The sequence below is a fragment of the Pelodiscus sinensis genome, chromosome 2, assembly GCF_049634645.1.
Source record: "Pelodiscus sinensis isolate JC-2024 chromosome 2, ASM4963464v1, whole genome shotgun sequence".
NCBI classification, from domain to species: domain Eukaryota; kingdom Metazoa; phylum Chordata; order Testudines; family Trionychidae; genus Pelodiscus; species Pelodiscus sinensis.
This window is the reverse complement of record NC_134712.1, coordinates 254,484,218-254,606,113: the sequence shown is the minus strand read 5'-3', so window position 1 is coordinate 254,606,113 and position 121,896 is coordinate 254,484,218. Positions and strand designations below refer to the sequence as shown.

Below are 121,896 nucleotides of genomic sequence, written 5' to 3'. Positions count from 1 at the left end.
CGGAGTCTGGATGGGAGTTGGGGTGCAGGAGCGGAGTGGGGGTAGGAGGACTGGATGGGAGGTGGGGTGCGGGAGCAGAGTGGGGTGTGGTGTCTGGGTAGGAGGAAAGGTTCAGGAGTGGAGTGGGGGTAGGAGGACTGGATGGGAGGTGGGGTACAGGAGCGGAGTGTGGGTGTGGGGTCTGGGCAGGAAGGCAGCCACAAGACTGGAGCACCAACTCCCCAATGTTGGGGGTGAAGCCCCACCCCTCAGGGGCCAGATCCAGGCAAGCTGGGGGCCGGATCCAGCCCCCGGCCCACAGGTTCCCCAGCCCTGCATGACAGGCTGTCACAAGCAAACAGCTGCTACTGTGTGGCCTGGGACTGATTTCCAGCTGGAGACAATAGCCCTGGAGAGAAGAAAAGAAACCCACCTGCCCCTGCACTGCAGCTGTCTCCGCAAGCTCAGCTCTTTTAATTTATGGCAGCCGCATTGCGATACATGTGGGGACAGGCGTAGGCTGTAAAAAATAGTCACAGCGTCAGATGAGCCAAGGAACCTGCTCATCACCAAAGGGGGAGAGAGAGGGAGAGCAATGGAAGAGAAGAGAGGAGTAGACTAGCACAGAGTCAGAAAGTCATCCCCACTCCCCCGTAGTCAGTTGGGTGAAGCTAATTTTATCAATTCTCTTCCCCCCCCCCCCCCCACTGTCATTAAAGTTCAACATTTTGATGAAAATCCTCAGCCCCATTTTCAAACTGGAAAACTGTGACCAATGAGATTAATAACATCTCCCTAGAGCAATATTTGAGAAGGTTTCCCGTGGACACAGAGCAACAGAAAGTCACTTATATCTTCCGGTATAGTTATCCACTATGCACATCTGTTCGGGTCAGCTGATGGTTGCTGGCAGGTCTATAAGGCCTGGTCTACACTAGGACCTTTGTCCAAAATAACCCCCCAAGGTTGAATCTGTAGGTGATGCGTCCACACTACCAAACCTGTTGTTCCAGAATAAGGGGCCATGGAATTCGAACTTTGTTCTCCTGCTTTTCATGAGGAATAATGCTGATTCCGAACTTGTAAATCCAAAATAATGTTCGTGTGGATGCTCCGGTGCTGCTATTTCGAACTAATTTCGATGCTTCCCCGTCATGAGAATACGGAATTTTGAATTTGTGAAATTGGGTGTCCAGAATTCACACTTAGTAAATTCTAGATAAACTCCTAGGCTACGTCTACACTGGCCCCTTTTCCGGAAGGGGCATGTTAATTTCAGAGATCGTAATAGGGAAATCCGCGGGGGATTTAAATATCCCCCGCGGCATTTAAATAAAAATGTCCGCCGCTTTTTTCCGGCTTTTAGAAAAGCCGGAAAAGAGCGTCTACACTGGCCCCGATCCTCCGGAAAAAGCGTCCTTTTCCGGAGGATCTTATTCCTACTTTGAAGGGCGCTTTTTCCAGAGGATCGGGGCCAGTGTAGATGCTCTTTTCCGGCTTTTCTAAAAGCCGGAAAAAAGCGGCGGACATTTTTATTTAAATGCCACGGGGGATATTTAAATATCCCCCGCGGATTTCCCTATTACGATCTCTGAAATTAACATGCCCCTTCCGGAAAAGGGGCCAATGTAGACGAGCCCCTAGTGTGGACATGGCCTCACAGAATTGTTGTGTGCTGCCCCAAAGTGTTGCAAATAATAAAGTGATTAAAATCTCCTTCTTGTTCTATTTGCCTTAATCCCATCTATACAGGGTTAGTTCTTAGACTGGAATGGGTAAGAAGGATTCTATCTTGGAGCAAATCCCAAGAAACTCTTCAGCTAATCAGTTCTTTTTGTATGCCCCCCGTCCATCTAGTTTTGGGTTTTCCAGCCCTTCTCTTACCCTCCACTTCTATATTTAACATAAAGTAACTACAAATTTAAAACATCTATATATTTAGATATTGAGATTTAAAAATTGCACATATATGGAAGCAGGCTTTTCCGCACTACTAACTGGACAGAGCTGGAAAAAGGAAGGGGTGACCAATCTGTTCAAATTTCCCCTACTTTTTTCCAAAACTTAACAAGTTTAAAAACGGAAAAATTTCAGTTTCTGAACTTCAAAATTCCCGACAATGACAAGATGTTCAACCGCTGTACAATTGTTCCAAAAAGAAAGCAATGGTGACAATTTAATAGAAAGGTTAGCGATTTTTGTTTTAATTTTCAAAATTTGAAATGTTATTGAAAATACAAAATATGTGGCCATTTCAGCATCTAGAGCTTGTGTAGCTATTGTTTAAGGTTTTTCCTCTCCATTCAATGATTGACTTGGCATCTGCTGGCGTAGGAATTGAAGGAACGTGAAAACACATCTGATTCTTCATGCAAGTAAGCCAAAAAAACCCCTTTGCTCTTCTTCTCCAGGAAATATGCTGAACGTGACAATTGTCTTAATTCTTAAAAAGGACACTCCTACAGTAGCCTTCTGTGATGTACATGTCATTTAGATCTGATAAAAATGTTTCCACCAGATGTAGTTTTTGATGAAAAATTGAGATTTTGACACATGAAATTGCCACAAAGAATGTCCGCTCTCCACAGAAAATATTTTTGTTTGTGGTCAAAAACATGCCTGAAAACTGAAACAAAATTGCCTAAAACCCAAAATATTTGAATTCAAGTGTTCCACTGTGGCACTAACTGTAGGTTAGTTTCCTTATCCCTTCATTTTTATATGGGCTGCCATCCCTCTCCCAGGAATTCCCATGATGCACTTTTCTCACCTCACTGTGAGGGAAGACTGGTGCAACGTGGGAGGTGTAGTCCAATGAGGGAGATGAACTGATGGAGGAAAATGGGAGCACAAGGCACTTGGACTACAACTCCCATGAGGCAACACGGCAGCATTTCCGAATTGGAATATTCTAGCGTGGCCCTGAAATATTTCGCCCTTTGATATTTTTGTATGACAAGTGACATTTATCTCCGGAAAAAGCCCATTTTCCGATGAGCTCTGTTGACTGAGGTGATTGTCCCAGGCCAACACTTAGGCGGAACGTCTCATAACATTAAAAAAACCAAGCGCATTTCAGATGCTCCACAGCAGCCCTCGCGTGGAGCAAACGATTCTCGGGGGACGTTGGCAACAGCTTCCTGGCGCAGGAAAGCTGCCACCTGCACTTGTCGTGTGAGCCTGACTGAACACAGAAAACCGTGTTTTTCTGCCCCTGAAAGACTATTAAGATGAGGCAAAATTGTCACTAATGCCGACAGCACCTGCCACGGCCTGGGATGCCAATGGGACAGCAGCGGTGTGGCCTCTAGCGATCAGAGCCTTGAAGGATTTCAGCAACCTCCCCAGATGGGGATAACGCTCCAAAGGGCGCATGGGCGGGCATGGGCGGTCATTGCATCGAGGAAAACTGGGGATCCCTTCCACCTCCTCCCTCCTTCTGCTTAAGCATCCATCTCCACCCACTGTGACCAAGGGGGGGTACCTTCATGCTTACCACGCTGCCTGTCCACCGCTCTGTCTCTGCTACTTAGATGGCCTCCATCATCCACTCTAGTCTCTGCCCTTCCTCCTGCAGCAGAGGAAGTTCCCTGATGACACAAAAACCTACCCGTAAAGGTGTTGGATACACCCATAGGTAAGTCCCCCCGGGCCCATACAGATCGACAACACTGGCCTCTGGCCTGTGTCAACCGAGAGGCTGTTCGTGGGTGCACATCTCTCTCACAGCTCTCTCTAGCCCATGGGTTCCCAAATTGGGTTGTGTGCCCCCCTGGGGGGTGTGACGAAATTCCGTGGGGGGAGGCACGAGGCAACCCAGCCCCTCCCCCCCAAGGTTTGCAGCCCCGGTCAGTTCCTTTTTTTTTTTTTTGCTCAACAAGTTTTGCTGCTATTTGGGGGGAGGGGGAGCGTGAAGGTTTCTTAACAATCAAAAAGGGGGGCGTGATGCCGAAAAGTTTGGGAAACACTGCTCTAGCCCCTTTTGTGTCAGCCCTGTAAGGGAGCCCCATGAGTAGGGACCTCTCTGGAGGGTAGCACTAAGGAGTTTGTACAAGTTTGTACAGGCACAGGAGTTTGCACAAGTCATTCTTCCGCTCTACTCTGCACTGGTTAGAACTCAGTGGGAGTATTGTGTCCAGTTCTGGGAACCACATTTCAAGAAAGATGTGGAGAAATTGGAAAGGGTCCAGAGAAGAACAAGAAGAATGAGGAAAGGTCTAGAGAGCATGACCTATGAAGGAAGACTGAAAGAATTGGGTTTGTTTAGTTTAGAAAAGAGAAGATCGAGGGGGGACATGAGAGCAGTTTTCAGGTATCTAAAAGGGTGTCATAAGGAGGAGGGAGAAAACTTGTTCATCTTGGTTGAGAAACACTGCTCTAGATCATCTGTGATAGATGTTTGTCCAATCTGCTCTTAAATATCTCCAGAGATGGAGATTTTACAGCCTCCCGAGGCAATTTATTCCAGTGACAGGTAGGAAGTTTTTCCTAATGTCCAGCCTAAACGTCCCTTGCTGCAATTTAAGCCCATTGCTTCTTTGTCCAATCCTCAGAGGCCAAGGAGAATAATTTCTCCCCCTCCTCCCTGTGACACCCTTTTAGGTACTTGAAAACTGCTCTCATGCGTGTGAGCAGATAAAGTGCTGCCTTTCCTCGTTCCTCGCCTCCGTCACACTCTCAGCTCTGTGGCTTTGGAACAGCATCTATCCTGGGAACTGGCGAGATAAGGGAGTCTGGGAAGTTCTGAATCGATGTGCTTCTTTTAGATGCTGGGCATCTTGCCCGGCCTTTGTCACAGCGAGGTCTTTGCCGCGCTTGTTCGTCCTGGCGCGTGGAGACACTCGCCTATGTCATTTCCACGGGGTTCACGGCCCACCCACCGCATCTCGCGCCAAACATTTCCCCTGGGTTGTGCCTGAGTGGAGACAACTGGAGACAGGCCGGACCAAATAGAGCAGAACGAAATGTGAGATGCCGTCAGGGTGTGCAGTTCTGGTTGGCATTCAGTCTAGGAGAGCCGAAGAACAGCCGACCTTCTGTTTGGCAGGGAGCGTGGTACATATTGTCTCAGTCAGCTTGCATGTAGATTCCAAGGTCTAGAGTTTGGCCTCTTCTGAAACACAAAGTGGGGTGGGGGAAACAAAGAAGGGCGGAGGGGCGGAAGAGGAGTAGGAGCCAGGAAGAGATCTTCAAGCTACTTTCCCAAACATTGATCTGTGTCCGACACCCCACGGCTGATGGGTGATCTCTTAAAATCAGGGAATAGCCAGCGGAGCAGAGGATGAAACTGAACATCAGGCTAGAAAAGCAGGCCAAGCTTCTGGATTATTTTTACCCCCAGCTTGGCTCGCAGGAGGGAAATTCTGGGTGAATGGCACAGAGTCGACAGCCCTGATTTTTTCTAGGTGCACCTGTTATTTCATTTATCCTTAGTACTACCCGTGCACCTACACGGTCTAGTCATGGACCGGGGCCTCTCTGTGCTCGGAGCTGCACAAACACAGGACAAAAAGATGGTCTCCGTCCCAAAAGGCTTGCAATCGAAGTAGAAGCAATACCACACGTGGAGGCAGACAGATGGATGGAGGGAGTAAGGGAATAAAGATGAGGGAGAGTACACATGGGGCTTGCCTGGTAGAACCCCAGAATGTTGCATTAACCCCCTCTCTCCCAAACCACAGAGAGCGTGAGAATATTACTGGAACTGATGTTCATCTGAACCAGCGGGGACGCCCCCAATGCATTGTAGATTGTGAACAGGGGGAAGATGCATCATTTCTAGGGATGCTTGGAAGAAGACTAGGCTGCCCTAGTCCCTATGTTAAAAAAACATAAAAAAGTAATGGAAATTGCCTATCTCCTAGAATGGACCTAAGGTCATTGAGTACAGTCCCCTGCCTTCACAGCAAGACCAAGTACCATCCCTGGCAAATTGTGCCCCAAATGGCCTCTGCAAGAATTGAACTCACAATCCTGGGTGTTACAGGCCAATGCTTAAACCACTAAGCTATCCCTCCCCCTGCAAAGAAATAGGGATATGATGAAGGTGATGGGGGCTTTTTAAAAAATTATTTATTTTTAAAATCAGAACTAAGCACCTCAAAACTTTGCTGGGACATGGGGTCCGCCGTTCCTCTGGATTTGAATGGGGACTCATCGCTCGAGACCCTACACGGTTTCAGAAAGCTCAGCCGCTACCGTCAAATCCTTCCCGCGCTAGAGATTTTTAGTGGCACGGTCACATACGCAGAGCTGCGTTTTGCTGCCTCGGTGACGTAGCCGGCTATCTTGGCTCCTTTAATCACCCTTGGTAGAGGCCTGTCGGTATGAGACCAGCAGGCAGGGCGTTGGCCAAGGTTTTTAAGAGTGTGTCTACATTGCAATTCTAAAGCCGCGACGGGTCCGTGTCAGCGGACTGCAGCTCAGGGGTGGTTTACGTGCTATGTGGGCGTTTGAGCTGGGGCTGCAGGCTGTGGCATGGGAGGTCCCAGGTGGCAGCATTCACAGAACATCTACACCACCATGCCCGTGTTAGCAGGGCTCCCACTGCAGTGTGGACACCCCTGTGTTGCCTTCTCTTCCCTTAGAATCAGCGCACGTACGTCAGAAAACGAGACAGGCAGGGCCGACTTATCCATTAGGCACAGTAGGCACCATGCCTAGGGCCCACGCTACTTTTAGGGGCCCACGAAAATGTTTTAATTTCCTTTAAAATCAGAAGAAAAAAAATGAACTCGTAGGGTCGAAGAAAATGTTTTAATTTTTTTCTCCCATCAGAAAAAAAGGAAACTTTTAGGGCCCACGGAAATCTATTACATTTGGCCTAAAACAGAAAAAAAAATGTTGAAGTATTTAAAGTTATATCAGAAATAATTTTTATATTTTTTGTTATGGAGGAAGGGGCCCACGAAAGTCATAATGCGGCCCTGGAGACAGGCCTGGTGTCAGATGGGAAGAGAGGCTGGCCACCCACGGCGCAAAGGCAAGGAATTCAGGCCCTTGCTTGGAGGGCGACCCACTCAGCCGCAGGTGAACGGCAAAGAGGCCGGTGGGCATAGAACAAAGACAGGAACCTCCCCTAACCTCCCCCCACAAACATCTGATCTTGGGCCAGTGTCATGCCTGACATCCCCAAACTTTCTTTCCATGTAAGTGCTAATTCATAACAATGCCATAAGAGACGGCTCTAAAATAGCAGGGTACATGTCTTGTCCTTTTATAGCCGTGCCCCTATTGTGGGCCTGGGCATGTGACAGGCTGGGGGAAGGACACAATGTGTGACATTAAGGGACGGCAGGGATAAAGACCTCTGGCGGAGCCCTGGTTTGTGCTCTGTGTTCCCCTCGGCCAGGCTCCCCCCCCCTCTGTCTCTCTTTCCTTCCTGCGGCGTGCGGCGGTCGGAAAAGCAACATGCCCCCGAAGAAGCCGGAGCCCAAGAAGCCGGAACCCAAGAAAGAGGAACCGAAGGCAGCGCCGAAGCCCCCAGAACCGGAGCCTCCCAAGGAAGTCCAGTTTGACCCAGCTAGCATCAAAGTAGGTGACTTTTTGTCTGGCGGCCGGAGGAACAGCCGGGCGGTTTGCAGCGGGTTGTGTGTGTGTGTGTGTGTGTGTGCCCTCTGTGCATTAGGAGGGTCACTGCGGGAGTTGCCCCCTGTCCCTTGGCCAGGCCCAGCTGAGAGAGATGGGCTCACAGGGGCTGTGCCCACGGGCCAGCTCTTGGAATCAGACCGGCCAGTCGAGCGACATGATCCGATTCCCCTTTTCCCAAGAGATAAGAGGAGGGCTGAACTCCATTTGCCAAGGCCTCAGCCTGCTCCCCCACTCCTTAGCCAGCCCGGTGAGGGGCAAATCCAATCACTTCCCTTCAGTGATGGGAAACATAAGGCTGCAGGATTTGCCATGCACATCAAACATGCTCCTTTGCTGGAAGGAAGAGAGTAAATCCCTCCTCTTCCCCGCCCTGGCGTTTCTAGAAGCAGTGGAACAGAGGGGTGTTGGCAGCCCCCGGGTGCACGTCCGTGCACCCTGCTCCAAAGGATCACCAAATGCGGGGAGCCTCATGCCAGCCTACCTTCCTTAGATCATCTCTGATACACAGCTGATATTGTCGGGCCCTTGACTATTGTGGGTGTGGGTGGGTGTGTTTCCCTATACAAGATGAACCTCTCTAATCCAGCACTCGCCGGTCTGGCAACCTCCGTGGTCCAGTGTGATTTTAATTAGATGCCTGTGGGTGTGGCCAAGTTTCCCACCGGTCCATAAAGTTTGTTTGCAGCCCCCAGTCCTGGCTCTCCGTGTTCTGTGCTGTACTTTTAGCTCCAGTTTACCTGTAAATGTCCTCTAACAGCCTAGTAAGCAGAGTGAGCATTGGTAATGCTGCTAGACAATATTGACCCCCCCATGGTTCAGCAAATTCTCTGATTCGGCACCGCTCAGGTCCCGAGGATACTGGACTAGAGAGGTTCAGCCTGTAGTCAGAAAGCGGGCCAGATATCCAGCAGGTGTACATTAGTGTCGTTGCACTGACTTCAGGTGGGGATGAGAAAAAGAGCAAGATTACATCCCAAATACATCCCTGAGCCAGCAACGGTGAGATAAACGAGTGGATGGTTTTGCCCCGTTGCTGTACACAACATTCAGATCTTCCTGGACCACAAATAGCCAGGCTGAAAATGAGAAGCCCCCTCCCCATGTCATTAGAAATCACTTTTCAAGTCATTTGTGCTAAACACTCCTCAGCAGGGCCCAATCAGGGTGGTTAAACACTGGAATAAGTTGCCTAGGGAGGTTGTGGAATCTCCATCATTGGAGATATTTAAGAGCAGGTTGGATAGACACCCGTCAGGGATGATCTGGACCAGGGCTACTCAATGTGTGGCCCGCAGCTCGTTTGTTTGAGGCCCGCGGTGCAATTTGGGTTTACATGGTGGGAGCCAAAACCAAAAAGCAGTCAATAGAATGGTCTTCTGTTGATACACATTTTAGTAGTTAAATTCCTGGACTGTCATTAAAAGTGCTGTCCTGTGGGTGGAAATTGGGTGACTATTGTAATTGCTATCAGCAGAACTGACTTAAATAGGGCGTGTGTGTTGTGTAGTCTTGCCTTGATCTTTGTAGTCATGCCCGTCAGTGTGAAAGAAGCTATTTGCATATCTATTTGCATGTCTATGCAAGCACACTTGAGTGGCGGCCCTCAGCATGTGCTGGGAGTATCATCGTGGCCCCCGAGGCTTCCAAAGTGGAGTAGCCCTGATCTAGACGGTGCTCGGTCCTGCCGTGAGGGGAGAGGGCTGGACGCGATGACTCTCGAGGTCCCTTCCAGTTCTAGTGTGCTAGGATTCTAGGATTTGCAAAGGTGTCGCTTTCGAGAGAGGAAATGAAGGGACTCTCGGGAGCCACAGCCTCAAAAGGTGGGGTAAATAAGAAGGTTCCCATTGTCTGATTTATTTCATAATGGACCCGTGGCTGGGGACGTATCCCCAAGCACTCGCTGCCCTGAGGACAAATGGCAGATTTTAAGGCAGCTTCTCTGAAAGGGGTAATTCCAGGGGGAGGGAGCGGAAAAGCCCTACTGCAGAGTATAAATTGGTGTTGCTCCAAATGGATTGAGTGGAGTCATATCCCCAATTGGTGGACAAAGTCGTTGCCACATTGACATCCATGGGGCCAGACCCACCACTGTCCATAGCTTGACTGAAGTCAATAGAGCCATACTGATGTACTCCACCCAAGGATCTGGCCCGGCTGCTGTAAAGAGACGTTGATTAACAGGTGTGTGCATGTGGGGGGGAAAGAGGGGAACTCCTCCAGCTGCCTTTCCTGTGGGCTAAAAAGCCCTCTGCAGGTGAGCAAAAGATCTGGGGAAAGCCAAAGGACATGGATAGGTCACACTGCTTCCTCCATGGGGTGCTGGGTCAGCTCACAGCAGCATGGCCCATGGGTGGAATAACAGCATGGCAGCGGCTTTGATCCCACTGTGGCGTTTCTGAGAAAAGAGGGAACAGTGTAGGACCTCCTCCACTTCTTTCACACAGCAAGAGCCCTCGGCATAGCAGGCTGCAAACAGCGGGCCAGGAAGAGGAAATCTACAGCACCCCAATAAAAGAGGGGGCAAATAGGCACAAAAGGACTCTAATGAAGTAGTTATGGGTCTAACTTAGGAATTGGAAGGGAAAGGTTCCAGTGCATGCTCTGCCACTGATTTCCCAGTGGACCTTAGTCAAGTCACTTAACTTAACCCAGCGGCCGGATTCTGGAAGCAGTTTCGCAGGCCTGCCATGAGACTACTGGTTCAGAGGGCGATTGCTTGAGGTGAACAAGGCCCCTCCCTGGCAACTCAAGATGGGGACACCCCCCTCCCTGGAATCACTTGCCACTTGAGCAATCTTGCTCCATGGGACAACTAACTTGCTTGGGCACATGTATCAATGCCAGGGGCTTGGTCATAACCCCTCATGGAGGAGTCTTACACTCCTCTTGCAAGAGTTGATTTGCCAGGACGGGGGTGGGGGGGAGGGAGGGGGGAGAGGGGGAGGAAGCCAGATGATCTCTGCATATTCCCTCCCTGGGAAACGCCTAAAAATCTGTCAAGGGAGCGTCGCTTTCCTCACAATGTTTGACAAGGGAACTAGAACAGGAACACCTCTGCTCTTCATCCCCCTTGCACGGGCAACAAGAGTGATTCTGACCCAGAAGGGGCTCGTTCTGGATATCCCATGCAATACATGTCGTGGCCCTCCTAGAAGAGGTAGAGATTATGCTTCTGGCTAGGCACAAGACAGAGTCGTGGCCCCACCCTCTTCAGACACAGGACGTCTTCCAGGGTGCCAGAAGACAGGAATCTCATTGGGGATCTGGCATGGTCCAAGAAAGAGGTAGAAACTCCTTATAGGCTGTGTCCAGACTCCATGCCTCCGTCGACGGAGGCATGTAGATTAGCCAGATCGGAAGAGGGAAATGAAGCCGCGATTAAAATAATCGCGGCTTCATTTAAATTTAAATGGCTGCCCCGATCTGCCGATCAGCTGTTTGTCGGCAGATCGGGAGAGTCTGGACGCGATGCCCCGACAAAGAAGCCTTTCTTCATCGACACAGGTAAACCTGGTTTCACGAGGCTTACCTGTGTCGATGAAGAAAGGCTTCTTTGTCAGGGCATCGCGTCCAGACTCTCCCGATCTGCCGACAAACAGCTGATTGGCAGATCGGGGTAGCCATTTAAATTTAAATGAAGCCGCGATTATTTTAATCGCGGCTTCATTTCCCTCTTCCGATCTGGCTAATCTACATGCCTCCGTCGACGGAGGCATGGAGTCTGGACACAGCCCTAGTGTCCAGAAGTTGCTAAAGTCTGAACCTTTCTTTCTTTCTTTCTTTCTTTCTTTCTTTCTTTCTTTCTTTCTTTCTTTCTTTCTTTCTTTCTTTCTTTCTTTCTTTCTCTCTCTCTTTCTTTCTCTCTCTCTCTCTCTTTCTTTCTGTTTCTTTCTCTCTCGCTCTTTCTCTTTCTCTCTTTGTTTCTTTCTTTTTTCTCTCTTTCTTTTTCTCTCTCTCTCTTTCTGTTTCTTTCTCTCTCTGTTTCTTTCTTTTTCTCTCGTTCTCTCTGTTTCTTTCTTTGGTAATACAGGTTGAACCTCTCTGGTCCAGCGCCATCAGTACCTGACCTGCCAAACCAGAGAATTTGTTGAACCCTGGGAGGTCAATATTGTCTAGCAGCATTACCAACACTTCTACTGCTTCCTGGGCTCTTAGAAAAGATTTAGGGGCAATTTAGAGCTAAATTACAGCACAGAACACTCAGAGCCAGGACTAGCAGCTGTCAACAGACTTTATGGGACAGTGGGAAACTTGGCCACACCCATGCTAAGCAGACGTCTGGCTCACTAACATCATGCCGGACCACGGAAGTTGCTGGACCAAACTAGAGAGGTTCAACTCATGTATTTTTATTCATCACCCCCATTCGTATGACTGGTACACTATGCCGTCCAGCAGTTATATTTTCAGAGCAGTTTTCCGTATCGCCTCCTCTACTCACACATTTGTAAGTTGCACTTGTCACCTGTTAGGCTGTAATTTTCTTTCCTTCAGCTACGAGTGTGGTTTTGTCCCTGAGAGTTTGCGCCAACCGAGGTCTGAGTAGCAATGTCTGAGTCACAGTCTCTGGGTAGCAGGGAGATGTTTTGGCACGGAGAAAGGACCTGATCCAAAGTTCCCTGAAGTTTTTCCTGTCATTTCAGCTGGCTCTGGAGCTGGCAGTGATCTGTCAAGGTCTATACACCCCCGCTGAGCCCTGCTCCCTCCACCTCCCCCCACACACTGCTCCTGTCTTCTATAAATGGAAGGGTCTTTCTTCCACCCCACTGAGCCCCCTTTTGTAACAGGAGGCAGGAAGGTGTGATGTTACACACAGGGCACACGCCCAGGGACGAGGGCATCTCAGCAAGAGGAATGCAGCACTGGCCTGTCAACACAATCTCTGTTTCCTCTCGCACGCCTCCTTTGCTGTGCAGGGCTGTGGTCGTCAAGTACCTCCGGCCGGGTCTCCCTCCGCATTCAGAGGCTGGCAGCCAAGACTGGGTCTGCTTAATGTCTGCCATGCAGCCTAGGCCACGCTCAGAACACCCTGGGAGTAATTTACCCGGGCGCTTCCAGAGGGGTCGCAGCAGTGAAGATCATTGAAATCCCAGGCAGTCCTAAACGCAATTTTGCTCTTTTATTTGCACATTTCTTTTTCACAGCACCTGTCACGCCAGAGGTACAAACTGTCCTCTGTCCGGCTGGGCATTGCAGGGAGCTGGCTTTGAAACAGGGCAGAAAGCGCCCCTTCTCCTCTTGCTTCCTTCCAGGAGCTTCCCCAGGAATTGAAATTAGGGGGGTGTTTGAATGTACAGGGGGGGTGTCAGGGCCGATGAGAGGTGAGACCATGAGGGTGAAGGTGAGCTGTATGGCACCATCGTTCACAAAACTGTGGGGGTGTTGGGGAAATTCAGGGGGGTATATACCCTCATGGGGGGGTAGGGAAATCCCTGTTTCCTTCTGAGCAGCTAGCTGGGACCACCTTGAATCTGGCAATGCACACTGCAGGAGGGACGGGAGGAAGCAAGCGCATGCAGGACCCCTGGCCTGCACCGGACCGCCCTTCAGGGGTTCCCCAAGTGAGCTGCACAATCCTGGCCTTTCTGTTGAAGCAGAGATGGGGCTTGAATCTGCATCATGTGATCCGGCATACAGAGCCCAGACTGGCCCACACCGCCTAGGGGGACTGAATTAGAAAGGTGGGGAGGGGACAGAGGGACTGGAGAGCGGTCAAGCCAGACATCTAAGGGCAGCTCCATGGATCGGGAAGTGGAGAGGAAGAAGGGGCTTGTGGGTAACACACTGGCTTGGGGCTGGGGAGATTAGCGCCACTGTGGGACCCTTCCCAGTGCCAGGTTTTTCATCTTTTACCCTAATTCAGTCCAAGTTACAGAACAGGGGGAAATGCGCAAAACTCAAGCTGGGGACATTTGAAATTAAACCCCACAAATCCAGCCAAATGATCCATCCATCCATCCATCTCTCCCCCCATATACCACATCTATCTATCTATCCCCATACCCCATATCTATCTATCCCCATACCCCACATCTATCTATCTATCTATCTATCTATCTATCTATCTATCTATCTATCTATCTATCTATCTATCTATCTATCTATCCCTATACACCCCATCTATCTATCTATCTATCTATCTATCTATCTATCTATCTATCTATCTATCTATCTATCCCTATACCCCACTTCTATCTATCTATCTATCTATCTATCTATCTATCTATCTATCTATCTATCTATCTATCTATCTATCTATCTATCTCCATACCCCATATCTATCTATCCCCATACCCCACATCTATCTATCTATCTATCTATCTATCTATCTATCTATCTATCTATCTATCTATCTATCTATCCCTATACCCCACTTCTATCTATCTATCTATCTATCTATCTATCCCCATACCCCACTTCTATCTATCTATCTATCTATCTATCTATCTATCTATCTATCTATCTATCTGTCCCCATAAACGTCATCTATCTATCTACATACACCCCCTCTATCTATCTATCTATCTATCTATCTATCTATCTATCTATCTATCTATCTATCTATCTATCCCCATGCACCCCATCTATCTATCCCCTTTCATACATGTACATCTATCCACTTAATTATCTATCATCTCAATAGCCACCTCTCTCTCTCTCGCTCTCGCTCTCATTGTGTGTGTCCCACTCTCTCTAATGTTTGTAGCTATGTAGTGAAACTCAGAGGCGGCTGAATGTAACCTGCTGTCAGAGGTTCAGCTGGTGTCCCAGTTTTGCACAACTCAAAGTGGTGTTATCATCATAGATGCTCCATGTTTGTGAACCTTTTGGTGGGGGGGGGTGGCGGGGTTCACTTGAAAGGCATGTCTGAGCTCAGTCAGGACATGGTAGGAAGCTCCCACGGCTTTGCCCAGGTGGCATCAGCCAGGTGAGGTGTGTGGTTTTGAAGCTGTCGTGCAGAGCAGGTCTGTGTGCAGTAAAGCAGGAATGCAGGGACAGGGCCGTGTCCAAACCAAGACACCATTGTCACTAATCTATCCAGACCCCATGTGTAATAATGCTCAGAATCTGCCCCTGCCAAGGAGCAGGTGGAAATCACTTCTGTGCATCCAAGGCCCAACCCAGCTCTCAATCGGAAGCTGATTGGCTTCAAAGAAGCGACCCCATCTGCCAATCAGCTCACTGGTTCCAATGGAGCTCCACAGGTTTACATGAGCGTAGGGGGCGGCCTTTAATTTCAGTAGGGATGACAGTGGATGGGAAGCTGGATAGGAGTCAACAGGGTGCCCTTGTAGCAAAGAAGGCTACTGGCCTATTAGGCTGCATAAGTAGGAGCATTGCCAGCAGATCCAGAGAAGTGATTAGTCCCCTTTATTTGGCTCTGGGGAGGCCACATCTGGAGTATTGTGTCCAGTTCTGGGCCCCCCACTACAGAAAGGATGTGAACGCATTGGAGAGGGTCCAGCGGAGAGCAACCAAAATGATGAGGGGGCTGGAGCACATGACCTACGAGGAGAGACTGAGAGATTTGGGCTTGTTTAGTCCCCAGAAGAGAAGAGTGAGGGGGGATTTGATAGAAGACGTCAACTCCCAGAAGGGAGGTTCCAAAGAGGCTGGAGAGAGGCTGTTCTCAGTGGTGGCAGATGGCAGAACAAGGAGCAATGGGCTCAAGTTGCAGTGGGGGGGGGGGGGGGGTCTAGGTTGGATATTAGGAAAAACTATTTCCTCGGTGGGCAGGGAAGCCCTGGGATGAGTTATCTAGGGACATGGTGGAATCTCCATCCCTAGAGCTTTTGATGTCCTGGCTTGACAAAGCCCTGGCTGGGGTGATTGAGTTGGGATTGGTCCTGCTTTTAGCAGGGGGCGGGACTGGCTGACTCCTGAGGTCTCTTCCATCTCTATGATTCTATGATTGGTCGCTGGAATCCCAGTCCACTCGCTAGTCCTTAACTCCCTTGCCCCACGCAGAACTCTCAGTCCACCAGCAGTCTGCTCCACAGGGCTAATGGTCTACTGGTCACAATCAATAAATGTCCTTGACCCCAGGATATTAGGGCCTGATGGTCAGAGTCAGAGAGGTCCCTTAATTCAGGGTTGTAGGGCCTGAGAGCCCAAACCAGTGAATGCCCCCTCTGGGGCAGTAAGATGCTCTGGGATGCCCTGCTACCGGGGGACATTCACCCATTTCACAGGTAAGGGAAGGAAAAACAGAGTCACTCCTCAGTTCAAGTCACCCAAGTGATTTGTAACTGGCCTATGACATTTACCACACTTTCCACTACATGCATCTGACGAAGTGGGTCTTTGCCCACGAAAGCTTATGCTCCTACACTTCAGCTAGTCTATAAGGTGCCACAGGACTCCTCGCCGCTTTTTCAGATTCAAACTAACACGGCGACCCCTCTGATACTTGACATGCTTTCCTGACTCCCAGGTGAGTGCTCCATCCATTCCACCCCCCTGACCTTGGCCCCCTCCTCTCTGTTCTTTTTAAAAACCTGGCCACAATGCGTCTTGGTGAGCCGGGGTTATGAAAAGCACACTCGGATTGGCGCTGCATTAAGCGCTGTATTCCTCCCAGAGCTGCTAATCCTCCCATCAGTGTGTTTTTAATTGTTAATGTGCAATAACGGTTCTATGACACTGACGTTACACCCACAGCTCCGAGCAGGCAGGAAGCTGAAGCCAAGATGCTAAACTTTCCCCAAGGGGCTCAAAAGCCAAAGAGGAGAGGAGGAATGGGAAAGGGGTCTTTACCCCGAAAACGGTAACATCTAATGGTGACCCAGAGAAACCAGCTTCACTTTAGGGCGAGTAACCTATATCAGTCCTTTTCCCAGCACAACTTCCTGACCCTGCATTTGGGAGCCAGGCCCTAGGTTCCACCCACTCCCAGCACCCCCCTCCATGGGATGCTGATACAAATGGGGACACATGGACATAAAAAGGCTCCGGTTTTATGCCTTTGATTTCCCTAGGCAGGTGTAGAGTCGAGTTTACAACTAAGCCCTCAGTCAGAGAGCCACAGTCAAAGGAGGCAAGCCAGATAAATGCGGCATTAGTAGCTGGAGAAAGGATGGGCTGGGGCACTGGTATGAGAGTCAAGTGCATTCTGCCACAGACGTCCCATAAGGCCTTGGGCAAGTCACTTAGCTCCCCCCCCCCCCCCAGCTTCAGGTACCCATGTGTCAATTGCGGATGGTGCCAACAGGAGGGCTTTTTATCAGTAGTGCTCAAAGCTCTCAGGAGCATCACCCCCCGTTTTCAGTTGGGAAACTGAGTCACAGTGAGGCGGGCATGAAGTGCCTTAGCAGTACAGCCCAGATCAGGAGTCTAGCCACTGGGCCACACTGCCTCCTCTTATGGTTAGCTCTATGTCCTAGTCATCATGTTTAAGTCTGGAAGGGTCCACCAGAGCATGCAGTCTGACCCCCTGCATGTGGGGGCCACCAATGCCACCTACCCCTTCCCCCAAATGCAGCTACGGAAATGAGGCCGGCAGGTGATTAGTTTATGTGCCACAGATAGGGGGGCCGGGGAATGAACCTGCAGAGGAGGATTACCTTAGCTAGAGAGGTGTAATCCTATCTGCCACACAGGAACGCGAGCTGGGGAGAAGTCGAGTGACACACCCAAGGCCATGTGACAAGTCTAGGGCAGTGCCAGGACCCGCCTTTGGCAAAACTATCTTTTTTTTTTTAGTTGGCAAGTTCAAAGGCTTGGAAAGAAACCTGGGAAAGGCAAGGCAAGGTCATATGGCCCTGGGTGTGCTCTCCTGGGTGTGGCTTTCTAGAACCAGGGACCTCCTGCTCACGCGCGGGGCGTTATCACTGCTGATAGTAGTGCCCCAGCGAGCTTCAGAGGCTTCACTCAAGTATCACTCTGCGCTCTGGACCCGATCTGTGGCCCGCGCAGGTCAGCACGTTCAATCCACAGTCTGTCCGGAGCTACTGGCTTGCAGGGGGCTCTGGCCTCTGCCGATGTGGCCTGGGAGCACTAGTGGAGCTATGGGGAGCCCTGCCAGCTGAGATACCAGCCTACTGAGGCTAATAAGGACGCACTGATGGGCACCTGCAGAGATTGGAGTCCGTTGAGATCAGGGCAGAGATTCTGATTTACACCAGCAGAGGCTCTGGCCCATTGGCGCCAATGGAGCGGTGCTGATTTACACCAGTGGAGGCTCTGGCCTTTCGTGTCTCCCACCCTGGGTGCTGGCTGCAATCTGGCGGGTGCAAACGGCACCTCAGTGCGGAGGAGGTGGGAGTCCCTCTCCAGCCTTCAAAGAGGTGCCCCACGGGTGAGTCTCCCCCCACATCACCCCCCAGACCAGCAGCGGCCGTGCCTGGAGGGATCTTGCCTGGACGTGAGGCTGGCACTCAGTCCCTGAGCTCTCAAGATCTCAGAGGGGTGGCCGGGTTCGTCTGTGTTCGCAGGAACAACCAGAAGTCCTGTGGCACCTCCGGGCACATCTACACAGCAGGGCCAAACCGAATTAAGCGACGCAACTTCAGCGACGTCAATTGCGCCACTGACGTCGAAACAGCTTCATTTGGCTTGTGCCGCTGCCTAACCTGCAGGAGGCCGAAGGAAGAGACCTCTTCCTCCAACTCCCCTTCCTCCTCGTGAAATGAGGGTCACAGGAGTCGGAGGACGAAGCCTTCCTGCTCGCCATTATTTCAAAAGAACGGCTTGTCGTGTAGACGCGCCCGTCGTTATTTTGGAATCACGTCCGTTGTGCTGACATAACGCCGCCATGGAGATGCAACCCCTAGGGACACAGTATTCTGGCCTCAGCTTTCACCCTCATCAATCTGCTAGTCTCTACCGTGCCGCAAGAATAAAGCAAAGCCACTGACATCTGGGGCACGTTTGCCCCGACGGTGGGTAAGCTGCAGCAAACAAAAGGGTGGAGGGAGGTGAATGTCGATCCTCTTTTTGCATAATTGGCAATTTTGCTGAAAAAGCGCATCAGGGTTCTGATCCATCCACGCCAGCCAGCGAACGGAGCTCGAGCGTCCCATAAGTTTTAGCAAACTCCTTCTCCCCACTGGCAGCTATCTGTAAGCACGGCCCAGCAGGGGGCGCCCTACCGCCCCGGGCAGTGGCTACAACCAGTTCTACAAGTCTGAGGAGAGGTCTGGAATCCAGGGGCCTAGGGACCCCATTTCAAGGGGTCTGAAGTATCCTGGCCCAGACTCCTGTAAACACATCCCGTCTGTGCTGTGCTGTATCCTGGAGAAGCAATAAAACCCCTCGATTCTACCAGCTGGCGGAGTCTGTTCTCGTGGCTACGGGGGTACAGGAACGGGGGAACCCCGACTGTGTCGTCACACCTTGTTGAAGAGCTGGAGGGGACATTGGGCTACTGGAAAAGATGAGCAATTCCTGGTACATTCAGGGAGCACTGAAACCCTTCAATCGTTGTTATATGTTCTCCCTGTGCTGCTTTTGCCCTAAGAACACACGTGATTTGTTGTTGGTCTCTGAGAGCAAGCAAAGCACAGGTGCTGGCTGATAGGGTAGACTGTTGGAGTGGACCATGGAGAGGTCGCAAAGGCGCAGTGACCCTGAAACCGTGACAGTGATGGGTAGGTGGCCGTGTGAGGCAAGTGGTTACTACCGCCGGTTCACAGGGCTGTGACTGTGGTAGCCCCTGACAGAAAAGCTGCACTCTAGAGCAGAGGTTCACCTTTCTCCACCGGGGACCTCAAGGCTACCTGGGCTTCCTTGCTGTGACTCGCCCACAATCCTTTGTGGCTGCAAGGCGCCGTGTCGTGTGGTTCGATTTATTTTAGCGCCAAGGGAAACCAGGACACGCCAGGGCTACTGAACCACTTTCTGATTTACTGCAAGCTTTAAGCAGTTAATACAGTTGTTTACGTTTTACAAGCCTTAAGAACAATGACTAAACAACTTAAACCTTAAATAGTATAACTTCGAAAGCAATTAATACAGCGCAAAGCAATGCAAAAGCAATTACTAAAAGATTGACTATATACAATAATAAAGCCTAATTCACGTACACTTCACCCGTATGCTACCTACAGTGCCAGCAAGAGGTCGTGGTTCCGTTTCTTCCCATGCAATGGAACGCCGTGCCCTGGGCCACTGGTGTGAAGGGCCTAATTACTTCTAGTTACATCGAGCAGGATGTGGGGGTCGACCCTACCCATTCCTACCCACTGATTGTTCTTACCAAGCTCAATTTATAGCGAAGAGAGACTTGGTTGTTCTAGTTGGAGTATTGTGTCCAGTTCTGGGCACTGCATTTCAAGAAGGATGTGGAGAAATTGGAGAGGGTCCAGAGAAGAGCAACAAGAATGATGAAAGGTCTAGAGAACATGACCTATGAAGGAAGGCTGAAAGAATTGGGCTTGTTTAGTTTAGAAAAGAGAAGATGGAGGGGGGACATAGAATCATAGAATCATAGAATAATAGGACTGGATGGGACCTCGAGAGGTCATCGAGTCCAGCCCCCCGCCCTCAAGGCAGGACCAAGCTCCATCTACACTATCCCTGACAGATGTCTATCTAACCTGATAGACATGATAGCAGTTTTCAGGTATCTAAAAGGGTGTCATAAGGTGGAGGGAGAAAACTTGTTCATCTTGGCCTCTGGGGATAGAACAAGAAGCAATGGGCTTAAACTGCAGCAAGGGAGGTTTAGGTTGGACATTAGGAAAAACTTCCTACCTGTCAGGGTGGTCAAACACTGGAATAAATTGCCCAGGGAGGTTGTGGAATCTCCATCTCTGGAGATAGTTAAGAGCAGGTTAGATAAATGTCTATCAGGGATGGTCTAGACAGTATTTGGTCCTGCCGTGAGGGCAGGGGACTGGACTCAATGACCTCTCGAGGTCCCTTCCAGTCCTAGTATTCTATGATTCTATGATAATAATTGATTACGCATTGTGTAGGATATGTAAAATGCCCAAAGCCCCTATTTGGGGTACATCCTGCTACCCGGGATGTTACCTAAAGTAGGTGCGTAGTTGACAGTTTCATGGCTGCATCTGTACTTTTTGCTTATCAGAAACAGAAGTACCAGTCCAAGGCTGCTTGTCCTGGATTTTCTTGACGTGGTCTCGCGTCCCATGCTTAATCTGCATTGTTATGCAAAACAATTTCTGAATCTCAGGCCTTGCCTGCGTACTTTTGTGCCGGTTTTAGCACAGAGAGGGTACTTTGGACCCTGTTAGTCAGTCAGTCCTGGACCTGGCTCTGTGACTCTCTGGGCATTCTGAGTCCGCCAGAATTCACTCCTGGGGTATGTCTACACAGCAAAGAACCAACTCTGACTAGTCTGCACCAGATGCCCCAGGCTTGGGCTGTGTGGGCTTCTGGGCTCTGGGTCTCATCTACTGCAGGGTCACGAAACCGTGGCTCCAGACACACAGTAACCCTGCAGCCCAAGCCCTACAAGCCACGAGTCGTGGGTCTGCCACAGACGTCTGGTGGCGGTGTAAACGTAGAGTGAGAATCCCAGCTACAGGCCGATCCCTGCAATGCACTGACTTCCCACCCCAGCCTTTCCTAGTTGTCTTCTTTATGCGGCCGGCACACGCCACGTTTGGCTTATCCAAAAGTTGGCTTTTCAGTGTTGGCTTTATCCACTTGGCTTTTTATTTTTCATTTTACTTCACTGGTTTGGAACATCGGAACAAACATCTGCTGCAAGGCTTGTGGTGGGGGGCATGGAGAAGGAGAGCCAGCTTTCAATAAGTGGTGAGCAAATCCAAGGTCATGTGGCAAAAGGGGAACAGTCGGGCTAAAATATTTTACATGTCCGGTGCTGAACGCTGCCAGAAACTCTCTCCGTTCTCCAGAGCAGCCGAATTCTCCCGCTACTGCTTTAGACTTGCCCACACCATGGAAAACGGGGGGTGTTCCCAGTAAAAGAAAGATGATTGCTTTACAGATGACAGCCTTCCCACCGACTTGGTTTAGCATTTCAAAGAGCTCTCAGAAAGTGTCTGCTGAAAAAGGATGCTAGCAAGGAGGAGGCGGAGGTAGCAAGCTACTGTCAAACTGAGATATTGCTCATTAGTTGCCTGATGATGTCAGGGTGGATTGTCCACAGGCCGGGACCAGAGCCGAGATAGTAAAGGAGGAACTCTAGAATGAACCGCATGCTCCACGCTCCTCTTTGGTGGACGGCTCTGGAGACACAGCGCTGGAGTGCCGGAGACTCACGTTCCCCGTGGACTGCTAGGTTTAGCCCTTAATACCACGAGGGTGGGTGCATTTGTCTTCCAGTGGCGGAAGGCAAGAGATTAGAGCTGGTTCGGAATGTCTCATGGAAACATTTCTTCCATCGGAGAGAGTCGATTTGGCACAACCGCGACTGTTGGCGCCAATGCATCGCTGTCCACACAAATGTGGTCAGGAAAGATTCTGAGGTCCAGGGGAGACTCTTTGATCTTCGAATGCCTACATTAGCCACCCTAGTTCGAACTAGGGTGGCAGTATAGACATACCCATATGGATTATGCAACGGAGAAACTCAGTGGCTGCGTCTAGATTGGCAAATGCTTTTGCACAAGAGGGCCAGTGTAGACAATGTGGTATTCTTTTGTGCAAAAAAGTGATCGGGGCTTTCTTGCGCAAAACCGCGTCTAGATTGGCACGGACGCTTTTCCACAAAAAGTGCTTTTGCGGAAAAGTGTCCGTGCCAATCTGGACGCTCTTTTCTGCAAATGCTTTTAACGGAAAAACTTTTCCGTTAAAAGCATTTGCGAAAAATTATGCCAGTCTAGATGTAGCCAGTCTAGACGTAGTGAGTTAACTCAGGCTTTAAACTAGGTTTGTTGGGGGCAGGTGAGCAAAGCCCACAGGTAAGTGCTGCATGTGTGGGACTGGGAGATGGGTTGGAAATGGGGGGGACTACGGCCTATAATGGCAAGGAGAAAGGAGGGTCAGGGCACAACAGGGAGGCAAGATCAAATCAGTATCTTAGATGCCTATATATAAATGCGAGAAGTATGGGTAATAAGCAGGAAGAACTGGAATTGCTAACCAATAAATACAACTATGATATCATTGGTATTACAGAAACCTGGTGGGATGGGACGCATGATTGGAATGTTGGTATGGAAGGGTACGGCTTGCTCAGGAAGGACAGACAGGGAAAAAAGGGAGGAGGGGTTGCCTTGTATATTAAAAATGTACACACTTGGACTGAAGTGGAGATGAATGTAGGAGATAGCTGTGTAGAGAGTCTCTGGGTTAAGCTAAAAGGGGTAAAAAACGAGGGTGATATCATGCTAGGAGTCTACTACAGGCCACCTAGCCAGGTGGAAGAGGTGGATGAGGCCTTTTTTAAACAATTAACAAAACTATCCAAAGCCCAAGATTTGGTGGTGATGGGGGACTTCAACTATCCAGACATATGTTGGGAAACTAACACAGCGAGGCACAGGCTATCCAATAAGTTTCTGGACTGCATTGGAGACAACTTTCTGTTTCAGAAGGTTGAAAAAGCTACCAGAGGAGAAGCTGTTCTGGATTTGATTTTAACAAATAGGGAGGAACTAGTTGAGAACTTGAAAGTGGAAGACAGTATAGGGGACAGTGATCACGAAATAATAGAGTTCATGATCTTAAGGAAAGGTAGAAGGGAGACCAGCACAATTGAGGTAATGGATTTCAGGAAGGCAGATTTTGATAAGCTCAGAGAACTTGTAGGTAAGATCCCATGGGAAGCAAGACTGAAGGGAAAAACAACTGAGGAGAGTTGGAAGTATTTCAAAGGGACGTTGTTAAGGGCCCAAAAGCAAACAATTCCGCTGTGTAGGAAAGATAGAAAATATGGCAAAAGACCAGCTTGGCTTAACAAGGAGATCTTGCACGATCTCAAAATAAAAAAGGAGTCATATAAAAAATGGAAACTAGGACAACTAACAAAGGATGAATATAGGCAAGCAACACGGGAATGCAGGGGCAAGATTAGAAAGGCAAAGGCACAAAATGAGATCAAACTAGCTACAGGCATAAAGGGAAACAAGAAGACTTTTTATAAATACATTAAAAGCAAGAGGAAGACCAAGGACAGGGTAGGCCCACTGCTTAGTGAGGAGGGAGAAGCAGTAACAGGAAACTTGGAAATGGCGGAGATGCTCAATGACTTCTTTGTTTCGGTCTTCACCGAGAAGTCTGGAGGTGTGCCTAACGTAGTGAATACAAGCAGAGAGAGGGTAGGTTTAGAAGATAGGATTCACAAAGAACAAGTTAAAAGTCACTTAGGAAAGTTAGATGTCAGCAAGTCACCAGGTCCTGATGAAATGCATCCCAGGATACTCAAGGAGCTGATAGAGGAGGTATCTGAGCCTTTAGCTATGATCTTTGAAAAATCATGGCAGACAGGGGAGATTCCAGAAGACTGGAAAAGGGCAAATATTGTGCCCATCTATAAAAAGGGGAATAAGAACAACCCAGGAAACTACAGACCGGTCAGTTTAACGTCTGTCCCAGGGAAGCTAATGGAGCAGGTAATTAAGGAAATCCTATGCAAACACTTGGAAGGTAATAAAGTGATAGGGAATAGCCAGCATGGGTTTGTGAAGAACAAGTCATGCCAAACTAATCTGATAGCTTTCTTTGATAAGATAACGAGCCTTGTGGATAAGGGAGAAGCGGTGGATGTCATATACCTAGACTTTAGTAAGGCATTTGATACGGTCTCGCATGATATTCTTATTGATAAACTAGGCAAATATAACTTAGATAGGGCCACGATAAGGTGGGTGCATAATTGGCTGGATAACCGTAGTCAGAGAGTTGTTGTTAACGGTTCTAAATCCTGCTGGAAAGGGATAACAAGTGGAGTTCTGCAAGGGTCTGTTTTGGGACCCATACTGTTCAATATCTTCATCAATGATGTAGATATTGGGATAGAGAGTACGCTTATTAAGTTTGCGGATGATACCAAACTGGGTGGGGTTGCGACTTCTTTGGAGGATAGGGACATAATTCAAAATGACCTTAGCAAGTTAGAGAAATGGTCAGAGGTAAACAGGATGAGGTTTAATAAAGAGAAATGCAAAGTGCTCCACTTAGGAAGGAACAATCAGTTCCATACATACAAGATGGGAAGCGACTGTCTAGGAAGGAGCATGGCAGAAAGGGATCTAGGGGTCATAGTGGACCACAAGTTGAATATGAGTCAACAGTGTGATGCTGTTGCCAAAAAAGCAAATAAGATTCTAGGTTGTATCAACAGGTGTGTTGTAAGCAAAACTCGTGAAGTCATTCTGCCGCTCTACTCTGCACTAGTTAGGCCTCAGCTGGAGTACTGTGTCCAGTTCTGGGCGCCACATTTCAAGAAAGATGTGGAGAAATTGGAAAGGGTACAGAGAAGAGCGACAAGAATGATTAAAGGTCTAGAGAACATGACCTATGAAGCCAGGCTTCATGAACTGGGCTTGTTTAGTTTGGAAAAAAGAAGATTAAGGGGGGACATGATAGCGGTTTTCAAATATCTAAAAGGGTGTCACAAGGAGGAAGGAGAAAATTTGTTCCTCTTGGTTTCTGAGGACAGGACAAGGAGTAATGGGCTTAAAGTGCAGCAAGGGAGGTTTAGATTGGACATTAGGAAAAAATTCCTAACTGTCAGGGTGGTCAAATATTGGAATAAATTGCCAAGGGAGGTGGTGGAATCTCCCTCTCTGGAGATATTTAAGAACAGGTTAGATAGACTTCTGTCAGGGATGGTGTAGGTGGAGCTTGGTCCTGCCTTGAGGGCGGGGGGCTGGACTCGATGACCTCTTGAGGTCCCTTCCAGTCCTATTATTCTATGATTCTATGATGTCTACACTGCAGGCTTCTTATGCAAGAAGTTTTTTGTGGAAGAGACCCTCCTCAAAAATGTCGTGCGCAAGAGCGCATCCACACTGCAAAAGCACATTGAAAAACTGATGCGCTTTGTCGCAAGAGAGTGTCCAGACTGCATGGACGCTCTCTCAAAAGGAAACTCTGATTGCTATTCACAGAATGGCCTGCAGGGCACCTGTGCTTTTTTCGATTGCCTCTTTTTCTGCAACACCCCCCCCCCCCCCCCCGTTCCTCATCCATACCTACACCAGAAACAACACTCGGTTCTTTCATTTTACTTGTGCAAAAATGCGCTTGAGGTGTGGACGCTCAGCAAGCTTTTGCACAAAAAGAGGCATTTTTGCGCAACAACTCTGTAGTGTAGACCAAGCCTCAGCAATCACAAAGGATTTGAAGAAGCTGATTTTACCAAAGCTCATGAAGTCCTGAGCCAGAAAGCGAGGCCTGACACTAATAAAAGTGTAGCTCTGGGCAATGCAGTCTTTTGCATGCCACGGAATAGCTCTACGCCTAAAGCGATGGGTCGGTGGGTTTTGCCACCCAGCGTCAAGTATGTGAATAGCTTTTAAAAAGTCAGCGCAAAACATTGGTGGAGAACAACTTCCATCTGATCCCCATGTTACAGACCTGGCTGGGTTTCTGGGCCTCTTCTAATCTCAGCATTTCTGACCCTCTTTCGCCCTGTTTAATTCAGACCCTTGTTATTAACGTTAGAATTGCTGAGCCTGCCGTAGAAGAGAAACCCATCAATTCTGTGCTGGGGACTCCTTGTTTGTGCTAACGACTTTCCCCCGACACCCTAATGAATGGTTGTATTAATAGGACCTACTTCACCACCATCTGCTGCTTGATGGAGCTAGCGGTGCAAAGAGCATCTTCCTGATACTGAGATGGCTCAGTGGTTTGAGTACTGGCCTGTTAAACTCAGGGTTGTGAGTTCAATCCTTGAGGGGACCCTCTTGGGCAAATCTGTCAGGGATGGTAGTTGATCTTGCCATGCGGGCAGGGAACTGGACTGGATAACTTCTCAAGGTCCCTTCCAGTCCTATGAGATAAGTATATCTCCATTTGTAGCCTGTGTAATAGTCTCCCATGTGGGCTGCTGGAAACCCCATCCCTTGGGATCTTGAAACTGGATGTTGGATAAAATACACTCTAGGGAACAACCGTGCAGTGACCAGAAATGGGCTGCAGGATCAGAGAGGTGTCTCTAACTCGCGCTAGACCATGATACTATTTCTTCACCATTGCTTAGAAATTTGTAAGTGGTGTGTCCACGCTCTCAAGCTAGAATAAGGGGCTGTGGAATTTGAACTCTGTACTCCCCCTTTTCATGAGGAGTAACACTAATTCTGAACTTGTACGTTCCTAATGACCTTCGTGTGGACAATGAAGTGGCGCTAATTCAAACTAATTAGCCTCTGGGAGGCCTCCCACAGCTCCCCAGAGTACTTCCTGGGGCTCTGAGTCTGAGGTAGCGCGTCCACATTGATGGAGCCTGCCCCAGACTCATTTCAAAGCTTCCGTGTAGTGAGGACACACATAAGAACAGTCGTACGAGGTCAGACCAAAGGTCCATTCAGCCCAGCATCCTGTCTGCCGACAGTGTCCAACACCAGAGGGAGGGAACACAACAGGTAATCCTCATGTGATCCCTCCCCTGTCACCCATTTCCAGAAAAACAGAGGCTAGGGACACCATTCCTACCTATCCTGGCTAATAGCATTTGATAGATCTAACCTCTATAAATCTATTTAGCTCTTTTTTGCACCCTGTTAAAGTCCTAGCCATCACCACATCCTCTGGCAAGGAGTTCCACAGGTTGCCTGTGCGCTGAGTGAAAAAAAAACTTCCTTTTGTTTGTTTTAAACCTGCTGCCTATTCATTTCATTTGGTGACCCCTAGTTCTTATATTGTGGGAATAAGTCAGTAACGTTTCCTTATCCACTTTTTTCCCTTATTCACCCAAGTTCGAATTTGTTAAATCAGGAGTTCTTAAGTCGAATTTGAAACCATTTCCTAGTGTAGACGCATCCTCAGTGCCCAGCATCTTGCCCCGGAGATTGCAATCCATGAGGTCCCTCTGCAGAGGAGCTAATCTGTGGCTCTTTTGTTGCTCTCTTTCAGCTCGAATTCACGGAAGACCAGATTGAAGGTGAGGAGGATTTGCATCTCTTTCCCGGTGGTGGCGGTGGGTGACACGAACGCAGCCTCGAAAGCTTATCATTCACGTGACAAAGAGGACACTTACTTACCAGCTTGGCTTTGCTCTTTGTTTGTTGGGAGCTGCGGGATGGTAGGACCTGAGGGCGTCAACTGACATCGGAGACCTACTGTGCTAAGTCCTGTCCAACAGCATAGAAAGAAACAATCCCTGCTCCCTATGGGATAAATAGACATATTTTTTCCCACCCCGATCAAGCCCACACAGAATAGCATACACACCGGTTGTAAAGCTGGGATGAGTCAGGCCCCCTGGTGGAGTCTGGAGAAACGGTCATTCATCACTTCTCTTTTACGTCTACACTGCAATGCTATTCCAAAATAACTTTGAGTACGTCTACACTTGCACCCTCTTTAGAGAGAGGGATGCAAACGAAGATATTCAAAATTGCAAATGAAGCTGGGATTTAAATATCCTGTGCTTCATTTGCATATTCGCGTTATGGAGCTTTTTTGAAATAGCGCTATTTCGAAATAACGGATGCTGTCAAGACGCGGTTATTTCTAGAGAAAACCTTTCTCTTGAATTACCACTTATTCCTCATACAATGAGGTTTACTAGTTATTTCGAGAGAAGGGTTTTCTCTCGAAATAACCGCGTCTTAACAGTGTCTGTTATTTCAAAATAGTGTCAAAATTCTGTCAAGCTGGAGGATTTCTTAGGGTGTGTCTACAATGCAGGGCTTAACTGGAAATAAGCTGCGCAAATTGAGCTATGTCAATTGCGTAGCTTATTTCAAAATAGTGTCTACACAGCACTTGTTTCGAAATAGACCCCTCTTCCTCCGACTTCCCTTACTTCTCGTACAATGTGGGTTTCAGGAGTTGGAGTAAAAAGTCCTCCATCTTGACAGTATTTTGACACTATGGCGACATCTACACTACGAGTTTTCTGGGAAAAAATATGCAAATGAGGGACTCATTTGCATGAGTCGTGATCTCATTTGCATATTTTCTGCCAATCCATTTTTCCGCTGGGGTTTTTGCACAAAAGCAAGCAGTGTGGCCGTTTTCTTTGTGCGCAAACCATCCTTTTTCTGCAAGATCCTTTTGCCCCCAAAAAGGAGGTTTACCAATCTTGCAGAAAAAGGCTTTTTGCGCAAAAAGAAAATGTCCACACTGCTTGTTTTTGAGCAAAAACCGCAGCGCAAAAGTGAATTGGCAGAAAATATGCAAATGAGATCACGACTCATGCAAATGAGTCCCTCATTTGCATATATTTTGCCCAGAAAACTCACAGTGTAGACGTAACCTATTTCGAAACAACTGCTAGCTGTGTAGAGGCGGATTAAGTTATTTCAAAATAGTGTTGCAGCGTAGACATACCTTCATTCCGACTCCTGTAACCCTCATTGTGCAAGGAGTAAGGGAAGTCAGAAAAAGAAGGCTCTTTTTCAAAATAACTGCTGTGCAGATGTTCCCAATTTCGAAATATGTTATTCCGAAATAAGCTACGCAATTAACGTAGCTCAATTTGTGTAGCTTACATCGAGTTAAGTAGACGCACCCTTAGTCTCCGAAGAGAAGAATGTGGGGGGACTTGATAGCAGCCTTCAACTTCCTGAAGGGGGGTTCCAAAGAGGATGGAGAGAGGCTGTTCTCAGTGGTGGCAGATGACAGAATGAGGAGCAATGGTCTCTAGTCACAGCGGGGGAGGTCTAGGTTGGATATTAGGAAAAACTATTTCCCTAGGAGGGAGGTGAAGCACTGGGATGGGTTCCCTAGGGAGGGGGTGGAATCTCCATCCCTAGAGGTTTTGAAGTTCCGGCTGGACCAAGCCCTGGCTGGGATGACTGAGTTGGGGCTGGTCCTGCTTTGGGCAGGGGGCTGGACTCGATGACTCCTTGGGGCTCTTCCAGTCCTAGGACTCTATGGGTATGTCTAGACTACATGGCTCCGTCGACGGAGCCATGTAGATTTGGTTTTTTGGCAAAGGCAAATGAAGCCGCGATTTAAATGATCGTGGCTTCATTTACATTTACATGGCTGCCGCGCTGAGCTGACAAACAGCTGATCAGCTGTTTGTCCGCTCAGCGCGCTAGTTTGGACGCTCCCCTGCCGACATCAAAGCCCTTTGTCGGCAGCCCCGGTAAACCTCATCCCACGAGGAATAACGGGGCTGCCAACAAAGGGTTTTGATGTCGGCAGGGGAGTGTCCAGACTAGCGCGCTGAGCGGACAAACAGATGATCAGCTGTTTGTCGGCTCAGCGCGGCAGCCATGTAAATTTAAATGAAGCCGCGATCTATGACTCTATGGCACTTGGTCATATGGTTGGCATGGAGATGCTTGTTCCCTCCGAGATGCTGCAGAAGGACCAGACTTCTCACACCGAAGAGTACCCGAGGGTTCCTTTTAGATCCATCATGTCCCTTTGCTTTCTTATGAGCTTTGCACGCCTCCTCATTGGTCTCCCAGCTCTTGATCCCTGAGCCGTGTGCTCCCTGTTCCTTCCAAGCCTGACACAGAGACATGCCGCAGGATCCGTTGAGGGGAAGGATCATGGAATATACTCCTCAGTTAAATCAGTGCACTTTCCCAAAAGGCCCTGCCCTTCTTGGCAGAGGGTTGAAAGTCACACATCATTCGGATTACAGCCTTGCAACCTAGATTTATTACATTAAGAACAGGACACATGCCAAAGAATAAAATTACCCCATGTATCCATATGTCCTTAAAAAAAACCCTTCAAAAACAACAACAACAAAACCCAACCCACCCTTCTTTGCCTTTGAAAACTCTTCCCTGAGTTAAATTTGGATTTAATTGGTTGCAGCTACATAACGGAGCACAGGGCCTTTATTTTATTCCAATTTATTCCATGCGAAGGAAAGCATCAAGTTCAATTTCCTAGACGTCCGCCCCCGTCCCAGCATCTGACGCGTAAGTGGATCTGATGCGGACCTGCAAAAACCGCAAGCTGGAGCCGCCTGGAGCTTGGCACCTAAAGTGCGATTTGTTTAGACCCAATAGATGCTTTGTGGTTGAACGTCTGCTGGGGTTTTTAACAGGTTCTCCGATGCTGGAAAGGTAGCGCTGACAGACGGGGTAAGAGCAGGGGGGATACTCCCCCGTGAGTATCATACCACAGGCTGGCTGGAAAGAGGAAGGACGCATTTCTTGCGTTGGAAGATTTTTCTCATCCAGAATGTCGGGGATTCATGACTTGTCTGGAGCCTGACAGATAAAGGATTCTGCTCCCTCTTCTGCCACTGACATATTGCGCAACCTTAGGGAAGTCATTCCCTTGCCGTGTGCCTTCCATTCTGAAAATAATAGCTTATCTTAAAACAAAATGGCTAATGATTTGGGAGGGGGTGTCCGTTTCTGGGGTCCCATCTCTAAGAAAATAAGAATGGCCACACAGGGACAGACCACAGATCTATCTTGCCAGTGTCCTGTCTGTCAACAGTGGCCAATACCAGGTGCCCCAGAGGGAATGAACAGAACAGGGAATCATCAAGCGATCCCTCTCCTATCAGCCATTCCCAGCCCCTGACAACCAGAGGCTAGGGACATCATTTCTATCCATCCTGGCTAATAAGCATTGATGGTCCTGCCCTCCATGAATTTATCTAGCTCTTTTTTGAACTCTGTTAAAATCCTGGTCTTCACAACATCCTCTGGCAAGGAGTTCCACAGGTTGACTGTGCGTTGTGTGAAGAAAAACTTCCTTTTGTTGGTTTTAAACCAGCTACCTCTTTCTTTCATTTGGTGACCCCTAGTTCTTGTGTTATGGGAACACATAAATAACTTTCCCTTATTCACTTTCTCCACACTTGTCATGATTTTATAGACCTCTACCATATCCCTCCTTAGTCTCCTCTTTTCTAAGCTGAAAAAGCCCCAGTCTTTTTACTCTCTGTTCATAAGGCACCCCTTCCAAACCCCTCATCCTTTCGTTGCCCTTTTCTGAGCCTTTTCCAATGCCAAGAGATCTTTTTCGAGATGTGGCGACCACATCGGCATGCAGCATTCAAGATGTGGGCATACCTGGCATCCAGGGCTGCGTGTGCACGATTGCTAAGCTCACTGGGCCTGATTCTGAGCTGCAAGCCAGCCCCCTTGCACCTTTTCTGTGGCACGGAGGGGTTGGAAACCAGCGGGATCTCCCCAACAGGGTGGAGGAACCCCTGCTGGCTCCTGTACTCTGTCCCTTCCCTCTGGCACAAAGGCCCTTTGCATGGGGAGGAGTGAGGGACAGTTGTAGCACTGACGTACTCTGTCTGCAGCAGGAAGGAAGAGCCTCTGGACACCACCAGCAGAGGGTATCTTTTGGAGCAGCCCGGAGGCTGCTCTAAAGTGCATAACGTGCCCAAAGCTGGGCTAGACCATTCCTGGAATCAGGAATCCAAGCCCATCTCCATCATAGACCCTGCCCCCAGCAGTTGCACCCACCAGCTCCTGGGTAGAACTGAGAACCCCCGTCTGCCCTGACCTTGTAGTGGGGAGGCTGCCGCATGCTATAAGGAAAAACTATTTCCCTAGGAGGAGGGTGAAGTACTGTAATGGGTTCCCTAGGGAAGGGGTGGAATCTCCATCCCTAGAGGTTTTGAAGTCCCGGCTTGACCAATCGCTGGCTGGGATGATTGAGTTGGGGTTGGTCCTGCTTTGGGCAGGGGGCTGGACTCGACGACTCCTGAGGTCTCTTCCAGCCCGAGGATTCCACAAAATGCAGAGCCGGGGAGGAGGAGATGGACCCGTCTCATTCCTGTTCGGCCCCGTCAGCTGGCTAGAGCATGGGAACCACAGCAGCATCTTCTCAGGGAAGGAACTAATGGAATCCAAGCTGCTCTTCCACAAGGCAACGGCTCTTCCCTCCTCCCCTCCCCCGAACAATGCCCAGCAGCATCCGCCCAAAGTCTGAGGCGAAACCCCAAACCACAGCTCGGTGAGCGCTTCCGGACAAGCCAGGCAGCGCTGGAGGCTCCTGCTGAGGAGGACTTTCGAATAGTAAACGGGCAGGCCAGAGCAGCCTCTTTCTTCCTCACCCTCTCGTGACATCAGGGCCGTGTTCCTTGGGCAAACGCCCAGCATACTGGCTTGGTGTTAGCCAGCCGGGCCGCGTGAACCTCCTCCCTGCGAGCGACGGAGGGAGGAAACAGAGCGACCGCGCTGCATCTGGTGTGAAAGCAACGGGTTTCTCACCTCAAGTAGGTCTCTTTCCACGTCTGCTTCCCAGAGGCATCGGGTGATTTCATTCCAGGCTACACCTTCATTCGGCTTTGGTGAGGCCACACCTGGAGTATTGTGTCCAGTTCTGGGCCCCTCACTATAGAAAGGATGTGGATGCATTGGAGAGGGTCCAGCGGAGGGCAACAAAAATGATTAGGGGACTGGAGCACATGACCTATGAGGAGAGACTGAGGGATCTGGGTTTGTTTAGTCTGAAGAAGAGAAGAGTGAGGGGGGATTTCATAGCAGCCTTCAACTTCCTGAAGGGGGGTTCCAAAGAGGATGGAGAGAGGCTGTTCTCAGTAGTGACAGGTGGTAGAACAAGGAGCAATGGTCTCAAGTTGCAGTGGGGGAGGTCTAGGTTGGAAAAACGATTTCCCTAGGCAGGTGGGGAAGCACTGGGATGGGTTCCCTAGGGAGGGGGTGGAATCTCCATCCCTAGAGGTTTTTAAGTCTTGGCTTGACAAAGCCCTGGCTGGGATGATTTAGTTGGGATTGGTCCTGCCTAGAGCAGGGGGCTGGACTTGATGACCTCCTGAGGTCTCTTCCAACTCTATGGTTCTATGATTCTAAGATGATAAAAGGCAATTTTTGCTTCCTGTCTCCAAGGCGGTGCGTTGTTAAGTGAGCAGGAGATCTAAATATTTAGACCACAAAAGGAAGGTGACAATCCATCAAAGTCTAGGCTCTTAGCTAAGCCCAGCATATAGTTCTTATTCCCAAACAACCGGTCTTCAACCTCCTGCGTGGTCCCTGGTCTAGTTCAGTGGGCATCAGTCTGTGGTCTGGGATTGTCACAGTGAGATAAAGAGATGTGATTGTACCCACCACATTTCCAACAACCAGCAGTGTTGCACTGTAGTTTCTTTAGCATACACCTGCACCACTGGAACTGAACGAGTAACTCTTGCAGCTGGCAGCAGTAGTAGGCTATTATCCTCACTGTAGCACATCCACTGGAGAGAACACACACCGTGTAAATATATTCCAGGATCATATCTCCTTCTTCTGTGTGACCTGCTGCTTACACCTAAGGGAGTTTGCCATTGGGCTGTGAGATGGATACGACAGGGCTGGTTTCAATCCACACTGACAGCATACGGTGTTTGTAGTTATGTCACCCTGGTTTGTTACAGACATGCCGGTTGCAAAATAAATCAGTTTGGAAGCCAAGTACAGGTGGGTGGGAATAGTAGGGGAGAGGCGAGACCAGGAGAGGATGGTTCTCTGGTGAAGTGAGCTGCTTCTTGGGGAAATAATAGCACCGCTTCATTGAGCATCAAGTTAATGGGCCAGATTGTCATTTACACTAAGGAAAAGTTAATTTACATCCAAGTCAAGGCCTCTTTACACTGCTGAAGCATGTAAAGGGGCCTTTGGGTCCATCAGGGCCAATAAGCTAGATTGTCTGAGACCCTAAAGAGGGGTTGCCTTCATCTGCAGCATGGCGCACAGGTCCCTGGTAGGTTTAAACCAATGTAAATGGTGGAGTCTCTGTAAAGTGAAGTCTTTAAACCATGATTCGAGGCTGTCAGTAACTCAGCCACCGGTTAGGGGCTGTTAGAGGGGTGGGTGGGTGAGGTTCTGTGCCCTGCAATGGGAAGGAGGTCAGACTAGACCCGTGGTCCCCAACACGGTGCCCGCGCGGGCATTTGTGTGCTCCCGCCAAGTGCTCGGGGCTGGCCTGGCCCCGGGCATGTGGTGCACGGTGAGCGCCGGCCCCGGGAGCGCCACGGATTGGCCGCCCGCGCTCTGGGCGCGCGGCGCTTGGAGGGGGCCCCGGCCCCGGGCGCGTGGCTATGGGGGGGCCCCGGTCCCGGGCGCGTGGCTATGGGGGGGCCCTGCCCCCGGGCATGCGGCTATGAGGGGCCCCCCCCGGGCACTCAAGTGTCCCCGCCCCCTGGCGCCCGGCGGGCGAACGGCCACACCCCCTGGCACCCGGCAACCTGTAATGGTAGGGGACCACTGGACTAGACGTTCAGTATGGTCCCTCTTGACCATAAAGTGAGGAGTCTATGGGAAAGACCCTCGAAGCCTTCTCTCCATGGTCTCGATCCAGTTCTGATCCCCGCCACCTTAGTACACCGACAAATACAGTCGCCAGAAACGCGTCACATGACAGGAGAAGGAAATGTTGCCTACAAATTGGCACAACACCCACCACACACCCCTTGTGCTTGGGCGCACCATCGAGAGGGCACAACCTGCTCCGGATTCCATCTCCCCTCCTGTTCCTAGCACTCTCTGGACTGCAGGACAGCGGATGGGCCCCTAACTCGCGCTGGTGGGCCGCTACGCACATGAGCCAAGCTCACCCAGTGTTAGGTTCCGGTTCCACCATAGGTTGTAGACCTCAGTGCAGGAATCCCTGGGTGAGGGTCTCTGGTTTGTGTGAGGTAGAACCATGATCACGATGGTCCCCCTAGCCTTAAAAGCTACGTGCCTGCTGTTATTCCTCTCCCGTCTGCCTGTCTCTCCCCAGTCTGCACCTCGTGGGAGTCTGGCGAGACTAGAAAACATAACAAGGAGTCCAGTGTCACTTTAATGACTAACACATGGATTAGGGTAATGCATTTCAGAAGGGTAGCCAGGTTAGTCTGTATCTGCAAACACAATGAGCGAGTCCTGTGAGTTAGTCCTTGTCTTTGCTGAAACAGACGAGCAGGGCTCCCTCTCTGCCACCTACCACCATGCATCTTTAGACTAAATTTCATTATCCCTCCCTGGATCCTGTTTCATTCCTTCATTCATTAGCTGCCCTCTTCTTCTTTTCCTGTCATCCCTTTGCCTCCCTCCCTCCGCCACGCAAGGTTTTTTCTCTCTCTTCCTTTTCCATTTGCAACATTCTGCTTGGTTTTTACCCCCTGCTCATTTCTTCCACTAATTGGTTCTTCACCCCTCTTTTCTTTCCTGGATTTGCACAGTCTCTCTCTCTGTCTCTCTTCGTTTTGCTGCTTTCTATCTTTGTCTCTCTCCCTGTCTCTTTTTGTTTTGCTGCTTTCTATCTCTGTCTCTCTCCCCCGTCTCTCTCTGGGTGTGTCTAGACTCCACCTCTCTGTTGACAGAGAGATGTAGATTAGGCACGTTGAAATTGCTAATGAAGCCGGGATTTAAATATCCCATGCCTCATTAGCATAAACATGGCCGCTGCTTTTTTTTGAAACGGAGGGGTTTTTTTTTTTAAAAAGGCAGTCTAGATGCGGATCTGTCAAAAGTAAAGCCTTTTTCAACAGATCCTAAACTGCTTTTTTTTTTTCAAAAAAACTCAGTTTCGAAAAAATGTGGTGGCCATGTATATACTAATGAGGCACGGGATATTTAAATTCCAGCTTCATTAGCAATTTCGACATGCCTAATCTACACCTCTCTGTCGACAGAGAGGTGCAGTCTAGATGTAGCCTTTGTTTGCTGCTCTCTATCTCTCTGTCTGTCTGTCTCCCTGTCTCTCTTTGTTTTGCTGCTCTCTCTCTCTCTCTCCTTGTTTCTCTTCATTTTGCTGCTCTCTATCTCTCTGTCTGTCTCTCTCCCTGTCTCTCTTTGTTTTGCTGCTCTCTGTCTCTGTCTGTCTCCCCCTGTCTCCCTTTGCTTTGCTGTTCTCTGTCTCTCTCTCTCCTTGTTTCTCTTCGTTTTGCTGCTCTCTATCTCTGTCTGTCTCTCTCCGTCTCTCTTTGTTTTGCTGCTCTCTGTCTGTCTGTCTGTCTGTCTCTCTCTCTCCGTCTCTCTTTGTTTTGCTGCTCTCTGTCTCTCTGTCTGTCTCTCTTTCCTGAACATTTTCCCCATGGACAGGCTGGACACCACAGCCCTGGAAATATTTTGCTAAACTATATGGCCTTTCTCATGGTACCGTTGCTGATGGCTAGAAAAAACTCCATGCTGCTCAGTATTCAAATATGCTCCATTTCTTGGGGTTCTCTTAGGATTCGGGGCTGCGGGGAAACCGACGTGTCTGTTTCAGATGCTTAACCTCTCACAAGGCCAAGTAAGCACTGAGAACACTTAAGGGCATCCGTTTGAAACTAGGCCTTTTCCAACATCTTGGACATAATGTGCCATAGTTACTTACAGCTTGTCTGGTTTCTGTATCCTAATGCAAGTGCTCTCCAGCCGAAGCATGGATCAATTGCTTTGGGGGATCACTTGTGTCCATACCAAAAACACCCCTCTGTCTGAGCTCAGTGGCTCATGCAGTTGCTCTCAAAGCAGTGAAACCGGCACTGCCCTTCCCTCATCTGTACTGACATCAGCCGTGAAACCACTGGCAGGCTTCATGGATATATTATTATGACTACGTTCTCAGCTTGAATAGGTTGTAGTCTTCTCCTCTGTTCAGCCATTAAGGAATCTGGTCCCAAAGAGACCAGAAATACACCATCCAAAACACATGTATTGCCAATTCTATCCATTCCACTCATTGCTGGTGGCCTGGGCCTTTCTTTCTTGAAATACCAGCTGTGTGTGGCCAAGTGGCATGGACCACAGGCTCTGAGGTGAGGCCTGTGTAGCTGCTCTACATGTATAATCACCACCAAAGTGGATTTGAACCTAGGATCTCTGGAGCTTAGTATAGGAGCTTCTACCCTTTGAGCTAAAAACCAGCTGCCTCTCAGCTCATGCTGGAAAGGTCTCTTGTTCTTATCTGTTGCCGTGGTCTAGGTGCCACTGCATGGGACAGTGAACCACACTAGGGCTATGTCTAGACTCGCGGCTTCTTGCTCAAGTAATATGCAAATGAGGCTAAGCGTGGAATATCGCTGAGCCTCATTTGCATTCCTAATGAGCCACCATTTTTTTCAGAAGAGGCTTTTAAGCAAGAAGGAGCGTCTACACTACCCCTTCTTGCGCAAGAAAAACCCTCTTGCGCAACGCCGTTACACCTATTACTTGAGAGGAAGAACAGCATTGCGCAAGAGGGTTTTTCTTGCGCAAGAAGGGGCAGTGTAGATGTGAAAAAAATGGTGGTTCCTTAGGTACGCAAATGAGGCTCGGTGATATTCCATGCTTAAAATCATTTGCTTATTAGTTGCGCAAGATGCTGCGAGTGTAGACATAGCCTAGGGGTATGTCTAGACTTGCTTTCACTTTCGAAAGAAGATAAGCAAATTTGGCACTAATTTGCATATCTTTTTCTGATTGCTTTTTTGAAAGCAGTTTTTTCGAACGTGAAAGCGGTTTAGACGCAGTTCTTTTGGGGAAAAAACCCTTTTTTTGAAAGAATCTTCTTCCTCAAAAATGGAGGTTTACAGGTTCTTTCAAAAAAAGTGTTTTTTTTTCCGAAAGAACTGCATCTAGACTGCTTTCACTTTTGAAAGAAAACCGCTTTCGAAAAAGCGATCAGAAGAAGATATGCAAATAAGCACCAAATTTGCATATTTTTCGAAGGTGAAAGCAAGTCTAGACGTACCCTAGGTGTGTGGGTTATATGTGGTCCACCCATTAACCGCAAAGCAAAGGTCCATGCAGGAATTGCGAGACAGGAAGAGTGACAATTCTCGTGTTGCAAAGTCGTTACCCTGACACAAAGCAGAGCATTTCTAGTCCACCAGCAGATAGAGCCTAGCAGTCTCAAAACCCATTTTTGGAAGTTTTAACCCTGGAAGTTATTTGCTGATTTTTCAAGCTGTCCCAACAACAGCTAGAGCAACCTCGGGGCTGCTTTGGGTTATGACAGCTGTTTATGATCCCAAAGAGAGCATATGATATGGAATTCCTGCCTGTCCCTGGTATATGCTCTATGCCACAATGGTGACCTATTAATATAGGAGCTGTCTCCTAGCAGATGGCAATTCCCTCCCACCATGGGGAATTCTCAGCTTGCCAGCTACAGCCAAAATCTAACTCCACTGTGCTACTCATCTACTCCTTTGCACTGTTCACAATATAGCTCGGTCACTTTTACAAGACTTTCCGATCCTGAGTGTTCAAATAGCAACACCAGTCCTACCTTGGCTTCATCACATTGTCAAGTGGAAAGCTTCCAAGTCGGACGCTAACTACTTTTTCATCCTTTGCCTTTGGTAGTCAATTATTTTCACTATATATTTCCCCTAGGTTGCCTTCTTTCAAGCCTTGTCCAGTCAGTATGTTAAACAAGCTCTATTTGAGCAAGAACTCAGTTAGGCCATTGAATTGGGCCTGTCTTTACTGACACTACTTCTTGGAAGGGCTGTCATTTAATTGTCAAGTGTCAAATGTAGGGCTCATCATGGATACAGACCCCCAAAATCTTGGGAGCTGATCCCCGCATTAGCCAGGTGTGTCACATGACCATCTACTAGAACAGTGGTTCTCAACTCATTTCAGTCCACCAGGCCAATCAACAAATTTTCGTGGACCACCTCCTTTTTGAGACATGATCAAAAAGAGCAGACAACGAACATTTTGGTTTGAAATTTATTTCTTACCAGCAGATTTTTGGTGCCTGCCCACGCCGTGTGACTTTGGACAATGTTCCTGTGGACCACCAAAAAAGTCACCATGGACCACCAGTTGAGAACCACAGTACTAGAAGATAACAGCCTACACATGCTACCAGTTAGTAGAGATGCTCCTTTAACTCAGGTGGAATAGGACTTGTGCAGAAGCTCCTTCGTTGTATAACCCTACTGATAACTCCAACAGAGGGTTGTTACCCAACTAACTAACACGTAGAGCTGATCATAGAATCATAGAATCATAGAATAATAGGACTGGAAGGGACCTCGAGAGGTCATCGAGTCCAGCCCCCCGCCCTCAAGGCAGGATCAAGCTCCGTCTACACCATCCCTGACAGATGTCTATCTAACCTGTTCTTAAATATCTCCAGACAGGGAGATTCCACCACCTCCCTTGGCAATTTATTCCAATATTTGACCACCCTGACAGTTAGGAATTTTTTCCTAATGTCCAATCTAAACTTCCCCTGCTGCACTTTAAGCCCATTACTCCTTGTCCTGTCCTCAGAAACCAAGAGGAACAAATTTTCGCCTTCCTCCTTGTGACACCCTTTTAGATATTTGAAAACCGCTATCATGTCCCCCCTTAATCTTCTTTTTTCCAAACTAAACAAGCCCAGTTCATGAAGCCTGGCTTCATAGGTCATGTTCTCTAAACCTTTAATCATTCTTGTCGCTCTTCTCTGTACCCTTTCCAATTTCTCCACATCTTTCTTGAAATGTGGCGCCCAGAACTGGACACAGTACTCCAGCTGAGGCCTAACTAGTGCAGAGTAGAGCGGCAGAATGACTTCACGAGTTTTGCTTACAACACACCTGTTGATACAACCTAGAATCATATTTGCTTTTTTTGCAACAGCATCACACTGTTGACTCATATTCAACTTGTGGTCCACTATGACCCCTAGATCCCTTTCCGCCATGCTCCTTCCTAGACAGTCGCTTCCCATCTTGTATGTATGGAACTGATTGTTCCTTCCTAAGTGGAGCACTTTGCATTTCTCTTTATTAAACCTCATCCTGTTTACCTCTGACCATTTCTCTAACTTGCTAAGGTCATTTTGAATTATGTCTCTATCCTCCAAAGAAGTCGCAACCCCACCCAGTTTGGTATCATCTGCAAACTTAATAAGAGTACTCTCTATCCCAATATCTACATCATTGATGAAGATATTGAATAGTACGGGTCCCAAAACAGACCCTTGAGGAACTCCACTTGTTATCCCTTTCCAGCAGGATTTAGAACCGTTAACAACAACTCTCTGACTACGGTTATCCAGCCAATTATGCACCCACCTTATCGTGGCCCTATCTAAGTGATATTGAAGTCCACCAGGACTCTCACTGCTCTGGATAGCTCTCAAGGTCTGGCTTTCTCGAGAGCTTTCCTGTACTTCCCCTGAGCTGGAAATACCACAAGAAGAACCGTGTGACCTGTTTAATTCCATTCCCGGCTGGAAGCAGGAAGTGTGGTGGAGGAAGGAATGCAAACATATCAGACAACAGCACTGTTCATCAGCTTTTCCAAACTGAAAAATACATGGTTCAGGGTCAGAGCGAGTGAGAGTTTGGGGGAAAAGTTCAGAGTGACAATGACTTTATCTCTCTAAATGACTTTGTTTTTCTTTGTGCCTCCCAGAATTTAAGGAAGCCTTCTCGCTCTTCGACAGAACCCCTAAATCGGAGATGAAAATCACGTATGCGCAATGTGGAGACGTTCTGAGGGCTTTGGGGCAGAATCCAACCCAATCCGAAGTCCTCAAAGTCCTTGGCAGGCCCAAACCAGAAGGTACGTCATCCTCTTTCTGTTTGTTTTGAACGAGAGGTCTCCAGGAGTAAATTGTCAGCCCAAATGGATTCTGTCCATTCAAGTTGCAGTGGGGGAGGTCTAGGTTGGATATTAGGAAAAACTATTTCCCTACGAGGGTGGTGAAACACTGGGATGGGTTCCCTAGGGAGGAGGTGGAATCTCCATCCCTAGAGGTTTTGAAGTCTTGGATTGACCAAGCCCTGGCTGGGATGATTGAGTTGGGATTGGTCCTGCTTTGGGCAGGGGGCTGGACTTGATGACTCCTGAGGTCTGTTCCAGTTCTATGATTCTATGATTCTCTCTCTCTCCTTTGGTGGGAAGATTGACCGAGGTTAAGCTGGAACGGCCTCATCTCTGACTCCAAGTCAATCAGGGGCAATGAGTAGAGAGGACCGTGAGGTCATAGAATAATAGAATACAACTAAAAGGGACCTTGAGAGGTCATGGAGTCCAGTTCTTTGCCCTCACGGCAGGACGAAGCACCATCTAGACCATTCCTGACAGATGTCTGTCCAACCTGCTCTTCAATATCTCCAGAGATGGAGATTCCACAACCTCCCTGGGCAATTTATTCCAGTGTTTGACTATCCTGACAGTTGGGAAGTTTTTCCTAATGTCCAACCTAAACCTCCTTTGCTGCAATTTAAGCCCATTGCTTCTTGTCCTGTCTTCAGAGGCCAAGGAGAACAATTTTTCTCCCTCTTCCTTATAACACTCTTTTTAGATTCTTGAAAGCTGCTCTCATGTCTCCTCTGAGTCTTCTCTTTTCTAAACTAAAGAAGCCCAATTCTTTCAGCCTTCCCTCATAGCTCATGTTCTCTAGACCTTTCATCATCCTCATTGCTCTTCTCTGGACCTTCTCCAATTTCTCCACATCTTTCTTGAAATGTGATGCCCAGAACAGAACACAACACTCCAACTGAGGCCTAATCAGCGCAGAGCAGTGCGGAAGAACGACTTCTCGTATCTTGCTCACAACACTCCTGTTAGTGCATCCCAGAATCATGTTGGCTTTTTTTGCAATGGTGTCACACTGTTGACTCATGTTTAACTTGTGGTCCACTCTGACCCCTAGATCTCTTTCTTCCGTGCTCCTTCCCAGACAGTCGCTTCCCATTCTGTATGTTTGAAACGTATGGTTCCTAAGTGGAGCACTTTGCATTTGTCTTATTAAACTTCATCCTGTTTACCATAGAGCATTTCTTCAGCTTGTCCAGGTCATTTTGAATTATCAAAGACACATGATAACTAAGGCACATGAGCAAAATCAGAGGAGTTGGGGAGGGGCAGGCTGGGACGCCCATTCCTAGCTCTACTAGGCACTTCCGGGGCAAGTCCCTTAGGGCTGAGTGCTCCAAAGGAAATAGGTTCACAACCACTAATTTCTAGGTGTCAGAAAAAAAAAATCCCTGGGCTTCCCCAAGCCTGCATAAGGTGGGGATATGTGGGTGCCTTACACTGTGGTTCACCAAAACCACCGCCCTGGGCAGGCAGTAAATTAAGTTACCCTTTGGCAGATACTGGTCAGAAGGGTGAGACCCCTACCCCAGAGATAGGCTCTGAAGTTCTGGCTGCAGGGAGGTGCCGTGCTCTGCTTGCGATTCTGAAGTCGAGGACCTGCCTGGGTGATAGATGCCATCTGCCTTTTTAGCAAGAAGCCGAGGGTGAAGGGCTAAGGACCCATTGGAGCAGGAGAACTTGACACTGGGGCTGTCCCATCTTGGGTGTGCTCCAACCAGCTGGCTCTGGCCACATGCTCATGGAGGCGTGCTCTCCCTCTCTCGCGGTGTCTTCAGGAGTCCTCTGCAGGAGACACTGAGGGAGCCCCACATGAGGAAACCCGATGCCACAGGGCTGCCACTAGTGCCCTGCTGCCCTGGGAAGACTACAGCACAGCAAAACTGATTGTACTACCAGGACTACTCTCCAGCTGGTCATTGCATTTGCTCATGTTCACCTTCTTAGTCATAATTAACAGGCATTGATTAACCCTCAGCTGTTTTTCCCTCCTTGACAGACACATAGTTCAAATACTTGCAGTTGCTATCTGTCCATCCCCGTACATACCCATGAACCCATCCCAAAGCATGCTAATGTGTCCATCTCTATACATGGTCATCTATGCACCCATCCAACCCCAGCTTCTACCCATCCATCCATTTCCATACAGACTTATCCATCCATCCATCCATCCCTACTTACCCATCCATCCATCCATCCATCCATCCATCCATCCATTTCCATACAGACTTATCCATCCATCCATCCCTACGTACCCACCCATCCATCCATCCATCCATCCATCCATCCATCCATCCATTACCATACAGACTTATCCATCCATCCCTACTTACCCATCCATCCATCCATCCATCCATCCATCCATCCATCCATTTCCATACAGACTTAGCCATCCATCCATCCATCAATCCATCCATCCATTTCCATACAGACTTAGCCATCCATCCATCAATCCATCCACCTATCCCCATCCACTTCCATACAGACTTATCCATCCATCCATCCATCCATCCCCACTTACCCATCCATCCATCCATCCATCCATCCATTTCCATACAGACTTAGCCATCCATCCATCCATCAATCCATCCATCCATTTCCATACAGACTTAGCCATCCATCCATCAATCCATCCATCTATCCCCATCCACTTCCATACAGACTTATCCATCCATCCATCCATCCATCCATCCATCCATCCATCCATCCATCCATCCCCACTTACCCATCCATCCATCCATCCATCCATCCATCCATCCATCTCCATACAGACTTATCCATCCCTCCATCCCTATACAGACTTATCCATCTACACATCCATCCCCATACAGACTTATCCTTCCACCCATCCATCCATCCTAAGTCTTCATCTTTCTATCAGTTCCATTATCCATCCAACCATTCCCATATACTCCCCAAACCACCCCTATTCACATCCCTCTCTCTGTCTATTCCCACACAAACCCATCTGTGCATCCATACCCATTCATACTCATCTGTTTATTTATCCTCATTCATGTGCATGCATCCATCCATCCACTCTCTCGCATTCTTTTCTTTTCTTTTCTTTTCTTTTCTTTTCTTTTCTTTTCATCTATCTGAGACACAAGGTTGGCAAGAAAATATCTTTTATTGGACCAACTCCTGTTGAGGTAAAAGATATTATCTCACTTCCCTTGTCTCTCTAACATCCCAGGACCAACACGCCTATAACAACTCTGCAAACATCCATCTATCCAACATCCTCCTGCATCTCTTTTTGTCTCTCTCTCTCTCTCGCGACCATGGGCCCGTGCCCCTGCCTTACATTTATCTGACAATTTGCCCAGCTCTCTCACACAAACATCCTGCAAGTTGGCGTGCACCTTCTGAAGGGCCCTGAGTCCCTCTGTCTTCCCAGAATCCCTTGCATTTTTCTTTTGAAACTTCCAGAAATGAACAGCAAAATGATTGACTTCGAGACCTTCCTGCCCATGCTCCAGCATATCTCCAAGACCAAAGACACTGGCACCTATGAGGACTTTGTGGAGGGCCTGCGGGTATTCGACAAGGAGGGGAACGGAACAGTCATGGGCGCTGAACTCCGCCACGTTTTGGCTACGCTGGGTAGGTAGAAGCTCTCTTCCTATGCTTTCAGTTTGGAGGCATTTTCCATGTAGCTGGAAACAGATTGGCTGGTGGGACTGTGTGCCTTTGCCTTCTGCTGGATGGTGCACTTCAGCATGTGTGACAATTATGTCACAATCTAGTGAGACATGTACTAAGAAGTCCCAAAATGATTCCAGCGAAGGATGGCTATCTTTCAGCTCAAAGGTCAGTGGCTTTTATTTCTCTGAGTTCTCTTATTTGAGTTCTACTGTATTCCCCCAATAACTGATCATTTATATGGCCAAGGAATTGTCCAGCTTGGCCACACACTTTTTTTGTAAACTGTGAAAAACTCATCTATGTCAGTGGTGATTTTCTAGGGAGTCCAGCCTCCAGTGGAGAATGGGAGCATGAAGCAACAGAACTACAACTCCCATGAGGCACTGCAGTGGCCGTTCTGTGTCAGAATGTGTCAGTCTTTGGCTGAACCACATTGGCATTTGAATTTGTATCAACATTTCCCTTGCAAAAAGCCCACTGTGTTCAGCACCTAACATGCAAACTGATCTCTTTTGCAAATTTGGTCTCAAAGCATAGCTAAGTCTTTATCTGTACTGAGTTATAGGTAACCACCAGCTGGCAGATTTGAACCTGGGATTTTTGTGTAATAGCCTCTACAGCTTGAGCTATAAAGCCAGCTGCCTTTCAGCCTTGGCTGTAGAGCTCCCTTGTTCTTATCTCTCTCTGTAAGTGGTCTAAGTGCCACTGAATGGGACAGTGACCCACACCCTATAGGTGTGTGGGTGACATATATAATGGCCAAGAAGCTGCCAATCAGATCTGGTTGTAGGAGCTCCTCCTTATCACCTGCTTACTCAGTGACCTAGCCACTAGGCTACACAGCCACCAGGAACCCAGCCACAAGGACAGTCCTGATAGTTGGAGTTTTGTCTTATAGGCACCTATTACTCCCCTTCCCCCCAAACACACACACACACACACACACCCTGCCCCAATTTTTCACACTTGTTATCTGGTGACCTTAGACCAAATTCAGTGATGGGTTAAGCGGGCCCAATGTCAGTGAGGTCAGGGGAGCTGCATCTGTTCAAACCATCTTGGACAAGCTGGTTTGCTTAGTTTTGTCAATTTCACTTCTTTTGATAGACATTTCCTCTTTCTGCTTCTTCTGCCCCAGCACAACCCTGACCTGTCTGGCTTTCCAGTCCCGGTGGGGAATATTTCAATCCAAGGGAAAATTGTTGTGTTAGCAAACAAGTCATTACTTTTTTAGTTGGATAAAGACTTTTAAATGATGGCATCTAGCCCCAACTGGGGTAAATCTGGCTGCCGTGGGACGATTTAGATTTCCACCAGCTGGCCCCAAACACCCCAAAATCCATGCTATAAAATTGGATTAACAGCCGTGAAGCCAGCACAGTAAATTTTATTCCCAATGCCGACTACAATTTTGGCTAACGCGACCCGACAATTTCACTTGACAGCAGAAAAAAATATATCGACACCAGCAGTTTTAAATCTGCACACGTATCTTGTTACTGATTCGCAGGTCTGAAGTGGATTTTTGCATGTATTTAGCTCCATATTTCAGGAGAGAGAAAGTTTTTCAATTCACCATTAAGCAGTTAATAGAAAACCTGTTGAATGTGGTTTCACATCCATGGACACCAAAATAGCAACATACTTTCCTGGCAGTCACATAGAGTGCTGAATAAAACCCTTAACCACACCCTGTGAAAGCCACCGGAAAGTCTCGCATTTAACTTCAAAGGACTTTTGAACAGGGCCAGATTGCCAGCCAGTGAAAACTGGTATCACTTCCTTGATATTGATGGAGCGCCACCAGTTTAGACCAACTGAAGATTTGGCCCATTCTGCGCATCCTTAATGTTTGATGGACAGCCAGGTAGCTGCTCTGTCAGCATCTGACTTTGCACTTGCATTGCAGCTGTCTAAAAGTGTTAGACAGTTCAGTGTGGGCCTACAGGTAATAATTATACACTTCGCTACTATTGTTTTAAAGGTCCCAATAAAGATCATTTCACATAAGAGACAGTCTCTGCCCCAAAGAGTTAGCATTCTACATAAGAATGGCCAGACTGAGTCAGATCAAAGGTCCATGTAGCCCAGTATCCTGTCTGCCAACCCCAGAAGAAGTGAACAGAACAGGAAATCATCAAACAATCCCTCTCCTGGTGCCCATTCTTAGCCTCTGACAAACAGGATTGGGGCACCACCCCTGCCCATTCTGGCTAATAGCCATGGATGGACCTAACCTCCTTTTGTGAACCCTGTTAAAGGTTCAGGCATCCTCTGGCAAGGAGTTCCACAGGTTGACTGTGTGTTGTCACTACTACCTCTTATTGGTTTTAAACCTGCTACCTAATAATTTCATTTGGGCTATGTCTAGACTACATTCCTCTTTCGAAAGAGGAATGTAAATGAGGCAAATCGAAAGTGCAATTGAAGTGCGGATTTAAATATCCCGCGCTTCCTTTGCATAGTCGCGTCCGAGTGCTTTTTCGAAAAAGAGTTTTTCGAAAGTGAAAGTGCAGACTAGATGGGGTTCTTTCGAAAAAAAAGCCCTTTTTGGAAAGAACTTGTACTCCTGAAAAAATGAGGAGTATAGGTCCTTTCGAAAAAGGTGGTTTTTTTTCGAAAGAACCCCGTCTAGACTGCGATTTCAATTTCAAAAAACCCTTTTTCGAAAAAGCGCTAGGACGCAAATATGCAAACGAAGTGTAGGATATTTAAATCCGCGCTTCATTTACACTTTTGATTTGCTTCATTTATGTTCCTCTTTCGACAGAGGAATGTAGTTTAGACATGCCTCGGTGGCCCCTAGTTCTTATGTTATGAAAACAAGTAAACAACTTTTCCTTATTCACTTTCTCCACACCAGTCATGATTTTATAGACCTCTAGCATGTCCAGTCTTTTTAATCTGTCTTCATATGGGACCCATTCCAAACCCCTCATCATTTTTGTTGCCCTTTTCTGAACCTTTTCCAATGCCAAGATATCTTCTTTGAGATGAGGCGACCATATCTATATTCAGTATTCAAGATGTGGGTGTACTATGGATTTATACAGAGGCAATAAGATATTCTCTGTCTTATTCTCTACCCCTTTTTTAATGATTCCTAATATTCTCTGCTTTTTTGACTGCCACTGCACACGGAGTGGATGTTTTCAGAGAACCATCCACAGTGACTCCAAGATCTCTCTCTTGAGTAGTAAATTCCCTTGAGTGGTAATTCTAAAGAGATTAGACTGACTCAGGCTGCGAGAAGAAACTGGAGTCAAGAGAGAGGAAGGCTTGTCCTTTGCATGTGACTTAGGGTCTGTCTAGACTACTGAGTTTTGTCTACAAAAGTGGACTTTTGTCGACAAAACTATACCAGCGTCTGCACTACCGCTGAGTTCTGTCGACATAACGTCGACAGAACTCAGCAGTTTTGTCAACGCTGGTAAACCTCATTTTACGAGGCATAACGCCTTCTGTCGACAGAGTTCTGTCGACAGAAGGTATTATTGCCTGTAGGGTTGCGTCTAGACCAGGGTTCTGTCGACAAAGCAGCTTGCTTTGTCGACAGAACTCAATGTGTCTAGACGTTCTTTGTCGACAGAAGTTTTGTCGACAGATACTGTCGACAAAACTTCTGTCGACAAAACCCGGTAGTCTAGACGTACCCTAATTCATAGGTCTGACTCTGCTCTTATTTACACCGGTGTTGAAATCCAGATTAATCCAGCGCAGTTGAGACTCGGCCATCAGGAAGGATTCCGATTTCAAAGCAGAGACGGTGCCAGTCTTCAGTTTCGAATGGGAAGGTGCAGGAAAGCAGAGGGAGAGACAAGCAGACAAGGCGGGAATGGGAGGAGGGGCCAGGGAGTGGGACATGGTACGGGCAGAGCCGTGTGATCGGGCACTAGGGAAGGGGATAAATGCTCAGCTCAGATGGTGGACACGTGAGCAGGAAAGCTCAGTCCAAACCAAGAGGCAGGAGAGACTGTTCGGAGAGACCGTAGGGGGAAGGCAGGTGGAGATGGGGCCCAGCCGGGACCACCCACCAAACTAGCTGGGGAGAATTCCCATCCGCTCATCGGGGAAACACGACCCATGCGCCAGCCCCCTGCTGTGCAGACAATGTCAGACAGAGCAGCAGCGCCTGAGGAAATGGTAGCAGGGATTGGTCAGACACTAATGATGTCATCCTTGTGCTCCCTATAGGTTTAACTCTGGACAGTCTCTTCCCTGTGCTGATTGGCTGTTGACTCCAACCCCACCCTCTCAATATCTTCATTTCAGCCTTGTTCCAGCATTCCCCCCCTTTGTTCTCTCTCTCTTCCGTCCTTCCCGCCTTCTTTAACTCCTCTCCTTCCCCTCATCTTTCCCTTCTCTACACCCCTCCTCACAGAGCTGAATTCCAGAGAAAAACCATGGCACTAACATGCCATTTGCCGACCATCACATTTTATCACCTGCTTGTGTGTTATACTCCTTGTCCTTCACCCTGAATCCATTTTCCAAATTTACACTGGAATATGCTGGGAGTCAGAACTGCCTCTTATTCTATGTACAGCACCTTGCACAATGGGGCCACATTCTTAGCCAGTCACTAGGCACTACCATAAAAATATGAATCACAGTGTGGATATCCTGAGGCATTCAGAAATCATGAGATCAATTTTAAAAACATGAGATTTGTTAAAATACACAAGGTTCTTTTTATTTGTCTTCCGGCCTCAGAGCAATTAGATTAACTTGGGTCATATTCTCAAGGTTTTCTCCATCAATAGAAACATGTTTTTAGGGGGGAGGAGGGAAGGAGAGCTAAGATTCTTAATCACAAGAGTCCAGGAGTAAAAATTGCCAGAGTTGGTAGCATTGTATTACATCATAACTCATTTTTTAATCAATTTCGTCCATAAATGAGTCTCTATTAACTCTCCAGACAGCTCCATGCTTAGCCCCCAGAAGACCATTTCAATCAATAAAACATTGTGACAATTTCAGTGGTATCTGGAGCAAGACCTTGAAAGAGCAGAGGTCCTGGGTTACATCCTGGATCTTTCCTGAATCTAAAATTGAAAGCTCAACTGAAGTGACTTTACTATGAATTTTGCTTGAGTCCTAACTGACATAAAAGGCCCCATCAGTGTCAAAGTCCCATTGATTTTAATTGATTTAATTAATTTCAGTGGAAGTGAAGAACCTAAGCATGTTTTAAAAAGTAGACCTTTAAGAGGCTTTAAGAGTCTGCCCCTAATGTATGGTTATATGCAGTGAAGTGATCATGTGAAAATAATATGGAGTTACTGGCTTTTAGATCACATTTTCTCTGTTTGAAAGCCCAATGGTAGATTTTTAACACTTGACCTTGCAAATTCAACTTACGTCATGTCTTTGCTAGGGAGAAGATTGACACAATCAATCATTCGGAGTTTGATTTAACAGGTCTAGGAAAGACCCACTAAAATGAACTCAGAGGGTACCCCTATTGGCGCCAGCACTCCTGCTCCAGCAAGGAATAATGGAAACTGACAGGAGTGCTTGCTCCTGTCAGTCTTCCCCTTTGGGGGTGGCAAGAAAACTCAAATTAAGGTCTGATGACTCCAGCTATGTAATTAGCATGTCTTAATTCAGCCTTCCTCTTTGGTGTGGACCTGGCCTTAGGATGTTTCGTTTTCTCTCTCTTCTTATGTGGCACCCATCAGCAGGGCCGGCTCTAGGTACCAGCAAATCAAGCATGTGCTTGGGGCGGCACATTTCCAGGGGTGGCATTTCCAAGTAAGCAGCCGCTTCTGGCAATGCCCGGCCCCGCCTCCCCGATTTTAAAGGGCCGTGGGAGACGCCACTACCTGCTGCGCAGCGCTGGCACCATGCGCACCTGGAGCCTGCTGGCCGCCCTCTGCCTCCTGCTGCTACCCAGCTCCGCCACCTACTTCGTATCAGCCCTGCCCATGGGGGGGCTGGGGTGGGTTCAGGGGGGGATGGCCCTGGTGCAGGAAGCGCAGTCTCCCCTCCAGCCAGGGCCATGGCAGCTGCAGGGGGACCGGGCACCCGCCGGGGCCCCTGCGCCCTGGGCATGGCCACGCGGACCACGGTGGACAAAGCCCTGCAGGCCCTGGAGAAGCTGCAGGTGCTGGTGGAGCATCCGGGCCTGGGGCTGAGGAACAGCAGAAGTGAACATTTGTGAACACGTTCTAGAATCTATACCAGTGAACGAAACTACTGGACAAGCCCTCACATAGAATCATAGATCATAGACTCATAGAACCATAGAGCTGGAAGAGACCTCAGGAGGTCATCAAGTCCAGCCCCCTGCTCTAGGCAGGACCAATCCCAACTAAATCCACCCAGCCAGGGCTTTGTCAAGCCGAGACTTAAACACCTCTAGGGATGGAGACTCCACTACTTCCCTAGGGAACCCATTCCAGTGCTTCACCACCCTCCTAGGGAAATACTTTTTCCTAATATCCAACCTGGACCTCTCCCACCACAACTTGAGACCATTGCTCACAGATGTAATTCAACAGAAATTGGAACACTATGGAATACCTTTAGAAAATATGCGCGGCCAAGGGTACGATAACGGCTCAAACATGCGAGGACGACATGCAGGTGTACAGCAAAGAATATTGAATTTCAATCATCAGGCTTTTTTCCATCCTTGCCATGCGCATTTGCTCAATCTGGTTGTCAGAGATGCCGCCAAATCATCTAAAGATGCCGTTTCATGAAGCACTACCAGGACCTACATTTAGCACTCAGTACTGATAACGCTGCTGACATTGATGGAGTAGAACTGTATGATGAACTAATAGCTTTATCCGAGCTAATAAGTCCTAAAACTTCTCCTCTAAAAGCATTAGAATTTATAGCAAGAAATGATTTTTTTCACTCCAAACACTGCATTCTTTTTACATTACCAGTATCAGTGGTTTCTGGTGAGCGCAGTTTCTCAAAACTGAAATTATTAAAAAATTATTTGAGGTCTACCATGTCTCAAAATCATTTGTCAGGACTTGCATTAATTTCAATTGAAAGTACCATTGCAAAAAATTTAGATTTTACTGAATTATTAAAAGGCTACGCAAGTATAAAAACCAGAAACATTTAGTTCATATAAATTCTTTTAATTTATGAGAAATTGGGCGCACTGGAAGACACTAACGTTTTTCATTACAGTGTATAGTTGAACCCAAATTGTTTGGAATTGTGATTTTGTTAAAATTAAATGAGTACACTAGTAGGAAATTGTTTTATTTCACTAACGACAAATATTCTGTTTTCATTTTTTTTTATTTTAAACAGTCAAAACAAAACAAAACAAAAATATTGCAAAGTGCAAAAGTGTAAAAGCCAACAAAAAAAAGGAGGGGGGGAATTAACATTACCAGTATATAAAATGTTACTGTATGTAACATTACCGGTACCAAAAATTTTAACATTACCGGTAGGGGCGGCAAAAAACCTAGAGCTGGCCCCACCCATCAGCATAGAACCCGAAATCTTCTTAAATGTTAAAAATGTGCGTTAACAACACCTTATTTAATCTGGGTTGTTTTTGCTACTTAGATCTTCCATGTGAAATGAAGACAGTCTGGGAGGTAGCATAGAATAGAACATAAGAACATAAGAACGGCCGTACTGGATCAGACCAAAGGTCCATCTAGCCCAGTATCCTGTCTACCGACAGTGGCCAGCACCAGGTGCCCCAGAGAGGGTGGACCGAAGACAATGATCAAGCGATTTGTCTCCTGCCATCTCTCTCCAGCCTCTGACAAACAGAGGCCAAGGACACCATTTTATCCCCTGGCTAATAGCCTTTTATGGACCTAACCTCCATGAAATTATCTAGTTCTCTTCTGCACCTGGATGGGAGAATTGAAAAGTTTGATTTCTGTATGCCAAGTCAGCACCTCTGACTTGAAGCCGAACAGATAGCAGCTAACACGAGTAAGAAGGTGCTCTTTTCACATAGGCAGTTTTTTTGGATAGTGACCATTCCCCAGGTGATGGTTTGGATACTCTGAAATATTGAGCGGGTATTTGTTTTTTTTCTTCAGGTGAGAGGTTGACTGAAGAGGAGGTTGATAAGCTAATGTCCGGCCAGGAAGATGCCAATGGTTGCATCAACTATGAAGGTACGAGGTGGTTAGGGAAGGACAGGATTTGGAGATTTGATTTCAATAAACCAATGAAAGTTTGGCTCAATGATGGGTCTGAGCCACTAAGCTCTGATTTGGATCTGATCTTCCTCAGAGTTTCCATTCAAACTATTGTTCACCATGAGCTTTCTTTGCCACTTAGGCTACATCTATACTGTGGGTTTATTTTGAAATAAGCTACTCCGGAAGAAATACTCCAAAATAGCTTATTTTGACATAGCGTATCCACACTACAGGGAAGCCAGGAAATGAGTCCAAGACAGGCCTCCCTAATGTGGACATGCTACCTTGATTTAGAACCCCAGGAATACTGGGGAGTAATTACTTTGAATGGCCTGAAGGAAGAGCTATTTTGAAATAGCATCACTGGAGCGTCCACACTGCTGTTTGTCCATCGAGGTCGATGAGGACCACCCAGTGTCATCAGTTTAGTTGGGGGTGGGTTCGGAGATGGCTGATTAGTCCAATCTGAGCCCGAAATTGACGGTTACAGTGGGGACATGAAAGATTGGACTGCCGACTGCAGGAAGAGAAGATACCAGCCCTGGACTTGCGAAGAAGACATTTCTCTGCAGCATAACGCAGTCTCTTTTGTTCGTGGGCTATTGCACCATCATGTATTCGTCTGCGCCAGGCGGAACGATCTCCAGCAATACTCTCCCAATTTCCAGGATCTATGTTACAGTTCTTAAGGGGGAGGCCTTAAGGGTGTCTTTGAATCTCTTCTTTTGACCTCCAAGAGATCGCTTGCCGTGTTGTAATTCGCCATAGAGCATCTTCTTGGGCAATCGATCATCGGACATGCGCACAACATGTTGTGCGCATATCCGAAGCGTCCACACGACTGCTATTCCGAAATAGCTCTTTCAGAAGAGGCGTTATTCCTCGTGGAATGAGCTTTGCAGAATCCGGAAGAAGCCGCCGGTTATTTCGAAATTATTTCAAAATAACGGGCTTGCTGTGTAGACGAGTGCAAAGTTATTTTGGAGGAACGTCCGTTATTCTGAAGTAACGCTGCTGTGTAGACGCACCCTTATCTGCTGTGCTAGACCAGTGGTGCTCAACCTTTTTTAATGTGCCACCCCCAGGGCGAGGAAAATTTCGGTTGAACAGCCAGAACTTTTTGTTGCAGGCCCTTTCATTTCAAGTGCCGGTTCACTCCCTGCCACTCCCCCCGCCCCTGCTGCGCACACATCGGACGCCAACCCAGGAAAACGAAATGGCAGCCGGCCTGGCGCTGTGACCCCCCCCACGAAGTCCAGCACCCCTATGCTAGACAATCCATTAGAATGTACTGCAGATATTGTCTCAAGGCTCTGTAAAGCCTGGGGAACGGGATGGAACAGCCAACACAGGCTACAGCAGAGGCTGGACCTGGCTCTGGCATTAGAAAAGCAGGATAAAGGGACCCTCTGAAGGTAGGGCGGTGGGGTAGGTTCTGGAGCGCCTTAGGGGAGAGGGCATTTGCCTGGGGAGCGCAGGGGGTGCTCAAGTCTTGCCCCCCTGTCCTTCTGGGAGCAACCAGCCAACCAACACAGGATAAGGGACCTACTGAAAGTAGGGAGCCCTGGAGTGGAGCAAGGGAGAGGGTTGGGGACCAGGGGAGAGGGTTGGGGTGCAGCCCTGGCAGCTTTCTTAAACAGCTCAGTTGCATGAATTATGAAAACGACGAGAGGGGATGGGATTAAATAGCCCCAGTCTTGCACGGATGCAGCATCAGGTTCCTGACGGGAAGGACACACCTGCTAAATGATCTTCTCTTTTTCCACTTTCTAGCATTTGTGAAGCACATCATGACCAACTGAATGCGAGGTGAGCCTCTTCCTTCCTCCTCCTCCTCCTCCTCCTCCTTTTCTGTTTTCCTGGTTGGTTTTTCAGCCTCCTCTTCCTCCTCTTGGGGATGGGGGTCACACGTAGCGGGAACCAAGCCTCTTTCTCCAAAGACCTTGGTCCCAACGCCATTGTTGAAGACATTCTGGATGCGGAGGAGAATCACCGACCAGCCACCCCTCCACTGCAAGGGGGTACCAACGGTCATTGCAGATAATGGGGATATTTATCCCCTTCCGATCATTTTCAGGAGACCACAAGGCACATACTAAGGATGTTGAATTTAGATGAATCGACTAATCGAATAGTCGATGGAATTTGCATTGACTAATCGATTAGTCGACAAGGGCGCCTCCGCCTTTGGAATGTAGCAAGTGCCCTGCTGGCTCTTGATACATTTCAAAGGCAGGAGCGTCACGGGGAGCATGGGGACTGCAGGGACTCAAGCCACCTCCCACTGGCTCCCCGCTCCCTACATGTGCTTTGCTTTTGAAATGTACAAGAGACCCCTCTGGGGCCTCTTGTACCTTTCGAAAGCAGGGAGAATGGGGCCAGTGTGGGGTGGCTTGAGTCCCCTGCAGTCCCCGTGTTTCCCACGACGCTGCCCCTTTGAAATCTAGCAAGATCCCACAGAGCTCTTGCTGCATTTCAAAGGCGGGGGTGCCCTGATCGACTAGTCGAATCGTTGATCAAATTGCCCCTCTCTTGCTACATTTCAAAGGCGGAAGCGCCGTTCTCCGCTCCCGCCCCAGTGCTGGGAGGAACCAGCTTTTAAGCCAACTCTCCCAGCACCGGCTCCTGCTCCTCCCTTGCTGCCTCTCTCTGATAAAGGCATCGGGCAGGGGGAGAGGGAGGCGGGGCGGAGTCGCTAGTCAAGTTGACTAGTCACTTACATCCCTAGCACATACCACTGTGAAAGGTCACTATGAGCTCTGAAGCTATGTTTTCTTCCCGGTTTTGTCCACGTTTCTATTTCCCAAAGGGCTCTTCCATTTCTGTTCCGGAGAGCAGCGCTTTGGGGAGTGGCAGTATTTCAGAGACAAAATCTTTCCGGGTTAGAATTTTAGCTCTTGTATAAATAACTAGCCAATAGACATAAGACAGGATTTTTGGGTCTCTCCTCCACGTCTCTCTCTCTCTCCTCTTCCTACTGCCTCCCCCCTCTCTCTCTCAGTTCTCCACCACCTCCTGCCTCTCTCTCTGTCTCTCTCTTTCTCTTCTCCTCCCCCTCCTGCCTCTCACTTGGGGGACCACAGAGCCCAAATGGTTGCTTGTGCCACTTGCTCCCGTGTAGCGGCCCAGCAAAGCGGCGCAGAAGTCAGCCAAGCACCACGGCGGGAGGTGGAGGACGTGACTCAGGCAACAGCGCCGCCCAGAGGGAAAAGCCAGCATTTCAGCATTACAGAGTCACAGACATTGGGCTACTATATGTATGATTTGTGGCACAAGCAGCTGGTTTCCCATTGCACTGGTGCTGAGTAGCCTAAGTCAGAACCACCCCACCAATTTCGGGAGTGTGAAATGAAACTCGCCCTTAGTTTTGGCTCGTCTCTTCCTAGCTGCCCTAATAGGCCACGTCTACAATAGGGAATTATTTTGAAACTAGCCAATTAGCCCGTCATAAGACGGGATTTTCAGGTCTCTCCTCCACGTTGGTCTTCTCTCCTGAGCCTCCGGTCTCTCTCTCTCTCCTCCTCCTACTGTCTCCCCCTCTCTGTCTCAGCTCTCCTCCGTCTCCTGCCTCTCTCCCTGTCTCTCTCTTTCTCTTCTCCTCCCCCTCCTGCCTCTCACTCGCGGGACTGCGGAGCCCAAATGGCCGTTTGGGCGCCGCACTCCCCGTGCTGCATGGGGGGTGTGGAGCCCAAACGGTCGCTTGCACCACTTGCTCCCACGCGGCGGCCTGGCTGAGCGGTGCAGAAGTCAGCCGAGCACCACAGCGGGAGGTGAAGGGGGGTGGGGCGGTGACGTTCACGGCCAGGGGGCAGGGCCTGGAGCCGCTGTCATGCCGCACGTCACCGCCCCGTCCCCCTTCGCCTCCCGCTGTGGCGCTCGGCTGACTTCTGCGCCGCTCAACTGGGCCACCGCAAGCGGCCGTTTGGGCCCTGCAGTCCCCATGCAGCACGGGCCACCCAGTGGGAACAGCCAGCATTTCAGCAACAGCACCGCCCAGAGGGAACAGCCAGCATTTCAGCAACAGCGCCGCCCAGAGGGAACAGCCAGCATTTCAGCAACAGTGCCACCCAGAGGGAACAGCCAGCATATCAACAACAGCGCCACCCAGAGGGAACAGCCAGCATTTCAGCAACAGTGCCACCCAGAGGGAACAGCCAGCATTTTAGCAACAGCGCCACCCAGAGGGAACAGCCAGCATATCAACAACAGCGCCATCCAGAGGGAACAGCCAGCATATCAACAACAGCGCCACCCAGAGGGAACAGCCAGCATTTCAGCAACAGCGCCGCCCAAAGGGAACAGCCAGCATTTTAGCAACAGCGCCACCCAGAGGGAACAGCCAGCATATCAACAACAGCGCCACCCAGAGGGAACAGCCAGCATTTCAGCAACAGCGCCGCCCAAAGGGAACAGCCAGCATTTTAGCAACAGCGCCGCCCAGAGGGAACAGCCAGCATTTCAGCAACAGCGCCACCCAGAGGGAACAGCCAGCATATCAACAACAGCGCCACCCAGAGGGAACAGCCAGCATTTCAGCAACAGCGCCGCCCAAAGGGAACAGCCAGCATTTTAGCAACAGCGCCACCCAGAGGGAACAGCCAGCATATCAACAACAGCACCGCCCAGAGGGAACAGCCAGCATTTCAGCAACAGTGCTACCCAGAGGGAACAGCCAGCATTTCAGCGTTACAGAATTCCAACTCTGCACTGGAAACACACTACAATGACCCTGTGCTTACATTTTTGGTAGTCTGAAGGCCTAATGAGGCCTTGATTTTGAGGGTGGATGCACCTCACTTTCTGAAAATCAGGCCACTGAAAGATGTCTCAGGTTGCATGCATATCTGAAAACCGAGGACCCTGAAATCGCTCGTCACTTTTGAAATATTCATGTTACGCTGCCATAGTCTTTCCCTGCATGGAAGACAATAAAAAACTGGCCTGAATAGAAGGAAATCCCAGATAAACAATGAACTCTCGATGGAAAGTAGTAATTCAATCTTCTGGCGCTAAATCCAGATCCTTGGGTCACTATGGGCATTAGCAACATCGATTATCCAACTTTATGGGCAGCTGTCCTGGTTTTCCATATGAAGATCTCAGTTATTCCAGGGGATGCCTTTGGCCTCCCATTCAGTAGTGTGCTCTCCAAACCACATCAGAGCTGAAATACCACAAGCCCACATCTCTCCATTGTGAACTGTCTGGATTTTTTTTCTCCAGTATTTACTGTCCCTGGTTTTCTTTTCCCTTCCTGATGTGGAAAAAGTGAATAAGGAAAAGTTATTTACTTACTCCCACAATATAAGAACTCGGGTCACCAAATGAAATGAATAGGCAGCAGGTTTAAAACAAACAAAAGGAAGTTTTTCTTCACTCAGTACACAGGCAACCTGTGGAACTCCTTGCCAGAGGATGTCATGAAGACTAGGACTTTAACAGGGTTCAAAAAAGAGCTAGGTAGATAGATGGAGATTAGGTCCATCAATGGCTATTAGCCAGGATGGGTAGGAATGGTGTCCCTAGCCTCTGTTTCTCTGAAAATGGGTGACAAGAGAGGGATTATGTGATGATTACCAGTTGTATTCCCTCCCTCAGAGAATCTGGTATTAGCAGGCAGGATACTGGGGTAGATGGACCTTTGGTATGACCCAGTATGACCATTCTTATGATCTTATTTTCTTGGAAAATAAGCATTTCTCAGTGTCTTATCTCCGTATTTACATCCGTACGGCCCATGTGAAATGTTTGATCTACGAACCAACCACCCCATTTGTTTTGCAAAAGATCCGATAGACCAGAAAAGGGAGTGGCTTCTCCTGGACCAATGTCTTTCTCTTCTGCTGCAGTTTATTTTCCCACTGAGACACCGACAAGGCCCTGCGTCGCTTAGCTTGTGAAATCTGACACAGGGATAGACCGGCAGAAGAGAGGTTGAAGCCCTGGGAGTGAGTTAATCTGAGTAGGAGTCAAGTCCGGGTCTCCAGGACTTTTGTCCCAAAATATCATTTGCCCCCAAAATGTGAGTTGACATTAAACAGCAGCTGTTTTATCTTTCTTTGAGGCCTTTCTCATCTCTAAGCATGCCCTGTTTTAGTTAATGGAGAGTGTGTTCTAACTCCGCCCCCCCACCCACATTCAGAATGGACGGTGTCCAAAGATAACGGAATCCGTCATGATCATTATTTAGAGATAATCCCAAATGGAATGTCCCCTCTGCCATCCCTGCTATTGGAAAATCCAGATCCGGAGCCCACATTTATAACAAGCCAACTCCTAACCCTGGATATGAACTTTGGACATTTGGATCTGAGTCTGAATTGGGACTGTGGCTCTGTTTAATGGGCCTAATCAAATCAGAATCCAAATATAGCCGTTTAAGCCCCTCTTGTGTTCTTCTTCTTTGGGGTAATTGGTTTTCATAACTAGTTTGCCTGTTTGTATCTTTATTCTCAGCCCCCTCCACTTGCTCTCCAGCCAGCTGCTGCAAACTCTTGATAATATAATTTGTTACATCCTCTGCCAGTGAGTCCTTGGGTTATTTCTTTAGCACTCTGGGCCAAGTGCTTTTCTGGCTCTCAGCCTGCTCGGGTTGCTTCTCATTCAGCAGGGATGTAGGGAAGCGTTTCCAGATTTGCTGCTCTTTTCACATCTGATGCTAATAACTCAGAAACGGTACAAGGCACAGGAATCCTGAATCCTGATCCCTTATCCTGTGGTTGGATAAGAGTGATGAGTAAGAACATATGAACAGAAGAACAGCCATATTGGGTCAGACCAAAGGTCCATCTAGCCCAGTCTCCTGTCTGCTGATAATGGCCAATGTCTGATGCCGCAGAGGGAGTGAACAGAACAGGGAATTATCAAGTGATCCCTCTCCTGTCATCCATTCCCAGCTTCTGACCATTCCTACCCAGCCTGACAAATAGCCATTGATGGACCTAACCTCCATGAATCTACTTAGCTCTTTTTTGAAGCCTATTAAAGTCCCTAGTTTTCACAACATCCTCTGGCAAGGAGTTCCACAAGTTGCCTGTGTGCTGAGTGAATAAAATCTTCCTTTTGTTTGTGTTAAACCTGCTGGCTATTAATTTCATTGGGTGACCACTAGTTCTAATATTGTTCTTACATTGTGGAGAGTCCATTCAATGTGCAGCAGTACTCATAAAATCAAACAGAATGTTAGGAATCATTTAAAAAGGGATAGAAAAATAAGAAAGGGAATATTTTATTGCCTCTATAAAAATCCATGGTATGCCCATATCTCCAGTACTGAGTGCAGATGTGGTCGTCTCATTTCAAAAAAGACACTTTGGCTTTGGAAAAGGTTCAGAAAAAGGCAACAAAATTGATTAGGGGTTTGGAAACCAGAGCTATATGAAAAGAGATTAAAAAGACTGTCACTTTTCGGCTTAGAAAAGAGGAGACTAAGGGGCATATGATAGAGGTCTAGGGACTTGAACAAAGTTCAAAAAAGAGCTAGATAGATTCATGGAGGTTAGATCCATCAATGGCTAATAGCCAGGATGGGTAGGAATGGCGTCTCTAGCCTCTGTTTGTCTGGAAATGGACGACAGGGGAGCGATCACGTGAGGATTCCCTGGTTATGTTCCCTCCCTCTGGGACATCTGGTGCTGGCCACTGTCGGCAGACAGGATACTGGGCTAGATGGACCTTTGGTCTGACCCAGTATGGCCGTTCTTATGTTCTTATGTTCTTCTGTAATGACTCCAAGATCTCCAAGGGTGCAATATAAGAAACATAATAGGGTGAGATTGGTCTAGAGGATACAATATGAAGCTGTAACACCCCAAAATTGGAGTCTGTTCCTGTCTCTGCCACTGGGCTGCCGCACGACCTTGGGAAAATCACTTCGCTCCTTTGTGCTTCTATACTCTTTTCTGTGTTTTTTCTTTTTTTAATTTTAGGACTCTAAGCTCCTCAGGAGAAAATCTTTCACTTTGTACAGCAATGATCACAGTAAGATCCCAATCTCCGGCCATTCCTGCCATATAAAAAATAACACTAGAGAGGAAATCGGTTTCATATTTCCTTATTGATAACTTGAGTGCAAATCCAAGAGAGTTTGCAGCTGGCTGGGGCTTTGCTGTTTGCTGATTTGTTTCTCCCTAATGCTTAAAAATAATTTTGTTTGTAGGACAAGACAGATTCCGACACCTCCCCGATGCTGGCTTTGGATTTCAATGTCATGGAATGTCTCTTCATTTTCCAGTCCAGATCCCTGTTACAAAGCTACAAAATGTCCCAGCCTTGAGGATATACGGATAAATGCATTTTCCCTCCATGGGAGAATGGGTGGCATTTACAGAAATGCGGCAATCCGAAGGAACTGGGGTGTGAATTTTAAGCATTTTCATTGCTCTCAGATACCAGCGATAAAATGACTTGGAATGGAGAGGCTGCGGGGAAAGATATTTCACTTATTCCATAACAAAATGAACAGAAAGAGCTGAAATTTAGCAGATTTTTCCGCCCCTATCACTACAGGCTCTGTCTCTTTGCATGTGTTGCGTTTGGAGGAATTTTAGGCTTCAGAGTTAGCTCAGAAGAGGGATGGGGTTGGTGGAATGAACAGCGATGAATGCAAAGTTCCCTGGAGTTCAGGACATATGCACAGGGTGTCTAAGACCTTGAGGAAATGCAAGCAAAGGAAAGGCATGACACCCATCCATACACCAACAAATGCAACCCATCGCACTAGCGTCTGGGCTACCGAAGGTGCAAGATTTAGGCTCACCTGGAAGAAAGCACCTTTTTTGGCATGATGGGTGTGCCTTTGACCTTGTGTTTGTGCCACTTAATAGGTGTCACAAAGTCCACCTGGTCCATAAAGTCCTCTTCTAGCCTAACAGCATGAACCACGGAGTAAGTGAAAGATCTTTCCCCCCAGGTCAGATTGGAGAACGTTGTAATACACCTGCCTACTGACACTAGCTTTTCTCATTAAATCATTCTTTTCTCACATGTTTCTTGTTCGGTGCAGGTGTGTGTGTGTGTGTGTGTGTGTGTGTGTGTGTGTGTGTGTGTGTGTGTGTGTGTGTGTGTGTGTGTGTGTGTGTGTGTGTGTTAGAGAGCAGCCATCACTGAAACCAAAAGTCTGAACTGCAGATCAGGGTCTGAATGTCTCATTTCTATGATGGGCAAGATATAATCTTGATTCTAAAGATTCCATAATCTTAGAATCACAGAACACTAGAACTGGAAGGGACCTCGAGAAATCATCAAGTCCAGTCTCCTGCCCTCACAGCAGGACCAAACACCATTTAGATCATCCCTGATAGATGCCTGTATAACCTGCTCTTCAAAATCTCCAGTGATGGAGACTCCACAACCTCCTTGGGCAATTTATTCCAGTGTTTCGCCACCCTGACAGGAAGGAAGTTTTCCCTAAAGTCCAGCTGAAACCTCCTTTGCTGCAGTTTAAGCCCATTGCTTCTTGTCCTAATGTGGTAGTTTAAGCTGCATTCCAAATGCTCCCATGCCAGGACAGTTGCATTCTGCATTCCTGCATTTTAGAGCTTAATTCCCTCCCCTGAAAGCATCCCGGGGTGAATGTTTATGGTGGGTTTGATACAGGGAGAGAGCCTGTGTGATCACAGGTTTTCTGGCCTGAAAACCTATGGCTCCACGGAGCCAGTTTGTCGTTTCATGCTGTAATCTGGGATCTGGGTGTAGAGCTGAGATTCTGGTGAGGTCCCACGTGACTGGTTAAAACTCAGCCCCTCTAAGGGAAAACAAAACATCACTTGCAGATGCCTTCTTGGCAGGTAATAAAGTCCCCACAGGCTTACCTCCTGGCTTGAGAACGGAGTTCAGGGAAGGGTAGGGGGTCTTCCAAACAGGTCCCCGACTAGGGAACTCAAAGCGAGCAACTCACAAGGCCGCGAAGGAGCCACAGGTGCAGAGGGGACGCTGGACGCCTCAATCAGTCTTCATGCAGATCTCTGGCTGCTTCCACTGCTCAGATTTCCTCTGCCCACAAAGGGATGCTGAGTTCAAGGGCAGATTGCAAAGCTCGTCCAACACCCAAACTTTCATCTCCTAAGCCAGCGGCTGTCCAACTTTTTTTTCTCATCACCCAGTTGAAGAAAATTGTTGATTCCGTGACCCGACATAATTTGATTGGAGTGGAGGCTCTGGGGTGGGGTGGAGGATGGGAGCTTTGGGATGTAGAGGGGGCTCTTGCTTTAGTGGGGCAGGGCTGGGGCAGTAGGGGCTTACTTTGAGTGGCTCCCAGACAGGGGAGGGGCTAAGGCAGCTTCCTGCCTCTCTTGGCCCTGCAGACCATGCTGTGCCAAGAAGCAGCGGCTTATGGGAGCGTAGAGCTAGTGTTTGGGGCAGGGGCAGTGCACGGAGCCCTGTGTGCTCCCCCCTGCCCCACACCTAGGAGCCAGGCCTGCTGCCGGCTGCTTCTGGGCTGCAGCACAGTCTGCTTTGCCAGGAGAGGCAGGGAGTTGCCTTAGCGCCCCCCCCCCCCCCCCGCTGCTCACCTGCTCCCCCTGCAGCCACGAGCCCCAGCACCCACCAGACACACTCGCCACAGCAGGCGGCAGCCTCGGATTCAGCAGCCACGCACCCACACCCATGGGATTCTCCCCGGCCTCCCTGACATGCAGAGTCGGCATGTGAGGAGAACTCCCCACAGCAGGAGCCTCACAATAAAACTGGGAGCGCGCCGCACACTGCAAAGGCGGCCCGGGGACCACTGGCAGAGCCGGGTGAGGCCCCTGGTGTGGACGACCACGAAGCAGCGCTCTGTGAGAGCAGTGGGCACCCGCCGAGGAGAAGAGGGGCTGAGTCCAGCCCTAACGGGGCCTGCGAGGAGACAGCGGGTGTCTCTACAGGGCCAGAAGGGGCCGGGAGACAGAGAGAAAGGAAGTGGTGGCTGCAACTGCTGTGGTCAGGAGGACCCCACAGAAGACACTTCACTGCTGGAAAGGACTGAGAGAGTCACTTGGCGGCTGTGAGTGGAAACACCAGGAGGCCCTGCAGCCATAAATTGCAGGGACAGACTCTGAGGAGACCGGCCGGGGAGGGGCAGCTCCGAAAAGGCAGGGAGACACGTCGGCGTCCATTTTGAAGTTTAAGTGACGAGACCAGATGCTGGTAAAGGACCTGGGGATGACAGTGGATGAGAAGCTGGATAGGAGTCAACAGGGCGCCCTTGTAGCCAAGAAGGGCGAATGGCCTATTAGGGTGCATTAGGAGGAGCATTGCCAGCAGATCTAGAGAAGTGATTAATCCCCTTTATTCAGCTCTGGTGAGCCCACATCTGGGCTGTGTCGACACTGGCGCGATCTGGCGCAAAAACTTGCTGCCTGTCTACACTGGCCGCGTGTTCTTGCGCAAGTAAACTGACGTTCTAATGTATAAAATCAGAGCTTCTTGCGCTAGAACTCTGACACTCCCGCTCAGGGATAAGCCCTCTTGTGCAAGAGCTCTTCCAGAAGAGGCCAGTGTAGACAGGCAACATGAATTTCTTGCGCAAGAAAGTCCTATGGTTAAAATGGCCATCGGAGCTTTCTTGCGCAAGAGAGCGTCTACACTGGCATGGATGCTCTTGTGCAAAAGCACATCTCTTGTGCAAAGGCACATACCAGTGTAGACGCTCTCTTCTGGAAGAGTTTTTGCACAAGAACTCTTCCACAAAAGAGTTCCTGTGCAAAATCATGCCAATGTAGACGTAGCCCTGGAGTGTTATGTCCAGATCTATAGAAAGGATGTGGACACATTGGAGAGGGTCCAGCGGAGGGCGACCAAAATGATTAGGGGGTTGGAGCACATGACCTACGAGGAGAGATTGAAGGATTTGGAAAAAACAACAAATGGTCTGGTAGCACTTTATAGACTAACAAATCATGTCGATGGGATCATGAGCTTTCGTGGGCACAGCCCACTTCTTCAGATGACCGGAGTTATGAGTAGGGGATATGAAACCTGGAAATAAATAGGAGACGGGAAAAGAAAGGAAAGAGGAAGGTGGGTGGGGGAAAGGAACAGGGCATCATTAAGTATCTGGAGAATGGGTACTTAAACTTAAGCAGATCAAGATCAAAGTCAATAGATAGATTGCTGAGACAGGAAGGATACCGCTCAGAAAACTGTTAGCACCTTCAGTGGTAGAGTCCCCACCAGCCTGTATCTCGATTGAGTCCATTAGCGTGTTAATTGAATTTGTGCATGTAATTCCAAGCTTTCCCTGTGGATTTGGGTTTGTTTAGTCTGCAGAAGTGAAGAGTGAGGGGGGATTTGAGAGCAGCCTTCAACTACATGAAGGGAGGTTCCAAAGAGGATGGAGAGAGGCTGTTCTCAGTAGTGACAGATGGCAGAATGAGGAGCAATAGTCTCAAGTTACAGTAGGGGAGTTCTAGGTTGGATATTAGGAAAAACTATTTCCCTAGGAGGAAGGTGAAGTTCTGGGATGGGTTCCCTAGGGAGGGGGTGGAATCTCCATCCATAGAAGTTTTGAAATCTCGGCTTGACAAAGCCCTGGCTGGGTTGATTTAGTTGGGGTTGGTCCTGCCTTGGGCAGGGGGCTGGACTTGATGACCTCCTGAGGTCTCTTCCAGCTCCATGGTATGATTTTATGATTCAGGTATCAGGTGCCTCGGCTGGGACACACAAAGGTATATCCCTTAGGCACCTGAATTTCTTAGGCCTGGTTTGAGGCACCACAAAACCCCTGCAGCATGCTGTTGGCACCTCATGTCACTCAGCACCTAAGGGTTTGAAGGGAAAGCGCCCCAGGAGCTGAGGTATCTGCCTCTGGGCATGTCACTGCTGGCTGTCGCTAGGCGCCTCTCTCCCGCCTCTGCGTCAGGAAAGATGGGCCTTCAGCCGCCAACGCGGCCCGATCCGGTAGGCATGCTCCGAGTCCACCACGGATTAGGCCCCTCAGGCGGGTTCAACGCAAACCAGCCAGGCACGAGGGAGAGCTCTCTTCGAAACCTTTCTCCAGCATTTGGGAGAGCCTCCCATCTCCTCTCCACCTCAGCAGGAGACGGGATTTGAACTGGGACCTATCACCTCAGAAGTAAGTGTGCTAATCCCTGGGATGCATTCCCACAGAGGCTGCCTCGGTCTCTCCTATTGAAACCGCTTAAGTAACGGAATAATTAAATACTAATTGGGCCAGAGAGGGGGCCCGAAGGACTCTAGGCCATGGCAGTCAGGACTCATCTCACCAAAACGTGACTTCTCCTCAGGTAACGCCAAGACTTGGCCGGGAGAGGTGGAAAATATCCTGCCTTAAGCATGGGGTGACAGGTTAAAAGAGAAGTGGTTCTCCAGCCCCCACCTACTCTGTTGGAAGTCTCCTGAAGGAGCCAACCATGGGGGTGCCCTTTGGGCATGCCTACTGGATCGGGCCCCAAACACCCGTCTTCCCCCTGGTTGGTGGATCACAAGCAGAGCTTGGTGCCTCCCTGCGTTCGGGACTTAGGTGCCAAACTCCGAGAGGGGGTGGGGAGTGGGGCGTACCCGGGGAGTGGGATTTTCCCCCTGACTAGCTCAGACCCCTCCCCACCTCCCGCGCTGGCTTGAGGGATTATGTTCGAAGGCGGCTCTCTCTCCCCTTTCACAGTACAGTCAGCCTAGGGGCCCGTCTACACTAGGAGACGCTTTCGAAATAACTGAAATCGATTGAATCGCTCCCGAAATAACAGACTCGAACTGGCACGTCCCCGCTACGGGGAAGGCTTGAAATGAGCCCGAGGCTGGCTCCGTTCTCGCGGACGCGCCCCTCGACTTACAGTCCCAGGAAGCACGGGGGACTCACCAGTTCGACTGACTCTGGGGGGCAGTTATTTCGAAAGAGCGGCACCGGCACGGCCACGCGACTGCTATTCCAAAATACCCATTCTGAAATTCACACGAGGCCCCGAGGAAAGCAGGCGTCCAGATTTCGAAATAACGGGCTTGGGAATAAGGACGCTCTGCTTCTGAATTCGACCGAAGGGGGATTATTTTGAAATAAAGCCCCCGTGTAGACCAGGGCTAGGTGCCACACTCTGGCTCTGTGGATGGCAGCACGTGCCTGTAATTTTCCAGGTCTGGAAAAGTTCCACCCATAAGCCTTTGCGGAGGGAACTGAGGCAGGGTGCTGTCAGGTCAACCCCAGCCACAAGGGGTCCCTTGGGGGGGGATGGTTTATAAGGCCCAGGGGCTGGACTGGCAGAGGGCATGAGTTGGGGGAGGAGCGAGGTGAGGGGGCGAAACCCAAACCCCAGGCGCCGTCCCAGGTGAGCGCGCCTCAGCCGAGCTATTTGTGGGAAGGCGGCAGGGCCAGCCGGAGGTGCGGCCGTGCTGAGGTGACGCGAGGGAGCCGTGTGGGGGAGAGGGCTGGCCCCGTGCCCGGGACTTGGGCCGTGCTCAGCTTGTCCCGGGACGTGCTGCGACAGCGGGCGGCTTTCCCCCGCTCCGGAGGCCTTCCTCAGTTCACAAGAAGCAACAAACAATCTGCCCCTTCCCCCACGGCCCTTGAGCAAACAAGGTCCTCGCTGGAGAATGTCACTGTTTGTTCTAAACTGAGGCCAGGAGACCTGCCAAATTCCTCGCTGCTCTTTTTATAGCCGCTGCATCTGGCTCACGGGGAGCCGGGGGAGTGGAGCTGGTGGCTTTACATCTGCTGCGGCTACGCTGCTAATGGACGGCTGTCTGGGCCGCCGCCTTCCCGGCTGATACTTCTAAGGCCAGACATGAGGTGTGGGGGGCGTTTAAACCCGTTGCCTTGCACTGCCTCTGCTGGAATTCACTGGGTCTTTCCGCTGGGGTTGCCAGGTGTCCGGTTCCGGACCGCATAGTTCGGCATTTGAGCTTTCTGGCCAGGGACACAAACTGAGAAAACACCAGACGTAGAAATGTCCCGTATTTTCTAATTAAGTGAGTTTTATTATTCTCACGAGTATCGGTCCGTAGTTGCGTAGACGCGCTCATGCTGCGTGAGTCATACTGCGTGAGCGTGTCTACCAGCCGGGCAGGACGCAACTACGCAGTAGAGAGGAAAGGGGCGGGGCAGGGCCGGGGCGGGATGGGATCCCCGGGGTTGGACTCGCCTGTGCATTCCCCTGGGACTGTGCGCATGACGGGCAGTGCCCGAGGATCTGCGGGTGCCCGAGCAACCCTGCTTGCTGCCAGCCAGTTCCCCCCCTCCAATCTCCCCCGGCCAGACCCGCTCCCCCCGACCCCTTCCCGACCAGCCCCGCTCCCCGCCAGCCTTTCCCCCCCCCATCTCCCCCAACCAGCCCCGCTCCCCACTGGCCTGCCCCCGTACCTCTCCCCCGGCTAGCCCCACTCCCTCCGACCCCCTCCCAACCAGCCCCGCTCCCCGCCGGCCTTTCCCCCCCCATCTCCCCCAACCAGCCCCGCTCCCCACTGGCCTGCCCCCGCACCTCTCCCCCGGCTAGCCCCACTCCCTCCGACCCCCTCCCAACCAGCCCCGCTCCCCGCCGGCCTTTCCCCCCCCATCTCCCCCAACCAGCCCCGCTCCCCACTGGCCTGCCCCCGCACCTCTCCCCCGGCTAGCCCCACTCCCTCCGACCCCCTCCCAACCAGCCCCGCTCCCCGCCAGCCTTTCCCCCCCCATCTCCCCCAACCAGCCCCGCTCCCCACTGGCCTGCCCCCGCACCTCTCCCCCGGCTAGCCCCACTCCCTCCGACCCCCTCCCAACCAGCCCCGCTCCCCGCCGGCCTTTCCCCCCCTAATCTCTCCCAGCCAACCCCGCTCCCCCCAACTCCCTCCCAAACAGCCCCGTTCCCCACTGGCCTGCCCCCCCTGATCTCCCCCAGCTAGCCCCACTCCCCTCGACTCCCTCCAGAACAGCCCCACGCCCCACTGGTCTGTTTCCCCCACATCTCCCCCGGCTAGCCCCACTCCCCCCGACTCCCTCCCGAACAGCCCCGCTCCCCACCGGTCTGTTCCCCCCACCTCTCCCCCGGCTAGCCCCACTCCCTCTGAACCTCTCCTGACCAGCCCCACTCCCTGCCAGCTGGTTCCCCCTGCCCCCAATCTCCTCCAGCCAGCCCCGCTCCCCCCAATATCCCCCACCAGCCCTGCTCCCTACCATTCGTTCCCCCCCAATCTACCCCACCAGCCCCGCTCCCCACCGGCTGGTTCCCCCCTCCCCCCAAAAAAATCCATCCCATCTGAGATCAAGTGTATCCGGTATTTTTTGTCAAAACCATCTGGCAACCCTACTTTCAGCCCTTCATGCCAATGTTGCTTCAGGCTGAAGCAGCACTGACAGGCCACTATGTGCGTCTCCTCACCTTGCTGCACCACCTACGGAACGGTTAGGGGGTTGCTGTGTGGGGGACACGTGTCTGCCTTTGCTCTTACAAAGGCCTCAAGGCAATGCAATGTCATGGACGGTAACGGCAACAGGCAGAACCGAACCTGGGTTCATGAGCTTCTACATCTTGAGCTAAAAGCCAGCTGACATCCAGCTTCAGCAGAGAGGAAACTCATTCCCTCTCTCTGTGAGTGGTCTCGGTTGCTGCGTCTACACTGCCTCTTTTTTGCGGACCAGGCAATGCAAATGAACAGTCATTCGCAACTTCACGTGCTTCATTTGCATATTCTTTTCCGATGCTTTTTGCCGAAGAGGTTTTTGTGACCAAGAAGCTGCCAATCAGATCTGGTTGTAGGTGAGATTCAGTGTGATGCAGGTTCAAAGCTACAGCTCAGCTTTTGGCCTGTGACATGAATGGGACTGGTGGGCTTGTGCCACGCCCTGGGACAGCGAACCACACCAGGTGTGTGGGTTACACTGTGATGACAAATGCTCCCTGGCTACGTCTACACTGGCATGATTTTCCGAAAATGCTTTTAACGGAAACGTTTTCCGTTAAAAGCATTTTCAGAAAAGCGCGTCTAGATTGGCAGGATGCTTTTCCACAAAAGCACTTTTTGTGGAAAAGCGTCCGTGGCCAATCTAGACACAGTTTTCCGCAAAAAAACCCCGATCGCCATTTTCGCGATCGGGGCTTTTTTGCGGAAAACACTACTGTGCTGTCTACACTGGCCTTTTGGTGCAAAAGTTTTTCGGAAAAAGACTTTTTCCCGAACGGGAGCAGCATAGTATTTCCGGAAAAGCACTGACAATCTTACAAGAGATCGTCAGTGCTTTTCCGGAAATTCAAACGGCCAGTGTAGACAGCTGGCAAGTTTTTCCGCAAAAGCAGATGATTTTGTGGAAAAACTTGCCAGTCTAGACAAGCCCCTGTGTATACCGCATTTAGACAGACTGTGGGGCATCAGCCGCTCTGGCCCAGGGCAGGGGTAGGAGTCCAGATTGCACCAGGCTCAGCTCTGGCCCAGACTGCTGCTTCCTGGCTGGCTGGCAGGGAAAGGGGGCGGGGTGGATACCACAGAACTGGTGGGTGAGGAACGCAGAGACCCCACGGCAGCCAGCAGGCCGCAGCTCCGCCATGGCTTGGAACACAGGCAGCCGTGCAAGGGGGGGGCTGTCGCAGCACAAGAGCTGGGGTGGGCGGATGGAATCCTAGCTCAGGTCCTTGCCAGCCGGGCCTTCCGTGTCTCCCCAGAGCTGGGACCTCCTCACCCCTGTGTTGCCAGCACTGTGCCTTGCCTTGGCTGGGCTGGTGTATGGACTGGCCTTAGCTGGGCTGGGCTGAAGGGGATGGCTCCATGTGACTCCGCTCCACGTTCAGCGGGTTCTTGCTGCTCCTCCAAATGACATTCGTTACCCTGGCCATCGGTGAGACCTGCCCTCTGCCCTCCTCCCCCGGCGTAGGACTGGCACGCCACATTCCCACCCCACCTTGGATGGGACCAAGCTGTCCCCCGACCCCCCACCCCATGAGGAGCGCCAGCCTCAGTAAAGGCTGGGAGGTCTGCTTCCTCCTGCCCCCTGTCGCAGTCCATCAGAGGACGGGGAGGACTCAGCGGCTGTGTGAAATTCAAGGTTTGAGCCAGGGCAGTGCTGTTCATTATAAATAAAATAGGTGATTTTCTTGGGGCCTCATTCATAACCGTTTCCCTCATGTGTAATTCGGTGTATCCCCCTTGTCTTATGCTGAGATAACAAGGCCAAATCCTCGGAGATATTTTGGTCTCTAACTGCCGTTGATTTCAGTGGGTGTTAAGCACCTAAATCCCTTTGAGAATTGTTCCTAAATCCACTGGAGGAGGAACTGATTCTTTACTCTGTGTTTGCACAGCACCTAACACGATGCAGCCCTGATTACCATAATAGGAATATAATAAGAACCACCAGGGAAGGGTGGCTTCTAAGATGTACCTTCAATAATGTTTTAATAAAGACTCTCTATAACTTATCTTTACCTAGCACTGTACTATGATGAGTGGAACTGGAGAAAGGTCAGGTTTCAGGAGGGACCTAAGTTGGTGTGACACCAAGGGTACGTCAACACTGCAATGTAATCCCTGGTTTCAAACTCAGGCTCAAGCCTTACCCTTCCTTTTATCTACACACAAATCACACTAACCCAGGGCTCTCACAACCATACAAGACTATGTCTACACTCACGGCTCCTTGCGGCAGAAATATGCAAATCAGGCTAAGCGTGGAATATCGCTGAGCCTCATTTGCATACCCAATGAGCTGCCATTATTTTCAGCAATACTGGCACTGCGCAAGAGGGATTTCTTGCGCAAGAAGGGACAGTGTAGATGCTCCTTCTGGTGCAAGAGCCTCTTCTGTTAAAATGGTGGCTCATTACGTATGCAAATGAGGCTCGGCAATATTCCACGCTTAGCCTCATTTGCATATTTCTGCCGCAAGAAGCCGCGAGTGTAGACATAGCCCAAGAGTCCAAGCCCGAGTCGGATCAGGACCCAGATTTCAAGCCCTATAGCTTTGCAGTGTAAATGCAGCCCCCCTGGATTTGTGTTCTGGGTGTCTGCCCAAAATATCCCACAATCCCATGGGTTGACTTTCTTTGCTCTATGGTCATGTGTGGTAGACAGTCAAGTTTTCCTATGCTGCATTCTGAACCCAGGGCTAGGGACCACATTTTGGGAGGGTGCTAGGAAATCTGGGATAGGAGGTGTTGGATATAGACTGGCATAAGGCAGTGTAGATGCTGAAGCCTGAGATTGGGACCCAGGGTTCAATACTTCTTAATGGGGGTTGCAAACAGGTGTAGACACCCAAGCCCACGGTTAACAAATCCAGGGTCTGCTAACCCTGGGTTTCCTTTGCAATGGAGGCAGATGCTCTGGACTCAAGAATGCAAGCCAAGGCCTAGCCAATAACCCCCAAACTCTAGCTCTTCAGTGCATAAGCCTGGCCTCTTGCTGTTATTTTAATTAATGGAGATCACCTAACTCCTAGAGCTGGAAGGGACCTTGCAAGGCCATCAAGTGCAGTCCCCTGCTTTCACAGCAGGACCAAGTACCATTCCTGACAAATTTTTGCCCCAAATCCTTAACTGGCCTCCACAAGGATTGAACTCATAACCCTGGATTTAACAGGCCAATGCTCAAACCACTGAGCTATCCCTCCCCCATGCTGAAGGAGTATCATTTTCCTGCAACTGCTTAGCTGTGTCAGTTATTGCTCATGACACATAATCCGTGGAATGTGCAGTAAAAGTCTAACATCCCTCTACAGAATTTACGGGCTCTTGAGTGGCCTTGACTCTTTGTTTAGAAACTCGCCAGACCAGGAGTGTAAATATAGAATTCGGTCTGGCGCATTGTGCATGGTGAGTTGACAGTTCTCTGGACCCAACTAGCCATAGTGAGGTTCCGTTATATTCAGCCTGATGAGGGTAAAGAGCAAAAGGCGCTACATACATGGTTATTTATTTCTTTGCCTGGACGGCTCCGTCTACACTGCTGGCTTCTTGTGCAAGAAGCTTTTTTTGGAAGAGATCTTCCGAAAAAATTTCTTGCGCAAGAGCGCGTCCACACTGCCAAAGTGAATCGAGAAAGCGATGCACTTTTGCAAAAGAGACCGTCCAAACTGCCTGGACGCTCTCTCACATATAAGCAGTGATTGCTATGGGCAGAACGGCCACCAGGGCACCTGTGCTTTTTCCTCTTCCCTCTTCTTCCGAAAAGAATTCTCTCTTCCCCGCCCACACACGCCTTTTTCCCAAAGAGCTCTTTTGCAAAAAAGCTTCTTCCTCGTAGAATGAGGTTTACCCATGTCGGAAAAACCCCTCCGTTCTTTCGATTTACCTGTGGAAGACTGCAATTGCAGTGTGGACATTCCTCAAGTTTTGTCGGAAAAATGGCTGTGTTTCCAACCAAACTCTGTAGTAGACATACTCAGTGTCGCGGATTAGTGATCAGGCTTGCATTGTGCTCAGTGCTATACAAACACCCAATTAAAAAGTCCCCGCTCCAAAAAGTTTACAGTCTAATGTGCCAAGAGCCAGGAGGTGGACACGATAAACAAACGGGGGATATATTGGGAGAACACCACAACAGTAACACAATTATGTTTCGAGTAAGAACAGTGGTCACAGCATACAAAAAGGATTGCTAATCATTTGAAGCAGGGCCTAATGGATAGAGCAGTGGGGTTGCCCCTCAGGAGAGGCAGATTCTGTTCCCAGCTTGACCACTGGCCAGCCAGGTGACCTTGGGTAAGCCATGTTGCCGCTCTGTGCCTCAGTTTCCCCCATTGTAGAATGGAGCTAATGAGACTAACCTCCCTTGTAAAGTGCTTTCAAATTTTATGATAAAAAGTGCTAGGTAATAATATATGGAGATATACCATCTCATAGAGCTGGGAGGGACCTTGCAAGATCACTGAGTCTAGTCCCTTCCATCACAGCAGAACCAAGTACCCTCCCTAACAGATTTGCCTCAGACCCCTCTCAAAGATTGAACTGATCAACTTGGGTTTAGCAGGCCAATACACAAACCCCTGAGCTATGTCTGCCCCCTAACTGCTAGGCATTATTATTATAATCGAATCATAGAACCAAAGAACATTAGAACTGGAAGGGACCTCGAGAGGTCATCAAATCCGGTCCCCTGCCCTCATGGCTGGACCAAGCACCATCTGGATTGTCCCTGAAAGATGTCTAACAATATAAAGATATCTAAAAATAGGCAAGAAAAACGCAAATGGTCTCTGCAAATGGAAACAATGTTTAATATTCTGGAGTTTTTCCCCACAAGTCTTTCAAACCGTTCTTTTGTGTGCGTCCCGGTGTGTGCGTACGCCTCCTAGTGAGGATAAAAGCAATTTCAGCTCCAAACAAAATGCTCTTCTGGCTGGGTCACAGTGACTTCAGCCTAGTTCGGCGTTAGCTGCACAACTATGCAAGCTTTGTCTTGGCTTCTCCTGGCCACTCTGGGTCACATGAGTCATCTCTCTCTTGATGGGCAGCTGTTCTGTGGCGAAGAGAGAGAGAGAAGCAGGGAACAGATCGTTCCAAAGCAGCAGACCCTTTTGGTTTTGTAACGGAAAGCCTTCCTTCTGGTCCTTCTGAGGTACTTTGAATATGCCGCAGAAGCATTTTGTGGGTCCAGCTAGCACTGGGGGGGAACAGGCTGGTCCCGGAGAATGAGGCTTCAAGAAATCCAGGGCAATTTCTGTATTAACAGCAATCGTGGGATGCCATGGTGTGGGGTGGACAACAGCATGGCTACGTCTACACTGGCATGATTTTCCGCAAATGCTTTTAACAGAAAACTTTTCCGTTAAAAGCATTTTCGGAAAAGAGCGTCTAGATTGGCACAGACGCTTTTCCGCGAAAGCACTTTTGGCGGAAAAGCGTCCGTGGCCAATCTAGACGCACTTTTGCACAAAAAAGCCCCAATCGCCATTTTTGCGATCGGGGCTTTTTTGTGCAAAACAAATCTGAGCTGTCTACACTGGCCCTTTTGCACAAAAGTTTTGTGCAAAAGGGACTTTTGCCCGAACGGGAGCAGCATAGTATTTCCGCAAGAAGCATTGATTTCTTACTGTAGGAAGTCAATGCTTTTGCGGAAATTCAAGCGGCCAGTATAGACAGCTGGCAAGTTTTTCCGGAAAAGCGGCTGATTTTCCGGAAAAACTGGCCAGTCTAGACACAGCCCGTGTGTGTGTGTGAGAGGGAGAGGCTCGCCGTATCAAGAGTGCAATGTGTTGTCTTTTTGGCAAGCTCAAAACACACAACTGCGCTTCAAGTTTGCAGCCGCAGCCGGTATAAATCAGCCTAGCTCCCTGAAGGCAGTGGAGATGTGTTGTTTTACACTGTGTGAGGATCCGGCCTGGAGTGTATATATACACCCATGGAAAATCTCCACTGGAGCTCTGTACCCCCAGCAGCCAGAAATCTCCTTTTCTTCAAGTGGCGTGGATGTGGAATCAGCATGTGGGAGGCAGAGTGGGCCCTGGGAGGGAGTTTACATGTGGGGTGCAGGCTGTAGGCTGGGGAAAGGGGTTGCGGTGCAGGGGGGTTGAGGCGCGGGGTGCTTACCTCAGATGAAAGACCCCGGTTCATTCCTCTGGTAATAACTACCTGGGAGGCCAGGGGGGTCTCCACGTGCCCCTGCTCACAGGCATTGCCCATGCAGCTCCCATTGGCTGCAGTTCCTGGCCAATGGGAGCTGCGGAATGGTCACTTGGGACCAGGGTGGCACATAGAGCTCCTCCCCCAGGAGCCACAGGAATGTGGCGCCAGCTGCCTGCAGGAGTGGCACAGAGTGAGGGCAGGAAGGAAGCCTGCCATAGCCACTCTGTGCTGCCAGTGGTGGACCAGGGGACTATTAAATCATCCAGGTCCCTTAATAATTGCCCCCTTGCCCCGCCCATCAGTGGGCCTGGCCCTGCCTGAAATCCAGGGCTGAATCCAAAGCCAAAACATCTTAGCTCTGCAAGGCCACCTGTGGCGTGGGGCCCTGAGGGAATTAATCTGCTTGCTACCCCCTAGTGCCAGCCCTTGTGTCGGCAGAAAGACAGGTGTGGCATAGGTGAGCTGCGGAGTTTTTACAGCATGTTGGGGGGAGAGGGGCTAAGATCGGAAAAGGTTGGGAATCCCTGCTCCAGGGGATCCTGCCATGGTTGCTTTGCCTTGTCCTAAGCAAACACAGTTTGTGTCGTTTGGTTACAAACAAGGCTTTATCATCTGGGTGTTTGTACAGCGCCTAGCACAATAGAACCCTGATTACCATAACAGAGATAAGAAGGACCACATGGGAAGGGTGGCTTCTAGGTTGCATCTTCAATAGTGTTTGAATAAAGAATCATTGTAACTCACCTTTGTCTAGCACTAGAAGTAGGGTCTGCTTTGGTGCTTACCTCAGATGAAAGTCCCCGGCTCGTTCCTCTGGTAATGGCTACCTGGGAGGCCAGGAAGGTCTCCACGTGCCCCTGCTCACAAGCATTGCCCATGCAGCTCCCATTGGCTGCAGTTCTTGGCCAATGGGAGCTGCGGAATGGTTGCCTGGGGTAAGGGCAGCACACAGAGCTCATCTCCCAAGAGGTCTGAGGGTAGGCCGGTGGCTAGCCCAGTGTGGAAGGAGCCAGGAGACCTGGGATCTATTCCTTAGTCTGCCAACCTCCCACCCCGGCCCAACCCCACACCCAAACTCCCTCCCAGAACCTGCACCCCAACCCTCTTACATCCCACCCCTGCGAAAGTGGGTGGGGGAGAGAGCAAGGGAGAGGGGGAACAGAGCAAGTGAGGGAGCATGGCCCCAGAGAAAGGGCAGGACCAGGGTGACGTCTTTGGGTTGGGGAAAGCCCTAGCCAGGCTGGCAGCTCACCGGGCACCAGCCAGCATGGACGTAGCAGCGCCCAAAAGTCAGGCAGGCCGTGTCTGTGCGGACGCAGCTTAGGTATGCATGGGACCATTGACTGTTCTGCACTGGGGTGCAGACTTGCTGTAGGCAGGTCTAGCTGGAGCGCTCTGCCTTGGGCTCTGCCAAGCTTAATGTCAGCCCTGCTTAATGGACCCCATGAAACCTGCTTATGCTCCACTCTCCCCACCCCACCCCAGAACACTCTGTGGGGAGAACTGCTGCTGTTTCACTGGGGATTTAGAAATTGCTTGATGAAGGAAACGTAGGGAGTACGGATACCATCTCCCATCCTCCTCTGAACTAGCTAGTGCAGGTTGAACCTCTCTAATCCGGCACCCTCAGGACCTGACCGGTTCCGAACCAGAGAATTTGCCAGACCACGACATGTCAGTGTTGTCTAGAAGCTTTACCAACACTTCTGCTGCTTGCTGGGCTCTTTGAGGGCTTTTAGGAGTATATCAGAGCTAAATCACAGCACAGATCACTGAGAGCCAGGACTGGTGGCTGGAAACAAACTTTATGGGCCTTTGGGAAACTTGGCCACACCCATGAAAAGTGGACATTGGCTAACTAAAGTCATTCTGGACGACGGATGTTTCTGGACCAGAGAGTTGTGGACTAGAGAGGTTCAGCCTGTAATAACCTCTGCCTAGTGTTCATCTTTGGTGGCTTTCCAACAGGAGGTCCTCTTCATGTCACAAGGAGGAAGGAGAAAATTTGTTCCTCTTGGTTTCTGAGGACAGGACAAGGAGTAATGGGCTTAAAGTACAGCAAGGGAGGTTTAGATTGGACATTAGGAAATAATTCCTAAATGTCAGGATGGTCAAATATTGGAATAAATTGCCAAGGGAGGTGGTGGAATCTCCCTCTCTGGAGATATTTAAGAACAGGTTAGACAGACATCTGTCAGGGATGGTGTAGACGGAGCTTGGTCCTGCCTTGAGGGCAGGGGGCTGGACTCGATGACCTCTTGAGGTCCCTTCCAGTCCTATTATTCTATGATTCTATGATTCTATGGCTGTTGACTAAATGAGGACTGACTCGGTGCCCCCTAGCCTATAAACCCTAATTCGTTCTTGTTCCATTGCCTCACAAGACAGGAATGTAGGCGGAGTCTAGCTTCTCTGCCCCTCCATCACCGCCTTGCTGGCTGTCCCTCTGCACACTGCCGGGTCCGTGGCGTCAGTCGCTCCCGCCGATAATTTTAGCTTGTGCATTGTTCATGGATCAAGCATGCGACCCTTTGTCCTGACGCTCTCCTGCCAATTTTCATGTGTTTTATGATGTGAACACCTGCCGACCCAGTGAAGAGAAAAAACCCAACTACACGCCAAAACCTGCCAGCAGGAGCAAAACGTAGCGCTTAATCCACCCAGCTGTCCGATGAAGGTGGTTAGAGCTGATAATGACAGAAATACGGACATGTGGCTGCTGCCTCAGCTACCCAGAGCAGTAAATTCACCCCCAAGGCCTTCCGATGAGAACTCTCGTGTCTTTGCCCAGGTCTCAATGTGCAGTTGTTATCAAGGGCTAAATATAGTTATATTGGCTTCTGATACAGGCTGGCTCTTTCTCATAACACCATCTGCTGGTGGTTATCACAGCTCTGTTTATTTATTGCCACAAAGGACCCAACGCTGCTCCTGCTGAGGTCGTTGACAGTTCTCGATGACTTTAATGGGAGCATTGGAAAATGTTGCCCTTTGTCATTTAGGAATACCTGTCTGCTGTTCCCCTGGAGTGGTTTGAGGAAAACGTAGAACTGAGGGAAACGGGAGCGGGAAAAGTAAAAGACACCCATCTGCTGTCATGGCACACTGCTGCCAACTATTGTGAAACACACGGTATGCGGGTGTATCATAAAGCAGAGCCACGAGGAGACAGAGTTAAGGTTACCCAGGCAACCTTAATTGGAACATTTCCTACATTGTCAGTGTGCCATGGTCAACACTAGGGGGTCAATCTGAAACCCCCCCCCCCTTATTTTGAAATAATAAGCGGTGCCTCCATACTGCCAAGCCTGTTATTTCGAAATAATGGGCTGGTTATTTTGAAATCTGTACTCTTGCTTTTCTTCGGGAATAACACTTACTTTGAAATAGCTATTTTGGGAGCTGTTATTTCGAATGTAGTTATTTTGAAATAGTTTCCTAGGGTAGACATGCCCTGTGTGACTTTGCATACTAAAGAATAGTATTTTCATGCTCTTCTGTTCTCTATGTAATTATGAATAGGCCTTGTCTATACAAAAATGGTGAATCAGTTTATTAAACTAATCTGGAGGCTCTGATTTTGGTTGAAGGGTGGCTTATTTGTGTTTAGCTTAAACACGCTTCAGTGGAAATGTTGGTAATGCTGCTAGAGCAGGCCTGGGAAAAATATGGCCCGTGGGCCGGATTCAGCCCACCAAGCCAGTGGATTCAGGTACGTTCCCCGCTTGCCTCACCCCACCCACACACCGCTCAGAAACATGGCTGTGGGCGGTTTTACTTTAAAAACTGAGCCCAGAGGGGAGGAGGGAAAGCTTTAGGAGCTGCCCCCGCCCCCAGCACAATCCCATTGGCCAGATTCTGGCCAGACACTGGCCAATGGGAACTGCCTGTTTCAATAATAGGTAGCCATGAAGCACAAAGGGCTCTTACTTATTCACAAAGCACATGGCTGCAGCCTGTGTGGGGGTAGGGCATGCAGAGAAGCTGATTCAGGAACAGGCTGCTGGCTGGTAAGTCTCCTGGCCAGACCCTGCCTCTGGCACCCCAGTCCCTCCCTTCTGCAACCTGCTGCCCCCCAGTTCTGCCCCTTACTCCTATACCCAAATTCTCTACCACCTCCTGTACCCATACCCCTGCCCAGATCCAGCATCCCAATCCCCTGCATCAGATCACAGTCCCCTCCTATCCATGCTCACAACCCAAACCCCTGCATCCCCTCCTGTACCCCAATTCCCTGCCCACGGTCACAATCCAACCTCCTGTACCCCAGTCCAGTGCCCCAGGTCACAACTGCCTCCTTCACCCAAATTCCCTCCCTTACCCCAAGCTCCTTTCTACACCCAACATCCATCCCAGACCTCGCATCTCCTCCATTAATACCATGGAAGAGCGCGGCCTTCAATCACTTTCCAAATTCTTGGAGTGGCACCCCGTCAAAAATTATTGCCCACCTCTGTGCTAGACAATATTGACCTCCCAATGTTGGCAAAGTGGCTTGACAGTATTGGTCCGAAAAATTCTCTGATTCAACATTGGTGAGGTCCTGAGGGTGCCGGGCTAGAGAGGTTCAACCTGTACTATGAAAACAGTGTGTTAGGTGCCGGACTAGAGAGGTTCAACCTGTACTATGAAAACAGCGTGTTAGGTGCCGGAATAGAGAGGTTCAACCTGTACTATGAAAACAGTGTGTTAGGTGCCGGAATAGAGAGGTTCAACCTGTACTCTGAAAACAGTGTGTTAGGTGCCGGAATAGAGAGGTTCAACCTGTACTCTGAAAACAGTGTGTTAGGTGCTGGACTAGGGAGGTTCAACCTGTACTATGAAAACAGCATGTTAGTTGCCGGACTAGGGAGGTTCAATCTGTACTATGAAAACAGCGTGTTAGGTGCTGGACTAGAGAGGTTCAACCTGTACTATGAAAACAGCGTATTAGGTACTGGACTAGAGAGGTTCAACCTATACTATGAAAGCAGTGTGTTAGATGCCAGACTAGAGAGGTTCAACCTGTACTATGAAAACAGCATGTTAGTTGCCGGACTAGGGAGGTTCAATCTGTACTATGAAAACAGCGTGTTAGGTGCTGTACTAGAGAGGTTCAACCTGTACTATGAAAACAGCGTATTAGGTACTGGACTAGAGAGGTTCAACCTATACTATGAAAGCAGTGTGTTAGATGCCAGACTAGAGAGGTTCAACCTGTACTATGAAAACAGCATGTTAGTTGCCGGACTAGGGAGGTTCAACCTGTACTATGAAAACAGCGTGTTAGGTGCCGGACTACAGAGGTTCAACCTATACTATGAAAACAGCATGTTAGGTGTGGTGAGTTTGTCTGACCTGATAGGAGTTGCTGTTACAGAATGGCAAACGATTTGCCACTTGTCACAGAGGGCCTCTTAGTGTCGTGCTTATATTTTGAGAATAATTCACAAAGACTCTCTCTCAGAAAGGGTTATATTTAGTATGCATTTGTGGGTGGCTTTGGGTGGGTCGTAGGTGTGTTGACCGTGCCACACTGCTCCTGCACTGGGATTAAAATACAGCCACCAACCGAAAACTGAATAGAAGTCCTTTCAGCCAGAGAACAGAGCAGCTAGCTGTGGAAACTCACTGAAGCTAATTTAGGACACACTATTTTACATGCAACAGCCACACATCGCTGTGTGCCCGGGATAACTTCAAAGAGCCAGTGAGCACACAGTAACTGAAGGAACTGCAGAGCCAAGGCAGTGGAGGGGAAGTGGATAAAGATTAGGCATCTGCTATGCTATCGGAGAAGGAGCCGCGAGATTTGAGAGCTGATTGGCAGGGTTCACCCCCGGCCATCTGGCACAGTGTTCTTACATGTGAATGTGATGGAATACACCCCTGTATTTGTAACCCACATACCTAGTGTGGTTCACTATCCCATGCAGTGGCACCTAGACCACGGCAACAGCTAAGAGTTAGAGACTGCTACAGCATGGGCTGAGAATCAGATACCTTTTAGCTCAGGGTAGAGGCTCTTATACTAAGCTCCCGAGGTCCCAGGTTCAAATCCGCCCGGTGGCGGTTACATATTCACACCCTGCACGCTATTGCATTATATAATTAATTAAGGGAAGTTCCAAAGAGCCTGGAGAAAGGCTGTTCTCAGTAGTGACAGATGGCAGAACAAGGAACATTGGTCTCAAGTTGTGGTGGGAGAGATCTAGGTTGGATATTAGGAAAAACTATTTCACTAGGAGGATGGCGAAGCACTGGAATGGGTTACCTAGAGAAGTAGTGGAGTCTCCATCCCTAGAGGTGTTTATGTCTCGGCTTGACAAAATCCTGGCTGGACTGATTTAGTTGGGATTGGTCCTGCCTTGGGCAGGGGGCTGGACTTGATGGCCTTCTAAGGTCTCTTCCAGTTCTATGATTCTATGAATCTTTGTATGGGGATGGCTTTGTAAGGTATCATCTGAAAGCCCATCATTCACCCTAATGAAACAGGTGTGGCAACATATCCATCTATGTATCAGATCTCCTCTGTGTGGCTTTATTAACCCCACAGCCCAATCTAGGCAAAAGGGAGCTGGAAAGACTGTCCTTAACAAAGCCTGTCTTTTCTTTGTTTGCATAGAACCAGAGTCATCAAGCAAGATGGGAAAACAAAGAAATCTCAAATAGGTGAAAAAACCCAGCAGGAAACATTTTTCCGAATAGAACTGGATTCATTCACAGAAGACAGGGCCATCAACGACTATTAGAAAGGATGGGCAGGGAAGGTGTCCCAGCCTCTGTTTAGGAATGGGTGACAAGGGAGGGATCACTGGATGATTCCCTGTTGTGTTCACACCCTCTGGGGCACCTGGTATTGGCTACTGTCGGCAGACAGGACACTGGGCTAATGGACCTTTGGTCGACCCAGTCTGGCCGTTCTGATGTTCTTTTGATATTTTAAGCCACTGGTTACCCATAAAAGCCAGTCTCCCTCAGGGCGATGTCCTTGGAAGACGTCTTCGGAGATTTAGTGGAGAGTTGGGTTATCTTTTATGGAAAGCCCCTATACTTCTCTCTGTCTCCCTCCGTGGCTGGATACACAAAGAATTATTTTCCCATGTGGGAAAGGCGCGAGAGCGTCAAGGAAGAGTCAGCAATTGTTTGGAAGAAGGAAACCTCAGAGAGACCAAAAGTGTCTGGTGACAGAGCGTCGCTGCCAAAGAAAAGAATTTGGGTTCCATCCATGCCCCAACGCCTGCGCTAAACGTGGATCCGTTTGGCTCTTCTAAGTGGATTTGCTCCTGGGAGAGGAGTATCAGTTTCTCCGCCTTGTCCTGGCTTCCTGGAGAAGACAAAGCCTGCACATTTTATTGTGACTTACAATGCAGCGAGAAGAAGGGTTGTAGGGATAAGAAAGAGTACACAAGCTGTGTATTTTCCTAAGGGTGGACAGATGTTTTCTCGGAGGGTCTGTGCACAGACCACCGGCCTGGTCTTTGGCTCACTCAGAAAATATCCTCCATCCACAGGAGGAATAGTCCTCGGAAACATCAAAAAGAGGGCGAGTGGACGCTGCATTGTTTAGGCACAAGAAGGCAGAGCCCACCACGAGGACCGTGGGGACTTTACGTGGGGCTTCAGAGATGCATGAACCTCGTGATGGGACCAACGTCACCCTGCAGAACTAATATGCTAAGGGGTGAGGAAAGTTTCTGCAAAGCACAGAGAACCTCCTTCTACGTCCCAAGTGTCCACACGTCTCTGGATCTGCTCAGGAGCGCCTCCCCCTGCCCTCGAGGTGGCTGCCTTTCTCCGCTCAGATTCTTCGTTTTCATTACTACCATCGAGGAGAGGGCTGGTCGTTTTGTACACTACCACATTGGGCTGGGATTCAGAAAATCAGTCCTTCTTTCTGGCACAGTGTTCCTTTAGTAGATCCTTGAATGCTCAGTGCCTCAGTTTCCCCTCTACCACATGGGCCTGTTAACACCGCTTTTTTTTTTCTGTTTACGGTGAATGCTGTCTGAGGCAGGGTGTGTCTCCTGTTTATGTGGAGCCTTTGCCATGTCTCAGTGATGTCAACAAGAGACTTTCCATTAGCCTTCCTGCACCCTGAGCTACAACCAATAAATACAAACAGTAATAATAATAATCAAATATAAGCATAAGAACATAAGAACGGCCACACTGTTTCAGCCTAAAGGTTCATCTAACCCAGTATCCTGTCTCCCTGTGCCTTGTGCCCCAGAGAGAATGAACAGAACAAGACAACTTTGAGTGATCCATCCCCTGGCGTCGGGCCCAGCTCTAGCAGTCATAGGTTCAGGGAACCTCAGAGCATAGGGTTGTGTCCTTAACCATTTTAGCTAATAGCCATTGATGGACCTGTCCTCCAGCAACTTACCTAGTACTTTTTTTAACCCAATTATGCTTTTGGCCTTCATGACATCCGCTGGCAAGGAGTTCCACAGGTTGATTGTGCCTTGTATGAAGAAGTACTTCCTCATGTTTGTTTCAGACCTGCTGCCTATTAATTTCATTGGGTGACCCCAGTTCTTGTGCTATGTGAAAGAGGAAATAACACTTCCTTATTTACTTTCTCCACACTTGTCATGAATTTGTGGACCTTTATCATAGCTCCCCCTTAGCCATCTCTTTTCTAAATGGAACACTTCTGGTTTTTTAAATCTCTCTTTGCAACATAATAGCGTTCAAGTAACTAAAAAAAGTGTTACAAAGAAGAGGGAGAAAAGCTATCCTTCTTAAGGTCTGAGGATAGGACATGAAGCAAGAGGCTTAAATTGTAGCAAGGGGGGTTTAGGTTGAACATTAGGAAAAGCTTCCTAACTGTTGGGTTGGTAAAACACTGGCATTAATTGCCTAGGGAGGCTATGGAATCTCTATCACTGGAGATATTTAAGAGCAGGATGAATAGACATCTATCAGGGATAATCTAGACCAGTGGTCCCCAACCTTTTTAGGTTGTCGGGCGCCAGGGGGCGTGGCCGTTTGCCCGCCGGGCGCCCGGGGGCGGGGCCCCACCTAGCTGCGCGCCCGGGGGCGGGGCCCCCTCCAAGGGCCGCGCGCCCGGAGCCGGCGCTCCCCCTCCCCCCCGCCGAGTGCCGAGCGCCCGGAGCCGGCGCTCCCGCCGAGTGCCCGGAGCCGGCGCTCCCCCCCTCCCGCCGAGTGCCGCGCACCCGGGGCCGGCGCTCCCCCCCGCCAAGCACGCTCTCCCCGCAAGCGCCCGTGCGCCATGTGCCCGGGGCCAGACCAGCCCCGAGCACCTGGCGGGCGCATTGAAATGCCCCCGCGGGCGCCATGGCGCCCGCGGGCACCGTGTTGGGGACCACGGATCTAGACGGTGTTTGGTCCTGCCGTGAGGGCAGGGGACAGGACTTGATGGCCTCTCGAGGTCTTGTCCAATTCAATGACTCCATGATTGTATAGAAGCTGTTCCATATTGGTTCAAATGCAGGTGTAAGCAGGTGCTATTTACTATATTGATTTCTACTGACATCATCTATGGAGTATATATCAATCGAGATGGATACAGACAGTCCCCGGGTTACATGGATCTGACTTACATCGGATCCCTACTTACAAACGGGGTGAGGCAACCCTGCACTAGCTGCTTCCCCCCAGCAGACCAGGGAGACGCGAAGCTAGCGCCCCCCCTCCCCCCAGCAGACCAGGGAGACGCGAAGCTAGCACCCGCCCCCAGCTGACCAGGGAGACGCAGAGCGGCTTTTCTCAGCAGACACCTCAGCTTGAGAATAAAGGACTGAGGGAAGTGAGGTGTGGGAGAATAAAACTGAGCTCTGGAGAAATGTTTGGCTAGAGTTTCCCCTACAATATGTACCAGTTCCGACTTACATACAAATTCAACTTAAGAACAAACCTACAGTCCCTATCTTGTATGTAACCCGGGGACTGCCTGTATTTCAAACTCACTGGTAAAACCATGGACCAATGGTACTTTTTCACATGAGTGGGTCTGTAATTCTCATTTGTCCAGGCCACTTTTTTTTTTTTTTTTTTTAAATGGAGATTACCTATTTCCTAGAACTGGGAGGGACCTTGGTCCTCTGCCTTCACAGCAGGACCACGTTCCATCCCTGACAAATTTTTGGCCCAAATGGCCTCCACAAGGATGGAACTCACAACCCTAGGTTTAGTAGACCAATGCTCAAGCCACTGAGCTATCCCTCCCCCTTACTGAGTAATGCTCCCATAATGAGCCCTGACCATTTTGTAATCCCACTGCAGTGACATTTGGGCATGTTCTTGCTTTTTGTTATTAATAACACAGGTTTGGAATATAGAAGTTGAATGCTCTTAGCACCTTGCACAAGGAGGTCCTAAAATGAAAACTCACACACCTCAATGAGGCATCACCTTGCAGCCAAGACTCATGTGATGTTCATTCCCTTTCTCATCTCTGGCACACTGAGCCGGGTGTTTCTAGAGGGAACATTTTTAAAGTTCAGATGATGGGGATTTTGTTCTTCAGCTCCACTTGGACACAAAACCTTAGATGCAGGACACAGGGTTGTAACTATGTCAGTCCTAGGACATGAGAGGGTACATCTAGGGTGTGTCTAGACTACTGAGTTTTGTCGACAAAAGTGGACTTTTGTCAACAAAACTATACCAGCGTCTACACTACCGCTGAGTTCTGTCGACATAACGTCGACAGAACTCAGCAGTTTTGTCGACACTGGTATACCTCATTTTACGAGGCATAACACCTTCTGTCGACAGAATTCTGTCGACAGAAGGTGTTATTGCCTGTAAGGTTGCGTCTAGACTACAGGGTTCTGTCGACAAAGCAGCTTGCTTTGTCGACAGAACTCAATGTGTCTGGACGCTCTTTGTCGACAGAAGTTTTGTCGACAGATACTGTCAACAAAACTTCTGTCGACAAAACCCGGTAGTCTAGACGTACCCCTAGACTGCACGGGGTAGCTATTTCTACCCCACGTCTACACAAGCCACCAGTTATTTTGAAATATTTTTCAGAATAACGGGCACGCTATTTCGCCATCCCAGTAAACCTGATTGCACAAGGGATAAGGGATGACTTGAAATAGAGTGCTCTTTTGAAATATTGGCGCTGTGTAATTTGAGCAGGGACCTGCCTCTGGCGCACAGCTTAGCTTTGCTTTATGTTAGCCATGTTTTGTCTGTTGTTAGCTAGGCCTCAGGCCTCAGACCAGGCCTGAGCGACATTGGCCTATGTTTCAGGCCTTCAAATTACGACACCAAATTTCAAAATAAGCTATTTCGAAAGAGTTTCGAAATAAGATACGCATCTTATACATTGTCTTATTTCGAGTTTAGGGTGCTGTGTAGACACACCCTGAGGCACAAGGTGGGTGAAGTATTATCTGTTATTGGACTGACTTTTTCCTCTTGATAGAGACAAGCATTTGAGCTCCTGGGGTGTGTCTAAACTACACACTTCTGTCAGCAGAGGGATGTAAATTAGATGTATCAAAAGTGCAAATGAAGCCGGGATTTAAATATCCCATGCTTTATTTGCATAATGGCGGCTGCCGCTTTTTGTCACAATGGGGCTTTTCGGGAAAAAAAATGGCAGTTTAGATGGGGCATTTTCACCAGAAATGCCCCATTTCGACAGATCCTGTACTCTTTTGAAACGGGGCTTATTTGTTGAAAATGCCCCATCTAAACTGCCTTTTTTTTTTGAAAAGCCCCATTTAAAAAAAAAGCAGCAGCCACCATTATGCAAATGAAGTGCAGGATATTTAAATCTCAACTTCATTTGCACTTTCGATACATGTAATTTATATCCCTCTGCCGACAGAGGGGTGTAGTTTAGACATACCCTCAGAGTTCTTCTTCCACTGCTGCTACCTGGTCTCTTTCACCATCACGAGCTGGTCCAATAAAAGTTATTGTCTCACCCCTAGTTGGTCTCTCTCAAATGTAGGATAAACATCCAGAGGCAGATTTTCAAAAGAATTCAGCAACCTACAGATCTCATCTAGGCCTCTAGATCGTTGAGGTTCGCTAAACAGCAGAGACTCCTGGTCTATGATACGACTCCTAGGCACTATGAAAATGTAAATGATAAAAAAAACTTTATTAATACAATATACTAAAATCTTCTTCTTTTTTTAACAAAATTCGAAGTGTTGTAAAAATTCAACCAATTCTACAGCTGGCAAAAAAAAAAAAAGATGAATTTATTCTGTTCCAAATCATCCAGAAATGTTTCATTTTATTGCTTTAATTTTAAAGTGCAGGCACAATGTTAACATGTTAGATATTTCAGCTCTACCAAGTACAGAATCCAGTTTTCAAAAGCACTCAGCTGTAGAGCAGGTCTAAACTTTTTATTGTTGTTGTTGAAACCATTGTTTGACCAAAAAATTATTGAAATCAAAAGTTTTTTTTTCAAAAGTGCTGATTTCAATGACATTTTGTTTGCTTCAAATCCACTGAAATCAAGCATTTTAACAATGCCAATGCCCCCATTTTGAAAATTACAGAATGAAAAGTTTCAATTTGTCATTGTGAAGTGGCTTTTCAAAATGAAATCCCTTAGCTTTTATACTAAAATATTTGTAAAAAATATTTTAAGAGGTTGCAATCAGAGAAAAATGGCTTAGTTTGGTCAAAATGAAATGTTCCGGCTGACGCAAAATGAATTTTGGGGGCATTTTGTGCCATGGGAAATGTTTTAAATGTCTTCATTTTTCTTTCATTGCTGAACAAAAGAAGTTTTAAATATTAAGGAATTTCACTGGAAGTGAAAAATCGAGTTTCATCCCACTGAACCCAGAAGGTTCTTCAGAGATGGGTCTCTGGCCTATCCATGTTGGCTGAAAACAATGAGAGGTTTGGATCCATCAGGCCTGATCCCAGAGAAACTCAGCATCTGTAGCTGACAGAAAATTACTTCCTACAGAAAAGTGGCTTATTGCCAGAGTGACATTTTCCCCAGAAGTGTTTGTGTCTATTGAATTTTTTCCACAAGACAACAAAAAACAAAAACAAAAAACCCCGAAGGAAAAAAAGAAAAAAAAAACCCAAACCCAAAATAAAACAGATTTTGGCCAAAATCTTTTTAGTTTTTAAGTTAAAATGTCTTCTGTGGGAAAATCCCCACCCTCTTCCAACCAGTGCTATGTGCTGCTCACACCTGAATCCCATTCCCCATACATTTTAGGGCCAGGATCCATTTTGGGGACTCTAGACCTGAACCCCCTTTTGAGGCTCGCTCGTTGAACTGTTGTGCCCGCTAGCACTGGCACATTAGTGTTACGAGGCTGTTTCTACTCAGGTTAGTTGACGTTGGAGCCAAGGGCACCAACTGCTTCTGCGGGTCACTGAGCTAGGTGTGGGGAGCCTGGGTGGAAGGGGCGGGGCCCTAGGCATGCCGCTGCACCCTCCCATCGCCAGCCCTCAGCAGTACCCGGAACAGAGCACCCTCACCCCAGGTAGCAGCTCTGCTGCTCTGAGTTACTGCCAGCTCCCTAGGGAATTCCACCTCCTGCCCTCCACCTCTCACCCCCTTGTTTGCTGGCCTCTGAGAAATCCCAGCTTCTCCACGTGCCGATGTTTTTCCAGACCTGCTCGGCTCCTTTCCAGAAATAACTTTCCTATTTTTTTTTAAACAGTCACTGGGCCTAGAGGTATTTCGTGGGCACAGAACCCCCTCTCACCCCCCAGCTCCCAATGATCTGTTAAAAAGCAGCTTTCCCCATTAGCCAGAACCCATTCAGAGGTGTGAGAGTCTGGGGCTGTAATATTTAACTGTAAAATAAATCGCCTGCCATTTTACAGAGTGGGAGTTAAATGAGCCATGACCTTTTCTGACTGAGCCGGTTTCCTCCAATCGATTGAGCTGCAGAAAGGGATTGGGGCGGGGGGTTGGGCGGTAAGTGGCAAATTGGAGTCAAGGGGGTGATAAGCATGACAGGAATTGTAATTTGGGGGCATTTGTGTAGCTCACGGGCTCATTTTAAACGGATAGTCCGCGCACCTATGTGAATGTTATGCACAATATCTCTGACTTGGCTTGTTCATCAAACATAGCTGCTGGCTAGACTATTAGTTGCAACAATGCCTCGACTTTTGTGTGTTCCCAGATGTGTTTACAGTTCATAGGAACACTGGGATTTCAAGAGAAAACCTGTGCTATGGGCTCAAATTGTGGCTTTTTTCTTTGATGGTGTCACATTGTAAGCATGTCCTGTCCTGAGGCAGTGCGGCCCAATGGCCACAGTCTAGGGTTCAGTCTAGGCTGGCTAACAATGGTACAGACTGTGAGATGTTCAAGTAACCATGGTGACTGGAGCCATATAATTATCTATGATAGAATCATAGAATTACCAGGCTGGAAAAGACCTCAGGAGTCATCAAGGCCACAATCTAGAGTCAGTAACAGCCATAAGGTTCAGGGAAGTACAGCCTAATGGCTAGAGTCTCAGGGGTTTGGGCAGCAGCCCTGGCAGGGGGTTCTGGGCCCATCCTACTCCACCGGGCCCCGACCCAGGGCCCTGTCTGTAGAGGAGTGATCCGCCACTCGCTCAGCGGGGAATCCCACTGCAACGCCCTGAGCTCACTTGGGTGGGAGATACCATCACACTTCCTGCCTGGGTCACTTCCTCCCAGTTCTGGGATTAGAGCGATCCACGTAGCTTCAGGGTTCTCGGGCTCTGCAGCATCTCTCCCTGATGCTCCAACAGCTCTGGAGGATTGTGACGTAGTGGGGGTGCCTTGCTAGGGCTGTGGCGACCTCTGCTGTCTGGTCATTATGCAAAGGGGGCTCCAAACCTGTCTGACCAGCTACCCCCCATGGGGAGAAACAAAGGAAGGTGGAACGCCGCCCCTGGCTGGGGGGCAGGGCTGGAGGAGAGTTAGTTTCCTTTCTGTCTGGGAGCATGGAGGAAGCAGCCTCAGCAACAGGCTGGGGGGTTTAGAAGCTGAGACACCCCCCCATATCAAGGGGGGCTGAGGCATCCTAGGCCTGCCCTGTAACCTGATGACATCTGTGCTGTGCTGTATACTGGAGAAGCAATAAACCACCTCTATTCTACTGGCTGGCGGAGTCTGTTCGTGCCATTTCGGGGGTGCAGGAGGTGGGGGACCCCCAACGTGCCGTCACACTCTGGAGGATCAAGTGATAGAATTGTAGCCGTGTTAGTCTGGGGTAGTTGAAGCAAAATGCAGGACTATGTAGCACTTTAAAGACTAACAAGATGGTTTATTAGATGATGAGCTTTCGTGGGCCAGACCCACTTCCTCAGATCAAATAGTGGAAGAAAGTAGTCACAACCATATATACCAAAGGATACAATTAAAAAAAATGAACAAATATTAAAAGGACAAATCACATTGCAGAACAGGAGGGGGATGCGGGGCGGGGGGGAAGGAAGGAAGGTAAGTGTCTGTGAATTGATGATATTAGAGGTAGGGAGAGTGGGATGTTTGTGAGCTAATGGTATTAGAGGTGATAATTGGGGAAACTGTCTTGGTAATGGGTGAGATAGTTCAAATGTTTGTTAAGTCCTTGTTGGAAAGTGTCGAATTTTAACATGAATGACAGTTCAGAGGATTCCCTTTCAAGTGCAGATGTAAAAGGTCTTTGTAGCAGAATGCAGGTGGTTAAGTCATTGAGAGAGTGTCCTTTCTGGTTAAAATGGCAAGAAACTGTTTTTTCTTTGTGATCTTGTCTGATATCTGTTTTGTGGGCATTAATCCTTTGGCGAAGTGTCTGAGATGTTTGTCCAATGTACATAGCAGACGGACACTTTCGGCACATGATAGCATAGATTATATTTCTGGATGCGCAGGAATATGTGTTCTTGATCTTATAACTCACTTGGTTAGGTCCAATAATGGTATCAGCAGAATGAATATGTGGACAAAGCTGGCAACGGGGTTTGTTGCAAGGGAAGGTACCAGGGTTGGTATTACTGTGGTATGTCCTGTGGTGGTTGGTAAGAATCATCTTGAGGTTAGGTGGTTGTCTATAGGAGACTATGGGTCTGTCTCCCAGATGGAGGATCCCAAATGGAGGATCAATGCCATTTCCCAGGTCTCTGGCTCCTGTCGTCAGGGATCTCTGGCTGGGTTACCTCTGGAGCTCCCACCATAGGTCCTTCCCTTCCGGCGTCCAGCACAGACTGAGCTAAGCTTCCTTTTATACTGCTCCAGCCCTTGGAGCATGCCCAGTGCAGCTGGGGGGGCGGGACTTCCTTCACCCACCGGGCCTTAAGACTTTCTGGCCCAGTGCGGAGGTATGCACACCCTGTCACAGATGGAATAAACTATTACCCCAAACCTCGTAGCAGGCAATGGGATGGATTATCCAGCGGCTGAGGGATTAGTCTGGGATATAGAAGAGCCAGGTTAAATTCCATGCTCCGTTATGGAGCTGCTAAATGATCTTCATCTTTTCTGTGCCTTGATTTACTTTGTGTGATCCAAGATGACGGTACTGTCCTACCTCACAAGGGTAGTGGCTGGCTAACAACGGTACAGATTGTGAAGTGTTCAGGTAACCAGGGTGACTGGAGCCATATAATTATCTATGATAGAATCACAGAATTATTGGGCTAGTAGAGATCTCAGGAGTCATCAAGACCAATCCCCTGCTCAAACCAGGACCAATCCCAACTCAATCATCCCAGCCAGGGCTTTGTCAAGCTGGCACTTACCAACCTCTAGGGATGCAGATTCCACCCCCTCCCTAGGGAACCCATCCCAGTGCTTCCCCACCCTCCTAGGGAAATAGCTTTTTCCTAATATCCAACCTAGACCTCCCCCACTGCAACTTGAGACCATTGCTCCTCGTTCTGCCATCTGCCACCACTGAGAACAGCCTCTCTCCATCCTCTTTGGAACCCCCCTCAGCTAGTGGAAGGCTGCTCTCAAATCCCCCCTCTTCTGCAGACTAAACAAGCCCAAATCTCTCAGCCTCTCCTTGTAGGTCATGTGCTCCAGCCCCCTCATCATTTTGGTTGCCCTCCGCTGGATCCTCTTCAATGCGTCCACATCCTTTCTGTAGCGGGGAGCCCAGAATTGGATGCACTACTCCAGATGTGGCCTCCTAGTGCTGAATAAAGGGGAAGAATCACTTAGTTCTCTTATTAGACTTGTCTTTCTCATGGTCTGCCCTTTCGACTTTATTGCAAGTCAAGAAGTCCTAGAGGAAACAGCTGAGTTCCTTTCGAGGGTGTGTGTGTTGTGAAACTTGGATTGACTTCCCAACTCTGGCGATGGGCTCGCCGACTGAAACTGACCTGCGATAAGCTTATCTGGAGTGATGGATACAGAATCGCAACACCTCTTGGCATTGGGCCAATCCCCAAAGAGCCGAGAATGCCAAGCCCCCCTTGAAATCTGCCGTTGGCCGCTTTTCCAGCCTCAGCAAAACGCTCCTGGCTTCTGGCTCGCAGTCCTGAGGTCTGGAGATGGGGGTATTTATTGAAAGAGGTGTGCTTTAGATTCCACAGCTGCAAGAGTTTGGCCTTGGGGAGATGCATTTCTCGTGGCTTTTTAATTTTGCCTTTTGCAACCTATTTTCCCCTCTTTTGACATCATGGTTACAGAGACGAGGGGGAAAAAAGGCACCCGCAGTCAGATATTTACCCTCAAACCACTACATCCAAGCAGTGGAAATCTATTAGGCTGTTTCAGTGTGCACAAGAAAGCTATTGATGAAAGTTATTCCTTGGTTTCACTGTGGTAGCAAGAGCGCACAGGTTACTGCTCTGAGGTTCCCCTGTGGACAGTCCCTTAGCAATTTTAATGCTGGGTGTGGTCCCAGCCTTTGGCTGCCTGTATTAGCATTTCATCGCCTCGTGTCTTTGATTAGCTTCGCTCTGCCACATAGACGCAACCCCCTGAGTGCCAGGTTACGTAAGGCTAGTCAGAATCAATGGACGTATATGGAGTTATGGTTTTCTATAGTCCAGCCAGTGGTGCCAGGACTGGGAAGGCAGTTGTGTGGGGCAGGCCATGGGGAGGGCCCCAGCTGCACCTTGTAACTAGACCTAATAGTCCAGAGTGGGGTATTCTGTCATCCGACAGTAGCCAAAGCTTCAGAGGGAATAAATAGAACAGGTCACCAGAGAGTGTTCCACACCCTACAGCCCACTCCCATGTTCTGGTGAACTGAAGTTTAGGGACACTCAAAGCAGTGGTGCCCATCCTGACTAGAAACCTTTAATGGACTCGTTCTCCATGAACTGATCTGGTTCCTTTTTTTTTTCTTTTACTCTGTTTTAGTTTTAGCCTTCACAACATCCTCCAGCAAGGAGTTCCACTGGTTGACTGTTGTGTGAACCCATTTGAGCACTTTGGTGGTTGAAGGTTCGCATGGACAGTGCGTCTGGCTCTCCCTGACAAAGGGCTTGAGGAGGAAGTCAGTTTGGTAGGCCACCTACAGGGGCATTTTGAATGACAGAGGAGTGTAACAGCTAAGAAGGCAGTGCGGGGAGGATGGTGTACTGTGGGGAGCTGGCAGACCCGGGCGCAGTTCCCTCCTCTACCCACCACTTCCTGTGGATGTTGGGCCAGTTGTTTAAGCTCAGATACCTCACTCGGATGGAAATCACCTTGACTGATTTGTTTGATTTCAGGGGGAACTCGGTTCCTAAATATCTCCAGGGCTGTTAAAAAGAGGATGGTGAATTGGTCAATAGAGTCTTCTGCGGATAAACAATGTGGATCCAGATGTGCCAGGATCGATCCGCTAGCCCTCTTTCCTCTGTATCTGCATCCGCGCCCCCAGCAGCCAGCTGTCTCACAAGAGCAAGCGACGAGGGGTTGGATGCCATGGGCCAGGTGCCCTGCACAGACCTACTGACTGGTGGGGAGAGGGACAAGGGGGCAACTGACGCTGGGACCAGAAATTCAAAAGGGCCTAATGGAGCCGCAGACCCTTTAAATTCCTGCCAGAATGTTGCCCCACCCCTTCCACCTCAGGTCCCGCCCTGTTCATCTCAGGCCCCACCATGTCCATCTCAGGCCCTGACTCTTCCATTTCAGGCCCCACCCCTTCCATCTCAGGCCCCGCCCTGTCCATCTCAGGCCCTGCCTCTTCCATCTGAGGTTCATCTCAGGCCCCGCCCTGTCCATCTCAGGCCCCACCCCTTCCATCTCAGGCCCCACCCTGTCCATCTCAGGCCCCATCCTGTCCATCCCAGGTCCTGCCTCTTCCATCTGAGGCCCCGCCCTGTTCATCTCAGGCCCTGCCGCTTCCATTTCAGGCCCCTCCCCTTCCATCTCAGGCCCTGCCCCTTCCATCTCAGGCCCTGCCCCTTCCATCTCAGGCCCTGCCCCTTCCATCTCAGGCCACACCTCTTCCATCTCAGGTCCCACCCCTTCCATCTCAGCCCTGTCCATCTCAGGCCCCTCCCCTTCCATCTCAGGCCCTGCCCCTTCCATCTCAGGCCCCGCCCTGTCCATCTCAGGCCACACCTCTTCCATCTCAGGTCCCACCCCTTCCATCTCAGCCCTGTCCATCTCAGGCCCCACCCCTTCCATCTCAGGCCCCGCCCCATCCATCTCAGGCCCCGCCCTGTCCATCTCAAGCCCCACCCCTTCCATCTCAGGCCCCACCCCTTCCATCTCAGGCCCCGCCCCGTCCATCTCAGGACCCGCCTCTTCCATCTCAGGCCCCACCCCTTCCATCTCAGGCCCCGCCTCTTCCAGGAGCACAGAGCCCTGCCCCCTTGCCCAGGGGCCCTGCAATTCTGTCAGCCCCCCTGGCCATGCATGGTGGCATTTGCCTGCAAACCACTATCAGTAAAAAGAGCTGGTGGATATCCGCCTCCGTGCACGAAGCAGGTATCCGCAGATACGCAGGGCTCCCCCAACCAGCTGTTCTGCAGGCCCACCAAAGGTAGGACACGAGGCAATGGGCTTCATCTGCAGCAAGGAATTCACGCCCCACCTCTCCAACCAGGGCAAGTTGACCCTCGTGCGCCACCCTCACGCACCCCTCTGAGATCCAGCGACCTCCCCCCGCCCCCGCAGGGCTGGTGCATGAGGATCTGCCAGCCCCACAGCCAGGGGGAGCCCCGAGCCTCTGCACACACCCCTTTCCCCCATGGGGCTGAGACTCCCGGCACCTTGAGTTGAGTGGGAGTGAGGCGAGTGTCTTTTTTGTCTTCTTTTCGGTTGGGAGCCAGGTCTGTGAGTTGGTTTGTTTTCTTTTTTTGCGCTTCTCACTCATGGGTAGTCCCTAGCTGATTTTTCTGGGGCCCCCGACCGAAAAATGGTTCCCAGCTGGTTGGTGATTATTCACCGCAAGATTTTTCTCCTCACGAAACCCTCCAAAGGACAAACCCATCCCTCCCGGGCAGTGGCGTTTGACAGGTTCTGGCGCTTTGCCGCACCGGGTAGGAAAACACGGCATGATTCTATTTATGGGCCAGACTCACCTACGACCCAATCAAGATGGTTTTACTCTTTCGTTAACCCACTGTTGCCAATAAAATAATAATACCTGGCCACTCGTTTTCCTGGGAGAAGAATAGAGAAACCCTAAATATTTCCCTTTCCATGCTGTTTAAAATAGATATGCAGCATTGCTGTGTATGCAGCAATGAATTCACATGATCGTGTCTCTTTGGGGTAAGATCGGTCGCTGATTGGTCTCCTGAACCACTGAGGTCTGAGGGTTGTTGCCGGAAGGTGTTCTGAGCTAATGTACCTTCATGGGCTGCAGGTGAAGGTACGGCTGGGGGAGGCACGCCCCCAACCCCGCCCCTTCTTCCCAGGCCTCGCCCCCATCACAGGAAGAGCAGGCAACATGCAGCCCATGCTTCCCTGGCCCTGGAGCACCAGGGAAGGTAGGCGCTCGGGGACAGCAACACGCCGCTTGATTCGCCTTCAGCAGGCAGTCTGGGGGGGGGGTGTGGGCGGGGCCAGTTTGAAAAGGCAAAGCCTCCTCCTGCCTTATACATCTGCCACCCCTGCGCGCCTTTCACATTGTAGATGGATATAGGGCTGCTCTTCAAAGAGAGAGGCCTCACGTCACCCTGCAGCCTCTTTTCCGTCAAGACACGGAACTGCTGATGCTTTTTAAACCTGCTGAGCAGGTTTAAAACTAATAAAAGAAAGTTCTTCTTCACACAGCGTGTAGTCAACCTGTGGAACTCCTTGCCAGAGGAGGCTGTGAAGGCTAGGACTATAATAGAGTATAAAGAGAAGCTAGATAATTTCATGGAGGATAGGTCCATAAAAGGCTATTAGCCAGGAGGTAAAATGGTGTCCTTGGCCTCTGTTTGTCAGAGGCTGGAGAGGGATGGCAGGAGACAAATCGCTTGATCATTGTCTTCGGTCCACCCTCTCTGGGGCACCCGGTGCTGGCCACTGTCGGTAGACAGGCTACTGGGCTAGATGGACCTTTGGTCTGACCCAGTATGGCCGTTCTTATGTTCTTTCAGTTCAGGGCAACAGCGGCTCCGAAATAGTCCACTTCCAGCAGCATCCGAGCCTGGTTCCTACGAGACAAATGACCCCTGCCCTAAGATGGCCCCTGAGGTCCAAGTGGCACAGGGGAGTTGTCTTCTGTGCACCATCAATGGGGAAGGAGGCGCTTGAAGAAGAGGGTGATGCAGGGGTTAGAACTCTCGGTTAGGCGTCAGGGTGTAACTCCTCATCTACTCCAGGCTGCCTGTGTGATCGGGAAGGAGCCATTCTGTACCTGTAAAATGGGTATGGCTGCTCTGTCCTACCTCCTGGAGATGCGGATAAATTCCAAGAAGATGATGAGGTCCTCATGTAACCCACACACTTGCTGGGTGGGGTGTATTGTTCTATTTAGTGGCACCGAGACCCCGTGTAGTGAGGCTAATGAGTCTGCTCTACAGGGTTAGCTGAGAGCCAGCTGGCTTTTAGCTCAAGCAGTAGAGGCTCCTGAACTCAGCTCCAGAGATCTCAGATTCGATTCCCCCAGCAGCTGACACTACCAGTATATCATTCAGGCTATGTCTAGACTGCAGGCTTCTTTCGAAAGAGGCTCTTTCGAAAGATCGCGTCTAGACTGCAGGCGGATCTTTCGAAAGAGCAATCTGCTTTTTCGAAAGAGAGCACCCAGCGAGTCTGGATGCTCTCTTTCGAGGAAGCCCTATTTACATTGAAGAATGCCTTCTTTCGAAAGAGGAACTTTCGAAAGAAGGCGTTCTTCCTCGTGAAATGAGGTTTACCGCCATCGAAAGAAAAGCCGCGTTCTTTCGAAATAATTTCGAAAGAACGCAGCTTGAGTCTGGACGCAGGGGAAGTTTTTTCGGGAAAAGGCTACTTTTCCCGAAAAAACCCCTGAGTCTGGACACAGCCTCAGGATGTATCTACATGGCACCGTTATTTCAAGATACCGAGTGTTCTTTCGAAATCACAATGTGAACATTGACACAGCCGTTCTGTTATTTTGAAAAAACGGACGGCTTATTCAAAAATCTGTATATCTCATTCTACAAGGAAGAACACCTCTTCTGAAATAGCTCTTTCGAAATAAGGCCTGTGTAGATGCTTCACTGCTGCTATTTCAAAATAGCCAGGGCCATTCTAAGTTATTCCTCTACTGGGCTTCCAAATTAAGATAGCACATCTCCATTAGGGAAGCTGGCCTCTGACTCATTTTGAGCTTTCCCTGCAGTGTAGACACGGCTACTATACGGTGGGTGCATAACTGGCTGGATAACCATACTCCGAGAGTAGTTATTAATGGTTCACAATCCTGCTGGAAAGGTATAACAAGTGGGGTTCTGCAGGGGTCTGTTTTGGGACCGGCTTTCTTCAATATCTTCATCAACGATTTAGATATTGGCATAGAAAGTACGCTTATTAAGTTTGCAGATGATACTAAGCTGGGAGGGGTTGCGACATAAGAAATCCTCCGGAAAAGGCTTTATTTTCCGGAGAATAACGTCTAGACTGGTGCTTTTCTCCGGCTTTTCCCCAAGCCGGAAAAAAGCGGCAGCTATGGTAATGCAAATACAGCGGGGGATATTTAAATCCCCCACGGATTTGCCTATTCCAAAGTGCTACATTAGCATCCCTTTTCCGAAAGGAATGCCATTGTAGACACAGCCATACAGAATGGGAAGCAACTGTCTAGGAAGGAGTATGGCAGAAAGGGATCTAGGGGTTATAGTGGACCACAAGCTGAATATGAGTCAGCAGTGTGATGCTCTTGCAAAAAAAGCAAACATGATTTTGGGATGCATTAACAGGTGTGTTGGGAGCAAGACACTTGAAGTCATTCTTCCGCTCTACTCTGCACTGGTTAGGCCTCAGTTGGAGTATTGTGTCCAGTTCTGGGCACCTCATTTCAAGAAAGATGTGGAGAAATTGGAGAGGGTCCAGAGAAGAGCAACAAGAATGATTAAAGATCTAGAGAACATGAGCTATGAAGGAAGGCTGAAGGAACTGGGTTTGTTTAGTTTAGAATAGAGAAGATTGAGGGGGGACATGAGAGCCGTTTTCAGGTATCTAAAAGGGTGTCATAAGGAGGAGGGAGAAAACTTGTTCATCTTGGCCTCTGAGGATAGAACAAGAAGCAATGGGCTTAAACTGCAGCAAGGGAGGTTTAGGTTGGACATTAGGAAAAAGTTCCTAACTGTCAGGGTGGTCAAACACTGGAATAAATTGCCCAGGGAGGTTGTGGAATCTCCATCTCTGGAGATATTTAAGAGTAGGTTCGATAAAAGTCTATCAGGGATGGTCTAGACAGTATTTGGTCCTGCCGTGAGGGCAGGGGACTGGACTCGATGACCTCTCGAGATCCTTCCAGTCCTAGTTTTCTATGATTCTATTTCAGAATAAACTATTTCAGAATCACTATTCCGGAATAGTTTATTTTGAAATAAGCATGCCGTGTAGACTGGATGAATAGATATGCAGGTGCTAGTTTCTTCCCTTCCATCATTCCCTTGGGAGAGACCCCGAGATTCCCCTCACTTGTGAAATATATTTTTGTGTTTTAAAGTGCCTGTTACAGGGTGGAATTTGGTGCAGTCCAAAAAGCCATCCTTTGCGCTCCCTGGCATGCCAGCCATGGGGCTTGCGGCCTGTTAAAATCCAAGAACTTATTTTCATGCCAGGTCGAAGCAAACACACCACACTCAGGGCTGCATGGTTGAACATGAAGGGCAGTCCGAGCTGGCAGGCGGTCACATGCAAAGGACAAACCTCTGAGCAGAGGTCAGGAAATAATAATAGGCAATTTATATGCACAAGCAAGAGGTAGGAGGAGGCACAAAGGACTCCAAAGGTCAATGAGAGTTGTGTATCCGATTTCCCTCTGTGCCTTTGAAAACCACTTTGTGGAAACAACGAGTGGGCCTGTGGCACCTTAGAGATGAAAATAAATATATATATACAGTATCACATGCTTTCGCGGGTAAAACCCACTTCCTCAGATGCGTCAATGGACCATCAATGGGATGATGTCATCATCGGGCACCCCGAGCGCCCCGTGACGTCATCATCGGGCGCCATTGAAGGTGGTGCCCTAGGCGACGGCTGAGTCGGCCTATAGCCACGGGCTGCCCCTGGATCCATATTAATGAGGGTAATTAAATGGGCTGGACGTGTCCCATTGACAATGTTTGATAATGAAAATGTGGATATTAAAGGCAGGGGAAATTGGCTTTCCAATGCATTAACCAGTTAATATCTTTATTCAGGTGCAGGCTGTTTTGCCGCGGAGGAAATCACTTTTCACCTAAACAGTTCGCTCCCCAGATCCCCACCTCTTCTTGCCCCCCAACAAAACAGTGTTTCCCGGGAACATTTTTTTTAAAGGAAACTGAACAAAATAACAATGGAGCCTGTACAGGGAATAAGTCCCTAGGTGCCTAGGCCTAAAGTCATCCCTGCTCGGGGTATGTACAAATACTGCTGAGGTAAAGCCAAGACCAGCAAGGCATATGTGATCACATTTTGAACATTGACGCAATCTATTAGGAGTGATTTCATATTCAAAGTAGGTGGAGCTTTATTTGTGGGCAGGACTAGGGAGTGTACCACTTCTGCCATGTCTCAGTTCTACACCTGGTACATGCAGGTGTATCTTTGATAAGATAACGAGCCTTGTGGATAAGGGAGAAGCGGTGGATGTCATATACCTAGACTTTAGTAAGGCATTTGATACGGTCTCGCATGATATTCTTATTGATAAACTAGGCAAATATAACTTAGATAGGGCCACGATAAGGTGGGTGCATAATTGGCTGGATAACCATAGTCAGAGAGTTGTTGTTAACGGTTCTAAATCCTGCTGGAAAGGGATAACAAGTGGAGTTCCTCAAGGGTCTGTTTTGGGACCCGTACTGTTCAATATCTTCATCAATGATGTAGATATTGGGACAGAGAGTACGCTTATTAAGTTTGCGGATGATACCAAACTGGGTGGGGTTGCGACTTCTTTGGAGGATAGGGACATAATTCAAAATGACCTTAGCAAGTTAGAGAAATGGTCAGAGGTAAACAGGATGAGGTTTAATAAAGAGAAATGCAAAGTGCTCCACTTAGGAAGGAACAATCAGTTCCATACATACAAGATGGGAAGCGACTGTCTAGGAAGGAGCATGGCAGAAAGGGATCTAGGGGTCATAGTGGACCACAAGTTGAATATGAGTCAACAGTGTGATGCTGTTGCCAAAAAAGCAAATATGATTCTAGGTTGTATCAACAGGTGTGTTGTAAGCAAAACTCGTGAAGTCATTCTGCCGCTCTACTCTGCACTAGTTAGGCCTCAGCTGGAGTACTGTGTCCAGTTCTGGGCGCCACATTTCAAGAAAGATGTGGAGAAATTGGAAAGGGTACAGAGAAGAGCGACAAGAATGATTAAAGGTCTAGAGAACATGACCTATGAAGCCAGGCTCCATGAACTGGGCTTGTTTAGTTTGGAAAAAAGAAGATTAAGGGGGGACATGATAGCGGTTTTCAAATATCTAAAAGGGTGTCACAAGGAGGAAGGAGAAAATTTGTTCCTCTTGGTTTCTGAGGACAGGACAAGGAGTAATGGGCTTAAAGTGCAGCAGGGGAGGTTTAGATTGGACATTAGGAAAAAATTCCTAACTGTCAGGGTGGTCAAATATTGGAATAAATTGCCAAGGGAGGTGGTGGAATCTCCCTCTCTGGAGATATTTAAGAACAGGTTAGATAGACATCTGTCAGGGATGGTGTAGGTGGAGCTTGGTCCTGCCTTGAGGGCGGGGGGCTGGACTCGATGACCTCTTGAGGTCCCTTCCAGTCCTATTATTCTATGATTCTATGATTCTATGCACATGATACATCCTCTCCCCAGATATATTCCCACAGTTACAGTCCCACATCCTGGGAGTTATGCACCTAAACACCTGTCAGGAGCCGTGCCCCAGAAACCTGGTTTCATATACACCAGCGACTAGGAGACAGAGCACCTGACCGCTATTCAGGAGAGGTGGCTTTTGTTCCCTGCTCTGCCACTGGTTTGCTGAGTGACCTTGGTCAAGCCACATCGCCTTCCCATGCCTCGGTTTCCCCATCTGTAAAACAGAACTCACGGTGCTTACCTCTTTCGTGAAGCACTTTGAGAGCTAGGGTTGAAAAGTGCCATGCAAGAGGTAGATATTGTTATATTATATTATTATTATTATTATTATTATTATTACTACTACTACTACTACTACTAAGTCCCTTTTACAAACTCAGTCAGGGCAGAAGAGCCTTAAAAGTGAGGGAAATTATACCCCTTTCACAAGAATATGAGTGCAAATAAGAATCCAGTTCCTCATTTGCTGTGTAAACAGGGCCCATTTCCTCCTGATTGCTAACTCTCCCTAACTCACAACATCCTCAACCACTGAAAACACCCCAGTCAGTTTCCCCTTCAGAGGGATCATCCGCATCTTAGCAACCACTGATCATCTCACCCTCAGTCTTTTTCTTGCCAAAACTGGTGGTTAGTTTGTTGGGTTTTTTTAATGCCCAGAAGCTTGTTAAAACTTCCTAATGGCCCAAATTCGGGGGCTCGTTAGCGATGGCGCTTCCGAGAACGTGTGCCGCTTTCCCGCGCTGTCCCGGAATCCCCCTCCCCGAGGGCAAAACCCGGAGCCTGTGGCTCCCATTAGCATTCCCCGCCCGGTGGGGGTCCAGCCAGCCTTGCTCGCCTCTGTCTGGCGTGCCTCCTCCCGTCAGGGCCCATGTGTCCTCCATTAGCTCTGCTGCCGGGTAAGTCCAACCGCACAATTGACGAAGGCAATTCCGGGGCTCTGTGGGACAGGGCAGCCCGTTACAGGGTGGGGAGGACCCCCCCGGTGGGGTGGGGCACTTGCCGGAGCACACCGATGTCGGCACGGCCGCGCAGGAGGGTACCACAACTGAATGACTGAGGAGAGTCCGGAGAAAAAGCTGAGTCTGCAGGACTTGGCCTTCTTTCCGGGCCTGATGGTTGGGTTTACGGCAGGGTCCCCCTCTGGTGTAGCTCAGCGTAGCTACATTGAAGACAATGGGGCCCTACCAATTCACCACCCCACAAGGACAGGCCCTGCCATGGGTGTACACTGAGGAATGCTGCATGCCCAGCACGGTGTGCTCCAGGACCATGCGGGGGTGGGTGTCTCCTGGGGAGTGGCAGAAAGCCGGTCGCTGAGGAACAGACCCCAGGGAGTGGATCGTGCTGGCTGGGGAGGGGGCTGGCTGATCTCTGAGGGCCACCCCGTCTCTGGCTCGGGGGGCAGGAGTCCAAGGTGAGGAGCGTGGGCCAGGAGCAATCGCAAGGCCAGGGGCTGTGCTACTCCAGACAGCCCTGAGGGCCTAGGGTGGGTGCTCAATGTTCATCCCCCAGGAGTCCCACCAGGGGGCGCCATTGGTGGTCGGGCATGCAGGCAGTTTTGGGAAGGCTATGCCTCCCCTTGCCTTCAGCACCAGCCTCCCATGCCTCTCTCCGTGCACCCATTGTAACACACAGCCCCTCTCCTGCTACCACACGTGGCCTCTCCCTGTGTGCTGCTATGCCGGACCCCTTCCTCCTCCCCAGCTGTAACAGCCAAACGCCAACCCCCAACCTTGCAAACCCACAGCCCCTCCCCTGCCTGGTCGGACCCCATTCTGCAAGGCCTGGACACGTCTTCCCCGCTCGCCCCTCTCGCCAATTGGAGACTCACTAGCGGGGCTCCCAAGTCAGCGAGCGCACTAACCCCTAGGCCACCCTGCCTGTCTGCAGAGCAAGAGGGGCTCCGGGTGAATCTGGATGGTAACTCGAACTGGGTTCATTGCTAACTGCCCCTCTGGGGCACAATGACTAGCCTAAGATGAGCATTCCCCGTCCCCTGTCATATATGTAACACGCCTGTCACGTGCATGTTGTGGCTGAGGCACCGAGGTCATAGCCAGCGGCGCAGGGGTATTGTTAAGAGCGAGGTGCAAAGGCCTGGCGTGTGGGGCCAGCAACCAGGGCCTGGGGAAGAACAACATCCCTACCCCCTCTTCCCTGTCCCCCGTCCTGGCAGGAAAATGTAGTTTTACACTAAAATGCAGGCTGTGGCAGAAGAGCAGCAGTGTGAACAAGGCAGAGAGCCACTTTCTCTTCTGTTGTGCTACTGACCGTGGGAACGTTACTACTGTGTCAGTGCCTCAGTTTCCCCTTCCCAGTCACAGGCTGCAGGTTGTTTGGGGGAAGGCCCTGCTCCTCACTGTGTGCTTACGCACTCCCTAACACACTGGGAGAGGGCACTGATCAATCGACCCTAGGTACCACGGCAAGAGAACCCCAGCAACTCAGCATCTTCTATGCGTTCGACCTCCCACCGTCTCTGGGAAGGTGGGCAGAACCATCCTCCCCATTGTGCAGAGCGGGGCCTGAAGGATGGATCCTCAAAGGTATTGGGGCTTCTAACATTCATGGAGTTGGGCGAGAGAGACTAAATGACTTGACTAAGGTCACGCGGAATGTCAGTGGCAGGACAGGCCTTTGAACTCAGGTGTCACAAGGTCCAGGCTAGCACCCTAAGTATTGCGTCATCCCTTCTATGCTCCCTGGAGAAATTTTGGTTGGGGATTCCGGGTGTTCCTACAGCACATTTTGGCCACAGCCCTGGCCTGGAACTGAGGAGAATAGGAGGCTTTTCCTACCGCTGCCAATGGCCTCCTGAATTACCTCGGCCAAGTCACTTCACCGCTCAGTGCCTTGGTTTCTCCATCTCTCCAATAGGAGTAATGATCCTGCCTTCCTTTGCAAAGCACCTTGTGCTGTAAACTCCCCGTCTGTGCAATCTCTGGATTCCAGCACCTGGGGCTTGAAAGGATCAGATACCACCAGACTGTCATCCCTGAATCCAGGGAAGTGGGGCAAACCGCCATAGACCCAGTTCATGGAGGCCCCATGAATTGTCTAGCGGGAATGCTTAGGGTGGGTTCTGCTGTGGCCTAGGGGGTAGGGTGTTCACCTAGCAATAGCAAGGTGGGGGGGTTCAAGTCCAGGCTGCCACAGCTAGATGAAAAGTAGTACAGCCCTGAGAAAGTGAAACTGTGGTGCACAACAGGTGAGGCGGCGGGGGGATGTTGAGAAGCATCGATATCTGAGATGCCAGCATTGGAGATGGTGGTCCTGGCAAGGGACCTATATCCCCCTAAGGCAGAGGAAGGAAAACCTGTCCTCCCCCAAGAGCTTGACCAACAAGTAAATTCTTTCCTCATCCTGAATACCAGGGTCTTTTAGACCAGGTGTGGGGAACCAGATGTGACCCCTTGGTTGCCCGGATCCAAGGCTCAGGGATACTCCCCCCCATCATCAGGAACCTGGCGCTTGTGCTCTAGCACCCTCACCCAGTCCTCTGATACAGGTCCACTCTGCTCTTGCACCCTACCTCCTCCCCAGTCTACCCCCCTCCCCAGACCTCTCCTGCACCCTACCTCCTCCCCAGTCTACCCCCCTCCCCAGACCCCTCCTGCACCCTACCTCCTCCCCAGTCTACCCCCCTCCCCAGACCTCTCCTGCACCCTACCTCCTCCCCAGTCTACCCCCCTCCCCAGACCCCTCCTGCACCCTACCTCCTCCCCAGTCTACCCCCCTGCCTAGACCCCTCCTGCACCCTACCTCCTCCCTAGTCCGTCCTCTCCTGATCCTGCATGTGGATCTCTCTCAGTGAGAAATCCACATTGTATTTATGGAAAATCAGGCCCATCAATAGAGGGGGTGGGGGGGAAGAGTGCAAAGACAGTCCACTCCAGGCAGCTGTAAAGGCTTGGAGGGTCCAGCATGGTGCACTCTGGGAGGCACTGATAGCTGGCTGTTCCTTCCCCACCCCTTCCACCTAAGGCCCCACCCCTTATAGTATGGAGCCCCCCCTCTTCCCCTCGCCTCGCCCAAGGGCCTGGCATGGCTGTCGGCTCCCCTGTGGAAGACCCTGGAATTCAGCCTTAGCAGAGAATGAGGAACTGAACTACAACTCCCATAAGGCAATGTGCTGCTAGCAACATGACCTTTGGCGTTCTGGTGAACCGGTTTGAAGCAAAACATTTTCTGGTCAGCTCCTCAGAAGGACACGTTCCCACTGGGGTCCAACTCCTCCGAAGCAAAATGTTCCCCTTCCATTTTCCCAGCGGGACATTGAACATTTTCCGTAAACTCGATATTTTGCATGAAGGAAACTGTATTTTCTGACAGAAAACACCTCCCCCACCCTTAGCAGTACTTCCCTATGTCTTTGCAGGAGTTAGGCCTTGGAGCACAAACTCTGCCAGGCGAGAACCGTGTCTTCCAACGTGTTTTTACAGCAGAGGGCTAATTGAGAGGGGAAACTCTAGACACGCCGATAAAATAACAATATGAAAATTCAAGTCAGAGTAGTAAGGGTGAGATTCTGTATTCCCAATGAATCGCACCTCTTGCTATGTATATGTGTGCACAAAGGAAATTGGCTTCTAGTGCTACGTGCTGGGACATGGTCCCTTCAATTAAAGACCTGACGTCCATGTGAAAGAAGCGGCAATGTAAGGGATGAAAGAAGAGGCAAGGCATTGTACAGATCGCTATGGTATTCCCACCAGCATCTGACAGTCCAAGAAAGAAAGTCCTGGGAACACTGGCCAGGTGGTATCCACCACTCTAACGAAAGCCACTCTGTAAATCTGCCATGAGCCGGGAGAGAAAAATAACACCCCAGCGAGGGTTCTTCTCAGGTCACTCTAGGTAGGGAAAGAAAAAAAACCACACTAGAGTAACTGAATTGTTTCCTTTTCAATCCTGCCAGGAATCCACGCCAGAGCCCTATTTTGTTCATACAGAGCAGAGCACATACTTGGAGCTCAGGTTTCAACCCTGACGCTTGCAGGAGTCCATAAAGAGAACACACACACACACACACACACACACATACACACACAAGTTTGGCTTGGTTTACTTCTCGGTCCTGCAAGCCAGCCTGTCATCTGTGTCAGATTTCCTCCTGGCAAATGGCTCCCACCCCGGAGGTTCCTGGCCAACAGCAACAGAAAATTTGTCATGCCTCGGCTTTTAATATCGCTTCCCTCGCCTTCAGGGGAAAGCCACTGCGAGGCTGAAGCGGCCAGTCGCAAGCGAATTGCAAACTACACCCAAATGTTCTCGGGCAGTGAATCTGCACCAATAAAATATTTTTTTTCACTTTCTGTTTCAAAAAAAAAATAAAAAAATCTGCCTGGCTTATAAATAGAAACCGGAGAACACTTTGGCATCAACTCTGCATCCGCTCAGCCTGTTCAGAGTTTACTTCTGATGGAACCATAATTTATTACTATCTAAGTGTCACGGGCGCTGATCCTTGCAGGTCCTTAGCATTTGGAGAGAGCTGCATTCCCAGGGTGAGACGCCAGCTGCATCCATGGGGCAAACCACGAGAATCTGCAGGGTGACATTCCGGGAAGCGCCCTGCGGCTGGGCAGTGCCGGGAAGGGTTGGAAACGTGGTGAAGCTTGCCAAGCGCCGGACGTTGCCCATGCAAGAACCGGGCAAGGAGAAAGAGCCTGCAGGGATCTAGTATGGATCTTGGTGGGGAAACGGAGTTCCTGATTCCCCTCTGATGGAGGCCATGGCGCGTCCCAGTGAGCACACTCTTTCTCTCTCTGTTAGGGGTCTCAGTGCCGCTCCGTGGGACAGTGCGCCCCACCCAGCAGGTGTGTGGGTTACACATGGGCGGAGGATATGCGAGGCAGGGGAAGGTTTTGCCTTCCCAACTTGCCAGTCTGGTCCCGCCCACTCTCCGCCCCCAGAATGCCTACCAGGGGCAGAGTGTGGCTGCCCTATTACCTGCCCTCCACATGCTCTGGGCCAGGGAGGCTGGGGCCACCACCTTCCTCCTTCCCCGTGCTCCGTGGCTGGGGAAACTAGGACGGGGTACCTGCTCTTCCTTTCTGTGCTGGGGTGGGGGGCATGGCGTGGCACATTATTCCATCTCCCTGTGGTGCAGGAGAGGTGGAAGCAGCTTGGATCATGTGAGGCCGGGGCCTTGGCAGAAAGGGTGGGGCTGCGGGTGGGGCTAGGGGTTTGGGTTTACACTTGCTCGGAGGAGCTTGCAATCCTAACAGAAAGGGCAGCCCAAGCATGGGAGGGGTAAACCGAGTTACACGGACTCGCTCAAGGTCGCACCGCCGAACCCTCCTCCCTGGTCTTCCAGTGCAGTGCCCACATAAGAATGGCCAGACTAGACAAAACCAAATGTCCATCTAGCCCAGTGTCCCGTCTTCTGACAGTGCCCAATGCCAGGGGTCCCAGAGGGAGTGAACAAAACAGGGAATCATCAATGATCCCTCCCCTGGTGCCCATTCCCAGTTTTTGGCAAACAGAGGCTAGGGACACCATCCCTGCCCATCCTGGCTAATAGCCATGGAAGGACCTAGCCTCCATGAATTTATCTAGCTCTTTTGTGAACCTTGTTAAAGTCCTAATTTTCACAACATCCTCTGGCAAGGAGTTCCACAGGTTTGCACACCTGCCAATCTACAGTGGGTTGGTCCTCACTACAGATAAGGAAGTGCTATTAAATGAGGAACCAAGGCAAAGGGAATAGGCACATTGCCAAGGACACATAGGAAAGTCTGTAGCAGAGGAGAGGAATGGAGCGAGCTCTCCTGAGCCCCACCACAACACCCTAACCACTGGACCAACCTGCCTCTTGGGATCTAGCCTGAAATATTTGCCTGTAGGTCACTGGAGGAAATCCAGCTCAGCTTGGGATGGCCTGACCCTCACAACACTTCACTCTTTCACAGAGCTCCAAAGAAGGTCGGGCTCCATGATCCCATATTGCAGACAGGGAAACTGAGGCACAGAAGGAAAGTGACTTGCTGGAGGTCCCACAAGGGGGCAGCAGTAGAGCCAAGGGTAGAATCTGAGGCTCCTGAATCTCCTTCCCATGCTAATGCCAATGGTGCATGCAGCTTCCCCAGGTTGCCACGGGCGGTCGGGGGGCTTATGTGTCACAGGGTGGGTGCCATCAGGGGCCCAACAAGGAGTGCAGAGAGACAGGGCCCAGCCCCCAGCCTTTGGCTCCTGACTGGAGCAGGGTGCAGCACCGGTGGCAAGACGGGGACAAATTGGAGTGGCTCTGTGACTCTGTGAGCCGGATTGCAACACCACGCAAACATGAGGCCACTTGGCACGTCATTCAGGCTCCCTCCTTAGTAGCGGTGCCACTGCCTGCAGTCCTGGTGGATAGCCCCCAAGAACCCCCCAGGGAGGCAGGCATAATCTGACACTTGGCCTGGCCGACCAGATCCAGGGGCACCACGTGCTGTGGATCCATACCTTTGTGAAGCACCCACTGAGTGTCAGCTGAACTGGTGCAGAAGGGTCCCACCAGTGAAGTCCTGTGCATTGCGGCAGGACTAGAACCAGGCTCAGCTGCAGATTCAATACAGCATTCTTGTCCCCATTATACAGATGGACAAACTGAAGGAAGGGACAGACTAAGGTCGGGAAAAGCCCCTGAAGGGGATCAAGATGTCCAGCTCCCATTGATGTTCACATGATGTGCAGTTCCCATTGATGTTCACATGGTGCTCAGTTCCCAATGATGTTCACATGGTATCCAGTTCCCATTGATGTTCACATGGTGCCCAGCTCCTATTGATAAGAACATAAGAACATAAAAATGGCCATACTGGGTCAGACCAAAGGTAAGGTCCCAGAGAACTTGTAGGTAAGGTCCCATGGGAAGCAAGACTGAAGGGAAAAACAACTGAGGAGAGTTGGAAGTATTTCAAAGGGACGTTGTTAAGGGCCCAAAAGCAAACAATTCCGCTGTGTAGGAAAGATAGAAAATATGGCAAAAGACCAGCTTGGCTTAACAAGGAGATCTTGCACGATCTCAAAATAAAAAAGGAGTCATATAAAAAATGGAAACTAGGACAACTAACAAAGGATGAATATAGGCAAGCAACACGGGAATGCAGGGGCAAGATTAGAAAGGCAAAGGCACAAAATGAGATCAAACTAGCTATAGGCATAAAGGGAAACAAGAAGACCTTTTATAAATACATTAAAAGCAAGAGGAAGACCAAGGACAGGGTAGGCCCACTGCTTAGTGAGGAGGGAGAAGCAGTAACAGGGAACTTGGAAATGGCGGAGATGCTCAATGACTTCTTTGTTTCGGTCTTCACCGAGAAGTCTGGAGGTGTGCCTAACGTAGTGAATACAAGCAGAGAGAGGGTAAGTTTAGAAGATAGGATACACAAAGAACAAGTTAAAAATCACTTAGGAAAGTTAGATGTCAGCAAGTCACCAGGTCCTGATGAAATGCATCCCAGGATACTCAAGGAGCTGATAGAGGAGGTATCTGAGCCTTTAGCTATGATCTTTGAAAAATCATGGCAGACAGGGGAGATTCCAGAAGACTGGAAAAGGGCAAATATTGTGCCCATCTATAAAAAGGGGAATAAGAACAACCCAGGAAACTATAGACCGGTCAGTTTAACGTCTGTCCCAGGGAAGATAATGGAGCAGGTAATTAAGGAAATCATATGCAAACATTTGGAAGGTAATGAAGTGATAGGGAATAGCCAGCATGGGTTTGTGAAGAACAAGTCATGCCAAACTAATCTGATAGCTTTCTTTGATAAGATAACGAGCCTTGTGGATAAGGGAGAAGCGGTGCATGTCATATACCTAGACTTTAGTAAGGCATTTGATACGGTCTCACATGATATTCTTATTGATAAACTAGGCAAATATAACTTAGATAGGGCCACGATAAGGTGGGTGCATAATTGGCTGGATAACCGTAGTCAGAGAGTTGTTGTTAACGGTTCTAAATCCTTCTGGAAAGGGATAACAAGTGGAGTTCCTCAAGGGTCTGTTTTGGGACCCATACTGTTCAATATCTTCATCAATGATGTAGATATTGGGATAGAGAGTACGCTTATTAAGTTTGCAGATGATACCAAACTGGGTGGGGTTGCAACTTCTTTGGAGGATAGGGACATAATTCAAAATGACCTTAGCAAGTTAGAGAAATGGTCAGAGGTAAACAGGATGAGGTTTAATAAAGAGAAATGCAAAGTGCTCCACTTAGGAAGGAACAATCAGATCCATACATACAAGATGGGAAGCGACTGTTTAGGAAGGAGCATGGCGGAAAGGGATCTAGGGGTCATAGTGGACCACAAGTTGAATATGAGTCAACAGTGTGATGCTGTTGCCAAAAAAGCAAATATGATTCTAGGTTGTATCAACAGGTGTGTTGTAAGCAAAACTCGTGAAGTCATTCTGCCGCTCTACTCTGCACTAGTTAGGCCTCAGCTCGAGTACTGTGTCCAGTTCTGGGTGCCACATTTCAAGAAAGATGTGGAGAAATTGGAAAGGGTACAGAGAAGAGCGACAAGAATGATTAAAGGTCTAGAGAACATGACCTATGAAGCCAGGCTTCATGAACTGGGCTTGTTTAGTTTGGAAAAAAGAAGATTAAGGGGGGACATGATAGCGGTTTTCAAATATCGAAAAGGGTGTCACAAGGAGGAAGGAGAAAATTTGTTCCTCTTGGTTTCTGAGGACAGGACAAGGAGTAATGGGCTTAAAGTGCAGCAAGGGAGGTTTAGATTGGACATTAGGAAAAAATTCCTAACTGTCAGGGTGGTCAAATATTGGAATAAATTGCCAAGGGAGGTGGTGGAATCTCCCTCTCTGGAGATATTTAAGAACAGGTTAGATAGACATCTGTCAGGGATGGTGTAGACGGAGCTTGGTCCTGCCTTGAGGGCGGAGGGCTGGACTCGATGACCTCTTGAGGTCCCTTCCAGTCCTATTATTCTATGATTCTATGATCCTTCTAGCCCAGTATCCTGTCTGCCAACAGTGGCCAGCACCAGATGCTCCAGAGAGGGTGGACCGAAAACAATGATCAAGCGATTTGTCTCCTGCTATCTCTCTCCAGCCTCTGACAAACAGAGGCCAAGGACACCATTTTATCCCCTGGCTAATAGCCTCTTATGGACCTAACCTCCATGAAATTATCTAGCTTCTCTTTAAACTCTATTATAGTCCTAGCCTTCACAGCCTCCTCTGGCAAGGAGTTCCACAGGTTGACTACTCACTGTGTGAAGAAGAACTTTCTTTTATTAGTTTTAAACCTGCTACCCATTAATTTCATTTGGTGTCCTCTAGTTCTTCTATTTAGGGAACTAATAAATAACTTTTCTTTATCGGCCCTCTCCATACCACTCATGATTTTATAGACCTCTATCATATCCCCCCTCAGTCTCCTCTTTTCTAAACTGAAAAGTCCCAGTCGCTTTAACCTCTCCTCATATGGGACCTGTTCCAAACCCCTAATCATTTTAGTTGCCCTTTTCTGAACCCTCTCCAAGGCCAAAATATCTGATGTAAATATGGAGTTCAGTTCATATTGATGTTCACATGGTGCCCAGGTCCCACCGATGTTCACATGAACCAGCCAGTGATATGGAGAGCTTAGGCTGAGACGGATCAGTTGCAAAGCTCCTGGACAGGACCAGCTGTGGGTGATGCCTTCCTGTTGTAACCTCTGGGAGCCAAGTGGAGAGTACTGTAAGGTGCTGGCCTGCCCGCTAGCAATGGCTGCGACAGAGCAGCTAAGAGGAGCAATCGGGGCCACCTCGGGTGCGCTGAGGTTCTTCTGATCTCGAAGCAGCGTTTTGGAAGTGATGTCCCATGCCCCGTGGCCCCAGTGCTGGCTACTTGGATTCCAGCTTCATCTCCAGCCAGAAGCGGAATGCCCACATTCCAGCCTCAGAGCCAGAACTTCGCTGGCCTCTTTGCAGGAGCCGTCGTCCTGCAACCGTACCAAACAGCACAGCCTGGAAACTCATCTGCTGTTTCCAGCCCCGATGACTCACCCTGCTAGTAAAGCCCTGGCATCTCCTCTCTCGGGTCCGTCCCACAGGTGGGGCTGGCATTCCACACCACTGAGCTCATCCCTCGGTCCGCACGCTCCGCCAGCCCCAGCACACGTCCTGCCTTTGCCCGGGCGCTGGGCACAGCCCACATGGGAGAAGAAACTTCCCGACCAAGGCACCCGGCTAAGGAGCGAGCCACGTCGTTCCACGCTGGAGAGGAAAAGACAGCCATGAAGCAGCTCGTGGTCCTGCTGGCTTTGGAGGGAGATGCCAAACAGCCACCTGTCTCGGGCTACTTCCTGCTGCTAAAAGATCTCATGGCATTTTTCATCAGATGAGTGAGAGCCCCAATTTCCTGCTCCCCGGGGTACAAAATTCTCCCCTCTCCTACCGGGTGACACATTTCCGGGAGATGTTACTGGACACAGGCTGCTCTCCCCCACCTAGGATCAGAGCACGAAACATACATTGCAGAGAAATCTTTATACTCTCCCGGTTGCTAAAGAGACTGGGCAGCTCCCTACAAAGAAAAGGCAACAAATAAAGAAAAAACAAGCTGGGACTTGAACAGGACGCATCCCTGTATCCAGTCGTAGAGGGGAGAGGGGTGATATTAGGTGACAGGGCAGGGGCCATTCAGTTGTTCAGCAGCAGGGTGCTTGTCACTGGCAGCTAAGTCCCCACTGGGGAGGCGCTGCTCTATTATCTGAACCCCGTTTTCGCCACATCCCTTCCAGCATGAGATCCAAGGGGGACAAGGAAGGGATTTGGGTCCTGCGGCAGAGACTTAGATAAACAGGCGTGCACTGTATATAAAGAATAATGTTTGGAAATGCATTGTGAAGGCTGCAAAGTCCGAATGGCACGTAGGGGTGCATTAGGAGGAGCATTGCCAGCAGATCTAGAGAAGTGATTATTCCCCTGTATTCGGTGCTGGTGAGGCCATGTCTGGAGAATTGCATCCAGTTCTGCTCCCCCCTCCCTCAATTACAGAAAGGATGTGGACACAATGGAGAGGGTCCAGAGGAGGGCAACAAAAATGAGGAGGGGGCTGGAGCACATGGCCTAAGAGGAGAGGCTGAGAGATTTGGGCTTGTTTAGTCTGCGGAAGAGAAGGGGGGGGGGGAATTTGAAAGTAGCCTTCAACTGCCTGTCAGGGTGGTTAAACATTGGAATAAATTGCCCAGGGAGGTTGTGGAATCTCCATCTCTGGAGATATTGAAGAGTAGGTTAGATAAATGTCTATCAGGGATGGTCTAGACAGTACTTGGTCCTATCATGAGGGCAGGGGACTGGACTCGATGACCTCTTGAGGTCCCTTCCAGTCCTAATATTCTATTTTTCTATGATTCTACCTGAAGGGGGGTTCCAAAGAGGCTGGAGAGAGGCTGTTCTCAGTGGTGGCAGATGGCAGAATGAGGAGCAATGGTCTCAAATTGCAGTGGGGGAGGTCTAGGTGGGATATTAGGAAATTCTATTTTCCTAGGAGGGAGGTGAAGCGCTGGGATGGGTTCCCTAGGGAGGGGGTGGAATCTCCATCCCTGGAGGTTTTGAAGTCCCTGCTTCACCAAGCCCTGGCTGGGACGATTGAGTTGGGGTTGGTCCTGCTTTGAAAAGGGGGCTGGATTCAAGTACTCCCGAGGTCGCTTCCAGCCCGAGGATTCTATGAAGTCGAACACTCAGCAATTAGGAAATGCCAGAATATGGGTGCTTGTGCTAAGCAGGCAAAGATGGGAAACTAAGTCACGGACACAGTCGGTGATTTGCTCGTCATCACCCTGAAAGTCCATAGTGGTCCTAGGATGACAAGAATCAGATTTCCTAAGCCCAGCATAGGGCATTATCAACTGTAGATCATGGGTTCCCAAACTGGGGGGCAAGAAATTCCAGGATGGGAGTGGGGCAACCCAGCCCCCCTCCCCCATCAATACCCTCCAAGAAAGAGCACCATCTGCCCATCCGCGTGGGTGTCCTCCGGAACACTTGCCTCTCGGGCTAGTTGGGGCAGACTTCAAAATGGCTGCCTTAAAAGGGCAATCTTTTTTTTTTTTTTTTGCTCAACAAGTTTTGCTGCTATTTGGGGTGGGGGAAAAAATCAAAAGAGGGGCATGATGCCAAAATTTTTAAGAACCACTGCTGTAGATGAATCCTTCATTTCCCAAGGGTGTGAAGTGAATTAAACAAAAGCCACTTGCCTTGTCAGAAGCTGTCTGTCCCAAGTTTGCAGTATGATGCCACACGCTCTTTGGCACTACCCCACAATTACAGGAGCAAATTCTCCTCCTTCCCACACATAGTTCCATAGTTCGGTGGCAGCATCTTTTGGGGCCAGGTCTGTGCTTCCCTGTAGGAGGGATTTGTGGCCGCTCACAATTTGTAAGAGGTGAGAGTGGTTCAGGAAACACGGCATTTTTCCTTTGTCAGAACAATGCCCCACTGAAACTGACCCTCAGTAACAGCTGATGCTGCCTGATGTAACAGCTGGCCCCCACTCCCCCAGAAATGGTGCAGATGCTCAAGCATGTGCTTGAGGAGGGATAGCACAGGGTTGTGAGCTCAATCCTTGAAGAGGGCATTTAGGGAACTGAGGCAAATATGTCAGGGTTGGTACATAGTCCTGCTGTGAGGGCAGGGGACTGGACTTGATGACCTCTAAAGGTCCCTTCTAGCTTTATGAGTTGGTATATCTCCTTTTTATTACTAGCCCATTGGAACACATGAGAGCTAGAAGCCCAAAACTGTTGCCGTCACTACGGCTGGTATTTACCATCTTGCTTGGCAACCATCCCGAAGGATCTTTTTTCCACGGGAGTTGAGGATTTTCTTCATTGGCACTTTGCCTCTCAATCCTGCTCCTTCTTGGAAATAAAGCCAGCCACTGAGAGAGGCTGACAGTCACCAACACTTCAATTCAGATGTGGGAAAGACATGGTCAAGGATGTGCAACCAACCGATGCCAGGGGTTGGAGCTACAGCTCTGAAATCCCACCGTTACCTTGTGCACCCCTGGTCTTTCATTCAGACACATCCATTGCCTCTCATCTTGGAGCCCTTGTGGATAGTTCTCTGAAAACAGCCACTCTGTGTGCAGGGGCAGTCAAAAAAGCAAACAGAATGTTAGGAATCATTAAAAAAGGGATAGAGAATAAGACAGAAACTATCTTATTGCCTCTGTATAAAACCATGGGACGCACACAGCTTGAATACTGAGTACCGATGTGATCGCCTCATCTCAAAAAAGATATCTTGGCATTGGGAAAGGTTCAGGAAAAGGTCAACAAAAAGGATGAGGGGTTTGGAATAGGTCCCATATGAAGAGAGATTAAAAAGACTTTTTAGCTTAGAAAAGAGGAGACTAAGAGTGGATAGGAGAGAGGTCTATATGGAATCATGACTGGTGTGGAAAAAGTGAAGAAGGAAAAGTTATTTATTTATTCCCACAATAAAAGAAGCAGGGGTCACCAAATGAAATGAATAGGCAGCAGATATAAAAAAACAAAAGGAAGCTTTTCTTCCCTCAGCGCACAGGCAACCTGTGGAACTCCTTGCCAGAGGATGTGGTGAAGGCTAGAACTTTAACCAGGTTCAAAAAATAGCTTCATAGATTCATGGAGGTTAGGTCCATCAATGGCTATTAGCCAGGCTGGATAAGAATGGTGTCCCTAGCCTCTGTTTTTCTGGAGACGGGTGACAGGGGAGGGATCACATGAGGATTACCTGTTGTGATCCCTCCCTCTGAGCATCTGGTGTTGGCCACTGACAAGACACTGGGCTAGATGGACTTTTGGGCTGATCATTCTTATGTTCTTATTTTACACAGCGGCTGGAAAGTCTTTGGGCCATTGCTGTTGCATTTGTAGAATTATTTATTAGCTATTTCAACAAAGATGAATACCTACAGAGCCAGACCCAGGGGAGTAGGTGGTGGATTACTGCATTCCTCCTGCTTATCAGAGCAGAACCACCTGGAGTTAACCTTATCTGCAAGGGTTCCAGGCATGCTGCTAGATGAAGGAGGTGGAAATAAACTAAAAACAAGCTGGGTCTTTGACATTCACAGTATTCACCAGCCACCGTTGATTTGAACAGGACTGGAATGTTAGCTTCATGAAAGGCAATGACTAAATCCAATATTGCCCAGAGAACCCTAGCTTTTCCAGACCTTTGGAATGTTCCTTGTGTTGAATGATCAGTTTTAATGATCTGCGAAGGAATGACATCGATAAAAGCCTCTTTTTGAACTATTTCATCTAGGGTTCATCCTATTCTTATGTGTGGAGTTTTGGAAGGTATTGGTTTTTTTCTACAGTCTGTATAATGCTTTCAAATATGCTGTCCGTATTTGCATATTCACAGAGGGCATGTCTATACTTGCACCCTAGTTCAAACTAGGGATGCAAATGCAGGCATTCAAAATAATCAATGGAGCAGGGATTTAAATATCCCACGTTTCATTAGCATGATCCCACCGGCACGCTAGTTCGAATCACAGCTGATTCAAGCCAGGAAGTGCACGTCGGATGCGTTAGTTCGAACCAAACTGCTTGGTTGGAACTAACATTACTCCTCAGCAAGTCCCGGCGCGCACTTCCTGGTTCGAATCAGCTGTGATTCAAACTAGCGCGCCGGCGAGATCATGCTAATGAAGCGTGGGATATTTAAATCCCCACTCTATTGACTATTTCGAATGCCTGCTTTTGCATCCCTAGTTTGAACTAGGGTGCAAGAGTAGACATACCCAGAGAGCACAAGATGGGAAAATTGTAACATGAGCAGGTTTGTCAACCTCAAGAATTTGACAATCGTGAGTCCGGCCTCCAAAACTGCTAGCAAATGCCACAAGTGATTTTCAGTGTTGCCAGCCGTCTTATCATAAGTCTCGCCACTTTTGGTGTTTTTCCTAAATCTATAGCCCCTGCAGTTGCATGAAAGTCTCAACTGTCATCGACACAAAAAAGGTTCTAGCCTGTGTGTTGTGAAGAAAAGCTTGAAAATATGGCCTCAAAGCACTCTAAAGCCCCAGCAACCAGAAGGTAAATTAAAATAACCCAAATTGTATTTTTTTTAAATCTTTTCAGCCAATCTCATGATTTTTTTGGAGCTTCCCCTGGGATTTTTGAAGACTTGGACTGGGCAGTGTTGATCATTATTATTCCAGCACCAATTGCATTGATTTTTAAGATCTTCAAGGTAGGGAATGCCTACTACTCTGTGTTTGTACAGCACCTAGCTCTTTGGAGACTGATTCTTGGCTGGCCTGTAGGCATTACTGCAATAAACATGATTATTAATAACATGAGACATCTTCCAGTGTCCTGATTTTCAGATACCCGGCACTTTTCTTATTCCGCTTAAGGAGTCACAAGCAAAGTCCAAACAATGGGAGGTACCCACCATCAGCAGTTACATTGGACATTTGGGGCTGATCTCAATAACACTGCTTCATGCTAAGGGCAGAGTCTTGACTGTCCAATAATCAACAGGACATTTCAATTAATGTAACACGGAGTCTCTTTTGTTGTAATGCAGTCTATTTTCCACTGAGATCATAGCCCTCTCCTCCAAGGCGTGAATATTCCCGGAATGATCTGAAAAATGAATACACCCCAAAGCCTAGAGAAGAGGAAGCAAATGTGTGAAAAAAACATATATTTTTTTGGAAAGTACAATTGTTAGGCAGAAAGTGTAATCCTGCGGCGGTCGGGGTGTGGAAAACCAAATGTGGAAATGATGAAGGGATATCTTGGCTCGGATGCTGTTCCATGTGTGAAAAGAATTAAGAAGTTTGGATGTCATTTTGTTTTTTCTCCACGGAGGGATGAATTTAGCCCAGCCCCTTGGTGTGTCTTTTCCGCTTTCTATTGACTTGGAAGAAAACATCTTTTGAAGTGTTTGAAATGGTTTTGCGTGGGATTGTCGCGTTGAATGGCGGATGCTTTTTGCCGTGATTGATATGGTGTTGATGTCAGTTTGGAAAAGAGGAGACTGAAGGGGGATATGATAGAGGTCTATAAAATCATGAGTGGTGTGGAGAGGGTGAATAAAGAAAAGTTATTCATTAGTTCCCATAACATAAGGACTAGAGGACACCAAATGAAATTAATGGGTACCAGGTTTAAAACTAAAAAGTGAAAGTTCTTCTTCACACAGCGCGTAGTCAACCTGTGGAACTCATTGCCAGAGGAGGCTGTGAAGGCTAGGACTATAACAGAGTTAAAAGAGAAGCTAGATAAATTCATGGAGGTTAGGTCCATAAAAGGCTATTAGCCAAGGGGTAGGAACGGTGTCCCTGGCCTCTGTTTGTCAGAGGCTGGGGACGGATGGCAGGAGACAAATTGTTCGATCATTGTCTTCGGTTCACCCCCTCCAGGGCACCTGGTGCTGGCCACTGTGGGCAGACAGGATACTGGGCTGGATGGACCTTTGGTCTGACCCAGTACGGCCGTTCTTATGTTCTTATGTTGTCCAGCAACACTTTTTGGGCATATCTGCCTAGTTGCATGTGTCAATGTCACATGCTTTTAAAGTGGTGATGGGCAGCCGAGGTTAGTGAGTGGGCTGCATGGGAGGCCCTTCTTCATCTCCGTCGGCCGCAAGGTTGTTGTTTGCAACCTCCCTCGTTAATGCTGCTCTCACACAGTGCCCTGCCACCATGAGCAATGACATTTGTCCCACCCCACCTCCAGGAGGGATTTGCGAACACCTCAGCATGTAGTAGACCCATGGTCATGTTTCTTGATAGGACTTGGAGACCCAGATCTTCAAAGAATTTGAGGCATCTAAGTCCCGTTGGGCATGTCTACATACAGAGAAGATCAACCATCCCGAGGTTGACCTTCTCATGTTTGATTTAGCAGGTCTATTGGAGACCCCCTAAATCAAACATTGAGGGCAGGCCCAGCTGGTGTCCCATGCTCCTTGTTCTGTGAGGAGTAAGGGAAGCCGGTGCGAGCATATGCTTCCGTCGGCCTCCCGCAGTGTGGATGCTGCGGCTGCTCAGCTTAAGGGAAGCCGAATTCAGCTCTGCATTTGGTGTAGCTGGATGGTATGCCTTAAGCCGATGTGCCTGGCATAGTGTAGACCAAAGATGCTAGTTTAATAAGAGTGAGGCTCATCAGTTCCTCTGAGGATCTGAGCGTAGCCCTTTGCTACCTTTGATATCACTGCTGCAGCATCAAAGGCGATGGTCTGTGTACTCCCTGTCCTCCACCAACAGACCTCTTTGGAAATTCAGCACAGCCAGGCTCTGCAGCATTGACAGAACGCCAAGGGAGAAAAAAACAGATCCTGCATCAGACTACTTAGAGCAGAGGAAAAATTGTGGCTCTTAAAGGGGCAGTTTTTTTTTTTTTTTTTTTTTTTGCCCAACGACTTTCTGGCTGACGGAATTAGTAAAGGGGCACTATTTTTTTTTTTTTTGCTCAACAACTTCTTTCCTTCAGCTCTTTGTGCTGTATCCACCGCTAAATTGGCTCTTTGTCTGTAATGAGTTGGCCACCCCTGCCTTAGACGTTCCCTGTTCTGTCCGTATGTCGGTGCACACACCCACCTTTCCCCACACACATGACGTGGAGTCGCATCACCCAGACTCTGCGCCACACCCACCATGCAGACATCCTAGGAAGGTGCCTGCAACAGCGGGTGAAATTGGTGGTGGTGGAGGTGAAGCACTGGGTTGGGTTCCCTAGGAAGGGAGTGGAATCTCCATCCCTAGAGGTGTTTAAGTCCCGGCTTGACCAAGCCCTGGCTGGGACCATTGAGTTGGGGTTGGTCCTGCTTTGGGCAGGGGATTAGACTCAATGACTCCCGGAAAGGGCGGAGTCTCAGTTGGAAGGGGCGGGGCCTGAGGCAACCAGCCCAGAGCACCACCTGGAACATACCACTGCAGCCCCCAGGTAGTCCTCAGCACTGGCTGGAGCGTGACTCCCCCCTCCCCAGCCCTTACCGCTGTCCAGGCCTGCCCCAGGCCTGGGATTAACTGCCCCTTCTGTCCCCACCCCCGTCAGCAGGCCTGGGAGGCTAAAGAGAGCTGGCACACATCTTCACTGGCACATGGGCCACAAAAGCATGACCAGTAAGAATCGTCTGAGTCAAGAGCCCATGTGCTAATCTAATTCCATCGCCCAAACCATCACCTCTTCACACAGCGCATCCCCTTAAAGACTGTCTCAGGGCAGCTAATTAAACATCACTCCTCCTTCATCCTCTAAAGCGTGGGTTCCCAAACTGGGGGGCGAAGAAATTCCAGGGAGGGCGCAAGGTGACCCAGCCCCCCTCCCCACACACACATCAAGTTTTGCTGACCTTTTTTTTTTCTCAACAAGTTTTGCTATTATGGGGGGGAGGGGGCATGAGGGTTTTTCAAAAATCAAAAAGAGGAATCATAGAATTATAGGACTGGAAGGGACCTCGAGAGGTCATCGAGTCCAGCCCCCGCCCTCAAGGCAGGACCAAGCTCCGTCTACACCATCCCTGACAGATGTCTATCTAACCTGTTCTTAAATATCTCCAGAGAGGGAGATTCCACCACCTCCCTTGGCAATTTATTCCAATATTTGACCACCCTGACAGTTAGGAATTTTTTCCTAATGTCCAGTCTATGATGCCAAAAATTTTGGGAACCTCTGCTCTAAGGGAAGGCTTCGGGTAGACGTCTTCTACTTTCAGGTTACCACAGGGCCACTTAATAAACTCCCCTGACTGGAAATAACCGAAGCAACCAACTGGTAGCTCATGATCATTTGATTTAATACCAGAGAAACAGGCCCAAGAAAACAAACATCGACCTGCCTGCATTTATCTTTGCTGCTGGTGCCAATGAAATCAAATCACTGTTGTTTTCTCAGCCCTGGCCTTGTGGAGGGGGTTTGATTGGTGGCTGATTTTCACTAGGTGTGCAGGGTTATTTGGAGTGTGCGAGTGTGCGTGTGCACAAACTTTTTACTCCTTACCTCCCATTTTTGTGGCTTTGAGATCTGAAAAGCAAAGGGCTTGGAGCAAAGTCCACGTCACACTCCCCATCTGAGCCAGGGAAGCTAATGATCTAACCCGCGGACCAATTTCAGTGATGAATCCTTCTCGCACGCCACTTCGGGAATGTTTCGCATGTCTTCCTGACATAGAAAAGAGCTGCACCAATCTGTTGACCAGGGAGAAAGAAAAGTGTTGCCCTATGGTATACGTTCTATTGCTTTGCCAGTGCTGGTTTTAAGTCTTGGTCTATCCTTCCGGAAGTCTGCAATGTTATGGATGAACATAAGAACATAACAGAGGCCAGACTAAAGGTCCATCTAGCCCAGTGTCCGG

General features: G+C 49.2%; 1 protein-coding gene across 2 annotated transcripts; it reads left to right on the top strand.

The window, feature by feature from the left end:
- Positions 1-7,275: 7,275 nt before the first annotated feature.
- Positions 7,276-61,831, top strand: MYL3 (myosin light chain 3). Of its 2 annotated transcripts, none has more exons than XM_075922975.1 (7): positions 7,276-7,512; positions 27,526-27,553; positions 40,866-41,015; positions 44,490-44,663; positions 52,742-52,819; positions 54,620-54,655; positions 56,397-56,481. In XM_075922975.1, exons 1-6 carry the CDS (start codon positions 7,390-7,392, stop codon positions 54,646-54,648), a joined length of 582 nt encoding a protein of 193 aa, XP_075779090.1. In that variant the 5' UTR covers positions 7,276-7,389; the 3' UTR covers positions 54,649-54,655; positions 56,397-56,481. The 2 variants fall into 2 exon arrangements, with proteins under 2 accessions (XP_075779090.1, XP_006129845.1); XM_006129783.3 differs by lacking the exon at positions 56,397-56,481 and adding an exon at positions 61,005-61,831 and having other exon boundaries at positions 7,278-7,512.
- The last annotated feature ends 60,065 nt before the right edge of the window (positions 61,832-121,896 follow it).

Coding starts and splice junctions, on each gene's coding strand:
- MYL3 (XM_006129783.3), top strand. CDS start 7,390: ATGCCCCCGAAGAAGCCGGAGCCCAAGAAGCCGGAACCCAAGAAAGAG. Junction 27,554..40,865: donor CACGGAAGACCAGATTGAAG/GTGAGGAGGATT, acceptor TGTGCCTCCCAG/AATTTAAGGAAGCCTTCTCG. Junction 44,664..52,741: donor CCACGTTTTGGCTACGCTGG/GTAGGTAGAAGC, acceptor TTTTTTCTTCAG/GTGAGAGGTTGACTGAAGAG.